The sequence below is a fragment of the Spermophilus citellus genome (genome assembly GCF_964194105.1).
Source record: "Spermophilus citellus genome assembly, chromosome: 2".
NCBI lineage: Eukaryota > Metazoa > Chordata > Mammalia > Rodentia > Sciuridae > Spermophilus > Spermophilus citellus.
Window position 1 is genome coordinate 123,542,172 of NC_138183.1, and position 144,179 is coordinate 123,686,350.

A 144,179-nucleotide genomic window follows, 5' to 3' on the forward strand; every position below is an offset into this window, starting at 1 on the left:
GAGAAACCAGGGAAACTAACCCATTCACAATAGCCTCCAAAAATAAATAAATGGGAGTCAATCTAACAAAGAATTAAAAGACTTCTACAATGAAAACTACAAAACACTAAAGAAAGAAATTGAAGAAGAACTTAGAAGATGAAAACATCTCCCATGTTCTTGGATAGGCAGAAATTATATTGTTAAAATGGCTATACTACCAAAAGTGCTATACAGATTTATTCAATTCCTATTAAAAATCCAGTGATACTCTTCATATGAATAGAAAAAGAAATCATTAAATTCATTTGGGAAAATAAGAGACCTAGAGTAGCCAAAGTAATCCTTAGTAAGAAAAGTGCAACAGGAGGCATCACAATACAAAACCTTAAATTATACTACAAAGCAATAGTACAAAAATGGCATGGTATCACCACCATAACAGACATGAAGACCAATGGTACAATACAGAAGACATAGAGACAATCCCACATATATATAGTTATCTCATTCTAGATAAAGGTGCCATAAGCATGCATTGGAAAAAAAGCCTCTTCAACAAATGGTGTTTGGAAAACTGGAAATCTATATGTAGCAAAATGAAATTAAACCCCTATTTCTCACCCAGCACAAAACACAACTCAAAGTAGATCAAGGACCTAGGCATTAGACCAGAGACTCTGCACCTACTATGATAAAACGTAGACCCAACTCTCCATCATGTCAGCTTAGAAACCAAATTCCTCAATAAGTTTCCTAAAACACAAGAAATAAAATCAAAAATCAATAAATGGGATGGCATCAAACTGAAAAGCTTCTTCACAACAAAGGAAACAAACAAGAATGTAAAGAGAAAGCCTATAGAATGAGAGAAATCTTTGCCACCTGCACCCCAGAGAGAGCATTAATCTCCATGATATACAAAGAACTCAAAATACTTAACACAAAAAATTAATAATCCAATCAACAAATGAGCAAAGGAACTGAACAGGCACTTCACAGAAGAAGAAATATGAATGGTCAACAAGTATGTGACAAAATGTTCAACATCTCCAGCAATTAGAGAAATGCAAATTAAAATTACAATAAAATTTTGTATTTCACTCCAGTCAGAATGACAATTATAAAGAATACAAGTAACAATAAATGTTGGCAAAAATGTGAGGAACAAAGTACATTCATACATTGCTGATGGGACTGCAAATTGGCGCAACCACTCTGGAAAGCAGTGTGGAGATTCCTCAGAAATCTTGAAATGGAACCACCATTTGACCAGGTATCTAACTCCTTAGTGTATACTCAAAGGACTTAAAATCAACATATTATAGTGATGTGGCCACATCAATGTTTATAGAAGCTCGATTCACAATAGCCACTCTATGGATATAACCTAGATGCCCTTCAATGAATGAATAGATAAAGCAAATATGGTATATATACAATATGGAATATTATGAAGATATAAAGAATGAAATTTTGGCATTTACCAATAAATGGATGGAAATGGAGATTATCATGCTAAGTGAAATAAGCCTATTGCCCAAAACCAAAGGCCAAATGTTCTCTCTGATATGGGGATGCTAACACAGAATAAGGAAAGTTGGGGAGGAAAAATATAAGTACTTTGGATTAGACAAAGGGGAATGAAGGGAAGGGAGAAGAGATGGGAATAAGACAGAATGAATTGGACATTCATTTCCTGTGTTCATATATGAACACAAGACCAGTGTAACTCCACCTTCTATACAAACACAAGAATGAGAAATTATATTCCATGTATGTATAATATGTCAAAATACATTCTACTGTCATGCATAACTAAAAATAAATAAATAAAGGAATTTTTAAGTGCGAGCCATGGGCAATAAGTCCAAACAAAAGTCACAGAAAAGGCACAGTGAGGCAACACCAGAGCTCTTGTCCACTTGGTGGGTACCAAGTCCTTTGAGCCCTCGTGAGACTGAGAACACAGCCATAGTTCCATATGGAACATAGAATGTTTGTTATTCCTCTTACCATGTCATAGAGGAAAAACAAATTCCTGACCCCATCTAGACAGAAGTACATTTTCTTCACACAGCTGCCCTTCTCTTCGCCCCTAGGAAGACTATTGATGGCATAACATGTGAACATATATTTCTCCCACTTGTCTCATTGGTCTGGGTTATTTAAAGGCCAGTTAATCTTTTCTGGAACCATGCAGACCCAAAAGCAGTTAGAAATGTCCTCGTTCTAGACTCGGACCATATCCAAAGCCAATAATGGAAAATGGTCTAGAATATGCAGGCTGTCAAGAGTTTAGAGCTTCTGTACTAAAAATAATTAAAAAAAAAACTTCAAAGAAGCTTGTAGGAAAAAAATCTACCCCATAAGCTATGCTAGATGGAGACTTTGCAGATTGCAGCCATCCAAATTAGCTGTCCATGCAGGCAAGAATAGCAGGAGAAGAACCAAAACTTGGATAAAGACACTTTGCCCATGTTGTCAATCACTCAGCATGGAGTTCCCCACCTAGGATGGCCACACTGATAAACTTGAAATTCTATTCCCAACACCCTCCTCCTTTAGTTTTTCATTATTTCATTCATTCATTCATCTGAACATCTCAACCACATGCTTTGTGGTCTGGTACACTATTATTGATATAAGAGACTTGGGTTTGACTCTTGCCTATTTAAGTTTGGCCAAGTCAGCTAGTCACTTACTTACAGTTTTCTTAATTTTTGAAAGGACCTAACAATATCCCCTTCCTATGATTCTTGTCACACAAAGCACTTGTCCTCATGCCGCCAATGACTCAGCAAATAGAAGCGATGGATAATAGAGCTCTCAAGAAAAAGTTCCTGTCCATAGGAGCTCATATGCTCTTGAGTGGCTATAGCTGAGGTCTGAGATGTGATCTGCCAGGCCCTGACTTGGGGTGTAGTCTGAGGTCTGAGCCATTATCTCCCAAATTTCAGACTGCACATAAACTAAATAATATAAGTGTCAAAAGGTGGATTTGGAGATGGGTTTGTTAACTTGTGATCTGGCCTACAATTTCTAATTATTTTCTTATTAAAAAAACAGTGCTTTGCCAAATATGTCACAGAATTTCCATTGATGCTGAGTAGAACTCAAGGTGATACGTGTGCAAACACACACATACTTTTCTTCTTACCTCTTTTTCTTTCTAGAACTTTCAACAAGGCCAATTTATCAGGATTTCATAATGCCATGGAGAAAGGAGGGTCTTTAATTATGCCAAGAGCTTTGTTCTCTCAGAACATAGGGTATACCACCCCAAAGTATGACCTGTGTAGGATAACAAAATATGCCACCATAAAATTTACTTCTTTGGCATAGTTCAAACTCAGGAAACTGAAGCATAAGTATAGCTCTGAAAGCTGCCATTTTTGAAGAAAATTTACATCTATCTACATTATCAAAATATGGTATCAGGTATGTAGTGGTGGCACACATCCAGGTAGTTACCTGGGAGATCTAAGCAAGAAGATCACAAGCTCAATAATGACCTGGGCAACTTTTCAAGACCCTGCCTCAAAATAGAAATTTAAAAAGAGCTAGTGAAGTAAGCTTGGTGGCAGAGCATTTACCTAGCATGTGAAAGACCCTGTATTTGATCCCAAGTGCAACAGGGGAAAAATAAAAACATGATATCAGGAAGAAGAGTGTTCCAACATTTAATCCCTGAGAAATTTTATCAGTATAACAAAGCATCCTTCCTTTGCCCTCCATAACTTGTCTATTCCACCCCTAGAATCTCCAGGTCCCTATTTCTTTCTTAATCTCAGGGTACTGTACAAACACCTGTTATCTGAGCCTTTTTCAGCCCTCATATTTGGTGGGACTACCATGCACATGGATACAATTAAAATTGTTTTCCTTTTGTTAATCTGTCAAATGTCAATTTAATTTTTAGACTAGTCAAATAACTTAGGAAGGTGAAGCAAAGCCACACTTCTTTCCCCTAAAGTTCTGGTTAAAAATGTCAATCCTAAGGCAGAAAAGAAGGACCCATAGGAAGGAAGATACAAGGACAAGCCTGAGGCTGGCTGGTAGTTACTAGGAAATCAAGGGTGGAAGAAAAGAGAGGAGAAAACTCTAAAGAGTCCACGGGTGTTTAAGTTACCAATTTCCCAGTACACACAGTGGTGGATGGGCTCTGTGAGCTTGGAAACTCAGGCTCTGAGCTATTCACCAAGGAAATAAAAACACAGACTTGGCCATGGATGTGCTGACTAGTCAGGTGAGGAGGCAGGACCTAACTTCACAGGTTCACCTTACACAGTTGCACAATTTATCTTTTAGGTATCAACACTGGGAAGCAATAACTCAGTATGGTTCATCTATGTAATGCAAATCAGTTGGATATTTAAAAACAGCCAGGTAGTTTTTGCAAGTTGACCTTATTCACAGAAACATTCAATATACAAGTTCCTATAGCTCTTGTTCTAACTTCATCAGAAACTCAACCAAACCTGATACAAAGAAAGTCGCCCCTACTCTATTTCCACAGAAGGGGCATTGTCTTCAAACTGCTACTATCAAGGCAAAAGAATATATTTCTGAGTGATAAAAACTGCTTTTTTAAAAATATTTTTTAGTTGTTGACACAATACCTTTATTTTATTTATTTATTTTTATGTGGTGCTGAGGATCAAAACCCAGCGCCTCGCATATGCTAGGAGAGCACTCTACCTCTAAGCCATAACCCAGCCCTAAAAATTGTTTTTATAACATCTGAATAGCAAAGAGTATCTTGGAACAAGAGATCGGTTTCCCTCCATACTATCTGACATCACTCTAGAATAAAAATGAATTACTTATTACCAAGGGGACTTTGAAAAATTGGTTCTCACTGGACCAGACACCAAGTAGCACACTTAACACAAGGTACATCATTAATTTTCATGATAACCTTCAGAAGCAGTTATTTGTGAATTCAGTTTATGATGAAATTGCAGGCAAATCCAGAATTGGAACTCAGCTCTCAAATTCTAATTCCATGCTGCTTTGAATCCTGCTCAGCTGACTACTCAATAATATCACCACCAACAGAAACCACCCCCATTTATTGAGCGTTTACTATGTGTTTCTCCGTGCAGCAATAGTTGGTCTTTTGATGACTGTGCTGACTCTGGACCTGCCTTGCAGACCTTATGTCTCCATACTGACTTTCTATAACCCTAGGCACAGTTGACCCTGACAATGGAGGTTTCAAACTCTACTAAACTGAATATTCCTGGGTCAGAGGGGATCAACAACCATCCAGGTTTAGTAAAAAGTATTAGAGAAAATTCTCTGTGGCAAGGAATACAATAAGAGTCCTGAATGCCTGGAAAGATGCAACTCCCTTGGGAAAAGGCACAAATCTTTCTGTTGAGATTGATTTTGATCTGCTAGTCTCCTTTAAGCTCAGGGAGCTTCCAAGGGAAGAGCTAGCTATTAAAATTGCTAATCACTTGTTAAAATGTACAAACCTTCCTGGGGACAAGTTCATCTGCATATGAATTAGGTATCCAGAGTAGTTATAATCATTCAATTATGTATGTATCCTGGTAGAGTACAATTTTAGACAGAAACTGCAAGACTGACTCAGGTCACTTGGCTGTGTTGAGAAAACTGGAGAAGATAGTACATCAAGAGCCTCAAGAAGCAGATCTGAACACCACACAGTGCAGAACAATTAATTTCCTGACTGAGGAAACTGCCTGGTAATTGCTTAGGATAAGCAAGAAGTAGGTAGAGACTGGCAGCGTGACTACTCATTTGAAGAAAAACCACAATTTTTTTCCTAAATGAGAACTCTTGTGAGTGAAGAGAAAGGACCACCTCTTTTCTGTCTTATCTTCTCCAGCTATCATCATGATGTTCTGGGTGCTTCCCATATGTGTGGCTATCCAACTAGTGAGGAAGCTAAGAAGAAACAGGAAAACAGCAAACTCATGAAGCAGAGTGCAGAGCTCTAGAAACATTGATGGGTAGTGAAGGGACAGGCAAGGGTCCTTTACAGATGTTCCAAAAAAAGATCACTCATAGTATCTCAACCTTGGGGTTAAGTCTTATCTTTCTTCTCATCATAAACATAAAGGGATCAAAAATGACTATTTTATACTTCCATAAAAGGCTTCAGAATGGCTTTGGAAAGCTTGTTGAGCCAATTTGGTGTGGTAAAAGATGATTCAAATTTTGTTTTACCATGTCCAGCATATAGGAGGGAAGATACCAGGAAGGTGAAGCTAGACCTTAGAAGAATGTGTCGCCATGGCAAATGGCCCAAGTCCCAGAGATCTCAGTCCTCATCCAGATGAGCTCACTTGTGCTAAAATGCAGCCCTCTCTTTCCATTTCAGGACTGGGAACCAGATATGTTAGCCCCTTTTCCATAACTGACCTAAAAAAGAAGAAAGGCCCAAGAGTGCAAATCTTAAGTTTTGTAACAAAAATTAATTCATAGATTTGGTACAGCCCCAATGAAAACAATAGCATTACTTATGCAAATTAATGAGCTGTGTCCAAAATTCTTATTGGAAAGCACAGGACTGAAAATAGTCAAGATTATACTGAAGGATACAAACAAAATTAAAAAGATAGAACCAGTCATCAAGTCATAACATAAGGCTGAATTATTTCAGACTCAAGAATGAGAAAACCAAACAATGATAAAATGTAAAATTCAGATACAAGCATATGAATAGATGATCACTTAGTTTATGACAAAAATGGCGCTGTAGTCAAATAGGGGAAAGATAGTGTTTTCAATGATTTGTATTTAGACTGTACATTTGTGTATGCGTGTGTGCATCACACATGTGTACACATGTGCATTCGTCACATCATAAGAGAAAACAGAATCTGATGTATTGCAAAGATAAGCAAAGAAGATATCTTCTTAACTTTAAAATAGATTTCTTCAACAGGACACAGCAGGCACTAACCATAAAAGAAAGGGAATTAGAAATGAATAGATTCTACTCTATTAAACTAAAGCTTCAGGTAATGGCATTATGGTAATGGTATCAGATTAATCCTGCTGCCAAAACAATAAACATCTTTGGAATACACACACACACACACACACACACACACACACACACACAAATGTTTGAAGGCACTGAAGATTTTGACAGTGTACCAATTCTGTGAGGAGATCTGGGGAAAGAGCTTGAATCTTTATAGTTTTGTTGATCACAGGCACATAAGCCACCATCCTGTCAACCCCCAGATTGAAAAGTCGAGAGAAACCCTACTTCAATGGATTGGATTTGGACTAGGTTCACAGTAGCATGAGAAGTAAAGTGATCTTGTGGGAGGGGCCACAATTGCCAGCCATAATAATTATATGTGTGATGTTGCATGTTTTCATTTTTATTAATCTCTTTATGTCTCAGTTATCCTAGTTAGTAAGCAGTCAAATATCTGTTGAACTCCTGCTATAGATCAGCTGCTGAATTGCAAAAGTAAATTATGCCTTGATTCACAAAACTACCATGATGTGGGAAGTATATAAGACATATGAGAATGGCTGGGATAGAAATATAAAAATATCCTTGTTCATCAAATGGTACCTTAAAAAACAAATCACTGGATATTGAACCCAGGGATACTCTAACTCTCCTGCACTCCAGTTTTGTTGGGAATTTCAGAGAAGATTCCAGAGAGTCCTACCTAGGTACACCTCTTGACTTTTGACTGACAGCAAGGTGACATCAGACTTTCAAGCTACAGCTTCACTCCCATAACCTGTTTGCTTCTGCCTTTCTACCCCAGAAATATCTGCTAAGAATATGTGCAACAAGAGGTGACCTGTCTTACCCCCAAATCTTCTGTGCCAGAGTGTCCACTCATCCCTTTATCAGTCACTTCATCTTGAAATACACTTGGGGAAACAATAAAATAAACATGTCAAAAAGAAAAAAAAAGGAGGAGGAGAATAAAGACAAACAAAAAAGAGAAGAGGAAGAAAAAAACAGAAAACAAACAAACAAACAAAAGTCCTAAAATCAGATATTTAGGAGACTCTCACTGAAAAATAAGGGGGAATGATATGCAAGGAAAAGTGTGGCCATGGCAAATGAATTATTTATTTATTTATTTTTCAATAATCCAATGGAAAAGAGTCAGCATTTGGGCCTGTTGAGTTTATTTTCAATGTTTTACTATGTGGGAAATTATCTAGTCATGACAAGTAAATAAATAAATAATGCTTTGATTTCCTTGCCAATAATAACAACACATTGTGCACATTGAAAACCACAATAATTTGATAACAACTGTCACATTTTATTCTATGCTTGTTTCTTGCTGTCTGTGTATACGTATGAGTGTGTGTTTCTATCTATTCTTCTTTATATCTATTTTGTCCTTTTGTGTGAGTATTCTACAGTTTTACTTCGGTGTTCTTTCCCTTTCCCCACTTCTCTTTCCCCCTTATCTTTCCCTTCTCTTTCTTCTCCCATCAGTCTCTCCATCTCTCCCTCTCTTTCTACTCACTTGCTTTCCCCTCTCTGCCCTTTGTCTTTCTCCCAGGGAGAGACCATAATTCTTTTGATCCTTTTCATATTGGTTCTCACTTCTCAATTCTTCTTTCCCATCTGCCCCGTTATCTATTCGCCACCTTTGAAGATCTCTGCAGAAAACACTGCATACTTCCGTGAAATCCCTTCCTCCTGTCAAGAGACAGTGGGTTCTCAGGAAATTACCCATCAACTGAAGCCTCTAGGTGTTCCTCTGAGAGGAGGTGTTCAGCCTCAGAGGCCACTAGAGGTGCAAATAGCCTTTGGGAGCCAGGGGGATAGGAAGGCTCTCAGGCCCCTAAATTACACTGTAACTTTTCTCCCAAAACAAAAACAAATGAAAAGCTACATTTTGATGAAGACAAATATCTTTCATTCAGAGATGAGCTTAAACCTTCCTCAAGCACTGAGCTAGGACTTTTCCTTTTCAAATAAACATTTGATTTTCTTTTGTTGTGGAAAGATAAACACTGGTTTATCTTGATGTATACTATCTCAGGAAACCCTCATTCTTGATGTAAAACAAAGGAGCTTGTCCACGAAGCATTTCAAGATGGTGGACTTCACCCAGATCTAGATTCCAAACCCTGTATCACTTAAAAAGTGAATTTAAATGACTTTCTGTAAGGCAGACAGTGTCCAGTTTGCAGACTGTCCACCACTTTTTATTGTTTAATGCTCACACCAGCTGTGCCCTCAGAAGAGGAGACAGAACCCTAGAAAGAGGAAGGGAGTTTCTGAGCTCCTTCTCCAGAAAAGGAAGGGGTGGGAAGAGTCAGGGAGGGAAAAGGAATCATGGAGAGGGGACCATTTGGTTCAGGGTACTTGGAGGAGCTGGCACAGAGTGGATTTTCTGCCACATCACAGAGCTGTAGCCTGATGCCAAACCTCCTGCTCCAAACTGCCTTAATTAGATCTCAAGGGACTAGAGGAAGGGAAGTATCAGAATTTCTAATTTTGCTGTGCGAAACATACTCCTATTTACCTGAGGAGAAGTCAGAACTGGAAAATGAGAAGGAAGGATAATTCATACACACAGTGTTATGAGAAGGCAGGAAGTGAAAGTCACAGGCTGCACCTCCTCTTGGAGATAGGATTCTCACAGAAGAATCACAGAGAAGAATCATAGAGGTCAGAAGAAGGAGAAACAGAGGCAGAAGAAAAGAGAAGACAGATGATAATCTTCCTATTAGATACTTGCAAAAGCCACCAGCATCCAATGACAGAGCAGGCTCCACTAGGCAGAGGCTGGGCCAACTTTGTGCCCAGTGATAGCCCTATCACAAAGTGCCTGATCCATTGTGCTCGTTCAGTATTGATCATTGACTGAATATCATAAATATTTCTCTAGCACCTGTCATGTAGAAATGTCATATATGTCACACATGTTTGTGCAGAGATGCTTGAGCATTTACAAAACAAGTCATTTATAACAGACCTTGGAACCCAGAGATGCCTATGTCTTTGAGATAGCATTGATGTTCAGCAGGCTGTAACCCCAAATAGAGATGGGCTTATGAAAAACACGCCTCAGTGAGTAGGGGCCCCACCTCCAGCAAAGCATCCTTCTGGGGTGTCCACATTATCAAGGACAGTTGAAGACCTTGACTTCCACTTCACTCATTCTTTTTTACCCAAATCACTTGGTTAGAGCCCAAGGAAGAATTTCATGTACCTTTCAGAAGGAAATCAGATACTATTGTAATTAGGGTAAGAGTTAATCTGCTACGTTTCAACCTGTTGGTTTTGATCAAATAAAAAATAGTTGAGGATAGGGAACTTAGAAGTGAGAGAATAACTCATACCTGAATAAACATAAATTATGGTCCTAGAGTAGAGATTGTATATTTTAGTCTGATTTTAGTTGCTATAACCAATACCTGACTCTGAGTACTTTATTTAGCTCATAGTTTTTGAAGAGCATGGCAAAGAGCATGGCACTGATATCTGATGATGGACTCATGGTACAGGGCATCACAATGGCAAACGCAAGAGTGTAGGAGATAATGGGATGAGACAAGAAGCAAGAGAGATTCAGAATAGGTGCCAGGTGCACTTAAAACCACCCACTTTCATGAGAATTCCTCTGAGAGCAAGAATGCACTTCTGACAGAAAAGCATTTTTCTCTCTTTCTTTCATTTTTTTTCTCTTTTTTTTCCACAGAGGTCAGAATCCAGGGCCTCAAGCATGTTAAGCATGCATTCTCCCATTGAGCTACATCCCTTGCCCGTTTTTAGTACCTGGTAAAGGCCTTATCAACTCTCACGAGGTCCCACCTCTTAAAGTTTCCCTGACTTTGCATGTCCACATTGGAGACCCAGCTTTCAGCACATGACCTTTTGGAAAGCACAATGAAACCATATTTTGACCATGCCACTTCCCAAATATGGATGTTGGCTAATTTCTCTGAATCTCCATTTCTACATATTTAAATGGAGACAATATTTGCCTCATGAAGTTATTGTGAGAACTACATTAGGTATCATGAAGATAGGGCCATTTGAATTTCTGGCACACATCAGAGCTTCCTGATGTTGATGAATCCTTTTTGTCATTAGATCTCTACAAACCTACCCCCAGGCACAAGCAGTCTCCACATGATTATGCTGACAGTGAGGATGGTGACAGTGCTGATGAGTTCAGAGAGAATAAGAAACTTTGCCACCAAATGAACAATAAGGATAAACCTGACACCGCTAGACCATGCAGAATTTGGAAAATGTGTCTCAGTCTTTGGGGCTGCCAGCAACCTCGGGTCCACAGCTCTCTTTCTTCTCTGTGGCAAGGGAGGGCAATGGTTTGTCAATAGGCAGTAAGGATTTCTCTGAACACTTCCAAAGAGCATTCCTTTTAGAAAGGAGCTAAAGGGTAGCTATCAGAAGTCTAGGAAGAAGCTCCTAGAGGAAACTGAAATGTATAAACACAGGAAAGAAAGGCTCGCTAGAGAAAAAATGTCCCCAACTTAGGATGGCAGGACTTACTGTTTTACATAATTTAATCTTCAGGACCACCCTGTGAGGCACGTACAATTTTTATCACCATTTTGTTGATGTCATAAAGAGGCATAATGCGACAAACTGATTTTCCCAAGGTAGACATGGCACTGCTCTGAGTCCCCATTACCCTATTCACTGCCCTGAATAAAGTGTCTCCACGTGAACCCAATGCACATCTTCAAACATGCACCCCTCACTTACCACACATGTGAATACACAGCATACACCACATATAGCATACCTATACATATCACACAAATATTTATTACACAGCACATATACAACCTCCATACCCATAATACCATATATTAATACATACATTACACATACACACAAGCTCACACATATACCAAGCACAACCCACCTACTCATAAACACTGCCTTACCCCACTCACACTCAACTCTATACACACCACATACATATCACATACAACCACACACAAGTGCCACACGTGACATACCTATCAACCCCTACACTGCATATACAACCCACCCACCCATAAATACACTTCACACACACACACATATCCATCCATGAAATACCCACACCACACTACAGATGCATCACATGCCACATAATTATATAATACACACATCACACATATACATGCTACACACGTGTACTACACATACAATATTACACACAATGTAATGTCAGTCACACACTCATATATATAAACACATGCAAACACACACCGTATGGTACTTTAAAAGTAGAGCAAAACAGAAGACACATTGCACCTCAGAATGTAATAGAAAGAACTTAGACTTTGGTTACATCCAGGACTCTCCATTCATTCTCCATGGGGTAAAAGTTGACTAGTCACTGGGAAGAATTTACTTTATGACTCAGTCATGTTGATTATGGCACTCCTGCTCATTTCTGGATTAGTTCCTGTTATAAATCTCACCTCTCCCAGCTCCAACCGAAGCACACATACACACATGCATGTACACACACACACATACACGGACACGGACACACAGATATACATTCAGACACACAGATATACACCAACATGTGGGGGACACACCCTATTACTATAGAGTACTCAAGTAATGAAAATTAATTTTATGTTGATGAAGGCATAAGTTCATGAGGGAGGCTATCTGATAATAAAAATAAATCTAGAATGTTGTTGAAACTAAATATCTTCTAGATAATTAAGCAGGTGTGTTTTGTTTCTGTTTTTCTCACACTGAGCACTCATTTCTCTTGTACAAAAGGGCATGTGCCTGGGAACAACCTCATACCTCCGGAAGAAATCTAGGTAGTGATTAACAGTGTGAAATTTTAAGATGCAATAGCTGAAAGTCACTTTACCTTTTAGAGGCATCAATAAAATGGGGATAAAGATCATACCTGCATGACACAGCTGTCCTGAGGATTAAATGATAAAGAGTATATAAGGATCATACAAAAAAATTGGCTTATAAAATGACATGTAAGTAGTAAGTCTCATTATGATTATTCACATTCCTCCCCAAATTTAATGTTTAGTGGAAGAAATTTTGATTCTTAATTCTGAAATTTCCCCCCAATAACAGGGATCTGTGGAGTGGACAGGAGATCCACCAAGGGCACAGCTCAGGCTGAGATATTGAGAAGAAATGCCTCCAGACCCACAGGTTGGCCCAGGGCCTGAACAGATGCTGTACCATCATTTTATTGACTTGATGTGAGAAAACTTTTTATCCAGGGCCAAAGTGCTGACTCCTGCCTCATCTCAAAACCCCAAATATTATCACTATCAGCACTAGGTACTTCAGGAAACTCCTGCCCTATGGACACAAACTTGGACTTGAGCTGAGACTGATAGAGGGACAGGAAAGAATGAGTTAGCTCCAGGGGACACTAGGCATCATCCCAGTGGCCTGGGGTAAAAATAAGTGGAGCAAGACATAAGAGCTTGACTCACAGGAAAGTGAAAGGCCCCAGAGGTGGACCTGCCCTGTGCCAGCCATAGGGTCTCAACATGCAGCCTCCAGGATGGACAGTGCTCACATGACTGTCTGGGGGAGAAGCCAGCAGAAGTCGAAACTGTTGCAGAGACCCCCATGAGAGCACTAGTTGGACTCTGCCTCACCAAGACTCTGCCATCCTTGTTCATAAGGCCCTTGGTGATGATTTTGCCTCAGAGGAAAGTCAGCTCATACCACAGATGCACTAGGCAGGTGCCAAGACAGCAGACATCAGGGAGAAGTGGCTGGGACATACCCACATGCAAAGGACACCTATGTGGAGGGGCTGAGCAGAGTCTTCATGAAAGCTCAGACAAGGGGTGGAAGCTCCTCACACTGCTACAAAGAGACTTATGGGGATGCATGGCAGGACAAGGAGAATCTGAGAGAAGGTGAGGAACAACAAGGGGAGAACAGACCCTGATGGGACATCTTTGCACAGGATGGAATGTACTGAATGGGAAGGAACCAGCTCCTAATGGTGGTCAACGTGCAGAGAAGTGAAGTCAGAACAAAAGGCAGGTGCTATGCACCAGGCATCGATCTCAGACAGGAAAGGGATAGATTCAAGGTAAAATTCAGAATACAGAACACATCAGAGTAGCACATCTAAAACTACCTGTCACCACAGCAATGAAGAGGGGCCTAGGCGTTGGAACCTACTGCTGGAGGGGGAGGAGGTAAGCATGTCCTTTCCTTGTTTTTTTTTTTTTTTTTTTCCCTGCCCTTACAGAGCTTGTTGGTTTTTCAGAACCATTGCACTCTGAGGAAAAATGACTCAGCAATTTTTTACAAAGGTCATAAAGTAAATGACTGAATCAGCATTCAGGTCCATGTCTTCTACTTCAAGATCCCACACTCACCCTTCTATCTCGGTAAGCGACACAGATTATCCAGAAGGGTCCTTCAAAGGGAGATGTTCACAGTTCTTCTTTGTTATAGCAGTGGTTCTCCAGGGCAAGGGACATTTGACAGTGTCTGGAGACATTGTCGGTGGTCACAACTTGGGCATGGGTACAGGGCATCTAGTAAGATTAGGGAAAGACCAGCAATGCTACTGAGAACTCTCCCATGTACACAGCAACCACGACAGAGATACCAGCCTTAAATGTCAATCTTGCTGAGGTTCAGACACAAAACCCACCACAAAGCAATTTCCTCACTCTGACAAGTCATTATCAGGAGACTTCTTTAGCCCATCTTTCTGGCTTGCCTTGGGTCCCAACTCTCAAAACCCCTCAGAATCCTTTCTGGGTCAATTTCTTATCACCTTCTACCCTAAGGGGACATGAGGGACACCAGCTTTATTTACCAAGGAGGCTCCTATTCCCAACACTTCCTTCTTTGGTCAAAGGAGTCAGACCCCATGGTCACAGAGCCTACTATTAACAGATGGCATCTTAAATCACCTTACAGTCACTCTATGCTCTCAGAACAGGCTAAGAATAGGATACCTGAACATTTGGCACAGTGAACCCCCATGTCCCATCACTGCTATGAGCCCACTAATAATAACGCTTGTGGGAGACCCTCTCTATCCAGCCAGTAACCTCCTCGCATATCTTCCTCTCAAAACAAGGCATCGATCATTCCACAGAAAAATCAGACTTGGGAAATGAATAAAAGACCATGGGCTTGGTTGAATGACAGAAGACAATAGACAAGCCGATGTCTGACAAAATTCTAACGACACCTCTGATAGCAGGCTCGTGCAGCCAGCATCTTATCCCCAAATATAGCAAATTGCTTAGCAAGGGCAGGGAGCTTTGGTAGAATTAATCACTACCTGGAAAACAATTTCACACTAGAATAAACAGGAGAGAGAGAGAGAGAATAATAAATGCATTACATTGTCCAGTTCTTAACCTGGGCCTTGGTATATATTAAAAAACAAGTCAATTACTTTCAGCAATGACAGAAACTCATCTTGTTTAGCAAAATATGATAAAGAGGTCCAGAGGTAGAGGGCTGGCTGACTATCTGAGGGAAGACAGCCTGAGATGATAAATATCTAATGTCAAGCTTTCGCTCAGCCTTAGGCTTCCAAGGGACAGATGCAGTCAACTCGGTCACATCTGAAAGAGCAGAGGAAAGAAGGACTGAACAGAATATTAGAAGGGGAAAGGATAACAGCTTCTAGGGAGTTGTTATAAAATATAGAAGCAAAATATATTTTAAAAGTACATTTATTTTTCTTTAAAAGCATCCCATCTCTTGGCAGAGTGGTTTAGTTCCTACTTTTGCATTCTGTGCGACATTTTGGAAAGGTGTTTGACTTTCTGTACAGAATCAGAGCATGAGGCGGGAAGAAAAGCTTATTCTCAGGACAAAGTCAGACTGTTTTTCTTCACTGTCTACTGGACAGATGGACTTTCAGCATTGACATTAAATCACTCAAGAGGCATTTGAAAGAAAACACTTTAATCCTTAAGTAAATGGGTTTTCACACCTGTATTCCACGGTGCAAACAAATAGAAACCATTTTCCCTTTGATTCCTGGTTAGATGTGTCAGAAGGACTCTGTGCTTTCTCAAGTGTGATATCAGAGCGTGTGGCATGGGAGATGATTGAATTATATTCTGGGAATAAAGGTGTTTTGAAATCAACTAGAATCGCTTTCCTTAAGCTGATAGTTGCAATGTTTTCTGGAGTAGAGAGGATGTCCTTGAAAATTGCTTAAGATATGCTTACAAATTGCAGAGCCTAAATCCTATTGTGCCCTTTAATGCATGACCCTTATCTATTTCCTTCCAGGGACCTGAGAGAACAAGCAATGAATGCAGCATGAAGTCACTCTTAAGCATGCATGTAGACCTGAATGGTCAGTCATTGAAACCAGTGCCAAGGCATTTCAGATGCTTTTCAGCATCACTCACATAACTGATCTACTCTACACAAGAAATTTTACAAAGAAAAAGTATTCATCAGCCTACTCAAAGTAAATATGTTTATGGAGACAGGATTATTTCTTGATTAAACTACATACTGCCTCCTATAGGGGACACAATCTGTATTCTCTTATTCTCCACTATATTTCCAGTTCTAATATCACAATTTGCTCATAGTAGGTACAATAATTATTATGTAATTGAAAAAATCTGTTTTATTCACTTCAAGAAAAATATTCTCTTCCCTTTCCTCTTTTCTTTGCCCTGGCTCCTCTCATCCATCTCCCCAGCCCTTTCCTTTCCCCAAAGCTGACCAGTCCAACAAGAACTGACTTTTGGCTGCATGTTCTGAATCAATGACAAGAGCCAGCTGGTTTTCTTGAAGGACACAGATTTAGGTTCTAATCAAGCCTAAGGAAAGACCATTCCCCTCCCCAGTGCAGGATGAAAGAGAGCAAGAAGTTGGTCAGCTGGGATCAGGGGCGTGGGCTTGCAGGATTGCAAGCTCCCTGTCTAATGGGAGCCTGTGTACAATTCAGAGATAAACAAGTAACCAAACACCATAGAAGATAAGTCACCCAGGAAATTCAAGGCCAAGGATTGCTCTGAGTGATGATAGCTGCACTGTTTTCAGATTTTCCAAACCTCTTGGTAAATATCCTAAAATCCTCATGTCAAGAGATATTAGTTTTGCATATCTAGAGAAACTTCTAGATATTCACCTATCTAGCTGGGAACCTTAAATCAGAAAGAACAAAGGAGCTGTTAATAGGTAACTACTTGAGCTCCAGCAAGAGAGACCAGATACCAGCCAGGAGGGCCTGCTTCTTGTTTATGTTGTATAAGCAGAATTCTGTGCTAAGGGTAAAGGGCATCAAGAAAGATTTTTCCCCCCCAAAAATTTCATTTTTCATCTGCCACAATGCCTGAAATTCTTCATTAGTGTTCAAATCTTGATTTCATAGCTCTTCACCTCAGTATCTTCTATTCTCAGGGCCAGGTAACCCACAAGTCACAATATGTCTTTTGAACTTGTGTAGTGAATCAGAGTATTCATTTTGTACCATGAGACAGCAAGCTGAGAGTGGTGCCTTGCTGGAATGAAATATAGAAGAAACATACTTTACTGCAGGGAGAGATCACAGATAAGAGGTATGACCCAGAATTCTAAGGGAGAGATCACCAACAAGGAGTATGACCCAGAAGTCCAAGGCTCTTGAAAATCAAAGGTCCCCGGGTTCTAGGATGTCATAAAAGCACCAAAGGGGAGAAGAAGTAAAAAGGGACTGGACCCAAGATCTCACATGCCAAAACCATGAATGCTCATTCTTCTCAAGTCCTCACTGATGAGTCCTCTAAGCCCATTCTAGGAGAACCGGGCTGAATGTGGCCCACAACCAAGAATTTTGGGAATATCCTTCTTCTGGCCTCTAGTATCAAGGCCTACTCTGAACCCTAATTAACTGATTTTTCAGTACATTACAGTGCTCCAAAGTCCGTTAAAATGTCTACAGAGTAAAGAGGACCAAACAAAAATTATTACTTAACAAAAGCAATTGATGTCCATGAAAATACAGTATTCTTGGGCTGTTAACTGTGAATCTAGGAACTTCCCCTGCTTTACGAACTTGAAACACTGCACAAGCAATGTGAAGAAAGACCATGAATAGAGCTTAAAAAGATGATTGGTGAGGAAGAGGTTTTTAACATTGGTTAAAAGGGGATTAGTAAGGAAGAGATTTGCAGGCAAAGTAGGGGTTTTTGTTTGTTTGTTTGTTTTTGTGTTGCTGCTGCAAATAGAGACCGGGGCATCTCACATGCTAAGTACCAGTTTTACTCTGAGCTATAACAGGCATAATAAAGTTTTAATTTTACTCTTTTTCCCTCTGAAGTTCCATTAATTTTTGCCCCTGAAATCAACTGACAATAGACAGATTGACAGGGAAAAAACATGCCAAATTGTATTATGTGCCTGAACATTGGAGCCAAGCACATATAGTAGAGATTCAGAAAGGAATATTTTGAGCTAAAGAAAAGGATGGGGTTGTGACTCAGCAGTAGAGCGCTAGCCTAGCACATGCAAGGCCCTGGGTTCAATCCTCAGCAACACATAAGGATAAATAAACAAATTAAAGGTATTGTGTCCAACCACAATTAAAAAAAAATAATTAAAAAGGATGGGGGTTCTGGCATCTAGGGGAAGGAATGAGGGGGGCAGGCTATGGATCATTGAGGGGAGGCAGACATTTAGCAAGGGGTATCTCATTATACAGATGTCTCCTAAGTAACAGCCACCTATTCTAATCTCTGGGCCAGGTATCAGCCTTCCAATTTCTTCTTTCTGTAAAAGGATCTTTCCTAGGCAGAAAGGGTAATATCAGACAGAAAAGCCTCTGCCTGCATCCTTCATTCACTAATGTAGATAGGTGTAAATTTATTTATATTTTATCTTTTTAAAAAAGGGCAAACTTTCAGAGCCATATCTGCAGAGATCTGAAGTTTCTGAACCAATGTCAAAGAAATGTATTTTAAGGTGACATATTCTGGGGACTCACACATTCTTTGTTTGCTATATGAGTTCTGATGATGAAATAATGTTCAAAGAATAAGGGCATCTTGGCCATCCTCTGAAGGAAGTCATGTGACAAATGCACCAGGTTCAGAGGGGCGTGTGTCTTGTTCAAGGTCAATAACAAATGTGGGAGGCAGGGATCCAACTGATGTCCAGGTGCTCATAGAGAGACATTGTGGCCCTCTCTAAATCTAAGGACCCATCCTCCTATAGAGCCCTGTTCCCATATGGCTGTGCCTCAGCCTCCCAAAGTTCTTCTCGCACTGAATTCTAGTGTGTTTGTCTGGTCACTAGTACTTTGCCTCTGCAGAAATGGCCTCACTTGGCTCCTCCATCTGCCTGGAGCTTTCCAAAAGCAGGAGAAGCCATTTATCATTTTAATGGGACCCACACATTCAGATATTAGAGGCCTCTAATTTATTGATACTCCTGGATGAGAGATTCAGGAAATCATTACTGTCTGATTCTGTGGGGACTTTTAGCCTAACCTCCATAGGAAGCTTTAGCTACATCATCTGGTTTGGGTGAAGCTGCCCTTCCTCCCTGCTCCCTCCCCACAGGATATTCCCTTCTGCTTTGCATCTACATGGCTGAACTCATCAGAGACATTCAGGCCTCATTTCTTCCTGGGCACCAAGATCTGGTCTCATATCCTGTTGAATTGTCACAAACTCCATGATCTGTTCTATGAAGATGTGTGGCCTGTCTCCTGCAGGTGCTGGAAGTCACAGGAGGTGGCTATCCCTCTATGCATAGCCCTAGCCAGCTTTCCAATCCTCTGTACCCGAAAGTCTACCATTGTGTGCCAAATTTAAAGGTGGGGCTCTGCTTCACCAGCTAATCTGAACCCTGCCCAGTATCTGCTGAAAACTACCTTCAGTAAGGCACTAAGATGAATGGAAAATGTTCTGATGCTGCTAAGGAATGGTTGGTGCTCCCTATTATTCCAAAGGTTCAGGGATGGGCAATAGTCAATTGACAGCAGCAGCTACCTCTGGTTCTCCAGCGTGGGCAGGAGTACATGTGCAGGGCAGGAACAGTGCAGTGGGGAGGTAAACACAAAGTAAAAACCCGGCTTGCTACTGGGTCCACCATTTATCCAGTGTTAGGTAAAGAAGGGAAGGGGTTCTGACTCAGAAAGACTAAGCTGAGCAGAAAAAAAAAAAGTGTGTTAGAAGACAGGGGTTCTTTTCATAGTTTGCCACAAACTAGCCAAGTTCCCTGCCCTCTGCCTGATCAACTAGTGATATATCATGTTATTTCTTTAAGGCTCAGTTGCCTCCACTCGAGTGTCCCTGTCTGCATAGGTATGCACAGAGAGATAATGCAATTTAAATATGATAAATTGTAAAGGGGTATATAACTGTTGCCAAGGTCTTCCTCATATTTGGGGATAAAAAGTCCCATGAACAGTAACCTAGAATGTTCCACAGCTCTACAGTATCCTTCTCTATGTGATGCCTCTGATCCTGGAATGACTCCTTACACAGCCTCACAAACCCTTTCAATTCTGTCCTGGAGCCTGCCGTTCTCCAGGGATCAACTTGACTGAATTGAGGATATAGTTGGGCATCACTGATGAAGGAGTTCTTTTAATGTGATGGAGAATAATCTTAGCCTCCCTGACCACACAAAGGGATTTCTGGCTTCATCTTATTTAATCCCTATAATGCCCCTGCCTGCTGTCCACATTCATGTGCCGCAGTCCGGCTGCAGCAAAATAACCGGGGGGTGACGAACAACTTGTGTACATTGATACAGCAGGAGTGGGAGCCATTTATTGTAGGACAGGAGGGGTATTTATACATCCCACACAGCTTATCTAATTAACATAAACTAGATACAGCAGTCAACCAATAAGGAATCTTCACACTTAATGGCTTGCTGGAGTTACTTCACAAACCACTCCCTCTGGCAAAATGCCAGACGCCATCCTGACTTGTTTACAGACTCTAACATTTATGTTTCCACAGAAGAGAGAAATCAAAGCCTTCTGAGGTGAAGGGCTTCCCCCAAGGTTCCAAACAGAGGGTGATGGAAACTGAACTGCACTGGGCAGTGTGACCTTGGGACCTCAGGGGTTGAGCCCTGCCTGCACTTCTCTGCTTTATGGAAACTACCCCTTTCCCCCAACCCCATCTGGTTGTAGAGCCCAAGCATCCTGGATTAACACACAGAGAGGTCTCCCAGCAGGTCAATCCCCACTCCCCCTAGAAGAAGTCAGCCTCCTCTCAACTCAGACCCATTTTGTCTTTGGATGCATTCAGAATCCCCTCAAATGCAGGACAGTGATAGTTCATTTGTGAACTTGGCTAGGCAATGGTGTACCCAGACATTTGGCCAAGAGTTATTCTGGTTGTGTCTGAAAATGTTTTAAGATGAGATTAATATTTGATTCAGCAGACTAAGTAAAAAAAGTAGAATGACTTCATCCAATCCGATGAAAGTCAGACTAGAACAAAAGGCTAATTTTCTCCCTTGAATAAGAGGGAGTTCCTTCAGGCTTACAGTCTTCAAACTGGGCCATCAGCTTTTTCCTGCCTTTAGATTCAATCTGATATATTCTCAATTGTTGCTAAGTTTCTTGAGTTAAACCATGCTAACTGACATTCACTGGTTTAAGGGTGCTCAAAGAGCAGAAGGGAAATATACACAAATAATAAAAACAAATGTATGAACAAAATGGGAATATTATTCAGGAGACATAAATAATAAAAGTAAAACAAAAACAAATTATGAAGCTGAAAAATACTATACCTAAAATGATAATTTACTGGATGAGTTAAAAACATTATTTTATCCATTAAAAGAAAAACAAGTAAACTTGAAAACAGGACATTTAAATTAGTCTGTAGAACATAAAGAAAAAATAAAAAGAAGTAAACAGAGTTTTTATGATCTGTGGGGCACTGTTAAAGCAGATCAATATATAGTAAGAAACAGCAAAAAAACAAAAGGAAAGAAAAGATGCAGAAAGAATATTTGAAGAAATAATGTCTGAAAATGTTCCAAATTTGATGGAATACATGTATTTTTTTTCTTTTTTTCTTTTTTTTATTGTTTGTTCAAAACATTACAAAGCTCTTGACATATCATCCTTCATACATTTGATTCAAGTGGGTTATGAACTCCCATTTTTATCCCAAATACAGATTGCAGAATCACATCGGTTACACATCCACGTTTTTACATACTGCCATATTAGTGACTGTTGTATTCTGCTACCTTTCCTATCCCCTACTATCCCCCTCCCTTCCCCTCCCATCTTCTCTCTCTAGTCCATCTGCTGTAATTCAATTCTCTCCCTTGTTTTTTTTTTTTCTTTCCCCTCACAACCTCTTATATGTAATTTTGTATAACAATGAGGGTCTCCTTCTATTTCCATGCAATTTCCCTTCTCTCTCCCTTTCCCTCCCACCTCTCATCTCTGTTTAAAAAATTCAAGTTCAAGAAACTCATATTGGGACAGACTTAACATTCCTATTGGGACACATTAATACCAAAATTTCAAAAGCTAGAGACAAAGAAAATATGAAAGCACCAAGAGAGAAGTGACTTATAACACTATAAACTGATTATTTATCAGAAACCTTAAAAGATGGAAGGTAATAAGTAATATATTCAAAGTGCTGGAAAAAGGACAAGCAAACAAAACCCCTACCCCAAGTTAAGACAGAGGAATGAGAAGTTGTGCTGCATTTGTGTCTAATGTGTCAAAATGCATTCTACTGTCATGTATAACTAATTAGAACAATTTTTAAAAAATAAAATAAGAAAGAGAATAAATAACTAAGTTCATAAATTAATGAGGTAATATTACAAATAATTGTACAGAAAAATAAATATGTGAGAGTATTATGAACAATTAATAAGGCATCCAATGGAGCATGTAGATGAAATGGAATAATTTGTAGAAATACAATCCACCAACACTGATTTATGAATACACAATCTGGAGAGTTTTAAACCTTATAAGTAAGCAAACTGAATCAGTGACTAAAGACCTCCTAAAAATAAATAGCCCTGAACCAGATGACTTCACTAGTAAAATCAAACAAGATTTTTTAAAAGAGTATAATAGCAGTCCTTCTCAATTCCTTCTAAAAGTTAAACATGAGGAAACATTTTCTAATTTATTCTGCAAAGAAAACATTTCCTAATACCAAAGCCAGACAAAAATATCACAAGAAGATTGAAGACTAAATCTCTCTTATGAAAATAGACACAAAACTCCTCAACAGAAAGTTAAAAATTGATCCAACAGCATATTTAAAAGATTTTTCACCAGGACCAAGTGGGATTTATTGTAGAAATGAAAGGGTGGTTCAAGATATTACAATCTATTAATGCACAGTATCACACTAATGGAAAAAAGCAGGGAATGTGTGTGTGTGTGTGTGTATGTATGTGTGTGTGTGTGTGTGTGTGTGTATATATATATATATACATTTCCCTAAAGTCATGCAGAAAGAGAATTTTTAAAAAAAATCTGCCATACTTTTATGATTAAAGAAAATACTCTTGTAAAAGTATGAATGGAGGCAACATGATGAAAAAAAGTATTCCTTACAAACTAAAGCTAACATCATACTCAATGACAAAACCCTGAAAGCATTTCTTCTAAGATCAGAAACAAGACAAGAATTTTTACTTTTACTGCTGCTTTTCAACAGTGTACTAGAATTTCTAACCAGAGCTATTAGGCAAGAAAAGAAATAAAAGAGATCCAAATTGCAAAGAAAGATGTGAAACTATTTCTATTCACAGAAGACATTTTCCCACATGTGAAATACCTCAAGAAAGCACAAGATAGCCACTAGGGCTAATAAGTGAACCAGAAACCTGAAGCTGAGCAAGAGGGGCCAGGATCTATTTCTTTATGCTCATCTTTAGGCCCCTTTCAGACAGAAAATAAATGTCAGATTAGATTTGATTTGCCAGAGTTTTTTGAAGGCAGGTCCAGAAATTCATGAATAGCACTTTAACAAAGATGAAAAAATATATTGGTTGAAGTATTTAAGAAAATCTGCATGCAATGATAAACTGACCACTTAGTTAACCAAGCAGATTTCAGTGACCACATGAGACAATGAATGCAGGCTTTACAGAATTAATCTAGGAAAGTAAATAAGTAAAATGCAAAAACAAAAACAAAGAGTAATAACAAATCTTGTGGAGATGAGATCTGATTCCCAAAGTTGTCATATTTGATTACTTAAAATAAACATTTTTCAATAAAAAGTTGCAAGAAATACAAATAAATATACAGATACACATGGGCTATTCACAGAAGAAATATAAACATCAGTAGAGACCATTCCTGAGGAAGCCCAGAAGTTGTTTGGAGTACATAAAGATTTTATTAAATTGATTGATGTTATAGTAGGAAAACTATTGAGTTCTGAAAAACTGGACAAACCTTACCACTCTTCTTTAAGGTAGTACTAGAAATTTTTGTCAGAGCAATTAAGAAAGAGAAAGAAATAAAACAAATGTATATAGGAAAGGAAAAAGTCAAATTATCACTGTAGATTATAGGATCCAATACTTAGAAGATAAAAAAAAAATCCATTGCAAGACTGCTAGAGCTAATAAACAAAAGTGACAAATTAGCTAATTATAAAATTAACATACAAAAATCAAAATATATGTCCTATATACCAGTAACAAATTGGCTGAGAGAAAAATCAGAAAAACAATTCCATTCACAGTAACCTCAAAAAAAAAAAAAAAATACTCAGTACTAAATATAACCAAGAAGGTGAAAGGCTTCTACAATAAAAAATATAGAACATTGAAGAGAAATACTAAAGAAGACCTTAGATTATGGAAACTCCTCCCATGTTAAGAATTAATATTGTTAAAAAGGCCATACTACCAGAGGGAGGAAGATGGTGGGTCAGAGGGAGGCAGCATTCTGTATTGCTCTGTGATCCAGATATCACCTAGTCAGAATACTGCATCTCTGAGAGTGTTAGAAGACCCCTATATAGCTGCTCTCCATAGAAATCACCAGCACTGTGACCCTGCACAGGGCTTGGGGCCTCAGCATTCAATCAGCACTCCGGACTCCTGGCTCCCCACACCCAAAGTCCGAAGTTCCAAAAACAGACAGGGCTTGCTAGTGCCTTAATTGAATCACCTATCAACACATTTACAGATCGCCCAGACTTCACTCCACTCCCACACAGGTCACTCAGCTGCTACCTACCACAGCACAATGGCATCACCCAGCTCCTCCCACCCCACCAGACACCCGGGCGCTGAAACCACACTGCCTCCATCTTGGCTCACCTCTCTCGCCATATTTGGTGGGGGCAGCTCCCAGATTAGATCTCCAGCTAGCAAGGTACCAGGTTTCCAACTCGCCCCTTCTCCAGCGGCAGTAATCCAACACAGTAGCTGCCCAACTCAAAATAACTCTCAGTTAAACAGGGATGCAGTGTGACCAGGGCATCTCCCATGGGAGTCCCAGTGTGAGAGGTCCCACAATTGGAAACTGCTAAGGGAGAGAGAGACGGGGCTAAAGTTTGGAGCCTAACAGAGAGACCAGGAACTGGAAAATCTCCAAGCAACATAGGGAGATAGTACCAGGTGCTCAAGTCATATAAGTGGTCCCAAAAAGAGACCTGTGAGGTGCAATCTCCCTGTAGGAATTGGCGGGTGCCACTCCCTGCTTCCAGGCACCCTACACTAGGATCAGTCTTTCCACCCTGGCTACCTCCACCATCCTGAGGGCAGAGCCACCAGCTTACAACATACAACCCCACCTATTGGAAGAGAAAACAAGCAGGAAAGAAATGGATCTCTAAAACTAGCAAGAACCCTGGTTTCTTCCTTTGAGAGTGTGTGTGTGTGTGTGTATAGTTTTTTTTTCCTTTCTCTTCTACCCCTCTATCCTCTGGCCCTCACATCTCCAACATATGTGAAACCAAGAACTCTGCATGAAATAGGATTTTGAGGACTGAGTCATCTGAATAATATAACATAGAGGTGTTGTATGTGCCCTTTTTTTTCTTTTTTCTTCTTTCATTTTTCTTTCTCCCTCCAAATTTTACTATTTTAACATGCTGTATTTTTCTAAAAACATATGTGAGTCTGTTTTATGTACTCTACTGTCTTCCCACGTACTTGTCTACCCTAAATTACTTCCTGTCTATTCTTTTGCTACTAACTCTCTTCATTAGATTTCTCTTTCACATTTTCTAAGATATATTAACTCTATATCCTCTCATCCTACCTCCTCAGCATATTGTACTATGCCCCACCCCCAGTTCATTGCCCATGTTCAGATACTGTAAACCTTTTTACAAAACTACTGATTATATTTTAGATAATAATTGAACTCACCATTTCCGTACAGTGAGAATAAACTGTAAACATCTTAATAACAACAAATTGTTCATAGATGGTATATTGTTGTTATTAGGATCTGTTAACATTGTCCTTCTCCACAAAGGAGAGATCTTGCAACCATACAAGAGCACTACAAAACTATAGAGTAAAAACAATAACACCCCAGACCCACAGAGCTGGAAAGGAAGACACACCAGCAACATGACAAGACAAAGGAAGAAAGTGCCTCAAACAAATCAAGACACCACATCATTAGAATTATTAGCAGCCACAGAAGAAGAAATTACAGAGAACAAGTTAAGAATGTACATGGTTAAAATGTTCTGTGAACTCAAGGAAGGTATAAGAGAGCAAATACAGGCAGTGAAATATCACTTTGACAAGGAGCTACATAAACAAATACAGGAAACAAAAGATCACCTCAACAGGGAGACAGAGGTTCTAAAAAAAAAAAAAAAAAAAAAAAGAAAGAAAGAAATTCTTGAAATGAAAAAAAAACAATAAATGAAATTAAAAGCTCAAATAAAAGCATCACCAATAGAGTAGGCCACTTGGGAGACAGGAAATCAGACAAAGAAGAAAAAATATATAATATTGAAAAGAACACAGATCACACAGTGATAATAGTAAAAAAAATGAGCAGAGCATTCAAGAAATATGGGATAGCATAAAAAGACAAAATTTAAGAGTTATTGGGATAGATAAAGGAATACAGGTCCAAACCAAAGGAATGAACAATATATTCAATAAAATAACATCAATAAACTTTCCAAACACGAGGAATGAATTGAAAATCCAAATTCAAGAAGCTGACAGGACACTGAATATACAAAATCACAACACATCCACACCAAGGCACATTATAATAAAAATTCCCAACATACTATTCTGTAATACCCTAAATTACTCCCTGTCTATTCTAAAAGGAGAGAATTTTAGAAGCCTCAAGAGAAAGGAATCAGATTGCATATAGAGAAAAACCAAATAGGATAATGGCAGATTTTTTCAACACAGACCTTAAAAGCTAGAAGATCCTGAAAAACATATATTAAGCTTTGAAAGAAAATCAGTGCCAACCAAGAATCTTGTACCCTAAAGAAAAAAAAAACTAATCAAAGAAGAAAATTAAGTCAAGTTAAATAACAAAAATAAACAAATATGGCTGGGGCAACAAACCATGTCTCAATAATAACCCTGGATGTTAATAGCTTAAACTCACCAATCAAAAGATATAGGCTAGCAGATTGGATTAAAAAAGACCCAAAAATATGCTGCCTACAGGAGACTCACCTGATAGGAAATGACATACACAGACTGAAGGTGAAAAGTTGGGAAAAATAATACCACTCACTTTTACTATGGAAGGAAACAGGGGTTTCCATCCTCATATCAAATATAGTAGACTTCAAGCCAAAGTTAAGCAAATGGGATAAAGATGAATATTATATACTGCTCAAGGGAACCATACACCAACAAGACAGAACAATTTTATATATATATATATATATATATATATATATATATATATATATATATCTCCCAAACAATGGTTCAGCTATGTTCATCAAACAAATTCTTCTCAAGTTCAAGAGTGAAATTGACCACAACACAATAATCTTAGGTGACTTAAACACACTCTGTCACCATGGATAGATCTTCCAAACAAAAGTTGAATAAAGAAACTATAGAACTCAATAATACAATCAATAACTTTGATTTAACTGACATATATAGAATATTTCAACCTGCATCAAGTGGAAACACTTTCTTCTCAGCAGCACATGGATGCTTCTCTAAAATATACCATATAATATGCCACAAAGCAACCCTAAGAAAATACAAAAAAGTCCATACACTAATATGCATTTATCAAATCATAATGTAATGAAACTGAAAATCAATGACAAAATAAAAATTACTCCAATACCTGGAAACTAAATAATATGCTACTGAATGAACAATGGGTTGTAGAAGACATTAAGGAGGAGATTAAAAAATTTTTAGAGGTAAAGGAGAAAATAGACACAACATATCCAACATTTTGAAATATCTGGACACTATGAAAGCAGTAATAAGAGGAAAGTTCATTGCATGGAGTTCATTTCTTAAAAGAAGAAAAAGTCAACAAATAAATGACCTCACATTACATCTCAAAGCCATAGAAAAAGAAGAACAAATCAACAGCAAAAGCAGTAGAAGGCAAGAAATAATTAAAATTAGAGCTAAAATTAATGAAATCAAAACAATAGAAACAACTGAAAAAATGACAAAACAAAAAGTTGCTTTTTTTTTCAAAAAATAAATAAAATTGACAGACCCTTAGTTATGCTAACAAAGAAAAGAGAAAACTCAAATTAATAACATATGTGATGAAAAAGGTAACATCACAATAGACACTACAGAAATACAGAGGATAAGTAGACATTATTTTGAAAACTTATACTCCAATAAAATAGATATTGAAGGCATCGAAAATTTCTTAAGTCATAGGATTTCCCCAGATTGAATCAGGAAGAATAAACAATTTAAACAGACCAATATCAAGTGATAAAATAGAAGACACCATCAGAATCCTACCAACAAAGAAAAGCCCAGGACTGGATGAATACACAGCCAAGTTCTACAAGACCTTTTAAGAAAAACTAATACCAATACTCTTCAATTTATTTCAGGAAATAGAAAAAGAGGGAACACTTTCAAACACATTCTATAGGCAATATCACCCTAATTCCAAAACCAGGCAAAGACATATCAAAAAAAGAAAACTTGAGACCAATATCTCTAATGAACACAGATTCAAAAGTTCTCACTAAAATTCTGGCAAATTGAATACAAAAACATATCAAAAAGATAGTGCACCACAATCAAGTGGGATTCAGACCAGGGATGCTAGGTTGGTTCAACATACGGAAATCAATAAATGTAATTCACCACATCAATAGACCTAAAGATAAGAACCATATGAACATCTCAATAAACACAGAAAAAGCATTTGAAAAGTATAGCACCCCTTCATGTTCAAAATACTAGAAAATCTAGGGATTACAGAAACTTATCTCAACATTGGAAGGCTATCTATGCTAAGCCCCAGGTCAACATCATTCTAAAAGGAGAAAAAAAGAAGGAATTCCCTCAAAAAAAATGAAACAAGAGAGGGATGCCCTCTTTCACCACTTCTATTTAACATAGTTCTTGAAACACTGGCCAGAGCAATTAGATGAAAAAAATTAAAGGGATATGTATAGGAAAAGATGAACTTAAATTGGCACTATTTGCTGATGATATGATTCTATACTTAGAAGACCCAAAAAAGCTCCACCAGAAAAGTTCTAGAACTAGTAAATGAATTGAGTAAAGATGCAGGATATAAAATCAACACCCATGAATCAAAAGTCATTTCTGTATATCAGTGACAAATCCCCCCTCAATAGATGAATGGATAAAAAAAATGTGGCATCTATACACAATGGAGTATTATGCAGCACTAAGAAATGACAAAATCATAGAATTTGCAGGGAAATGGATGGCATTAGAGCAGATTATGCTAAGCGAAGCTAGCCAAGCCCTAAAAAACAAATGCCAAATGTCTGCTTTGATATAAAGAGAACAACTAAGAACAGAACAGGAAGGAAGAGCATGAGGAAAAGACTACAGTAAACAAAGACGAATGGGGGGAGAGAAACGGAGAGAGAAGGGAAAGCATATGGAAATGGTAGGAGACCTTCAATGACACAGAAAATTATAAGAGGATATGAGGGGCAAGGGGGAGGGAAAAAAAGGGAGAGAATTGAACAATAGCAGGGGAGGTAGAGAGGGAAGATGGGAGGGGAGGGGAGGGGAGGGGGGATAGTAGGGGATAGGAAAGGTAGCAGAATACAACAGTCACTAATATGGCATTATGTAAAAATGTGAATATGTAACAGATGTGATTCTGCAATCTGAAAATGGGAGTTCAAAACACAATTTGAGTCAAATGTATGAAAGATGATATATCATGAGCTATGTAATGCTTTAAATAATCAATAAAAAAATTTAAAAAAATAATAAATAAAAACAATGAAGCTATCTAGCTTTGTGCATAACAAAAAAAAAAAACAGCATGGTATTGGCACCAAGACTGATAGATTAATGGTATAGAATAGAGGACACAGAGATTAACCCACAAAATTACAATTATCTTATATTAGACAAAGCTGCCAAAAACATGCATTGAAGAAAAGATAGCCTCTTCAACAAATGGTGCTGGGAAAACTGGAAATCCATATACAACAAAATGAAATTAAATCCCTATCTCTCACCATGCACAAAACTCAACTCAAAGTGGATCAAGGACCTAGGAATTAAACCAGAGACTCTGTGTCTAATAGAAGAAAAAGTAGGCCCTAATCTTCATAATGTTGAATTAGGCCTCAACTTCCTTAATAAGACTCCTATAGCACAAGAATTAAAACCTAGAGTCAATAAACAGGATGGAATCAAACTAAAAAGTTTCTTCTCAGAAAAAAAAAATCTGTGAAGTGAATGGAGAGCCTACATATTGGGAATAAATTTTTACCCCTCATACATCAGATACAGCATTAATCTCTAAGGTATATAAAGAACTCAAAAAGCTAAGCACACACACACACACACAAAAAAAAAAAAAAAAAAAAAAAAAAAAAAAAACCTCAATCAATAAATAGGCCAAGGACCTGAACAGACACTTCTCAGAAGAGGATATACAATCAATCAACAAATATATGAAAAAAGGTTCATCATCTATAGATATTAGAGAAATGCAAATCAAACCTACTCTAAGATACTATCTTACTCCAGTCAGAATGGCAGCTATGATGAAGACAAACAACAATAAGTGTTGGTGAGGTTGTGGGAAAAAAGGTCCACTCATATATTGCTGGTGGGACTGCAAATTGGTGCAGCCAATATGGAAAGCAGTATGGAGATTCCTTGGAAAACTGGGAATGTAACCACCATTTGACCCAATTATCCCTCTACTCTGTCTATACCCAAAGGACTTAAAAATAGCATACTATGGGGACATAGCCACATCAATGTTTACAGCAGCACAATTCACAATAGCTAAACTCTGGAACCAACCTAGATGTCCTTCAGTAGATTAATGGATAAAAAAAAATGTGACATATAAACAATGGATTTTTACTCAGCAATAAAAGAGAATAAAATCATGGAATTGCAGGTAAATGGATGGAGCTGGAGAATGGAATGCTAATTAAAGTTAGCCAATTCCAAAAAATCAAATGCCGAATGTTTTTTTTTTTTTCTGATATAAGGTGACTGATTAATACTGGGGTAGGGAGGAGGAACATGGGAGGAATAGATGAACTCTAGATAGGACAGAGGGATTGGAGGGGAAGAAAGGGGGCAGTGGTTTAGCAGTGATGGTGAAATGTGATGGACATCATTATCCAAAGTACCTGTATGAAGACATAAATTGGTGTGAACATACTTTATATACAGACATATAAAAAATTGTGCTCTTTATGTGTAATAGAAATTGTAATGCAGACTGCTGTCATATGTTTAAAAACTAAAATCAATTAAAAATTTTTAAAAGGCCATACTACCAATAACAATGTAGAAATTGCATGCAAACTAATTAGAATACCAAAGACATTCTTCACAGAACTAGAATAAATAATCCAAAAAAAATCATTTGGAAGAATAGAAGACCCAGAATAGACAAAGCAATTTTGGGGAGGGAGGTTGGTTCAGGGATTTAACCCACAAGTGCTTAACCACTGAGCTACATCCCAGTCATTTTCATATATTTTATTTAGAGACAGGGTCTCACTAAGTTTCTTAGGGCCTCCTTAAGTTGCTGAGGCTGGCTTTGAATGCATGATTCTCCTGCCTCAGCCTCCTAAGTTAAACTTCAGTGCATCAAATCAATTTTTTTAAGCCAAAAAAGTAATGCTGGAGGCATCATAATACCTGTCTTCAAATTATACTACAGAGCTATGATAACAAAATTGTCATGGTACTGGTATAAAAACAGAAAGATAAACCAATGGTACACATCAGAAGACACAGGGACAAACCTGCACATCTAGAGTCATGTGATCCTTGACAAAACATATTTCAGTAAAAAGACAGCCTTTTAAACAAATGGTGTTCAGAAAACTGGTTATCCATATGTAGAAGAATGAAACTAGACCCCATATCTTTCATCCTGCCCAAAAAGCAACTCAAAATGAATTAAAGGTCTGAGAATTAGACTAGAAATTATGCACCTCCTAGAAGAAAATGTTGGGTCAATACTACAGCTTTTAGTCTCAGGCAACAACTTTCTGAATAGGACCCTTAAAGCTCAGAAAATAGTGCCAAGAGTTAATAAATGGAATGGCATCAAATTAAGAACCTTACACAGCCAAGGAAACAATTATAAATGTGAAGAGAGAACCCACAGAATGGAAGAGAATCTTTGCTAGCTACTCTTCTGACAGAGAATTTATATCTAGAGTATATAAATAGCTCAAAAAAGCTTTATATCAAAAAATCAAATAACACAATTAAGAAATTGGCAAATGACACATCTCAAAAGATAAAATACAAATGGGCAACAAATACATGAAAAAATGTTCCACATCATTAGCAGTTAAGGTAAATGCAAATCAAAATTACACTGAGATTTCATCTCATATCAGTTAGAATGGCACTCATCAAGACTACAAGTAATAATAAATGCTGAAGAGGATGTGGAGAAAAATGAAACAATTTAACAATGTTGGTGGGGTGGCGCGACCCCCTTGCCCGCAAGGAAGACGCAACACCGGGAATCTTCTTACAGCTGTTTATTCAGGCTCTGCAGAGTTCTTCCTCCCCCGGAAGCCCCTCCCAGCCTTAATAAAGTATCCGAACACCCAATGTGAAGCTGCCACGTGGAGCTTTCTCATAGGGTGTCAAAGAACCAAGTGCCAACTCTCCCAAAGAAGGAGTTGTTTGTCACAGACCACAACGAGGCCGGCGCCATCTTGTAATGGCGACCGGTCTGAAGAAACGGCTCACCACAGTTCCCCCTTTTGTTTTCTAAAAACAACACAGGCGAGAGTAGAGGTCCTATCCCACTGTGCAGAAGTGGCTGCATAGTATGGCTCAGCACATACTTATATATTTCTTGCAGATAGAATGGAAAGTTACCAGTAGGCGGGAGCAAGGGTGGGGGGAGACAGAAAGTTCTTGTTAACTCATACCAAGCCTTCAACCAGGAACCTTATCGGACCCAAGCAGGTCAAGACGTTCCCACATGACCGTTATAGGCTGAATAATATGAAAACAGACACCACAAGTCCTTCAAGGCCTGGTGAGCTGCCTCAAGGCCTTGTGAGCTGGCCTCTTTGACGTGCACAACAAGAAACCAGGGCTGGATCCAAGCCCTGGGGGCCGGGGGGAGTCCGTGCCAGCAATTCCCCCTCTTTTGTTTGTGGCACGTCAAAGGGAATCAAGTAGCCCCTGTCTTAGGTCGTTCACTGCCCTTACAGTGCTTACCCGTCTCTGGGGAGGCCCCATTCCCCTGTCTTAGGTTGCAGTGCAAGCGTGAAAGTTGCCCGTCTCTGGGTACTACAAGATCAGCTCGTTGTTGCCAAGGCGTTTAGTGGTATCTATTCAGCCAGTCATTATTAGGTCTTTAATTGGTTCCGGTTCAACAGGGCATAGAGTCAGAGGAGAGGAATAATAAAAATAAGGAAGAAAAGGGGGCAAAAGGAGAAAGGCATGAAGCAGGAATCATTGTAGAAAAATCATCTTCGAATTGGTCGGAGACAAACTTCAGTAAGATCATCTTTGGTTTGTAGGCGTTGATAATGGACCTGTATTGGCTTAGAAGTCAGAATGTTAATTTGGTCTTTAATAAATTGTGTCATTCTCTTGACAAGGCAGGGGCCTACAGCAGCTACAAGAAGGAGACCGAAAAGCGGTCCCATTACAGTGGACATCAAAGGAGTCAGCCATGGGGTATTTTTAAACCATTGTTCAAACCATCCTTGTTGTGCTTCAAACTCCTTTTGTCTTTTAGCCAATCTTTCCGTGACCTTTTCCATAGTTTCACGGATTACCCCAGTGTGATCTGCATAAAAACAACACTGGTCCTTTAAGGCTACACATAGTCCTCCTTCCCTTGGGAATAATAAATCTAGTCCCCTCCTATATTGTAACACAACTTCTGAGAGGGAAGTGAGGGACTTTTCCAAAGCAGTAATAGACTTGGCCATGGCTGTTAAATCCTCATTCATAGCCATTTGTAGATTTAATAATTGACCTCCCTGCACATAGGCGGCTGTCCCGGTTCCTATTCCAGTTGTTATTCCACCTATGCCCAATAGGAGGGCAATAGTCATAGTTATGGGTTCTCTGGGGAGCCGAGTATGTCCCTCAAGGCGTCCCAGGACGTAGTCTGACCCATGATAAGATATCCTCGGCCATAGTTGTACCAACACACAGAAATCAGTAGTTGTATTTAAGACTGCCATGGAAACACAGGGAGTGAACCCAGTATTGCAAGCAAAATAGGACCCTTTGGGACCCCACAAATAATCAGATTGAGATTGATTTATTGGTCGGGTGATGTTGTAGAGATGTTGGTGTGAAAGCGGTACCTTTCCCAAGCAAACCCCTTGTCCCATGACCTCCGTGATAGTTAACTTACAGCTGGGCAGAGAATAACATTTAGGATCTGTAGTGGTATTAGAGGATAAATTAGACAGTATTGCTACCCCCTCATAATAGGGCGGCCTGGAGGTCAAGTATAGCCAGCAATCTTGGGTCCTGTTAGGATCAGTGGCCTTGAGAGCGAAAAAAGCTCCTCGGACCAAATTAAGAAGACGATCTCCAGTTCCAGGGTGTATGGGCTCAGGGGTATAATCAAAGGTTTGATAGCCCATAGTTATTGTTTGACCACTGGGGGAAGGTTTTAATGTTGGGGCTATGGGCTGTTTGGGTCTAGATGAGGCCTTTTGGTCTCCGAGCACCTGATTGGGTCCTATTAGACTCCCAGTAGGCTGTTCTGTGGTCAATTTGAGTCGAAAAAGCAGGCCAGGATTGTACTGTCCGGGGGTGTAAATACACAGCCCCCAGAGATATCCTTGAGTCCAATCTGTTTGTTGTTTTCCATTGGAAGTATAAACTGAATAGTAATATTTGATTCTCCCTCTATTGTTTGCCAGAAGTGGGCATAGTTATTCCTGGGTGAATTCTTAAGCCAATACCCATTACTAGGGGTTTCACATCCCCACGAGGCACAATAATAGGCCTCAGGTCCTCCACACTTCCAAGTACGTTGTCGTCCCGGGCATAAATACCATGATCAGAACCGACAAGGGGGATAGGAATCCTTCTAAATTCAAAGTGAACAAGGTTATGGATAATAACGTTTGTGGTCCCTGGCAGCATCTATATATTTCCCCCTCCATAATTTTTTGTAGATAAAGTTTTAAATGTTGATGGGCTCGTTCCACAATTGCTTGTCCCTGGGGGTTATAAGGAATGCCTGTTTTGTGTTCAATTTCCCATTGGGTGCAGAACCGTTGAACTGTTTGGCTTATATATGCAGGTCCATTGTCTGTTTTGAGACAACGTGGACTGCCCATGCAAGAGAAAGCTTTTAAGAGATGTCCAATAACATCTTTGGCCTTTTCCCCAGTGTGTAATGTAACAAAGATATAGCCAAAGTATGTATCAATAGAAACATGTACAAAAGACAGCTTACCAAAACTAGGGAAGTGGGTAACATCAGTTTGTCAGATATCATTTGGTTGTAAGCCTCTAGGATTAACACCCAAACTGGGGAAAATGAAGAAATGGAGCACATACTGGGCACAGGGAGACAATTTGTAAAGCTTGATCACGCGAGCATCCTGTGCGGAAGCGTAAAGATTGTGAATTTAGATGGAATTTAGCATGGAGTTGTGAGGCCTCATCATACTTGGTTATAGTGTATACTAGGCCCATATTATGAGTGGCAGCATCTGCTTTAGCATTATCCTCCGCCAGAGGCCCAGGGAGCTCTGAGTGTCCTTGGATATGTCCAATGAATAAAGGATCTCGTCTAGCCCAAACAAGGAGCTGAACTGTTTGTAATTGTTCCATAATAGTAGATTGCCTGCCAATATAAGGGGCTGTTTCAATAACTAAGGCTAAATTGGCAACATAGAGATTATCAGTATACACATTAAGTGGGATGGAATTGTATGGTTTAAGGGCCATAATTAGAGCCTGAACTTCTGATCTTTGGGCAGACAGTTTAGGAACAGGGTGTCGAATTACGTGAGATCCATCAAAAGCAACAGCAAACCCCCCTTTTGCTCCGTCTGTATAAACAGTCTGAGCTCCCGGGATAGGTTCCCCTTTAATAATTTTAGGAAAAATAATAGGACATTGTTTAAGGCCTCCTAGAAGTTTATGTCGGGGAAAGTAAGTATCAATTTGACCTTTGAAATTACAAAGAAAAAGACACCAAAAATCATGTTCTTGTTGTAATTTTAAAATCATATCCTGGGTATAAGGTTGAATGAGAATGTCAAAAGTTTTTCCAAACAATGCATCACCCAAATATTTGGCTTTCCAGATCAGATTTATCACTAGTTTATAAAAGGGAGTTATCACCCGAGAGTTAGAAGCGGGTAAATGGACCCAATAGATGGGACCTGTTTGCCAAAACACTCCAGTAGGAGTTAATTTTGAAGGCAGGATTATAAATGATAGGGGTATAGAATAATCTATCTGGGTAACCTGCATCTCCTGTAAGGCTGTTTCCATTAACCTGAGTGCCTTCAAGGCTTTTGGAGTAGGTTTTCACAGGGAGGTGGGTGAGGGGTCTCCTCTCAAAAGGTCATACAGGGGTTTAAGTTAGTAGTTCAATATACTTAATGTTTAATCAACAATGCGAATTTATTTACTAAAATTAATCTTTATCTGAAACAGTAAGAATTATTAGGCAATAAGGATCTTTCTTTAAAGAAATAAACTCACATTTTAATAGGTGTTTGTCATGTCGAAATATGGACAAAATTTTAGCTCACATTAGTATAGTTAAATGAGGAAAATAAACTGAAATACCCTTAAATTAATTATAGTCAGTTTAGTATATGAAAATCTCCCCTTGGTTTTTTGTTGTTTGTTTTTTTTTTTTTTTTTTTTTTTTTTCGTTCTAACCTTTTATATCATCTGGTTAGATAACAATATAAAAATCTTTTTTACTTAGGGAAATGAATATAAAGACCTTATTTTACCCAAAGATGATTTCTTTCTTCTTCTTAGGATCCATGTGTGCTTTGTCTTTGTTGGAACATCTTGTTCTTTAAAAAAAAATACACTTTGGAACAATTTCTGAAAACCTTAGGATCTATAAACAAATTATTATACTTTGATAAGAAATATCAATGAAAATATAGTTAAAACCCTTAGATATTTTGTAGAAATAATTATAATAATTTATCATCTTATGAGTTTAAACAGTAACTTTGAGAAGGAGAAACTACGTGATTGCATTTTCACTTAAAAGCAAATTTACAGTAAACACATTTATCTCAAATATCTGTAACTGAAAAGGCAGAGTATCTGATAAATGTAAATATAAAACATAAATTATGGGTTTCCTGTTGAAGAAAAACAATTAGGCAAATATATATTAACTAATCAATTAGGCATGTGCTAATTAATTTATAGATTAACAAATATAGGTTATTTAAATATCTAAAAAATATATATTAAGAATAAGAACTTAACTTATAATTGTATTAACTTTATGTAACCACGTGGTCTTAAAATATTTGGATCCATTTTAATTTATTTTTAACTAGGAGTGCACTCTTTTATGTGACGTCACTTGATGTAACTGAAATAAGATCCTTGAGTATACATTTTTATTTTTATAGTTAGCAATGAAAATAAGGATTTTTTGGTCATCACAGGAACTTTGCCGGCTTGTTCCTGTGGCAAGCAAATGCATCCTCATAACTTCCAAAATTAAAGGTAAAATATAAAGAAGCATATTTGATATCTCTCATCAATAGAACATTATTTAGTAACACAACTCTAAAGAAAAAGTCAGGTTATTTAACTTAGAATTAGCTTAAATTTAGGACTGTAACATAGAAACTTGTAGAATTAAATTTTGTCTGAAAAAGATATCTTTCGTTAGCATTTACAGGTAGGCATCTTTTAAAAATACAGGCTCTGAGCAGCTCCGGTAGAAATCTGAAACACAGCAGTACAGGTTAGTGGCTGGAAGGTGGGACTAGAAGTCCTGTCTGAGTGACTGTGGAAGAACCAATCGGTAGCCCCCAAGAGTGTGGAAGGTGGGACCAGGAAGCCGCTCTTCGGGCCAGGCACCCCATGGTTACCATGGTGATGCAAACAACATGGAGTTCGCTGCTCATTTTGGAGGCAAAAGTTCCCCAAGGTTTCCTAGCCGATTGCATTTTGTTTGATTTTGTCTGCATTTTTCCCCGCCTGGCCAAGATCTTACTGCGGTAGCAGCTTGTTCTGTCTCTGGACCGCCCCGTACACTCTGGATTCCGGGGCCCGGGGTGGGCCCCTGTTCCCGTTTCCCGGCTGCAGTGGGCGTCCCTGAGCATCAAACTTGGAATTACGCTCGCTGCTGTAGCTATCTGAGCATAGACCCCAGGACCATAATTAATTTGCTGATTTATGATAGCATATTGTCCTGAGCCTGTTAAAATTTCAAGGTTACACTGTGGGAAGCCGGCGTCCTGATTGACTCAGGCTAGCTCACGACACCTCTCTTGATTTTCACTTTTCCACAACAACAACAACAACAACAACAAAAAAAAATCCCTCCGGACAATACAGCCCTGCAAAGTTGTTGCCAGTCACTAGGTGTCAGCTGATTGGCAGAGAAAAACTCGAAGAGAGTCAATGTAAAGGGGGCATGGGGTCTGTAATTAGTAATTGCCTCCTTTAGTTGTTTAATGTCCTTAAAGGCTAAAGAAACATACACTCTGGCCGGCTGTCCATCGGCATCCAGGTTTTCAATTACTGGAAAAGTTTGGGATATCTTAGGCTGCCACTGAACACCCCCCCTGCCTTCTGGGGTTGTCCTCGTTCCAATCGGGGTTATAAGGAGGGAGCGCAACAGGGATCGGGGCCGTAGATGCTTTAAATCTTGACTTCTTCATTCGACCCTCCAGTTCCTCTATCTCCCTTTCCAGTTCCTCCTCCTGCCAGCTGTTACCATGGAGCCCAGTTAGTAACTCCCTTATCTTAGAAATGTACTCAGCACTGTGAAGCCCAGCTCAAGGCCAGAGGCCTTGTTACATATTTGTGTGAAAAACTAGTAAGGGAGTGTCTAGCGCCTGGAGTGCTGATCTTTTCAGACAGTAGCCAAATAAAACAGGACACAGCAACAAAAGAAACACAGAAAACAAAAGTGAAAGTACACAGTGCAGCTGCAATAAAATATGAGGCTCTCTCTTTCTTAGTAGAGGAGCTGATTCCGCTTTGGTCGCGGGTCCCACTAACCGGGACTATCAGGTCCCGCCCACCGGGACTATCGGGTCCCACTCACCGGGACTGTCGGGTCCCACCCACGGGACTGTCGGGTCCCACTCACCGGGACTATGGGGTCCCACTTACCGGGACTGTTCAGTGCACCACCTCTGACGACTTGCAAGTTTTGATTTTCCCGGGTCTCGGCACCACTTGGCGCGACCCCCTTGCCCGCAAGGAAGACGCAACACCGGGAATCTTCTTACAGCTGTTTATTCAGGCTCTGCAGAGTTCTTCCTCCCCCGGAAGCCCCTCCCAGCCTTAATAAAGTATCCGAACACCCAATGTGAAGCTGCCACGTGGAGCTTTCTCATAGGGTGTCAAAGAACCAAGTGCCAACTCTCCCAAAGAAGGAGTTGTTTGTCACAGACCACAACGAGGCTGGCGCCATCTTGTAATGGCGACCGGTCTGAAGAAACGGCTCACCACAGTGGGGCTGTAAATTAGTACAGCCACTATGGATATCAGTATAAAGTTCCTCAAACAATTAGGCATGGAACCACAATATGACCCAGCTATACAATTTCTTGATATTTAGCCTGAAAATTTAAATTTATCTTACTAACATGATACATGCATTCCCATGTTTATAGCAGCATAATTCACAATACCAAACTTTGGAGTCAGCCTAAGTGTCCATCAACAGAAGAATAAATAAAGAAAATGTGGTATATGTACACAAGGGAGTTTTATTCAGGCATAGCTAAAATTAAATTATGGCATTTGCTGGAAAATGGATGGAACTAGAGCCCATCATATTAAGTGAAACGAGTCAAACTCAGAAGGTTAAGGGCCATATGTTTTCTCTTATATGCAGAAGATAGGAAAAAGGAAAATGAAGGTGGAGGTGGATTTTCTAAAAATCAAAGGGAGATCAGTAGAGGAAAGGTACCAAGGGGTGGGAAATGAGGAGGGGTGGGGGAAATGCTGAATAGTGATATTTGTCAAATTATATGTTATAGTGTGTGCATGTAAAAATATGTAACAACAAATCCCATCAATATATACAACTATATTGCACCCATAAAAATGTGGAAAAAAATAAAAGAACCTGAACAGATATTTCTTAAGGCATACAAATGGCAAACAAATGCTAAATGTGTTTAATCATCAAGAAAATGCAAATTAAAATTACAATGAGATATTACTCACACCTGTTAAAATGGCTATTATCAAAAAACTTGACAAGTGTTGATGAGGATTTGGAAATAGCAGAACTCTTGTACATGGCTTGGTAGGACTAAAAAAGCCTAGTGTAGTCACTAAATACCTGGCTGAATGTTAGAAGCCTGTCCTAGGTTGCACACAAAACATACTGACAAAGGAGATTTATCATTTTAGGTATTTAAGAAAGTCTCTGTTCAATCATCAGGAGATCATGAAGATAAGTGAACAGAGACTTTAGTGGACACACACTACAAAGAATATAGATTTTAAAGAATAAATTCACCAGTCTTTGACCTAACTAGCCTTAATGTAGTTACAAGTTTTGAAATCATGCCAACTTTTTTTCAAAAAAAATTAAATAAATAAAAGTATAAAATTACTAATCAATGACAGAAGAAAAGCTAAATAAACACTGATAAATAAAATTAAACAATACACTCTACACTTTTAGCTAACTAATAAGAATCACAAGAGATATTAGAAAATAATTTGAGATGGATACATTAAAAAAAATAAAAATGGTCTAATATCAAACAAAATGATTAGAGAGAAGTTTAAAGCTATACATATAGTTGTTTTTTTTTTTTAAATCCCAGATCAGTAACCTAACTCTTCATCTCTAGAAATAGGAGTAAACTAAATTCAAATAAAGCAGAAGGAAGGAAACAATAAAAACTGACAACATAAGTAAGTTAATTAGAATGTAGAAAACAATAAAGAAAATCAATAAAACCAGACCTTGGTTTTTTGAAAAGCCTAACAAAATTAACAAATATTTAACAAAATTGATCAAATAATAAATACAGAACACAAATTACTAAAACGGAAATGGAGGGAGACCCTCATTGTTATACAAAATTACATATAAGAGGTTGTGAGGGGAATGGGAAAATAAACAAGGAGAGAAATGAACTACAGTAGATGGGGTAGAGAGAGAAGATGGGAGGGGAGGGGAGGGGGGGATAGTAGAGGATAGGAAAGGTAGCAGAATACAACAGTTACTAATAGGGCATTATGTAAAAATGTGGATGTGTAACCGATGTGATTCTGCAATCTGTATTTGGGGTAAAAATGGGAGTTCATAACCCACTTGAATCTAATGTATGAAATATGATATGTCAAGAGCTTTGTAATGTTTTGAACAACCAATAAAAAAAAAATGTTGAAGCTGGGTGAAGGCTACACAGGAGTTTATTATACTATTTTCCCCACTTTTTATGTATGTGAAATTTCCATAATAAAATGTTTTTTGAAAGATTGCATCTGATTGACAAAGAAACCATATTTGTACAAACAATATCCTCCAGAAAAAAAAAGAATGAAACAGAAGATAATGTTGCCAAAAATGGAACAGTAGAGAACAGAGTCTTCTACAAAATTCTAACAAACCATGTCCAGCAATATATAAAAAAATTTTATGTACCATGACAAAGTGGAATTTATTCCAGAGATGTAGGTTGGTTCAGTGTACAAAATCAATCAATCTAATTCACTGTATTAATGTAATGAAAGACAAAATCTGCAACATTGCTTTAATAGGTTCTGGGGTCGGGTGATATTTGGCAAACAACACTCTTCCATTATGAACACACTAAAAATAAACACAAAAAATTAAGTAAGAAGGGTAAACTATGAATAATATAAAAAATCAAATGCCAAATGTTTTCTTCTGATATAAGGAGGCTGACTCATAGTGTGGTAGGGAGGGGAAGCATGGGAGGAATAGATGGATTCTAGATAGGGGGTGGGAGGGAAATGGAGGGGGCAGGGGATTAGCAAGGATTGTGGAATGTGATAGACATCATTATCCAAAGTACATGTATGAAGACATGAATTGGTGTCAACATACTTTTTGTACAACCAGAGATATGAAAAATCATGATGAATAAGAATTTTAATGCATTCTGCTGTCATTTATTTTTTAAAAAAATCAATCAATCAATAAATAATAGAATAAGAGGGGAGGAAAAGGAATTGAGATCAAATTCTTGCTATTTTATCCAAATGAACCAAAATACTATGTATAATTTTGATGCTCTATTAAAAGAAAAAACTTGTGCACCCTCCCCCAAAAAATAGAAAGGAATATAATTCAATTTTTAAAGATTCACAAAACATCTAAGACTTTTTCAAATATATACTTATGCATAGCTAGTAATACATAAAAAATCCAATATCATTAGCCACCAGAAAAGTTTAAAAAGACACAGCATTTCACCACACACTGGGATAGTGATAATCAAAAAGAGAAATAGCAATAAATTTTGGAGAGGATGTAAAGGAATTAGAACCTTATACATTGCTATGTTGGTCAGATTATAAAATGGTGCGATTTATTAGAAAACATATTGGCAGTTCCTCATAAGTTTATACATAGAGTTACCATACTCAGAAATTCCACTTAGGTGTATGTTCAAGAAAATTACAATATATATTTGTACAGATACTCATTTATGAATGTTCAAACCAAGATTGTTCATAAGACCTGAAATGTGGGAGCAATGTAAATGTTTAACAAGTGATGCACCATGTATACCACATGGTGTATCCAAACAAATTTTTATTCAGCAATATTAAATGGAACACTGACACACCCATGCTACAATCAGTGTTAACCTAGTAAATATGCTAACTGAAGAACATCACTCATAAATGCACATATTGTAATATTCCATTTATGCCACAGTCTGGCTGGGCACAGAATCACGAGCAACTCAAGCAGGAACAAAACTTTATTTTTGAAAATGCCGCCAATACCCTGTACACGTCCGGGAAGAAGCTGGTCCACCCACGCGGTGGTGTTCTACCGGAACCCCAGAACAACTTCCTGCCCCGGAATTTCCTCCTACTGTACTTCCCCAACCAATGGGAACTCTCCAGGAGTCCCGTAGCGGGCTGAGGTGAACAGCAGGAGTCCAATATCCATATGAATGCAAATCTTAACATAATCATATCATTTCAATGGCTAGCTGGCATCACCTTACAACCAAAAGTGCCATGCATCATATTACTTGGCTGTGGCTCTTAGCACATTTATATGAAATTTCCAAAGTAGGAAAATCCATACAGACAGCATATTGATTTATGACTGCCAGGGGCTGGGAGAGAGAAAAATACCCAATTACTATGAAAGACAATGTTTTTTTTTTTTTTTTTTTTTTTTTTTTTATCTAATGAAAATTTTAGAAAATTTGATAATAGTGATTATTTCTTAATTCTGTAGATATAGAATAAACTGAATATTTCCACACTTTAATAGTGAATTTTTAATATATAACTTGTATCTCAGTAAGATGGCAGTAAAGTTTTTATTTATTTATTTATTTGATACCAGAGATCGGATAGTATATTCTTAGAACAACTATGTTTTTTTATTTAAAATTTATCATCAGACTTCCCTGTAAACTTGTCCTCTCTCACAGATATTCTTAAGTAGTGAAGATGAAGTTTTCTAGTCCTCACCTACTTGTATTATTATCCTTAACAATATTATTGCTTTACAAATATTAATTTGATTATTTCAACATTGTACTTTGAGTACTTACATAGGAATATTCTAAAGTTAATGCCTCTCACATTATTGGTGATAAAACAGAATTTTTCTCTAATCTATTGTTAACTAATACTTTTGTTAAAAAAAAGAAAGAAGAATAAAGATAATTCATTTATTCTATTATTAGATTTAATAGGCATAATATTAATCTCTCAAATAGCTACATAATATTATCTTTCAATTATGTGAGCACTATTCTTAATTTCTGTATTTATTTTTGACAGGTTGTATAAATTCATGGATCACTGCTGAGAGCCATAGCCACGTAGGAATGACGCATGGCAAGTTCCTTGTCAGCCTACCCAATGTTGCTTAGAGGGAGGACTCTCCATTGTGGAAATGGGCTTGCCTTGGACCCAGGTCATTTGCAGTGACATTGCATGAATGTTTGAGAGTTTTGATTTGAAAGGTGACCTTGCTCAGGGATTAGGGCGGATCCGGGTTTAGGGTGGATCTGGGTTTAGGGTGGATCCTGCTGGGAATAGGGTGGTTCCAGGTTTAGGGTGGATTCTGCTGGGAATAGGGCGTATCCCGCTCCTTGAGTTCCTGTTGAGTTCTCACAGGATTCAGAGGGTATTTGGTATGCAGAGCACAGTGGAGGGTGAATTTTCCCAGAACGTGCGTGTAGAGTGCCAGTGAGAGTTGGGGAATAAAGAGTTGCTGTTGGAATCTACAAGGCTTTTGTGGTGGCTCTGTTATTTTGTGCCCAGCCAGACTGCGGCATTGTTTATACAGTTTATTGTGATAGCTATCATACAAGCTGTATAGTTGAAAGAGCTCATCAAACTATTAAAATGTATTTATTAAAGCAAAAAGAGGGAATTGGAAAGGGGTATATATCCCCCCAAAGATAAACTTAAAATAACCCTTTTTACTCTAAACTTTTTAAATTTGGATTCATCAGGACTTAGTGCTGCAGAAAGGCATATGTATCCAAAAAATGTACATAAGCCTACGGTACTTTGGAAGGATATTCTAACAGGACAATGGAAAGGTCCTGACCCAGTGATTGTCTGGAGTCGGGGTTCTGTTTGTGTGTTTCCACATGGAGAACAGCAGCCAATTTGGATTCCAGAGAGACTAACCAAAGCAATTTCTACAGACCAAAAAGAAGATGATTTGACTCAAATCCATAACAGCAACTCTTTATTCCCCAACTCTCACCAGAACTCTACATGCACGTTCTGGGAAAATTCATCCTGCACCAGGCTCTGTGTACCAAATACCCTCTGAATCCCGCGAGAACTCAACGGGAACTCAAGGAGCGGGTGCCTGAGGCAGCAGGATACGCCCTATTCCCAGCAGGATCCACCCTAAACCTGGAACCGCCCTATTTCCAGCAGGATCCACCCTAAACTTGGAACCACCCTATTCCCAGCAGGATCCACCCTAAACCCAGATCCACCCTAAACCCGGATCCGCCCTAATCCCTGAGCAAGGTCACCTTTCAAATCAAAACTCTCAAACATTCATGCAATGTCACTGCAAATGATCTAGGTCCAAGGCAAGCCCATTTCCACAATGGAGAGTTCTCCCTCTAAGCAACATTGGGTAGGCTGACAAGGAAATTGCTATGCATCATTCCTACTTGGCTATAGCTCTCAGCAGATCACCAATAGTCTATGTGCCACACTTTGAGAAGCTTTGCTCTAAGTATTCATTTATGCATTAATTCAGCATCATCATGTTATATCCCAATTCTGTGTGAAGTGATAAATAACACAAAATTTTATCTGCTTTTATGAAGCCAATGTTCTACTGAGAAAGAAGAACATTAAATGAATTGATTAAATACATTACTTTATAATTAAGACAGTCACAAAATTGAGGTATGTAAGACACAGTCAGCCAATGGCCATTTGGTTTGGTCAGCACATCAAACAAAGAGAAAAACACTGTATGAGACAAAATTAATAGGCTGACTGCTCAGATAATCCAGAAGTTGTTTCTTACTGTGGGCTGATTTTAAGGGTAACGGATATCTTATAAGAGTTTTAATCTATGAAGTAAAAGCCCTGTAATTGTATTTTGACAATATTGTTAGGGAGAAAGCACGAGCTGATAGAAGAAAATAAATCTTAAAGCTGTTGTACCTAGGAGACGTGGTGGGGGCTTGGACTAAAAACAGCAGTGGGGATGGAGAGAGAGAATGAGATTCAAATATGGCAGGCCTTGGTGATAGATTGTGAATGGAGATGAGTAGATGACACTGGAAGCATAAAAAATGACTTCAACTTTTTTTTACAGCCAGATAGGTGAAGCAGTCAGCATGGAATACTGGTGTGGAGAGGACACAGTTGTATAGTCAGGAGGCAAACTAAGAGTAAGAGCCACAGAAAAATATATTCCAAAGAGAGAAGTTTCAGAAGGGATAAAAAGAGAACCCAGTATAGGGAAAATCCAGAATCTTCTAGTTTCTGTATAGAAGGACAACATTAGTTCACATAAGGGGAGCTTTGGTTGGTCAATGCCTTTGAAGTTCAGGTCATTTGAGGGACATTTTAAATGTCTGAGAGTTTATTAGGAACTATGATCTGGAGTAGTTTGCATGAGATCTACTCAATTTTAATCCAATTCAGTGATTTTTTACTTCATGTTTCCCCAAAAGCAGAGTCTGAGGTAAGGGTACAATTGCTTATTGGTGACAGCAATTGCAAGGATAAGGGGAGTGAAGCAGGGAAGGAGGTAGAATCACATGTGTCACTGAACTGCAACCCTATTTTGACTGAAGTGATATCCTGGGAGACATCCTTGACAAGCCATACTGACTGCATCTCAAACTAACTTCCAGTGGAGAAAAGGGTGTGACTTTATTTCTCCTTCTGTCTCCAGGAAATCTTACCCAGGACACACATTCCTCTCTCATACTTACAGATGTCCTCTGTGTGGGCAACACATTGGTCTCAGGTATTTCCACCTCTTTTCAATGCAGAAACCTCAGGGTTGGCCAGTAAGACTAGGTGCCATCAGGTCATGTCATCCTTAAGGTGGTCCATATGATTGCAATGTTGGCCCCCATTGCCAGAACTGAGCCTGGGACAAATGGTAAATAGGGACTGGAGACAAATAAGGAAAGAGAATATAGCATGAGCCTGAGTTGGGCATTGCTGTGCTGAAAGGATTAAGCCCCACTAGGCTGAATTCTGCCTCTGAATTCTGACCTCTGGCCAGATCAGGCCTTGGTATCAAGAATACTCCTGCTGTACCTGGCCACCTGGCCACCGTGGGAAAAAGGATACATGCCTTTCACATAAAGTCAACAATCAGTCTCTTGCATGCTAAGAAGAATAATAAAGTTTTGAAAAACTCCAAGGGAGCAGAAGATTCAAAATAATTTAAATATGAATTCCAAGGAGCAAGAAATCTTCCTCCCTGCAGATCTACTTCACTCTGGTGTTCACAGCATTTGAATATCAGAAGAACTATTGGGATTTAACAGCCAATGATGTCCAGAATACAGCAAAGGATTAATAATTATCTGTGGGTGCTGATAATCCCAGTGGTTTGGGAGGCTGAGGCAGGAGGACCCCAAGTTCAAAGCCATACTCAGTGACGTAGTGAGGCTCCGAGCAGCTTAGCAAGACCCTGTCTCAAAATTAAAGAAATTAAATAAATAAATAAATAAATAGGGTTGAAGATTTGGTTCAATGATTAAGTACCCCTGCCTTCAATCTCTAGAACAACAACAACAACAACAAAAATTACCTGTGGGTGAAAAAATGTAATATAGGAGATGATCTTAGAATTGGACTTAGGATTCACCATTTTGCATGTGCTCCTAAAGAAGCATAACTTAAGAATCTATGAGAGATCCAGGCTCCCTCTTGCTGCCAGAGCCAGAAGGGTATTGCTTACTGGTGATAGCAATTGAAGGGCAGGCTAAGAAGATGATCTTGAGGGGCAGCTCTTTCTACTGGCCATATGGGCATGGGAGACTTTTGTGCAGCTACTCTCCTGAGCTCCAGCAAGCTCAACATTGGCCCCATTCTAATTTAGTTTTTGTCTAAATTACAGAAAATTTAACCTCTTTTTTTGTGGTAAGGGGGCTCACTGATTCACTGAGACAAATAGCTTTCCATTGAAATCTCAGCCTCCAAGGTTTACAGAACTTGCTTCACCCCAGGCTCCCTTGAAGGAAGTCTGACTGACTTCATTATTCTCACAGCATGAAGTTGGTCTGGCTCCTTCATTATTAAGCACTTCTGAATGTAATATACCTGTTTGCTAACACTATCACACTGAAAGGAATTATAGCACCCATTTTACATATGAGAAAATGGAGTCTCAGAAGTGTTAACAGCCTGCCCAGTGGCCAAAGTGCCAAGGCAAGATGGAAACAAGATGTGTAATCAGAAGCAGAACTCACATCCATGGGGTCTTCCTGAATGTTAATGGAAACAACAGAAATTATTGCATCCTAAAGATAGGATTTAACAAGATTTGCATCTGAAAAGAGACTGTCCAATTGTTTATCTGTTCTTCATAAAAATACTCACCCACAGTTAGGAGAGAGAGGCTTTGTGTTCTTTCCTTTTATTCAGCTTTAAAGAGCCACAAAATGACTGAACTCAAGGTAACTCAGGGAAAATGCATCATTAGTGGGAGTGCAGCTACAGAAGCTTCATGGTATGTTTGTAATATATATATATATTTCATCTGAACATATCCAGTATAGCTGGTCTGCTCCCTGCTTGTGCTCAGCTCAATTGCTCAGCCTCGGAGCTCCTGTAAACTTTCAGGAAAGTGGACAAGGAACATCCCAGTTCAAACAACAGCTGTAAGAACTTTTCAGATGCTCCTACTCAGCCTTCTTTGAAACTGCTCAGTATTGGCTGTAATTTTCTCTTTATAGCTTGTGGTGTTGGTGTGCATGCATATGTGAGTGTGTGTGTGTGTGTGTGTGTGTGTGTATGGGTGGGTGTGTGTTTGTGAGAAATAAAGAGAACTTTATTCTCCTTTGAATGATTCATATTAGGAAAATATGAATATGCCTGGTGACCTTAGATGAGAATAGGTGGTGATCTATTTATCTTCTCCTCACTTCTTACCAGCCTTTCTCTAAGCATTTTGGCAATCACATCCTTTCTATGATGTAAAGAAAATCCCTACATCTCTACCACTGTCAAACTGCAATTTGATATTTAAATATATCTTTGCCAAGGTTTCTTGTACCCCAACCCCTAGCCCTGAGATTTTTAACCTCTGTGGACATAGTACTGAGCCTCAGTGTAGCAGATGACATGATGGGATGAAAACATCAGAATTCAAAGGCTCTTTGGAGATAATAAGTCTACACCAGCTTTGAACCCGGAAAGAGATATTCTTGTAAGAAAACTAGGTCAAGAAGTCTAAAAGTGTTTGCATCCTAGTTCTTCTTGTTTTTTCATTACTGACTTGTCCCCCATGCCACCCTACAAGTGAAGTGAGGCATAAGTGAACCTGCGGGTGAGGGAGGCAGAACTGAGCAGGTGAATCCTCACCCAACTCAGACTCCAGGCTGACAGAGAGCTTAGGACACATGAAGAAGACCCTGTTACTTCCCCACACCCATGAGTTACTAAAGTTCAGAAGCAGAATGAAAGGAAGAACTCATGTTATACCCCTTACCTTATAAAGATGGAATTAATGCGTGTTTCCACAGCTCCAAACACAGACAGTGCTTCACACATGGGAGTGGTTGGAAAAAGAAAGAAAAAAATTGGTTTGCAATATGTGCAGAGTCTGACTTGAAAATACATAAGTTGTTAAAGAGACATTAGCCTCAGGTAGGAACTGGTGATTTGTACGTTCTAGATCTAGATGCAGTTCCCACACTCAAGGCTCCCAGCAGATCACGTGGTCAAAGGCCACCTCCCCAGCTCCTCCACTGATGTCAATGTGTCCACTGATTCAGGGCCAGTTCATATTCTCCCCCTGTTCTCATCTTACTCCCCCAAGTCTCAGACTATCCCAGAGGCAGAAATATTTTCTCCTTTTCCTTTTCTTTATCCCTTCATCTACACTCCAGGAACTACCACATACAGAGCAAGGCCTAGTGGTACCCGATTATTTTCTCCTTCCCAGCTAGCTCACAATCTAACTATGCCCTTCTCAGTGGTTTTTGAACCCACATCTCCCACATACTCAGCCTGCAACTGACTTGCTCCTGCTGGGTCAAAATGTCAAGAAGAGCCAGCCTTATCCTGCTCGAGGCTCTCACATACTCTGCCCTATGTGGCATATCAGCCCCAGGATTAAACTTCAGAAACTTTGGCAGCCATAATTCATGACAGTGGTGGGGGTCATTATCATATGAGAAGGAAGAACAGGTGGGTAGGGTTAGAGGAGAATGGACACTCTAAGGAGGATATGTGAAGGTTATACTGTGCCTCTTTATCATTCTGATGCAGATTCATCCCTGCCCACTGCCTGCCTACCTCGTGGATTCTTGTTCAGTTGTCCCAAAATCCAAACACCTGGCATCCAGCAGACAGCATTTCTCTCTTCTCTGCTCTCAATTCCTCTGGGTTCAATTCTAGAAGCCAGTTCCAAGTTCCTGGGTTTACAATCTACTCATTCACTGAAGCACTAAGCAAAGCAGTATCACATTAAATCAACATCCCTGAATATATTCCTATTTGTTTATTTACCTCTGAGCAATGCACAAAACACATTTATTAATTCTTCCTCTATCCCCTCAGGCTAAGCTTAGTATGTCATTATAGAAGCTGGAAAGCAATGAATCACCAGGTAGTTTTCTGATCTGCTCTGGCACTGGTTCTGGCTCTCAGCTAATCTGTCTTGGAGGATAATTGTAGGGTCCATCATCAATGCCCCACGTGAGCACAGTACCCCCTTTATAGAGCTAGGACCATGAAGATCACCTGCAGGGCCCTAGGGGAAAAGCAGTGTCCAGATTCAGAAGAGCTACCAAAGTACAGTCCCCACTAATTCAAGAGAAACTATATGACTACTTAAAACAGTAGTGTCTCCTAGCTTTAGCACAGATCCACTTTAATCACATTGTGTACTCTGCCAGGAATCACTGTCCCAATAGTGTAACAACAGAGACTACTGCCATATGACAATGCTGTCCACCTTGACAATGCTTCCCACAGGGAAGCCCATCCTTTCTCAGTTCAGCTATTGAAGTTGCCTTTGCTCCCAGCCATATGGAAAGCTTGCAAATCAATGCCACAACCTGCTCACATTGAACTTCTACCAGGACACTGTGCTCAGGAGTATTAACAGTATTAATTAAACTACATTATCTAATCCTCACAACCACTCTGGTATATGCATATCATAACTCTCATGTTACAGATGGAAATGCAGGCTCACAGGAGTTATGTCACAGGTCTAGTGAGAGGCAGTGTTATGACTTAAACTCAGTCCCATCTAATAATCAGAATTTTTTTCTTTTTATGTGACTTCATAAGATTTTAAAAGAGTGTTATATGCTTATGTTCCTAACTCTATTACATCCCAACCTACCTGCTTATCTATAGTTATCATTCCATCACTGAGAGTGTTAAGACAGAAAGCAAAAGTAAGTAGACATTAAGCATCATTCCTGCCTATGGTAAAAGACTCTATCCATTAAAAAAATTACTAAATTTCTTGATCAGGAAGAAAGAAAGTGATAGTTAAGAGAAAAAAATGTAGGTGAGAAGAAACGGAGGTCAGAAGAGAAATATGAAGCCCTGTGGGCAATCACAGCCCCATCCAAGTCTCTTGGGCCTGCTACAGGGGTTGTTAAGATATGTAAGGGGACAGGCAAAGAACAGAGACATGACTCTCAGCACCATCATTCCCAGCCCTATAAAGACCTCAGAACTGGCACTTTAAAAGCCCCCAGATTTGGAAGAGCTACATACATGCTCTTTCTGGAGAGAACACTAAAATCTGTTGACCAGCATCCAGAACACCTTCCCCAGGCTCTGGGATGATCTACCCCTTGGGAACTGTGTCCAACTGGGAGAAGTTATGATAATGAATGAGATTAGAATCTCAAATAACACTCCATCCAATAAAAACAATTCCAAGCAACACAGTAGAATAGAACTGGTAGCAAAAGCTTAGAGTAATTAAAGAAACAAATAAAAATGTCATGTTTTGTCATTGTAGTACAGGGTTCATACTTGCTAGTTTCTTCTCAATAGAAAGTACCTTTTATCCAAAGAACATGTATAAAGACACGAATTGGTGTCAACATACTTTATATACAACCAGAGATATGAAAATTTGTGCTGTATATGTGTAATAAGAATTGTAATGCATTCTGCTGTCATTTATTTTTTTAAAAAATCAATTTAAAACAATTGATTAAAAAACAAGAAAGTACCTTTTATGTGCTATCCCAGCCTCACCTGTAGTGTTCTTGAACACCTTTATGCTGTTTCGGTTAATCTTCCCTTACTAGATCATACATGGATCAAGAGTTTGCCTGTTTTACATCTATGCCTCATGCTCATTGTGTTAAGATGGACAAATGAGGAGGTACTGTGTGGGTAGAGATGCTCTGAGCTAACAAGAAGGTAGGTGGGAAGTTCAATGTGAGCTAGGCAAGAGGGCATTAGATAGGTTGCCCTTCATAGGTACCTAATGCCTGACACAAAAAAGACATATCAGTTTGGCATTTGCTTTGTTCTAAAGCTAAAACATTGTGATAAAACTAAGTTGTAATATTATATGCATTCTGTGATAAAAATAAAGCAGAGTTAACACTATTAATTTTTTAAATATTTATTTTTTGGTTGTAACTGGACACAATATCTTTATTTTATTTATTTATTTTTATGTAGTGCTGAGGATCAAACCCAGGGCCTCCCACATGCTAGGTGAGCACTCTACTGCTGAGCCACAATCCCAGCCCTGAACACTATAAATTTTAATGAAAGTTTACCTAATCATCTCAGTGTCTACTTTGTTCCTACATTTTTCAAGGATAGACAGATTCATGATTTCTCTCCAGGTTATTTGTAGTGCATGCAATCCTACCATTATAGGTTGTTTAGCAGTACCACTGTTGCTTTTTCTAAATTCTGGCTGAAATGAATGTGCAATTATCATGTTTTCTGTTATCAGGAGTACAACACAGCAATGAAAATGCCTAAATAAAAAGCCAAGAGTACAAATAGGAACAACACACAGGATTCAGAGGTAATGAACTAGGTATACTCTCAGAAAAAAGAGCAATGTTGAGATAAGAAGGAAAAAACAAAAAGAGCAAGAAACTAAAAATGATCCACAGAACCGTGCTATTTTTAGGAATATGAACAATAAATAAAGAATTGTGACTGTCAGAAAATAGATTCAGAAGGTCCGCACCTTATTCCCCAACAAAATTAAATACCATGAGAAATAACTTTATAAGAGCTCTGAAAATCATGAGACTAATGTTAAATCCAAAGAAATAAACAGGTTGAAAATGAAAAGATGGAAAAAGTTTATGCAAATACCAACCAAAATAGAACAATATACTAATATCAGACAAAACTAAAATCAAAATTTGTTATAAAAACAAAAAAGTAATATTATATAAAGATCTTAATTCAATTCATCAAAACAAATATTTACAAATATATATGTACCAAACATCACGTTTCCTAAATATATGAAGCAAAAATTGGCATAACTGAAGAGAGAAATAGACAACTCTACTATAGTAGGTGATAACAATACTTCCTTTGACCAATGGATATAATAACTAGACAAAGGTCAATAAGGAAACAGAGGACTTGAAAAATACTATAGACCAATTGGACCTAGCAGATCCATAAATAGCACTATACCAAACAATAGAATATGCAGTTTTCTCAAGAGTACATTGAACATGCTCCAGGATAGGCTATACACTAGGCTATAAAATAAGTCTTAATAAATTTTTAACAGTTTAAAATCCTATTAGATGATCTTTCCCAGTGTCTTTTAACCAAGATGTGTTAGATTAAAGATGGCTGGAAATCATTTTATTGGTTTATCTTGAGGATACAACCGAATTTTTGAATCTAGTTTTAGTTATTTGCTTGATGGTTTGTCTAGTCAACTTTCTGTCACTGTGACCAAAATTTCTAAATATGAACAACTTAGAGAAGAAAAAGTTTTATTTTGATTCATAGTTCCAGAGGACTTAGGTTGGCTAGCTCGAAGGCAGAATCATGGCTAGAAAGGCATGACAAAGGAAAACTGTTCAGCTCATGGCATCCAGGAATCAGGGAGAGATGAGCCAGGGACCAAGTACAGTCCACAAGGGCATGTTCCCAGTGATCCATTTCCTGCATTAATGTTCTATTTGTTTACAGTTACTACCTAGTAATTAGTAATTCAAATTAATAATACATCAATTGGATTAATCCATTGATGAGGTTATAGCCCTCATGAGCCAATGATTGCCTGTAAGGCTCCATCTCTGAACCTTGCTGCATTGTAGACCATGATTTCCATAAATGAGTATTCAGGGACATTTCAGATCCAAACCATAACACTTGACACTTGGAATGTGGTTAAATAATATTGGGGGGCATCCAAAGTACAACATAAGACAACCTGTAGCTTTCACCTGAGTCTCTAGAACAATTACTTATTCTAGGTAAATATAGACAGAAAAAAACTATTCAACTCTAGAGTTGAATAGTTTGTAATTTGTAATTTTATGCCTGAGAGAGGCCATATGTTGGTTTCCAGGTCAATGATCCTAAGTGAGTGAAGCCTTCCAGCCATCCCTGCATAAGTTCCACAAAGCAAGAATGAAGTTATTAGAACCCTCCATCTTTGCCCACCTACAAGCTGAGGACCACTGAGTTACCTCAGCCTATGCCATGAAGAGCAGAATAACCCAGCTGACTCTTTAGCTGAGATATAATCAAATGGTTGTTATTTTGTCATTAAGTCTTGTAGTGATGGGGCATTGCTACTGAGTTAATAGAAATTAAAAAAAAAAAACATAAGAGAGTGCTATGAACAATTATGTGCCAACAAGTGGATAATTTAGATGAAAACACAAATTTCAGAAACATGTAATCTATTAAGACTTAATTATAAATACATGAAAATTCTAAATAGACCTATAAACTAGTAATGATATTGAATCAGTAAGCAACATTATCCCAACAACAAAAATCTAGACTCAGATGGTGCTTTCTACCAAACAATTAAAGAAGAATTTTATAACTTATTATATAAAAATATATTAACAATACAAAATTTGTAATTTTATGCCTGAGATAATGGTAGTATGACAAAATTTTAAAACATATTGCATTTTATTCAGGATGTGTAGAAAGAAGAAGCTATATGGTTCTCAGGAAGACTATTAGTGAAAGATTAGTAAAGAAGGAAAGGGAGAAAATTTAATTTTATTCAGGATGAAAGAAAACCCTTGTTATGTGGTGTTAAAATTTGGAAATATTTGCCTTCAGTACTGTGGAACAAAGAATACAAACCTAATAAACTGGTAAGTTTAGCAAAGGAGATTTCCAGGCATAATGTTGTAAGTGCCAAGTGATGTTTTCATAGCAGCACATAAGATTTGAATAATAATTTGGCTAATAATTTATTAAGTTCCTGAAGGAGTCTTTTCACTCCTTAATGTTTCTTGTATTCAGCAGAAATATAATTGTTTTCCCAAAGAGGGAGAATTTGAATATTATTTAACATTATCCTTACAACAAATTGTCAAGGAAGTCAGTCAATTACACTACCCTGCTTAAGTGATGATGCTCCTTATTTTACCTTTAAAAAACCTCTGCTTTCCTTTGGGAACTGTTATTGTGATAAGAGTCTCATTTAATTCATCCTCTGTGGCTGCTCAAACAAACATCCAAGTTCCTAGAGCAGAGAAAAGTGTCTTTCTGGTACAGGAAAATCACCATAAGGTCAGTCAGCAATTATGTGTACAGCAATTATTTTTTTTTAAGTAGCTCAAAGAAATCTTTTCTCAGTAGTGTCAGTGAAGGCTGGGTTTTCCAAGAGTAAGTAAAGGAGGAAAGAACTATAGGGAAGGTAGAAGGAAACTGCCATTTCCTCTTCCCCAATCCTTTCTCTACTCTCCAGCTCTCAGAGCCCTGTTGGGGCCCTGGCCTGCATGGCTGCCCAAATTTCCTAAGGGTAAAGATAAAAAGGCCTCAGTACAAAGGTTCCTCTGCAGGGTCAGTCACCTTTCCAGGTAGAAGCATCAGTAAGGATGACACCAATGAATCCTTTTAACAAAGTGCTTGTGCACAAGTGGACATTTTAATGAGTCTTCCTGGATTTGTGGCTGACAACTGCAAAGGGAGAGAGAGAATGATTAAGAGGCCCCTGCCATAGGAACAGGGAGGAATCATGTACATGGCTAGAAGGGCGGCCAGTTCAACTGGACTATAAACCTCTCAGAGGGAATCCACTGCCTCTTGGGAACAGGAAAGTGATTGGCAGGTGCTGTGGGTGAAGAGTAGAGGGAAAGGAGAGGGAATATGCAAAGATGGAATGTCCCATACCTCAGCTCTACAGATGGTCCACATTTTGTTAGACTGGCATTGCCCTCTGTGACCTCTATATGATCTCAATACCTGACCTATTGTGGTAAGAGAAAGGAAAGGTTATGTATTTTCAATCTCAAGAAGATGTGGCAGGAAAGAAATTCACCTGACCCCTGAAAAATCTATTCTAGTAGCTATTAAATAGCAAAAATCCTTGCCAAATGAATATATCCAGCAGTACAGATTGCATTCAGAGTAGATGAAATATTATCACAGTTCTTAGTGTGATGTTCTTTTATGTACATCCAGATTTGTTACTTGGAGTTTATCTGCCAGGGAAGGAGTATAAATTGAAAAACCTTGCTTTTATTAGCCTTTCTCTACATGTGGTAAGTCTACTTTCTATTCTGTGTAAAGGGAACATGACAGTTATGCATAGCAGAATGTGTGTAGAAATTTATAGTGAGAGGTGGTTGGGCAAGATGGAGAATATATGAGCTTGAGTACAAATGGGCAACCTTTGCTGAGTCCCACTCTCACTGTATAGCTTCATACAACCATGTAGCCTCCTGGACTCCAGTTTCAATATAGGTAAAATATTAAGAAACCCATCAACAGTAGCAGAATAGAAAAAAAATGTGTTATTTTTCTCCCACAGGCATTAAACTTTGATGAGCAGGGATAATCCACAACTACACCCAACCATATGAATGAATTTCAGAAACATTACACTGAAGGAAAGAAATCAGACCTAAATGAGTACACAGAATGTCATGCAATTCATAGAACACAAAATAGGTGAAAGCAGTGTACATTAGATTATTAGACTATTTCTGTGGGAGGAATATGGGTAGAACAGGTCCAAGAGTGCTTCTGGGGTATTGATCATGTTTAGTTTCTTATTCTAGTGCTGACTACATGGCTATGTTCAGTTTATGAAAACTTACTAAGCTGTATGTTTGATATGTGCACCTTTCTGTATTTATAATATAAGCAAATAAAAGTCAGAAAAGGAGGAAATAAGAGGAATTAATTGAATGACTTCTGGGATTTCATCTAGCATAAGCAGCTGTTCATTCTAGTCTGTCAATCATTCCAGCTTACAGTTTCTCTCTTTTTTTTAATGCTTCCTTTGCTTCTTTTGGCTATTTTTTTTTAATTAGTATAAAGGTGAGGGGTGGTTTGGGCAAAGAAAGTGAGGAGGGAGGTGACTTAGTGCCTTTACTTGGTTTCCTGTAAGCAGTTTGACCTCAGGCTGAGTGTGGAAGAGGGCTGGGCTTGCTTTTATCAATAAGTGTCAGTGATTGGCATTTCTAGTAGATATTTCTCAATCTAATCCTTATCTCTGGGTAGAAAAATTAAACTGTTCTAGGTTTTAGGAGTTTGTGAAAATCATTTTGTCAAAAGCAATGTTTATTTTCTGTGAACCAATATGATAAACTATAGATCTCATTGCCTTCTTCATTTTGATGCCCCCACATTCATGGTGGGGATATAAATGTTTTTTTTTCCTTGATTAGGATGTGCTATTTTAAGATGCTGTATTGGGTATGGACTTATGTAGCTCTCAATGCTTTCTCCCCTTGTTCTCTTTGTGAAATAGTGAAGCAGAAGTCTGAGCTAAAATCTAGGGTTTCAAAATAGTGAATAGAGATATGGTTTGCACAGAAAGTAGAGAAACAACAGTGTTGATCTTTCTGCACCAACCCCAATCACCACCAAACACTTATGACATTTGATCTAGAAAAGTAAAAGGCAGCTGGACTCCTGAATTGTGGGAACTCAAAGTTTGAGATTTTAAGCTAGGTGTAAGTTAGTCACCAGACAAGTATGATATAAATAAGGTATGCCTATTACTTAGAAGTTAGAATGACATATTCAAAATAGACCAAAACCAGAAAAAAGATTATTCTTGGCTAGTGGAGTAAGCCTAACACTTGATACTTAGACAAAGTAGATAAAGTAGTTCAAAGCCTAAAGAGCTATTTGGAAACCTAAGGACAGGTCCTAACCGATCAAGTACGGAAGGCAGGAGCACAAATAGAAGGGGGAACACAAAGGGGATTTCATTCAGGAGAAAATTCCATTCTAACCGGAGACTGGAAGCTACCATAGATGTGGAACCACCACAGATGAGCAACTGAAGGACATGGTAACAGAAAGTGCTGAGAGCAAAAAGCCAACCACACAGATAGTGTCAAGGTACCATCTCAAAAATGGCAGATTCTGTCAGTGGTGCCTCAGTGGTTCATGTCCAGCTTACCCAAATTAACCTGAGGCCCTACTGCCTGCAAGTACTAGGCTTAACTGGAGGCACGGAAAGCACCAATGTGAAACTCTCCCTGGATTCCACAAATAGAGTAACACAGAGATGGCATAGTGTACCAGGGCATCATCCATGGGAAGGAACAGAGACAGCAGAAAACACACTGAGAGAGGACTTGAAGATACAGAATCCCCAGTGTGACAGGTTTGAGAAACTAACAATTTAATTCAGTAAATTAACAAATACTTACTAGGCACCAGTGGTTTGCCACTCAGGACTGACACAATGCCCACTGTTTGAGAGCTCACATCCTGGCAAAGATAGAGCTCTATATGAATGGATGGAGCATATTCCAGGAGAACGCAAGAGAAGGTTCAGGAAATGTAGGAGGCAACCAGACCATGGTATTCTGATGCATGAGAAGGAGCTTATGATTTCTGCTATAAACACTTGTGGGTCATTGAAGTACATTATATAAAGAAGTGATAGCTTGGTTGAGAAATGAGCTTCTGGTAGGTAAAGAAGTAAAGGACTCCAGAGATATATACATCTTGTTCATGTATATGGAAATTATATCCAGAGGCTTTCCTTCTCTTTCCCTATTTTGTATAGCCTCATTTACACCCTAACTGGAAAAAGAAAGCAGAGACCGAGGCTATCTTCTTGCTTCACCCAAGTGTTCCATTGCCCTCCATGGAAAAGATTCAAAAAGTGAGTGGGCTTTGTGAGGCTCAGCCCTTGGGCCTGGTTCCTCAGGAACACCTGATATTTTGGGGAGTCAGGATACTGGGGATTGAACTCAGGAACACTTGACCACCAAGCCATATCCCCAGCCCTTTTTTGTATTTTATTTAGAGACAGGGTCTCACTGAGTTGCTTAGTGCCTTGCCATTGCTGAGGCAGGCTGGCTTTGAACTCACACTCCTCCTGCCTCAGCCTCCCAAGCCACTGGGATTACATGTGTGTGCCACTGCACCCAGCCAGGAACATGTGATTTTTATCTGCTGTGCTACCTTCAAGCAATGTGATATGAAGAGAATGTTATATAACAGTCAAGCAAGGTGTCCTCTGCTGGCACACACATAAAACAGGTAAATGTCATGCTTCTTCACCTTATGTTGAGTTCACTTTTCTCAATCATGATCAGAAAGAAATTGACACTTGAAAATCAGTTTGTGGTTGAAGCAGTAAGAAACATATTCTAGGGCATATCTGAGGAATATATGAGCAAGTATAATTAACACCATAGGTAAGCCACAAAATCTCAGTAGATCAATACAAGAAAGGCTTCCACTCATGAAAATTTTGACATGAATCACATAGCTATCCTAGGAAGTTTTCCTTCTTCTTGGCATTTCTCAGCAACCTAGGCTGTTTTAGCTGTGGCCCACCCTCTTGATATGGTACCTCCAGAGTCATTGCAGATAGGGAAAAAGAATTCAGGAAGTACAGGAGCCTATCATTGTATAAGTCTCCATGTGGGACCTGCAATCACAGCCTCATGACCAAAGGGAATCCCATGGCCCCAAACAACTAAAAGTGAACCAGAAGAGGAAAAGAAACATAGGTTATTACAGTAAATTGAGTTGTCTCTGCCCCAAAGGGACCCAAAATTCTAGTTCTGAAAAGCTGACAAAGTAAAAAAACTGACCCATTGCCTTAAGTTTCCAGGGAGATTGGTATAATACTTCCTCACCTCTTGGTATTCCACTTCTCACCTGGAGTTTCAGACCACTGGTTTTTCTATCAGGATATTTAAGGATCTTCAGGTTGTGAGCTGGTTACTAACCATAAATTAGTCAATGACTTTTAAAAAACATTGCCTCATAGCTTCATGTGGTGTCTAGAAAGTAGAATATACTTAATATATATATATATATATATATATATATGAATGACCTGGGGCCCTAGATGTGTAACACAGTGGTATAGCACTTGCTTAGCATATGTAAAGTCCAAGGTTTGATCCCCAGCACTGTAAAAAATACATAAATTAGTTAATAAATATTGGATTGGTAATTGAGCAAGTGAATGTTATTGCTGGCTTGACTCTTTCCTGGGTTTCTTGAATGGGTTTCTAGATCTTACCTTAATTTATCTTGTCCCTATTCATGAGAAATCCAGTTTTGGTGTCAGGAGTCTAGTTCTTCTGGCACTTCCTTCTTTTCATATTCCTAAGTAACAAAGTCAAAGTTCTTTGTCTCTATGACCTGCCAACTGCTTTCTTGGATCTTGATCCCATGCATATGGAGTGAATCTCTACCTGTGCTTTCCCAAAAGAAGTGATGTTAGTCTGTTTAGTGATTACCAGGTTCCCCAATTAAGCCATGATTGATAATGCATGGGATTTGTGTGCATATGAAAAGTAACTCTCTCTCCTCTCTCCATTAGAGAACACCGTCTCCATACTCATTTCTAGTCTTAGACTTGCTTACATGTATTCTGGCGTCACTCTAACCACTCCAGGTACAGAGACCACAGGGAAGAAATAAGACAGACAAGCAGCTGTGACAAGTACAGCAAAAGAAATAATAAGCAGCCATCATCAGATAAATAGTAGGAAATACCAAGATCACCTTTCTAAGAAAGGATCTTTGATCTGAATTCTGAAGGATAATGCTAAGAAGTTAAAAAGTAACATGGGGAAAAGCTCCCCAGAGCAACATAGTCTACAGCTGTGAGGCAGAGCTGGGGGAAAGGTCAGTGGGGTTGGATCTAGAAGTTCAGGTTCTGGAGTGACACCCAGCTGCTCTGATTATATACACACACTTGAAAGCACTGTTCAGAAAATAGCTTCCCACAATTTATATATAGTATTGAAACAACAGAAGGGGAAAGAGTAAATGGTGGAGATCAACTCTTCAGGATGTACAACCTCATATAAACCCCATTCACTCTTTGCTGCCCATTTTTACCATTTCTCCTAAATCCAAATCTGGATCTTTATCAGTACCCTGTCAGACTGACTTGTGTCTCCATTTCATCTCTCTATGCCTTGATTTTTCTACATTTCTGTTCATGAATATACTCCCAAGTCATTTCTGCGTTCCTGAAATCTATTAAAACTCATTTGTTGCTTATGTGTTCCTTGTTTTTAACATCTTATATTTCTTTAAATGTATTGTTTAATATTTTAACAGATCTTTAGATAGGAAAGGAGATACATGAAGCTGATTAGCCTATCTTGATTATAAAAGTTAAGGGATTTGGATTTTGTTGTTGGGTTGTCTGCTTTTAGATGAGGACTACTTGATCACGTTTGAATACTCATCAGCATGATTCAGTGTAGAAGGAAAAATAATATACAAGATGTGGAATCACAAAGAACAAAGTCCTGGAGAAATTAAAGCAGGAAATCAGGTTGAGATCCAGAGCACCTGGGCAGGGAGGGACTGACTTTACAGTCCAAGGTCAAGAATTGGAACTGTGGTGCCAGATTTTCTAGCTTCTGATCCTGGTTTGGCTACTTAATACTTGTACAACCTTGTGGAAACTATTGAAATTCTTATGTCTCAATTTTATTACCTGGGGGAAAAAAGCAAGAATAATATTGATGCCCCTTATCATAGGTTTGTTGTAATAATTAAATTAGATAGTAGGCATGCAGTGACTGATAATGAAAAAGGATTCTTAAACATTAACATTTTTTATGAAAGGAAGAAAGCTATTTTTATGTTTTAATAAGGGAAGAAGATAGAAGATACTTGCAAAAAAAAAAAAGTATGTTTTTTGGAAGAGAGAGTTAACTTTAAGTGAGTTCCTCTGATGGTCACTCTTTTCTGACTAGGGTATGAAGTGAAGCAGTATCATACCTGTGAGAGTGAGAGACATTCAGAGAAGTGAATAAAATGTAAAATGTGTAGAAGAGTTAGTGAAGGAAGAGGTAGAGTATATTTGAAAGCATGGTAGTTTAGCCATGCTAAGGTTCATAAATATAAGTGATATGGGTCAAGCTGCTCATAGTGGCACACACCTGTAATCCCAGAGATTCAGGAGGTTGAAGGAAAAGGATTGAAAATTCAAGGCCAGGCTCAGCAATCTAGTGAAGCTCTAAACAACTTGGAGAGGCCTTGTCTCAAAATAAAAATAAAAAGGCCTGGGGATGTAGCTCTGTGGTTAATCACCTGGATTCAATCTCCAGTACAAAAAAAAAAAAAAAAGGCATAGGTCAACCTGGCATTATTATTTTATTTTTTCTCAAAAAAGCTCTGTTGGGGCAGGGGATGTGGCTCAAGAGGTAGCACGCTCGCCTGGCATGAGTGCGGCCCAGGTTCATCCTCAGTACCACATACAAACAAAGACATTGTGTCCACCGAAAACTGAAAAATAAATATTAAAAAATTTTAAAAAAAGCTCTGTTGGCCTGTGTTAGACATGAAGACAGTCTTGGTGTCTTCCATGATTCTGGAAAATAATTGCAGAAAAATAAACATATTTAAGGGTATATTATAAGTTTTTTTTAAGATAGAAAACAAAAGAAAGGTATTCAAGTGGTCTGGGATGGATAGACAAGAGTGGAGGGATGAATTAGAGATATTAATAGGGCAAAGTATTGACTCAGTCAGTGGACTTGGGCACTTACTTAGTGCCTGGTAGATTAAAGACTGACATCAGAATGGACCATTTGAATTCATTTTTCTCTGGTTCTTAAGGGTAACAATTCCCAGGATAAAGGCACTTTATGTCTGCCGTGATGAGCAAAGGTCACTGGAGTTGAGGGCAGGGTTAGAGGTACAGACAGAATGTAAGGAAGTATGGGCACCATCTACAAATTGGAAAGAGACCAGTTGTCTGGTGACAAGGAGAAAGCAGAGCAGTAACTTCTATATGTCTAATAAGAAGAGCCTCAGAGCCTCAGTGGAATGTGTGTGACTGGGTATATGTGTGTGCAAGCATGTGTGAGAGTGTGCTCATGCATGTATGCATACATAAAGAGGGATTATCACACTAAAGGAATGACAATGGTTTCCTCTGGTTCCCCAACATCTGCCTTTCCTACACAGCCTCGTTTGTGCTTGGTGTTTATTGCACTTTGGACTCATTTCAAGATAACTTCAGGAAACACTCTCAATTAATAAAATGTAAATGTATTCAGGTTGCTGTCTCATTTTACAAATATAATTTTCTCATTGATGTTTAATTGCCTTAAAATTCTTTCAAGGTTAAAAGGTAACTATCTCTAGAACATTAGTTATTAAATTATGTATCACTGATTCATTTGTTTGCTGCATTGATTTGAGCTTTCTGACATTTTTTATTGATTGTTTGAAATCAAACTTCCAATTATCAAAGGAACAGACAATATCAGCTCAAAATTCATCTGAGCATAGAAGGAAGTCAGCAGCCTGATAGTTTAAAGATCTCAGGTTTCTTGAGACCAAACGTGACTTAAGCCCCAATGTAGGAATCAACTAAAAAAAGCATTTTTTAATGTGAAGTTTTTAAAAAACCCAGGACCTAATTTTCAAGGCTGCTGTGGTGTTGCTACTTTGGCAGATGAGCATCTCACTTGCATCTCGGAGGCCAGTGCACTGAACATGGTCTGTTATGTTTAGACTGGAGATAAAGAACCACATTTGGCAGACATCCCAGCCCAGATCCTACTTTTTGCAAAGGCACTCGATTTCAGACTCCCAGAGAAGAATAAATAGTAGCTGAAATAAGGGCTTGTGGTTTAGCCTTCTTATCTCAACATCTAGGGCATAAGAATACTATAATTTATTGAAAATTTTATGTGAAAACATTATGTGCAAGCTGGTGATAGTGGCACACACCTATAATCTCAGAGACTCAGGGATTACTCATAATGCCTGCACATATAATATATGACTATCTTCATAATATATAAATGTTTACATACTTAAATATATATCATAGACATTGATATAGCTATAGGTATCTACATCTATGTGTGTGGCTATTTAGGTAGATACTATGATTTTACCAACTATTTTGGCAGGTTGGTAGATAGAGAACTAGCTAGTTAACTGGCTAGCTGGATGATAGATCATAAATTGACAGATAGATAGATAGATAGATAGATAGATATCAATGTATCTCCAACTTCAACTTTCCCAACAATTCCCTGATTTAGGTAAAATACCTAATTATTATAATTGTTCCAATTTTAAAGATTAGAAAACAAGCAAAATGAAAGATTCCTTTGTTTAAAACACACATCTAGTAAAGGTTGGCAGATCCAAAATTGGACCAGGTAGTCTGATTCTCGAAATAAAACCACTTGGATTTGACCTTAAACCTTCTGGTTTCAAGGTCAGCATTCAAATGATGGCAGATCCAAAATTGGACCAGGTAGTCTGATTCTCGAAGTAAAACCACTTGGACTTGACCTTAGACCTTCTGGTTTCAAGGTCAGCATTCAAATGATGACATGAGTGTGCAAAGTAAGTGCTAAGATGCCATGTCATGCTGACCCCACCAAATGTTTCTTCATTTGTCTCCTGATGATAGTTAAAGCTCAGGCCTGTGACTCTTACTTCCGGATACAGAAGGAAAAGTGGGGTCTTATCTGTGTTTCTTGGCAATAAACCATTGGGAATGCCACCTGACTTACTATATCACAGACCTTTTACCCTAACAATCTCCCAGATAAATACATTGATTGCACTTTGGTTGATCCCCATAAGAGTCAAAAGAAGTCCAGTCTATACATCCAACTTGTATTGCTAACAATATGTTTTTGTTGATGCTGTTCCTCTGGCTGATTACTTTTTTTTCCATTTTCCTTCTACCTGTTCAAATTCTACCAATATGTCAAAGCACAACTCAACTCCAACCTTACCATATGATCATTCATTCATTTATTCAAAAAATATTTACTGAGTGACTTTTATATGCCATATATTTTTCTTGGCTGCCTGGAAGGGATGGAATATAGCAATGGACCAAAATAACTCAGTTTTTGTTCATACTGAGTTTACACTGTTGTGAAAGCATTTATGACCAAGTGAAAAGAAAATTTTAGTTTAGTTCAAGTAACCTAAAGGAAAATTAATATGATGTTAAGACTGACAATTACCAGGTAAATATGCTAGTTGGCTTTCCATTCCAGTGACAAAAATATTTGAATAAATCAACTTACACAGAGGAAAAGTTCATTTTGACTCATGATTTTAGAGGTTTTAATCCGTGATCAGATGGCTCACTTCTTTTGGGCATGTGATGAGGCATGGATTGAATAGTGAAACAAAATTGTTCACAGTAACTGGGCAGCACAGAAAAAAACAGGAAAGGGCTAGGACCCAAAATTCTTTCCTAGGGCATACCCACAATGACCTAACTTATTTCCACTACACTCCACCTCCTAAAAGTTCCACCATCTCCCAATAGTGTCAAAAGGCTGTGACCAAATCTTCCATGCCTGGGCCTTCAGGGTACACTTCAGATGCAAACTATAGCAGCAAGGGATAACTGCTATTGGAGAGGAGATATTTATCTGAAACCTAAAATAAAAGAATGAGTCAAATCTGTGATGAACAGGAGGAAGAGGATTCCAAATACATCTGTTCTTCAACTTCTTATGAAGATGTCCTAATAAACCCTTCATAACCTATTGAGAATTCTTGCTTAGCAATAGGGTATACTGCATAGTATCAGTTCTTTCCCCTTGTGAATGCTCAAATGAATCAATTAGACCTTGACCATTCTACACATTTCTGGAAAAGCAAGAGGTCTGGGTGATAAGAACAATGGCTAATAGAAAGATATAAAGAACCTGAGGGCTATAAGTTTCTGGGAAAAGATCTAGGTTCACAATGAGTGAGAGAGAGAGAGAGAGAGAGAGAGAGAGAGAGAGAGACAGGAAACAGGGAGGAGATAAGAGATCCCATACTAAGGGTCTGAAAGACCAAGAAATAAAGAATTGCCACAAAAGAGGGAAGATGACAAAAAAATTCTGAATATGTGCTCCCAGGAACCTATTCAAAGAGTCAGGAGGAGCTTCCAGATAGGTATCAGGTTAAGAAAGATCTCGGTCACAACATGACAAACATTAAAGTAAATGTCTGGCAACCTATTCATTGCTGTACTTTCCAAGGCATGTGGGGTAGAGATATATAAATAACTCTCTGGGATCTTCACCTTCTCCAGAATCCTGGGGAGACTGGAACATGTTTGCAACAGTTGGGATCTCAAGAAAATGACAGAGCCTCTCATCATGACTCTCAGATGACTTCTGGTTCCTGAATTATAGAGACAGAAAAATATGACTCTAGATTTGATTTGCTTTGGTTTCATTTTTGAAAAAAAAAAGTTTTAGCCCTTTTTTTTCTATAGTTATAGCACCTTCCCACAGCCAAGGTCTTAAATAACCCAAGTTAGTATGTGTCTTTACTATCAGAAAGTTCCTGGAGATTGAATCCAGGGTTTCATGCATGCAAGGAAAGTGCTATACAATTGAGCCATACTCCCAACCCCCTAAAATGGAAGAAAACTTGAAGTAGTATATAGGCATTATCATTAGTATTTTAAAAAAGTTTATACAGTTTATACAGTACATATATATTCATTAAAAAAAGCAGTTGGAAACTTTAGAAATTTGTCACTGGAAGATATTTAGAAAATAAGAAAAAAGGTAGGAAAGTATCTATGCTCCTATCATAGTGAGAGCATTAATCCTGGACTCATTATGAAACTTAAATTCTAAGACAGAATATTTTTCAAGGATATAATATACATAAGTGCTTATTGAAGAGGCACTAGATATACTCTATTCTTAATTTTTTAAATTTAAGAATAGTTACTTATACAAGACAGTAAAGTGCATTTTGAAACATCATACATAAGTGGAGTATAACTTCTCATTCTTTTGGTTGTACATGATATAAAATCACACCAGTCATATAGTCATATATGCACATGATGTAAATAATGTCTGATTTATTCTACTGTTCTTCCTACCTCCATACCTCTCCTTTCCCAAAGATACTTCTTAATAAGCATTCGGCTTTCAAAACACTTCAGAGTCAGATTCTAAGATAATCCATTCTCTGGTATCTTACCTTAAAAAATTGCTGCCAGAATAAAAACAAATAAAATATATAGTATTTTGCACAGTTGTTAGACAATTTGTTATCTCTCCCTCCCTCCTCTGTACATCACAAGCTAAATTTTTCATAGGACTCCAAATATATCCAGTGCCTTCCATCTGAAGCCTCTGTGACTAATACAAATCAAAACTCTCTTTCTGAGGCAAACCAAAATTTACTGTATTGTAGTTCATGGTAGAGTTTGATAGTTGGCCCCAAATGATAAGAGGAGTTGATTTTAGTTAGTTTAATGGAATCTTCTTAAACCTCACCCATCACAAATATCAGGCCACAGGCCAAAGTGAAGGCCATGAATCTTTAGATAAGATCCGTTCCATGCATCAGAGAGTTTCTTTACCTATTTCAGTTTATTTATCCTCCAAACTGCATGTATAAGTTTATCCAAGAATCCAATTGTTGCCTTCCCAGAAATCATGCTTAATGGCATTAGACAAGTGTTAATTTGCATAGAAACTACCAAGGCCCTTTTCAAAGCAAAGGAATGTACATTGTTAAACAGTTACTATAACATCGACTGCAACCATGAAAACAATTTTACAGCAGATTAAACACACTTAGTGAAAGAAGCCCAGTGCAAAAGCAATCTCGACACTAAATTAGAGTTTAGTCAGTGGCTTAACAGAGAGCTGAGTAGACAATGACCAGATACAACATCCCCACTGACCCTCAGGGTTATTTCCTTTAAGTGAATGGCAGTTCTTCTGCAGTTTAGTTAAGATTCCTGTCTGAGTGATCATACTACAGAGAGAAAGAGAAAGGAGAGAATGCTAAGCCAAGGTGCCGCAGGAGTTGGAGGAAAAACATAGCTTGTCACATCTGTATAAACCACTGAGAAACTTGTGCCAACAAGTAGAAAATGGGAGATGACCTAATAATAGGGAAAAATGATTTTATTATACACTGCTAACAGGTCTGAAAACAATGGACTCACAAGAAAAAACTGCTCAGATATTAAGGAAAGAAGAAAATAATCAGAATTGTTGATTAAAAAATTTGGGTTTATCTTAATTCATCTTTCCCCATCCAGATTTATTTTGTACACTGTGTTAGTTTTTCATTGCTAGGACAAAATAACTGAGAAAAACAATTTAGAGAATGAAAGGGTTTTTTGTTTTGTTTTGTTTTGTTTTGCCCATTATTTCAGAAGTTTATGTCTCTGGTTGACTGACTCCATTGATTTGGGTCTGAGTTAAGGCAAGACACAATGGCAGAAGGGCATCATGAAGGAAAGCTGCTTACCTCCCATGGAAATTGGAAAGGAGAGAGGGAGAGGGAAACAAGGAAAGGGCTGGGGACAAGATAAATCCTTCTATGGCACACTTCTAGTAACCTGCTTCCCCCAACCCGGCCCCAACTCCTATAGTTTCTACCACCTCCCAAAATAATGACATCAAATAATGAATCTGTCAATGAACTAATCCACTGATAAGGTCCTTCATGATTTCATTTACCAGAAGCTCCTCTTAATCTGTGTCTCTCAACATTTAGTCCTACCAATTGCTGTCAAGTGCTGAAAATGGCTATTTACATGATAGTAAGCAAACTCTTCTTATGTGAGTAGCTGGGGAACATTCAGCCAATGAATCTTGCTCTTAACTTCACACTTGCTTTTCTCTGTGACAAAAATTCAGGGAATTTAGACACCTATAAATAGTAAAAATAAATGATATTGGAATAAGGCAAGGCCATCAACAACTATCTTATATTAGACAAAGGTGCCAAAAGCATGCAATGGAGAAAGGATAGCATCTTCAACAAATGGTGCTAGGAGAACCGGAAATCCATATGCAACAAAATGAAATTGAATCCCTTTCTCTCACCTCGCACAAAAGTTAACTCAAAATGGATCAAGGAGCTAGGAATCAAACCAAAAACTTTGCGTCTAATAGAAGAAAAAGTTGTCCCTAATCTCCATCTAGTGGGGTCGGGCTCCAAATTCCTTAATAGGACATCTATAGCACAAGAATTAAAATCAAGAATCAACAAATGGGACATATTCAAACTAAAAAATTTTTTCTCAGCAAGAGAAACAATAAGAGAGGTAAATAGGGAGTCTACATCCTGGGAACAAATATTCACCCCTCACACTTCAGATAGAGCTCAAATCTCCAGAGTACACAAAGAACTCAAAAAATTAAACAACAAGAAAACAGATAACCCAATCAACAAATGGGCCAAGGATCTGAGCAGACACTTCTCAGAGGAGGACATACAATCAATCAACAAATACACGAAAAAATGCTCACCATTTCTAGCAATCAGAGAAATGCAAATCAAAACCACCCTAAGATACCATCTCACTCCAGTAAGAATGGCAGCCATTATGAAGTCAAACAATAACAAGTGCTGGTGAGGATATGAGGAAAAGGGTACACTTGTACATTGCTGGTGGGACTGCAAATTGGTGCAGCCAATTTGGAAAGCAGTATGGAGATACCTTGGAAAGCTGGGAATGGAACCACCATTTGACCCAGCTATTACCCTTCTCAGACTATACCCAAAAGACCTAAAAAGAGCATACAACAGGGACACAGCTACATCGATGTTCATAGCAGCAAAATTCACAATAGCTAGATTGTGGAACCAACCCAGATGCCCTTCAATAGATGAATGGATAAAAAAAAAATGTGGCATTTATACACAATGGAATATTACTCAGCACTAAAAAACAACAAAATCATGGCATTTGCAGGGAAATGGATGGTATTAGAGCAGATTATGCTAAGTGAAGCTAGCCAATCCCTAAAAAACAAATGCAGAATGTCTTCTTTGATATAAGGGGGGCGACTCAAAACAGAGCAGGGAAGAAGAGCATGAGAAGAAGATTACCATTAAATAGGGACGAGAGGTGCGTAGGAATGGGAGAGAGAAGGGGAACTGCATGGAAGATGGTAGAAGACCCTCATTGTTATGCAAAATTACATATAAGATGGTGTGAGGGGGAAGAAAAAAGAGAGAGAGAAACATGTCACAGTAGATTGGGTAGAAAGAGGGGAGGGGAGAGGAGGGGGGATAGAAGGGCAGCACAATACAATAGACACTAGTATAGCCCTATGTATAAACGTGGCTGTATAACCAATGTGATCCTGCAATTTGTACACGTGGAAAAATAAGATTAAGATTACGTACCCCATTTGAATCAAATGTATGATATGTCAAGATCATTGTAAAGTTTTGAGCAACTAATAAAAAAAATTTTTAAAAAGAATACAAACAATAAGTGTTGGGAGAAAAGGCATGCTTGTACATTGTTGGTGGGATTGCAAATTGAGCAAATGGAAAGCTGTATGGAGATTTTTTTTTGGAAAACTTGGAATGGAACCACCATTTGACCCACCTATCCCACTCCTTGGTTTATACCCAAAGGACTTAAAAACAGCATACTACAGTGAGGCAGCTACATCAATGTTTATAGCAGCTAGATACACAATAGCTAAATTGTGGAACCAAACTAGATGCCCTATAGTAGATGAATAGAGAAAGAAAATGTGTTATATATACACAATGGAATATCACTCTGCATTAAAAAAAGAAAAAAAATCGGCATTTGCAGGTAAATGGATGGAGCTGGAGAATATTATGCTAAGTGAAGTAAGCCAATCCCCAAAAAACTGAATGCCAAATGTTTTCTCTGATATGTGGATGCTGATCTATAATGGGGATGGTTGGTGGCAAGCAATAAAGAAACAGAGAAAATTTATACAGGGCAAAGTTGAGGGATTGGAAGGGAGGAGGCAAGCGGGTAGGAAAGAAGGTAGAATGAGATGGACATCATTTCCCTAAGCACGGGTATGAAGACACAAATTTCATGGCTCTACTTTGTGTACAACCAAGACACATGAGAAATTGTGCTCTGTATGTGTACTTTGAATCAAAATTCATTCTGCTGTTATGTATAACAAATTAGAATAAATACATAAATTTAAAAAGTTAACTTTCCCCCAAAACAGAGACAATATGGAGGGGTTAAGACACTGATAATGATCCAGTACTTAGATGCTGTCATGACTGACACAATTTCCTGATATCTGTTGGTTTCTTCTTCATGTGATTATAATAAAGACTCTATAATTTCATACATTACATCCAGAATCAAGGCAGGAAGAAGAGGAAAAGGTAGCATTAATTTTAACTGTTTCTTTTGCGTGGAAAGGCAAATCCTTCCCAGGGACTCCTAACATTATGTATATTTTATTGATTAGCCACCCCTAATGATCAATCTAGTGAAAAAGTAGACATCGAATTTTTCATCCTCTACAGTGGTGACATAGAAGAAAATAGTGTGGTGATACCTCTTTTGTTAGCCAGCAGTGAGTCCCAGAGCAGACAAGTGAGAGCATGAACTCTGTCCCCTGACTATGAATGCCATACTCTTTTCTTTATTCACCTTCTATGGTGAATCCATAAGAAGATGTCTTTGCAGACATATCTTCTGCTTTATTAAAACCAGATCTTTTGAATAAAATTGTCTTTCATCTTAGGCTTTCACAGTGTACAGGTCTAACTTTCCTGCATATAAATAACATAATGAGTACTCTACCAGAAGGCAGTTGATTTGGATTCTAGTTTCATTTTTGCCATAAATTTCTGAATATTTCCCTTTATACATTGGATTAAAATAGAAACTATTAAGCTCAATGTCTTCTATCCCCCATAGTTTTGTGATGTACTTGAAAATGATTTGAAAGTGTCCATGTGAGGTTTGGATTGGATTAATGCTATATCACACACTACGATTAGTAATATTTGCCAAGTACTTTGTAGGTTAAAATTGCTTTCAAAATGTGCATTATCTCATTTGAGACTCATAATAGCCACTGTCAAGTGAGCAGAGTGAAAATCATCTTAGAATAAAAGTTGCACAAGTAACCAAATTTCTACTGCCCTGAAATAATGGAAATGAGTCCTGCAGAGGTTTCCAGCATTCTGAAAATATTTTCTATGTGCATTAAAAACAATGACCTATATCTTATATGTTGCACCCATACAAAATTTCTACTTATGTTGTCTCCCCTCTGTGATTCTTCCTTGACATCTAGCCACAATTCTTAAGGTCACCATTGTTTGGATCCTCCCTTTCCATGATCCTTGTCTAACTCCAACCAACAGACTCAATTCAGAGAAACCTGTCTTCAAGCTGACAGGATAAACACAGTGAGCCAAAGTGGCCCCATGCTTATTCCTATGAAGGCTGAGTTTGAGACTTAGTTTATGAGTTGTGTTGAAGAGCTGCTCTAACTTTTTCTCATCAGGGTTATTATTTTTGCTGAATTTGGGGGGAAAATATCTGAATCTAGAAGATAATCCAAGGGTCCCAGGCTGAGTTTTCTTTGATTGTTATGTGCTGGGAGCGTAGCCCATTGGTATAAGACATACTTCACATGTTTGAAGCCCTGACTTCAATCCCAAACATCCCCTACAAAAAAATGTGTCACCTAAATCCAGGCAATAGAGTGAAAATCATTAAAACTCCTGATATTCGTTCCCCCTAGGGAAGTGGCTTTTGTCTCATTTGTAGTAAAAAAATAACCCACAAAAGATGGTCAACCTGTTTAGAATATATTTGGGGATGGAAACTTCTCAAATAGTGGAGTGGGGTGAGAAGAGGGCTACTAAGAGAAATAGAGCAAACGTCTCATCTTCTCAGGTCCCTTTGTGTCTTTATTTAGCCCAGAGTAATGCTTAGTTAGAAGGCAATGTTTGTGAAACAGGGACTGTGCTTCCTTGCATGAGGCCTGGAAAATCATTTCATTGCTATGGGAACGTGGCGCTATTTTGGTTACTACCAAAATGGCTATGAAATTAATCAGATCACAAGATCTAATATTGGATATGGTGAAAGAGGCCTCTAAGAATCACCTTTTTTCTCGTCATTCTTCCCTTCAGAACCAACATCAGTTAGTATAGTGCACCCATTCAGAGAGACCATTTTAATGAGGACCTCTATGTTCAGAGGGAGAGATGGAGAAACAATTAGTCTGGAAGACTGAGTAAGCTATAGAAAAGGATTTGTGTAAAAAGAACTACAGAAAGGTACTGAGGCTATTTATTCACTCTTTTTTTTTTAATTTTATTTTTTTTATTGGTTGTTCACAACATTACAAAGCTCTTGACATATCATATTTCATACATTAGATTCAAGTGGGTTATGAACTCCCAATTTTACCCCAAATGCACATTGCAGAATCATGTCGGTTACACATCCACATTTTTACATACTGCCATATTAGTGACTGTTGTATTCTGCTACCTTTCCTATCCCCTACTATCCCCCCTCCCCTTCCCTCACATCTTCTCTCTCTACCCCATCTACTGTAATTCATTTCTCTCGTGTTAATTTTCCCATTCCCCTCACAACCTCTTATATGTAATTTTGTATAGCAATGAGGGTCTCCCTTCATTTCCATGCAATTTCCCTTTTCTCTCTCTTTCCCTCCCATCTCATGTCTCTGTTTAAAGTTAATCTTTTCTTCCTGCTCTTCCTCCCTACTCAGTTCATAGTTGCTCTCATTATATCAAAGAAGACATTTGGTATTTGTTTTTTAGGGATTGGCTAGCTTCACTAAGCATAATCTGCTCTAGTGACATCCATTTCCCCGCAAATTCTATGATTTTGTCATTTTTTATTGCTGCATAGTATTCCATTGTGTATAGATGCTACTTTTTTTTTATCCATTCATCTATTGAAGGGCATCTGGGTTGGTTCCACAGTCTACCTATTGTGAATTGTGCTGCTATGAACATCGATGTGGCAGTATCCCTGTAGCATGCTCTTTTAAGGTCTTCAGGGAATAGTCCAAGAAGGGCAATAGCAGGGTCAAATGGTGGTTCCATTCCCAGCTTTCCAAGGAATCTCCATACTGCTTTCCAAATTGGCTGCACCAATTTGCAGTCCCACCAACAATGTAAAAGTGTACCCTTTTCTCCACATCCTCACCAGCACTTGTTGTTGTTTGACTTCATAGTGGCTGCCAATCTTACTGGAGTGAGATGGTATCTTAGTGTGGTTTTGATTTGCATTTCTCTGACTGCTAGAGATGGAGAGCATTTTTTCATGTACTTGTTGATTGATTGTATATCATCCTCTGAGAAGTGTCTGTTCAGATCCTTGGCCCATTTGTTGATTGGGTTATTTGTTATCTTATTGTCTAATTTTTTGAGTTCTTTGTATACTCTGGATATTAGGGCTCTATCTGAAGTGTGAGGAGTAAAAATTTGTTCCCAGGATGTAGGCTCCTATGTTGTGTCTGTATTTTCATTTATCTCTAAGAATTTTTTTATTTCCTCCTTTATGTCTTCTGTAACCCATTGATCATTCAGTAACACATTGTTCATTTTCCATCTGATGTAGGATTTTTCCTTCCTTCTTTTATCATTGATTTCCAGTTTCATTCCATTATGATCAGATAAAATGCATGGTATTATCTCCACCCCTTTATATTTACTGAGGATTGCCCTATGGTATAATATATGGTCTATTTTTGAGAAGGATCCATGTGCTGCTGAGAAAAAAGTATATCCATTTGATGATGGTTGATATATTCTATATATGTCAGTTAAGTCTAGGTTATTGATTGTGGTATTGAGTTCTATAGTTTCTTTATTCAACTTTTGTTTGGAGGATCTGTCCAATGGTGAGAGAGGTGTGTTGAAGTCACCCATAATTATTGTGTTGTGGTCTATTTGATTCTTGAACTTGAGGAGAATTTGTTTTATGAATGTCGCAGAACCATTATTTGGTGCATAAATATTGATAATTGTTATGTCTTGTTGGTGAATGGTTCCTTTTAACAGTATATTATGTCCTTCCTGATCCCTTTTGATTACCTTAGTCTGAAGTTGATTTTATTCGATATGAGGATGGCCACCCCTGCTTCCTTACGAGGACCCTGTGCATGGTATATTTTTTCCCATCCTTTCACCTTCAGCCTGTGTATGTCTTTTCCAATCAGATGTGTCTCCTGGAGGCAGCATATTGTTGGATTTGTTTTTTTAATCCATGATACCAGCCTATGTCGCATTATTGGAGAGTTTAAGCCATTAACGGTTAGAGTTACTATTGATATATGGTTTGTACTTCCAGCCATGTTTGATTATTTATCCTTTTTAAAAAAAATTTAGTTTGTTTCTCCATGATTATCTTTCCCCTTGCCCTCTGTCTTTACCGAGGCACTTCCCACTGATGGTTTTGGTTATTGTTTTTCATTTCTTCCTCGTGTAGTGTTTTGCTCAAAATGCTTTGCAATGCTGGTTTTCTGCCTGCAAATTCTTTTAACTTTTGTTTATCATGAAAGATTTTTATTTCGTTGTCATACCTGAAGCTTAATTTTGCTGGATACAGAATTCTTGGTTGGCATCCATTGTCTTTCAGTGTTTGAAATACGTTGTTCTAGGATCTTCTTGCTTTCAGTGTCTGTGATGAAAAATCCGTTGTTAACCTTATTGGTTTACCCCTGAATGTAATCTGCCTCCTTTATCTTGTAGCTTTTAATATTTTCTCTTTGTTCTGTATATTGGATATCTTCATAACAATGTATCTTGGCGTTGGTCTACTGTGATTTTGTGTGCTTGGTGTCCTGTATGCATCTTCAATTTGTATATCTCTTTCCTTTTTTATTTCTGGAAAGTTTTCTGTAATTATTTCATTCAGCAGGTTACTCATTCCCTTGGTTTGAATCTCTGTACCTTCTTCTATCCCGATGACTCGTAAGTTTGGGTTTTTTATGTTATCCCATATCTCTTGGATGTTTTTCTCGTGATTTTTTACCAGCCTTTCTGAGTTGGCTAGACTCTTTTCAAGATGATATATTTTGTCTTCATTATCTGACGTTCTGGCTTCTACTTGTTCCACTCTGTTAGTGATACTCTCAATTGAGTTTTTAATTTGGTTTATCGTTTCCCTCATTTCTAGAATTATTGTTTGATTATTTTTTATAATCTCTATCTCCTGATAAAGATGCTTAACTTCTTCTTTTATCTGTTTATGTAATCCATTCTCAATGTGTTCTTTTGCTGCTTGAATTTGCTGTCTCGTATCCTCTTTAAGGTTCCATTCCATCTGCTAAGGTGTTCCTTGAGTTCTTTATATGACCATTTTTCTGATGACTCTAGGTCCTCCTGAATATTTAGGCTGTCCTGCATTGTTTGTACTCCTTTTCTTCCTTGCTTTTTCAAGTTGCTCATGTTACTTTTTGTTCTGTTTGACTGCTGAGTTACTGTTTACTCCTATAAATTTATTTGATGCTTGGGAGGAAAGGTATTAGAAGGGAAGCTAAGAAGTCACTAAAGAGAATGAGAGTAAGCAGGTAGAATTCAAGGAAGGGGGAATAAGAAAATTGAAAAGAAATGAAAAGACAAAAGAAGGAAAAAAATAGGAAATAAAAAAAGAAAAAAAAATTGAAAAAAATTAAAAAAAATAATTAAAAAATTAACATTAAAATTAGAAGAAAAAAAATTTAAAAAAAATTGTAAAAAAAAATTAAAAAACAACAAGAAAGAAAAATGAAAATGAAAGAAAAAACCTAAGTCAAAAAAAGAGAAAAAAAAAAAAACTAACAAATGCAGTCTTAGAGTTTGATTAACTTCTCTTCCAGTATGTGGCGCTGTGCCCACCAGGCCAAGTTTCTCTTGTCAATACGTGGGAACCAATCACTGTGCAGCAGCTCCTCCTCCCTGACTGGGCGAATCTCCAATCCTGAGTGCCTAGGGCCTCCTCTTGTGTCTAGTTACTTCCCCACTTTTCCTCTAGCCAGGCCCCTCTCACGGGTGCCGCTCACCACAACACTGGCTACACGCCAGGTCTGCTGCTCCCAGGAGCCCTGTTTTCATGGACAACTGGGCACACTCTCCCTGTTTGCCATTCCCTCAGACCCTAAGTTTGTAGAGCTTGGGGCTGAGAATCCTCAGCGAATTTTACTTGCCCTCCAGTAGCCACGCCCCCGGTAGCTGGTGCAAGAGACCTCAGCTGTCAGCACTGGTGGGAGCGGTAGTTCCGCGCTGCAGGTCCCGCGCCACCTCTGATTCCCTGGGTCTGGCTATCGTGCTCACGGGAGAGCTGGGAGGGGCCCTTACGGGAGAGCTGTGAGGGGCCCTTAAGGTTTCCCCGATGTGTGGAGAGGGAAGGCTAGGGGATTACGCACCTGTATCCGCAGGTTTCAATGAAGTTATCTCCTCCGCCGCAGTCTGGTGACGTCAGTTCTCTGCCATGGTGGTATCTCTTGCAAATGGCGACAGTTCGTTTCCCTTTGCCGGGTGACCAATGCAACGGGTGGGTCCTTACTGTCTCTCCCAAGCCCCATTTCAAACCTGTGGCCACTACCTATGAAGGCTCGGTTGGCATTTACCTCCGTAGGAACAGAAGGGCCGACCAGTTGTTTCAGCCGGATGGATTAGTGCTGAGTCACAGCTGTTTGTCTGCGGGAAGCAGGCGAACGGGAGCTTGAATTCAGCCGATCTGGGCTCAGTGTGTGTTCTGAGAGGCCCAGACTGATCGCCCCAGATCCACGTCAGTTCAGCATTGCCTAGTGATCCTGAGCAAACAGAATTTAGATTGTTTACGACTCCCTATGCCCGCACAGCTGAAGAGGTCAGAGACTTGATCTCTCTGCGCCCGCCGCCATGTTGGAATCAATCTTATTCACTCTTAAATATCTTCTATAATAAGGAGGTGAGATGAAAGGAAAGTGACTGGATCAACAATTGCAGTATTACCCATTAAACCCACAGAATATCCCTATGGGACCAATAGTGAAAGGGATGACATGTTCGCTGTGAACAGTTTCTATGCCTGAGATCATAGTCGTTGGCAATTAGGAGAATTCCCTGCCCCCTTGGAGTTTCAACTCCATTTTTTTTCTCCAAATTCTTTGCATATCTTGTCATTTTGCTTTCTCTTCTGAGATTCCCAAAAGCTGGAGTGACAGCTGCCTGAATCCCTGCAAGGCTGTATAAGGTCAAGCAGAGCTGTTCCTTATCCAGGGCTGGTTTTTGCAGGCAGTTACTAGAAGTGCTACAATTGGGAGTAGAGTCTAGAATACCAATGAAAACACTATGGAATGGTCCAAGTACACGCCGAGTCACTTTCTTGGGCATTTAGAGAAGAAAGGAAGAATTTTAGATTATCTTTGTATCATAAAATGTTTTGAAAAGGGCCAATGATATAATTGTTTTGAATAAATCAGTCTTTTATGAAATATGTTATCCTCCAAACCAATTGAAAACTAAAATGAGACAGAAGAGAAAGTCTCCCTATTCTTAATAAACATATCCACAGAAATGAAAGTGTAAGTAACATAAAACAAATGGCCTCTAGTGCCATAACAATGTTTTGTGAGAAAAAAAAATAATATTTCAGATTTTAGGTTCACTAAACATATACAAGTGTGTCTCAAATAAACACTTTGATAATGAGTCTCAGAGAAATGTTCTAATCCTGGCATAGCTGCTTTCTGTGTTACAGAGTAGGGGAGCTACAACATGCTAACACAGGAATACCGAGACCTTTCTTTTACAACCGGATTATGACATGGCCTAGCATAGAAACCTCATTTGAATATACTAATGGGACCCATGGCCTGAGATGGTCTCTTTTTATCAGGGCAAATACCTAGAGTTAGTCTCTTGAAGGTCAAGAAGAAGAAAGACCTATGAGGTAGGTTTCCCAGCCCCATGCCCTGAATTTTTTGTGCATTTGTAGGTAGTCAGTTCCCTAAGTTGTTATAAAATATATGCCTAGTGTGTAAGTTTTTCTCTGTCCCCCCTCTCTATCTTACTTTCCCCCTCCCCTTGCTTTCTTCATCTCCCCATTTCACACTCTCCCAACCCTCCTCTACTTATGGTCTCACTTCATGTCTTTCCTTGGCCTTATAACAGAGCTGGCCATGACATCTGTGTTTTCCTCTCATTTTTCAGGCCTATGTTTGAAGATAATGAGGAAAACTGCTAGAGTTTGAAATGCTTCAAGGGCAAGAAAAGGTTAGAAACAAAATTCAAGAGGTTGATTCTGTCAAGACCTTCTGGGATTCCCCAGGCTGGCAGATTCATTATTTTGTGAGATGACAACTGATTGTATCTGAAGGCACATCAGAGTGATTTAGATCTTGTCTAATCCCTTCCAACTAACAGTATCTCAGGCAGCATCTTGAGAGGAAACAATGAAACTACACCACAGGTAATTACCCAGCTTGCCATTTCATCAAGGTAGGAAAGAACTTAATGGCTGACTTTGGACAATGTTTCTCACTTAACACCATATTGTCCCTTATTCAGGCCATAATTTATCTTAATTATTATGTGAATTTTGATGATTGCATATACTCATAAAAACACAATAAAAACACCATGCAGAGTATTTCCATCGCTCCCGGAAACTTGTTTTTACTCTTTCATTTAACCTTCCTCCCTTGCATTGAGCAACCAATATTCTGAAGTTTGATTATTCTTCCACTCCATATAAGTGGAGTCACATAGGATTTAGTCTTTTGTGTATGGCTTAATTCACTCAGAATAATTTTTTGAGATTCAGCCATATTGTTTCATCTATCAGAAGTTAATTTGCTTTTATTGCTAAGTAATATTCTGTTCTGTGTATATGCCTGGCTATTCATTCTTTAGTTGATGAATGTCTGTGTTGTTTTTAGTTTTCAGCTGCTGTAAATAAGGCTTCTGTAAATACATTTGCACAATTCCTTTTGTAAACACGTTTTCTTTGGTAAGTAAGAGTAGAACCTTTTAATCATACATATGCTTGATTTTACAAAAAACTGCTGGTATTTATCAAAATTAATGCTTTACTTCACATACCCTCAGCTATATACAAAAGTTATACTTACCTTCACATGCTTAACCATGTTTAATATTATCAGATCATCTTTATTTTAGTGATTCTTGCATTCCTAATAAATAATGATGCTGAGCATGGTTGTTTTTGCTTATTAATACCCACATATTTTATTTTGTGAAGTGTGTTTGCATTTTTGCTAATTTTTAATTGGGATTTTCATGTATTTATTGGTAAATTACATGCAAAGAATGTGTGTGTATGTGTATTTTCCAATTGTTACTTGCCTATAAGCAGATATACATAATAAAACAAACTGTATATGTTTGTTTTACTTTTTGTTTTGTGGTTAATGTGTTTGTGTCTTTTTTATCCCCTATCACGGATTAAACCCAGGGTCACTTAACCACTGAGCCACATCCCCAGCCCTTTTTTTGTATTTCATTTAGAGACAAGGTCTAGCTGAGTTGCTTAGGGCCTTACTAAATTGTTGAGGCTGGCTTTGAGCTCACGATTATCCTGCCTCAGCCTCCTGAGCCACTGGAATTACAGGAATGTACCACTACACCTTGCTTTTTTGTGTCTCTTCTAAGAAATATTTTCCTAACTTCAGGGTCACAAGATCAGAAGTACATTATACTGCATTTTGGAAGATGTATAAATTTAGCATTTATATTTTTATTGATAACTCAACTCAAATTATTTTTCATATACTGTAGCAGTCAATATTAATTTTTTTGTGAATATGTACTAATTCTAGTACAGTTTTGGAACATTATCTCCTTCCCATTGTGCTGATTGTCTTCTTGATCAAAACTCAACTGAGTATCAATTTGTAAGTCTATTTGCAGACTTTCTGTTCTCTTGTATTGTCTATCCTTATGCCAATTCCAAGACCACACTGCCTTATCTTTGACAGTAAGTCATGAATTCAATGGGTATAATTCTTACAAACCTGAAATTTTCATATTTCACATTTTCAAGTTGTTTCAGCAATTCTAGATCTTTTTACTTCTCTACATGCATTTAAAGTACTTATTTTTTTATGTGTGTGTGTGTGTGTGTGTGTACACACTGGATATTGAACCCAGGGTCTTGCATATTCTAAGCAAGCACTCAACCTCTGAGGTACATCCTCAGTTCCACATGCATTTTAGAATTCACTTTTTAATTTTTATTCACATGCTAATGTCCCATCTGACTTCCCAAACATGGATCTATATTCTCTTAGTACCAACCTTGGTTTCCTATAAATAAAATCTACCCTGAAGGTAAATAACTCTTATCCATTATGTGTTGTGTTGCTAAGCTATGGCATTCTGTAGTCAGTTGTATTAAATGCATTTCATTTTAGGATATTTTCAACTTATGATGGGTTTATCAGGGTATGATCGGATAATTTGAAGAGTACCTCTGTAGGGATAATGCAGTGTATATATTGGGTTCAGTACTATACACAGTTTCAGTCATCCACTGGGGATCTTGAAATGCAACTTCCATGATTCAGGGGGTCTACTATATGTGCTACCTTGGAGAATACAATTACAGAATTGAGTCAGTGAACAGATTAGTGGTTGCTACAAATTCAGGGGATAGAAGGCTGAATACATGAAGTACTGGGAAGCTTTCATGGCAGTGAATCTGGCCTGATAATCAAATGATAAATATATAGCACCATGTATTTGTCAAAATCTGTAGAACATAATGGAACTGTACAAACTAAAATTATCATTTAGAATTTTAGGCCACAATAGGATTTGCAGACTGGCAAAATGAATCTACAAGTGAATGAAATAACTTCAAATAAGGAGTTTGCAAAAATTGTAGGAGGTAACAATTTAAGTAAATTTGGAAATGGACAGAATCTTTAAGACTAGAGGAACAAAGATTAAGACATAATTATTGTATAATAATTGAAAAGATTTATTTTCATGAATACAGAAACCAGCAGACATATGTACTGGGATTGAACAATTAAGTAAATGGATGATAGATGGTGAATGATCAGGGGGACAAATAGAGTGGGAGTGTATACAAAAGCATAAGGAGGAGGCTATAGTGATGTTTGGTATCAGATTAGAATTGGAATTATTAGTATGAACTCATGTTTAGCTTCATATAGATGCAGATTGATATGGGAGCATGAGTATTAGAATACACACCCCTATCTTTTTCTCTGACTTTGGGAGGGCCCAGAAACAATGACATCACAGGAGCAAGCAATACTCCTAAACTTTCAAATCTAATTCCATTCTCCAAAAAGAACAAGGGGCTAGACCTCCTTTCAGACATGGTTGATACTCAACAGATACACACACACACACACACACACACACAAACACACACACACAAACACACACACACACATTCACTTATGTGCACACATGATAGGATCATGTGGAATGCACACTGGGATCAAATGAAAGAGCCCCAATGGCCAAATCTAGGATAATTTGAGGAATAAACTAAATTAAGCACTATTGAATTATAATTAAGGTATAAAAATAAAACAAGTATTTATGATACCATTTCAGGGGAAATACCAGGGATATTATGGGGCAGGAAAACTATTTTGCACAATATAGAAATGTTGGATACATTACACTACATATTTGTCAAAACCCATAGAATCTTATATCACTTTAATGTCTGAAAATTTTAAACAAATAAATAAGAGAGAAGCTACAAATCTTCCACACACAATGATTTCAAATTATTTATATGCTATTCTGCCCTCAAGGAGAGAGAAGATAACTTCACACTCTATAAATGTGAGCTGTGCATAATCTCTCTCTTCCAAAGAATCCAATATAGAAAAAAGGAAAAATAAGTAGCTTTGTCTCAGAAAAACTTGAGACAAAAATAAAATACTTTATCCTGGCATCAATGCCATCCAAATCAAAGTCATCCAAACCAAGAGAGGTATAAGGAACTACTCTAGGCAAGAGGAGCCTCAAGAGACACAATGACTAAATGTTATATGGTATATAGAATAGGATGCTGGAGCAGAAAAAGACATTATGTTAAAAAAAATTTAAATCTGAATAAAGTATGAATTTTAGTTGATAGCAATATATCAATATTAATTCATTAGTTGTAGCAAATAAACATATCATAAATATTTCAATAATAGAAGAAATCAGATGTTCTGTGTATTAAAATTTTTTGGAATATCTTTGCAACTTTTCTGTAAATACAAAGCTATTCTAAAAGTAAATGTTTCTTTAGAAAATACAAAGTACATGAAATTGACCCTAGGAATATTATTCAACAACAAAAAGGATCAAAGAACCAATATATACTACAACATACTTTTGCCTAAAAAAAAATTAGCTAAATGAAAGAAATACATAATTCCATTTATATTTTAAATGCAGAGATAAGTAAAACCTCTGGATGCCAAAACTAGATTAAAAGTTTCACTTATCTGAACCCAGATAAGCAAGTTTTCTAGGCAATTATCCAGTGTACTCAATATTTCCCTTCAAAATAGAATCTGATGAAGAATAGGACTTCCCTTCTCTGAAGGCCTCATGACTAAGATTTTTATTAATTGGAAGACTAGAAGTTCAAATGCCAAATCATCAGTAGGCTCACTCTTTTAACATTTCCAATGTGCTTTCCCAAGAGATCAAGATGTGGGACTTGGAAGAGGCCTCAGGTCCATCTCTACAAACAGAGTCAGTCTTAGTCTCTTTTCTCCTAACTTCTTCACTCAACTCAGCTACCAATACTTCTCCAAGCCTAGTGAGATATTTATCAGGTTTCCCTTAAATAACCAATGGTGCTTGAGAGATGGTGATGAATTATAAATACAGATCAAGAAAACCTCAGAAGAGTGGGCAGAAACTGTAATCGGAAGAGAAATTGGTTATTGACTTTTCATTTTCTTTCATTTAAGCATGTAGATAACCCAGAGCATGAGGAACCAGCCTGGAGCAGTATCAAGTCACCCAAAGATGGGCAGCAGTAACATTGGTTTCCAATTTCTTAGCAACCTATTCCTCCTCCTTAGAGACCGGCTTCCACATTTGTAATAAGTATGTTCCATGGAGTGTGGTAGAGATTTTGGGTCTCAGATTTATCTTCTCCTAGAATTCAGGAGTGGGTAAGTTCTTTGACTTTCCTAAGCCCCAGGTTCCTTAACAGTCAAGTGCGGATAATTATACTTATCTTGTGGGGTCACTGTAAAGATAAAAGAAGGGTTGAGGGTTTAGCATAGCAGAGCCTGGTTGCAGTGGGGACTAAGTGCTTCATGTATGCACACAAAGAGGATGCAGCTACTGTCTTGTCAGGTCCCATGGCTGATATACATCAGGAATTACATGGATCCCCACACCTGTAACTGACATGAGGACTGGGAGCCACCAGAGGACTGGAACATGTGAGGATAAGTCAATTCAGGATATGATTATAAAGTCAATTGTAATAATTCATAATAGTAATAGTAGCACCATGTCCTAGACATGCTCAAAATCCTTAGACTCATCTGATTATCACAATACATCTTAGCATTGCATTACATTCATCTGGTATCAAGTTCTATAGAATCAAACACTGAGAGTGAGTTTGGGGTGCAAGCTATATATTAGGAATCAATACCTATAAGTGCAGAGGAGAAGGAGAACTGAGCAGAAAAGCTCTGTTTATAGTGTATGCCCAGCACAACCTTGGTCAATCTGATGGAGAGATCCAGCCTCAGCTTATCAGAGTCATCAAAGTCACCATGCAGTTGCTGAGATAGACCTTTAAACTCTGACCTTTCCTTTGGCTGCCTGATCAACGATCTGACCTCAAGACAGACCCTGGATGGGTAAATGCTGTGTGCTAACCATGTTCCCCATGGATCAACAAGTCCTTCCCTGAAGGAGACCTGGGTAGCACAATGTATTTTCCAGGGGAAGTAATGAAGCCACAAATAAAAGAATATACAAGTGATCAGCAGCAACATTGGGTTCCAAATCCAGACAGTGTATTTCAACAGCTGCACTCAGAGCTGCTGTACTGCACTACCACTTTACAAATGGTATTTGTATTGTGCTTTACCATTTGGAACGTGCATTCACTCCTATATACTTGGGCCTGTTCACTCTATATTTCCAATGTGGAAACTAAGGGATCAGAATCTTCAGTCTCTTTTACAGTATTAAAGACAAAGTGACAGAGGCAGAACTTGTACCAGTTATGTCCAAGCTTGACTCCAAAGTCAGGCTTTCATCTCTGAGCCACATTGCCTTCTATAGGTCTCCCTAGCTTCCCAGCTCCTCAGCTACTTTCCTGACTGCTATGGAGGTCTTACTGTGATCTAGATGGCTGGGGCTTTTCTGAGGCACTAAGTACCACCACATGCTCAGCACCAGAAAACAATCTGTTGAAACATTGGGGAAGTAAATGTCCTTCTTCTCACAGAGGTGGTGAGTGGTGCCAGTCTTGGAGAGATCTAGCACGAGGAGTACACATCTGTCCCCCTGAAAGGAGCTTCTCAGAGGGAGTCCTGATTAATAGAGAGGAAGGAATAAGAGGCTGACAGCTTGACCTTGGAAGATGGCTTTGGGCCCATCTCTTTCAAAATACCACTTATGGAAGCAGACATGCCTCAGCTCAGGAGCAGAGACACTTGCAGAACAATGCAAATAAGGCAGCAATATCGCTGACATGGAAAGAATAGCAATATTATCCTAATGGCTCTGAAATAAAATACAATCACAGGAGGAAATTTACCCTGAAATCATGTTCATTAGCTTTGCATAGAAGCTTCTCACCTTCCAAGCTTCCCCCTCCCCACTCACCTTCTACTTGTAAGATGAAGCTGCCACAGCCTTCTTTAATGTCCTTCATGGAGATGCTCAGGATACAGACCTGGAGCTCAGGACATACCCCTGGATTTAGAGCCTCCTCCCTCCTCTGCAAATAAGCCACCAACTTAAAGCACTAAAGACATCTGGCAGGCCCTGGCCCCTAATCCTCAGCTGTGATTATTTCCCTCTGTGATAAGCCCTAGTTTCCTAGCAGAAGCAACAGGCTATCCAGGGCTACATTACCACTGACCATAGTCACAGTGGGGAAGCCTCTGGTGACCACTCATTTTCTGAGAACTCAATTGGAAACTCTGCACCAGGCTCTTATCCTCAGCACACTCTGGGTTCAGCAAGTAGTCCCAGCATTTTTAGGCACTCAGGACTCCGGCAATATTGAAGGGGAATCCAATGATGTCTCTGTCAGTGATTCCTATCCTTCCTCTTCACAGACCAGTGACACAAGTCAAATGTCCCCCACTCCTCACATTGACCTGGCCTCCTCCCCATCTGGATTAAAGGGCCCTTTGCATACTGTAGCTGTACTCCCTAGAGTGTGACACTGTTGTTCACTGTCTTCCCCTGCTGGGAGTATGAGCCTTCTTCAGACAGGGGCCAGCTGAGATTGCCCTGCATCTCCTAACACTCTCAATATCATCATATCACCTTCACATGACCTACATATGGCCTTCACACAGAACCCCATGCAGAACTCCTTGCAGACCCTCAGATAGATTCACAAGATGCTCACATGACCCTCAATTGACACTACATAGATTTTCATGAAGACCTTCCTGAGGACTTCCATGTGGACCTCATACAGATCCTTATGGGGACCCTCATGGACCTTCACATGAGTCTTACATGGTCCTCACAAGACCCTCATACAAACCCTCATTCAGCATTTATTAAAGGACAATCTGAAGATGGCCAGCAGTCAACCTGAACCCAACACCTGTCCAATCACTTTTGAGTCCTGCCTGTCTACCTTGATCTGTTTAAGAATGTAGGACAGAGAATGATGGTAGTCCCAGTAACGGTAAAGATGCAAAGATGCTGCTTCCCAGGCTAACTAGTGTGGAGAGTGGTTCTTAGTAACCATAGGCTTCTGACAGGATATCAACCCACTTCTGTGTCTCTCTCTCTCTCTCTCTCTCTCTCTCTCTCTCTCTCTCTCTCTCTCTCAAGCACGCACTTACATGCACATTTTCTCACTTATATAAATCCTTACACATGCTTACATACACACACACACACACAAATACACATACACACTCGCATGTACTCAGAGACTCATGCACTCTCATTCTCTCTTAATCTTTGGTCATCTTTCAGGTAAGTTAGGAATATTTTAACTTTTTTGAAATTGAAGGAATTACCATTTATAAATCTACTCCTATAAATTCTGTTTAATTGAAAAATCCTTTTTCCAGATTGAGTATCTTCATGACAAAGACAGTTAACCCAACGGTAACATAGAGAGAAAACATCAATTCTGCCTCAAAAGTAAGTTTGGTTCTCTACCACATCCTTCCTCCTCTCAGTTGGTTCAAGTTCTTTCCATAAAATGCTGAAGATGCAAGAGAATCAGTGAGTTCTCTTCTCCCAAATTCAGACCCATCCAGGGCCCAAGACCTCAGATTCAGTGTCAGAGCCCCTTCCCTCCAACACAGGTGCAGGTGTCCTAAGGGCTGTAACTCTAGCGCAAAATCTGGAGCCCACTCAGGTCCTAGGTGTCAGTGCTAGGAGAATTCTTTCCTTGGAGCTGGTTCAGCAGAGAGGGGACAATAGCTGAGAAGACTATGTGTGATTTTTTGAAAGAGATATCAGTTCCTGTGTTCTTTGCTCCTTCATCCACATCCTCCTCTAGCTTAGAGCACCACATTGGAGAGGGTATTGTTTCCTGACATCTCCCTGAAAGGCAGTCTAATGTCATTTGGGATGTTCAGGAAGGTGACCTGAATGGATACCAGAGTCCTACCATGACTCCACTATGCTCTCAATTTCCCTAATTATAAAATGCATATAAAGTGTGAAAAAAAATTTTATTCCTGATATTTTTGATTCCTGGTCCTTGGCACTGTAAGTTATCTATACTGGTTGAACTTTAAGGAAAAGCCATATAAGGAAAATTCTTCTTTACATGGCCTGACCAAGGGCTCTTATGAGGCTGATGGGGGCCACCAAGACAAAGAGACATCTAGAGCAGACCCTGTTTCTGAACCCATTCCTGAATGATTGTTAATTATCCATTGTGGAGGAAAGATCCTAGATTCTGCCTTTGTTTAATTGATTCCATCATGTGACCTCTGGCAAGGCCCTGTCCCCATCTGCATCTCCACCTCCTCACATTACATATGAGCGCATTGGAATAGGTGAGTCCAAGTTCCATTTCTTGTGTAGTGGGTTGTATCAATGGCATGGATTCTCAGCTGCCCCTGCCATTCTTGCTGTCCCCTGCATTAGAAGTTCTACCATTCCTGCCTGACTGTCCCTTTAGGACTGCTTCTGACCACCTTCCTGAAAAGCTCTCCTTTCCCACTCCTCCACATGAAACTTGTCCCTCTTTGTGGGTGTTTCAGTTTTCTGGATCTGCAAGCCTCACCTAGCCTCTGACTTGGGCTACTCTTTGGAATCTAAATATGTAAGATGGGTAGCAGCTGAGGAGCAGCTGCCCTTCTCTCTATACACTCAGCATAATGTGGAGTAGAGTTAAGAAGCTGTGAAAAGTATATAAAATTTATAAATGTTTTTGGAATTTAGTGAGCAAAAGAGAAGCATAGCCTGGTGCTAGACCTATTTTAGATAGTGTTCAAATTATACTTTTTGTTCCATGAGATTGCCAGAATGGGTTGAAATGGAAAATTAGAATAGACACAAGGGATCTGAACTAGTAAATGTCACTGTCTCCTGCCTCCTCTATATGCCTGAAATATGCTGCGCACTAATTTCCAATAGAACTACACAGCATACAGACAGTAGCCTTGGGAAAACACAGATGAAATACAACAAATACACCAGATTTTCTAATCTTCTCCCACTCCGCCTCATTCTCACAACAGGCAGAGAGAAGGGTTGTCTGTGGCCCTCGTGACATAGGGCATCAGGGGTGATTTCTCTTTCCCATAGTCTGCCAAAGTCTGTAGCATGTACCTGATGCATAGAATAGCAAAAGAACCGTGGCCATAGGATCACCATGATGCCTCTTAAGTTGGAAAGGAAAGCCCAGAGTCTCACAGAAAGGGTGAGTTTTAGTTTGTTGGGGGGACAACTGGATTTTTATGGCATCAACAGAAAAGTCTAGAAACTCTTCTCTTAATAGTGTTATTCTAAAAGAGTAGCCACATGAGGTCGAAAACGTGCATATTCTTAAGTCAGATTTGCCTATTCTTAAGGCAGAGAGACATGGAAAATCTCCCACACAAATGGGATATGAGAATTCCTGATGGGTAACCACAACTTCTTTCTGAGCTCTGGAGCTAGAGCTTCCTTAAATAGCCTTGAGCTATAATAAGCTTGCTCTGACTGTCAGAATTCAGACACTTGAGAGAAAGGACCACACAGTCATTCATGGACTGTGAGTAAATCTTTTACAGACACTCATGATGACCTGAGAGGGCATGTTCATACTGAATTCATAGAGATAGCTCTGGGAGCCCAGAATACCCCCAAAGAGAACTGGTACTTGAGAAGATCAAGCTCAGGTGGTGCTGGAGTACCCTCTTTCTCAAGAAGCATTCCTCGGCTTTCTTAACCCATTCTCAATAGACAGAACAGTCTCCAGCCCTCTGGGAGATTCCCCCTCTAATGTATTGGTTTTCTCTAAGTAACTCAGCTTTTGCTATCAGATTTCTAATCTTCTCCCATTCTTCCTCATCCTCACAACAGGCAGAGAGAGGGGTTGTCTGTGGTGACCAAGGTCTCTCCCTGCTATATTTGGGTTGATCTATTTCTTGCTGCTGTGTATACTTGGTGGAAGAAAAAGGCATCATCTTCAGTAGGATTCATCAAAGAGTAGAAAAGGACCTCTTTGATTCTTTTTGATGTACTGTCTGACAATTAGCAGATATATGAAGTCCAAATCAGAACTGTTAAAGGCAAACAACAAAAACAGTCCTACAGATTTTTCGAATTTTAAAGTTACTCAAAATTTTTAAATAATTGTAAAGAAATAAAGAAAAATATAGAGAAAATGAATAAAGAGATTGAAAAGCAGCAAAGAAGTAGACTCTAAAAAATAAAGCCAGATATACATTTTAAAATTTTAAAATGTAATATTTTAAATTAAAAAAAAATCACTAATAGGGCTTATAATCAGACTGGACAAAGAAGAATTAGTCTAATCACAGCTATTGCAATAATTTTTTTCAACTAATGTACATAATATAAATGTCAAATAAGAGTTAAAACACATAAGATATAATGAAAAGATCTAATTTATGGTTAATTGGAATCCCTAAAGGAGAAAAATTAGAGAACTGGAAAGAAATAATATTTGATGCATCAATGATAAGGGACATCACAAAATTGATAAAAGACTTTACATATCAATGAAATCTCAAAGGCAGCCAAGTGATTGTTCTCATTATAACAATAAGAATATCAGCTGGAAAAAGAATGACGATTTCAGAAGAAAGTATACAAACTCAAAGACAAAGAAATTACAGAGTTAAAGAGCCAAAAAGAAAAACTGTCCCTTTACAATTATAGTTTAAAAATCAAAATATCTGGACAGGGTGATGCAGGCCTGTTATCCAGCTGAAAGCAGGTGAATGGCAAGCTCAAGCTCAAGAAATACTGACTAAAAATAAATTAAAATAATGTATCTCAGAGGTATAACATTTACATCCCAATGACCTGAATACCAATAAATAAGTAAATAAATGAATAAATAAATGTAAAATAAAGATATTCTCTGACGAACAAAATTAGAGGAAATTTGTCACCAGGAGTTCCTTACTATAAAAATACCATAGAGGGCTGGGGATGTGGCTCAAGTGGTAGCGTGCTCGCCTGGCATGCGTGCGGCCCAGGTTCGATCCTCAGCACCACATACCGACAAAGATGTTGTGTCCGCCGAGAACTAAAAAATAAATATAAAAAAAATTCTCTCATTCACACTCTCTCTCTCTCTCTCTCTCTCTCTCTCTCTCTCTCTCTCCTCTCTCACTCTCTCTAAAAAAAAATACCATAGAAAATGCTTGAGAATGAGAGAAAGGGCCCATGTAGAAACGTAAATTTTTGAGGTTGAAAAAAAAAAAAAACAGAGATCTACAAAGGGTAAATACTAAATAAGATTGACTATTTAAAGTAACTATAAGAACCATAACTTAAAAGGATATTAAGTATGAAGAAATAAAATATATGACTAATTAGTAAACACAGGAAATGATGGTGAATACAGTAAAAACTATTGGGAATACTTGAATTGTTGATGAAAGAATAAAGCACTGAATAGGCAATTGTGCGACCCCGGAGACACGGGCTGACTGATTCCCGAGGACTGCCCCGCAGCCACAAGTGGATACACGTTCTCCTCAGCAGCACATGGATCCTACTCAAAGATAGACCATATATATTGCAAAAGCAATTCTAAGCAGGAAGTATGAATTTGGAGGTATAGTGATACCAGAGTTCAAACTGTACTACAAAGCAATAATAACAAAAACAGCATGGTACTGGTACCAAAACAGGCAGGTGGACCAATGGTACAGAATAGAGGACACAGAAACCAACCCACAAAACTACAACTTTCTTATATTTGATAAAGGGGCTAAAAGCATGCAATGGAGGAAGGATAGCATCTTCAACAAATGGTGCTGGTAAAACTGGAAATCCATATGCAACAAAATAAAACTGAATCCCTTTCTCTCGCCATGCACAAAAGTTAACTCAAAATGGATCAAGGAGCTTGATATCAAACCAGAGACAAGGCATCTGATAGAAGAAAAAGTTGGCTACGACCTACACACTGTGGGGTCGGGCTCCAAATTCCTCAATAGGACACCCATAGCACAAGAATTAATATCTAGAATAAACAAATGGGACTTGCTCAAACTAAAAAGTTTTTTCTCAGCAAAAGAAACAATAAGAGAGGTAAATAGGGAGCCTACATCATGGGAACAAATCTTTACTCCTCACATTTCAGATAGAGCCCTAATATCCAGAGTATATAAAGAACTCAAAAAATTAGACAATAAAATAACAAATAACCCAATCAACAAATGGGCCAAGGACCTGAACAGACACTTCTCAGAGGAGGACATACAATCAATCAACAAGTACATGAAAAAATGCTCACCATCGCTAGCAGTCAGAGAAATGCAAATCAAAACCACCCTAAGATATCATCTCACTCCAGTAAGATTGGCAGCCATTATGAGGTCAAACAACAACAAGTGCTGGCAAGGATGTGGGGAAAAGGGTACACTTGTACATTGTTGGTGGGACTGCAAATTGGTGCAACCAATTTGGAAAGCAGTATGGAGATTTCTTGGAAAGCTGGGAATGGAACCACCATTTGATCCAGCTATTCCCCTTCTGGGTCTATTCCCTAAAGACCTAAAAAGAGCATGCTATAGGGACACTGCTACATTGATGTTCATAGCAGTACAATTCACAATAGAAAGACTGTGGAAGCAACCTAGATGCCCTTCAATAGATGAATGGATAAAAAAAAAAATGTGGCATTTATACACAATGGAGTATTACTCTGCATTAAAAAAATGACAAAATTATAGAATTTGGAGGGAAATGGATGGCATTAGAGCAGATTATGCTAAGTGAAGCTAGCCAATCCCTAAAAAACAAATGCCAAATGTCATCTTTGATATAAGGAGAGTAACTAAGAACAGAGTAGGGAAGAAGAGCATGAGAAGATGACTAACATTAAACAGGGATGAGAGGTGGGAGGGACAGGAAGAGAGAAGGGAAATTGCTTGGAAATGGAAGAAGACCCTTAGGGTTATACAAAATTACATACAAGAGGAAGTGAGGGGAGAGGGAAAAATAATACAAGGGGGAGAAATGAATTACAGTAGAAGGGGTAGAGAGAGAAGAGGGGAGGGGAGGGGAGGGGAGGGGGGGATAGTAGAGGATAGGAAAGGCAGCAAAATACAACAGACATGAGTATGTCAATATGTAAATCAGTGGAAGTGTAACTGATGTGACTCTGCAATCTGTATACGGGGTAAAAATGGGAGTTCATAACCTACTTGAATCAAAGTGTGAAATATGATATATCAAGAACTATGTAATGTTTTGAACAACCAATAAAAAAGGCATAAAAATAGGAAAAGAAAAAATTAAATTATCGATATTTGCGGATGACATGATAATATACTTAACAGACCCAAAAGAGTCTACAAAGAAGCTGCTAGAGTTAATAAATGAATTCAGCAAAGTAGCAGGTTATAAAATCAACATGCATAAATCAAAGGCATTCCTGTATATCAGCATCAAAACCTCTGAAATGGAAATAAGGAAAACCACTCCATTCACAATATCCTCAAAGAAAATAAGATACTTGGGAATCAACCTAACAAAAGAGGTGAAAGATTTATACAATGAAATCTACAGAACCCTAAAGAGAGAGATAGAAGAAAATCGCAGAAGATGGAAAAATGTACTCTGTTCATGGATAGGCAGAACTAACATCATCAAAATGGCGATATTACCCAAAGTTCTCTACAGGTTTAATGCGATGTCAATCAAAGTCCCAACGGCATTTCTTGTAGAAATATATAAAGCAATCATGAAATTCATATGGAAAAACAAAAGACCCAGAATAGCAAAAGCAATTCTAAGCAGGAAGTGTGAATCTGGAGGTATAGCAATACCAGAGTTCAAACTGTACTACAAAGCAATAATAACAAAAACAGCATGGTACTGGTACCAAAACAGGCAGGTGGACCAATGGTACAGAATAGAGGACACAGAGACTAATCCACAAAGTTACAACTATCTTATATTTGATAAAGGGGCTAAAAGCATGCAATGGAGGAAGGATGGCATCTTCAACAAATGGTGCTGGGAAAATTGGAAATCCATATGCAACAAAATGAAACTGAATCCCTTTCTCTCGCCATGCACAAAAGTTAACTCAAAATGGATCAAGGAGCTAGATATCAAATCAGAGACGCTGTGTCTGATAGAAGAAAAAGTTGGCTCCGATCTACATATACTGGGGTCGGGCTCCAAATTCCTTAATAGGACGCCCATAGCCCAAGAGTTAATAACAAGAATAAACAAATGGGACTTACTTAAACTAAAAAGTTTTTTTCTCAGCAAGAGAAACAATAAAAGAGGTAAATAGAGAGCCTACATCCTGGGAACAAATTTTTACCCCTCACACCTCAGATAGAGCCCTAATATCAAGAATGTACAAAGAACTCAAAAAATTAAACAATAAGATAACAAATAACCCAATCAACAAATGGGCCAAGGACCTGAACAGACACTTCTCAGAGGAGGACATACAATCAATCAACAAGTACATGAAAAAATGCTCACCATCTCTAGCAATCAGAGAAATGCAAATCAAAACCACCCTAAGATACCATCTCACTCCAGTAAGATTGGCAGCCATTATGAAGTCAAACAACAATAAGTGTTGGCGGGGATGTGGGGAAAAGGGTACACTTGTACACTGCTGGTGGGACTGCAAAATGGTGAGGCCAATTTGGAAAGCAGTATGGAGATTCCTGGGAAATCTGGGAATGGATCCACCGTTTGACCCAGCTATCGCCCTTCTCAGACTATTCCCTGAGGACCTTAAAAGAGCGCACTATAGGGATACTGCTGCATCAATGATTATAGCGGCACAATTCACAATAGCTAGACTGTGGAACCAACCTAGATGCCCTTCAATAGATGAATGGATTAAAAAAATGTGGCATCTATACACAATGGAGTGTTATGCAGCACTAAGAAATGACAAAATCATAGAATTTGCAGGGAAATGGATGGCATTAGAGCAGATTATGCTAAGTGAAGCTAGCCAAGCCCTAAAAAACAAATGCCAAATGTCTTCTTTGATATAAAGAGAGCAACTAAGAACAGAACAGGAAGGAAGAGCATGAGGAAAAGACTAACAGTAAACAAAGATGAATGGGGGGAAAGAAAGGGAGAGAGAAGGGAAAGCATGTGGAAATGGTAGGAGACCTTCAATGATACACAAAATTATAAGAGGTTATGAGGGGCAAGGGGGAGGGGGAAAGGGGGAGAGAATTGAACAACAGCAGAGGAGGTAGAGAGGGAAGATGGGAGGGGAGGGGAGGGGAGGGGGGATAGTAGGGGATAGGAAAGGTAGCAGAATACAACAGTCATTAATATGCCATTATGTAATAATGTGAGTATGTAACAGATATGATTCTGCAATCTGTATTTGGGGTAACAATGGGAGTTCAAAACCCAATTGAGTCTAATGTATGAAAGATGATATATCATGAGCTCTGTAATGTTTTGAACAATCAATAAAAAAAAAGAAAGAATAAAGCACTAAATAAATTTTTATTGAATATGTAAAGGTAGCCACTGAAAAATGATTGAAAAGTATAACTAGCTTTTAAAAGCAGAATCAGATTGAAATATTTTTTATCCAAATAAAAGAAATGGAGGAAAAAGGAAGTAAAAATTATTGAGACAAATGAAAAAAAAAACTTAAAATGGTAGATTTAAACCCAGTGTATTAATAATTATTTCAATGGTAATAAAATTTAATGGAAAAAATGTTTTCATCCAACACAATGTTAGAGTAGTTTGAAGAAAACAAAGATATAACTACATGACATTTACAAAAGATGAACTTTAACTGTAAGGACAAAGATAAATTGAAAAGAAGTGTTTGTTGAGAGACATACAATGCAAACACACACGCACACAAGAAAAGAAAAAGAGGAAATTTGTGCAGCAAGTTTTTTAGAGATAAAGTTTATTTTTTTTCTCTCACAGTCTTTACATACCACCAAATTTGCCTATTTCAAGTGTAAAATTTAATGTTTTACATAGAGAAATGTGCAACCATAGGTATAATTAGAACATTTTAAGTATCTCATAAAGAAATCCAAAAGACTAGTTTACTACCCTTTGCCTCTAGTCTTTCACAATTAATTATGATGTTCCTATAACTTTTTTGTACATGCCCTTTATCAAATTAAGTTCCTTTTTTTTAGTTTGTGAAATGTTTTTTGTAATCAAAGAGTGTTGAATTATTTTCATATGACTTTAAAAATATATGTAGACAACTCTATTTTTTTATTCTATTGATATGATGTTGCTTTAGGCATCTTCACATCACTGTGAATAAAAGACCTGAGAAGAACAACTTAGAGAAGGAAAAGTTTATGTAGGTAGAAGTTCAGTTTGTGGTTGGCCAACTTCATACCACTGGACCTTAGTTTGAGGTAGAACAACATGGCAGAAGAACAAGGTAACGAGGAAACAGAAAGCTCTATGCACCAGAAACAAAATATAAACACAAACCCCCAGTGACATAGTTCCTCTAGCCACACCCTATTGGCCTACAGTTACCACCCAGTTAATCCATATCCATTGATTAATTTGCTGATTAGAATTTGTGTTCTCATCACCTAATCATGGCTGGAGGGACTGGGTCTCTGGGGGCATGCCTTTGAGTTTTATATTTTGTACTAGTTAAGCAGAGCTCTCTCTGCTTCCTGATCATCAAGTGAGCCTCTCCCTTCCACCACACTCTTTCTCTCTGATGATCTGCCTCTCACCTCCAGCACCAAGGAATGGAACTGGCTATCTAAAGACGGAGACCTCTGAAACGGTGAGCCCTGAAATAAACTTTTCTCCCCTCTCAGGTCTTTTGGTCACAGCAGCAAAAAAAGGTGACTAAAACACAATGTGCCTTCTTTTTCTACTTTCCACTTCATTAACTTGGACTTTGATCATTATTCTCTTTCATTATGCATCCTTTAACTTCAGTTTTCTCTTTGTTTTAATGTTTTAATATGAAAGGTTAGATTATTTATTTAAGATATGTTTAAATAAAAGCTATTGCAGCTATGACTTTCATTGTAAGCACTGCTTTGTCTGTATCCCTGAATTTTCAGTTTGTTTTTCTATCCATTTTAATTATCTCAGAGTTTTTTCTGATTTCCTTTTGCTTCTTCTTTGACCCATTGGTTATATTGGAGTGTGTTGTTTAATTTCCATACAACTGTGAGAGTCACAATTATTTCCCTTTTATTTATCTCTAATTTCATTTCATTTTAATTGGGGCCATACTTTGCAGGATTTCTATTCTTTACAGTATATTCAAGATTTTATATCCTAATATATAATATAACCTGGAGAATAATCCACATTTACTTGAAATAATTGTAAATATTTCTGCAGTTGGATGGAGTATTTTATGTATGTTTGTTATGTCTAGTAAGTTTATGATGTTGGTTGAGCTTTCTATTTCCTTGTTGATTTTTGTCTGATTGCTCTAGCCATTATTTAAAGTGAGATTTTTTTTTTTTATCTCCAATGAATAGTATTACGCTGTCCATTTCTTTCTTTGTCCCTTATGAACCAAAATGTTGTTACTCTGGTATTAAGTACATATAATTTTTATCTTCCTGGATGTATTGATCCTTTTATTATTAATAAATATCCCTCTTTATCTCTAAAGTAAGTTTTTGTTTAAAGTTTATTTTGAAGTTATAAGTGTAGGTAGTTGAGCTTCTATTTGTTGATTGACTTTTCTTTTTTGTAGTCTTACTTTTGATTTATTTGTATCTGAATCTAAAGTATGTTTCCAATAAAGAATATATATAGCTGGATTTTTTTAATATCCAGTCTCACAATCCCTGCTCTGTGTTGGGATTATATAAAAAAATTTCACATATAATGTTATTGTTGTTAGAGTTGAATTTCTGTCTGCCATTTCATTTTTTGTTTACTACATGCCTGTTTTGTTTCTCTATAATGAATAACTAAGACCAATAATCCATTTTTTTAAAACCACAGATTTCTCTCTTACAGTTATGAAAACTAAAAATTCCAAGATTAAGGAGTCTATACCTGGTAAAGGCATTTGTACTGCATAGTGGAAAGTGGAAGGGACACATACACATGCACAAAAAAAAAAAGGGTGGAAGGAGGCTGAATCTGCTTTTATAACAAACCCACTTTACTGATAACTAATGTTTCCACAAGAATAACATTAGTCCATTTATTCAGGCAGAGCGCTCATGACTTAATAACTTCTTGAAGATCTCACCTCATAATACAGCTGCATTGGGGATTGTGGTTTCAACACATGAACTTTGGGGAAAACATTCAAACCGTAACAATAGCTCATTTCTTTTTTGCCAGATTCTTTACTGCATTAAGTGAATATATATGTTAAGTGAATGATTTCTAGTAGTATTTTAATTTCTCTAATTTTTTTTATTATACCTTTGGACTTTTTTACAGTGGTTGCTCCAGAGTTTGCAATGTCACTTTAAGTTACTGAAATCAGTTCCAGATATATACTAGCTTAATTCCAGTGAAATATGAAAATGTTACTTCTATACAACTTTATTCCCTTTTTCCCCTTTCTGTGGTATTTTTGTTCAAAACATCCACAAATGTTACAAACCATACGATGTGTTGTTAAAATGATTACTTTACCATCTGTAGTTGTTTTCTTAATTCAGTACAATTTTTCTCTTTCCCACTTTGTACTGTTGTTCGCAAGTATATTACATACATGTTTCATATGTTGTACATCCACCATTACATTTTATACAAAATTTTTGTACAATTGCTTTTGTGTGTGTGTGTGTGTGTGTGGTGCTGGGGACTGAACTCAGGGCCTTGTGCATGTGAGGCAAGTACTCTACACACTAAGCTGTATCCCCATCCCTATACAATTGCATTTAAAATCAATTATGAGAAGAAAAAAATATGTATTTACAGTGGTGTGTGTGTGTGTTTACATAATTACTGTTTTTTTTTTCATGTGGATTTGAATTAGCATCTGGTATCACTTATTTTCAGCCTGAAGAACTTCCTTTAGTATTTCTCATAAGGCACTCTTAGTTTTTGTTTATCAGCCATCATTTTTTAAAGATACTTTTCCTAGAAGAATTTTTGGGTTTATAGTTCTTTTCTCCTCCTTCTTCTTCTTCTTCTTCTTCTTCTTCTTCTTCTTCTTCTTCTTCTTCTTCTTCTTCTCTCTCTCTCTCTCTCTCTCTCTCTCTCTCTCTCTCTCTCTCTCTCTCTCTCTTTTTCTTTTTCCTTTCTTGAATGCCAAGTAGTATTTCATGCATCTAGGCTTCCATTATTGCAGTTATCATATAAGTGATCAGTCTTTTGTCTCTTCCCCCTTTCAAACTGTTTCTCTATATTTGAATTTCAGCATTTTTACTAAGATGTGTCCATTTGTTAATCTCTTTCCCCTTCAAGTTCATTGAGCTTCCTAGATATATAAGCCATTGTTTTTCAGTAATTTGGGGAAATTTTATGCCATTATTTTTCTTCTCCTTTCTTTCTTCTTTCCTTTTTACATAAAGCCTATGTCAGTATGTTTTATGATGTCTCATATTCCTCTGAGGTTCTAGTCAGTTTTCTTCATTCTGTTTTCTCTGTGTTGCTAAACTTGAATAATCCCTATACATTTATCTTTAAATTCACTAAATTATTTATTATATCATTTTAAATATACTATTGATCCCTTATAGTGAAAATATTTTTCAATTATTGCACTTTTAACTCCATCGTTTCAATTTGATAAAAATAATCATTTCTAACTTGACATTTTTAATTTAATTCAACATTGTCATTATATGTTCCTTTGTTTCTTTAACATTGCTCTCCTTTATTCTGTGAACATATTTATAATTGCCATTTTGAAATTATCCTCTATTTAAATTTAACATCTGCTTACCCTCTCAGTCAATTTGTATTGCCTGATTCACCACAACCCCATAGTCCTATTTTTCAGTTTTTTAAGTTCTTTAACTATTTGATTTTTGCTTTTGAGGGTTTTTTTTTGGGGGGGTTGTTTGTTTGTTTGTTTGTTTTGCAAGCTTCATCATTTTTTGTTGGGAACTTAATATTTCAGATAATATATTGCACTAACTAACTCTGGACAGTGTCTACTTCCCATGAGTCTTATTATCTTCATCATCTTGTTCATTTTTAGTCCCTGTCTAGATTATTATAACTATGTCTATCTTGTTATGGTTTGGATCTAAAGTGTCCCCAAAGGTATGTGTATTAAAGACCTAGTCCCTAATGGATTGCACTATTGAGAGCAGGGTGAAACTTTAAGAGGTGAGGCTTGGTGGAAGGAAATGAAATTACTGGGGTTCTGCCCTCAAAGAGAATAAAGTTAATCAAAAGGGATAAAGAAAGATATTATATACTGCTTAAGGGAACCATTTACAAACAAGACATAGCAATGGAGTGTCTATGTTCATCAAACAAACGCTTCTCAAGTCCAAGAGTCAAATAGACCACAACACAATAATTCTGGGTGACTTTGACATACTTCTTTTGCCACTGGATAGATCATCCAGACAAAAGCTGAATAAACAAACGATTGAACTCAATAATACAATCAATAACTTAGACTTAACTGACATATATACAATATTTCAGCCCTCAATGAGTTAATGAATATACTCTCTTCTCAGCAACATATGGATCCTTCTCTAAAATAGACCATATGTTATGCCACAAAGCAACTCTTAGCGAATACAAAAAAGTAGAGATATTACTCTGCATTTTATCAGATCATAATAGAATAAAATTAGAAATAAATGACAAAATAAAAAATAAAAACTACTCCAGCACCTGGAGACTAAATGATATGCTACTGAATGAACAATGAATTGCATAAGACATCAGGAGGAGGTTAAAAAATTCTTAGAGATAAATGAGAACAATGATACAACATTATCAAAATCACTGGGATGCCACAAAGGCATTACTAAGAGAAAAGTTAATTGCATGGAGTTTATTCCTTAAAAAAAGAAAAAGTCAACAAATAAATGACCTAACATTACATCTCAAAGCCCTAGGAAAAGAATAGATCAAAACCAAAAGCAATAGAAGACAGGAAATAATTAAAATCAGAGCTGAAATGAATAAAATTAAAACAAAAGAAAGAATTGAAAAAATTGACAAAACAAAAATTTGGTTCTTAGAAAAAATAAATAAAATTGACAAATGCTTAGCCATGCTAACAAAGAAAAGGAGAGGTAAATCTCAAATCACTAGGTTATGTGATGAAAAAGGTAATATCACAACAGATACTACAGAAATACAAAAGATAATTAAAAATTATTTTGAAAACTTGTACTACTCCAAAAAAAAAAAAATAGAAAGTATTGAAAGCACTAAAAAATTTCTAGAATCATATGATTTGCCCAAATTGAATTGGGATGATATATACAATTTAAATAGATCAATTTCAAGCAATGAAATAGAAGACACCATCAGAAGCCTACCAAACAAGAAAAAAAAAAAAAAACCTTTGGACCAATATCTCTAATGAACATAGATGCAAAAGTTCTCACTAAAATTCTGGCAAATCAAATACAAAAACATATTAAAAAGATAGTGCACCATGATCAAGTGGGATTCAGACCAGGGATGCAAGGTTGGTTCAACATAGAGAAATCAATAAATGTATTTCAGCACATCAATAGACTTAAAAATAAGAACCATATGTTAATCTCAATAGATGCAGAAAAAGCATTCAACACAATACAGCACCCATACATGTTCAAAACACTAGAAAAATTAGGAGCATATCTCAACAATGTAAAAGCTATGTATGCTAAGCCCCAGGCCAACATCATACCCTCTAAAAACTGGAACAAGACAGGGATTCCCTCTTTCACCACTTTGTTTTAACATAGTTCTTGAAACATTGGCCAGAACAATTAGATAAAAGAAATTAAAGGGATTCAGATAGGAAAAGAAGAACTCAAATTAGCACTATTTGCCAATGATATGATTCAATTCCTGGAATACACAAAAAAAATCCACCAGAAAACTTTTAGAAGTAGTAAGTGAATTCAGCAAAGTAGCAGGTTATAAAATCAATACCCATAAATCAAATGCATTTCTGTATATTAGTGATAAATCCTCTGAAAGGAAAACTACCCCATTTACAATAGCCTCAAAAAAATAAAATATACTTGGGAATCAACCTAACGAAAGAGGTGAAAGACCTATACAACAAAAATTACAGAACGTTAAAGACAGAAATCAAAGAAGATCTTAGAAGATGGAAAGATCTACCTTGCTCTTGGAAAGGTAGAATTAATATTGTCAAAATTACCATACTACCAAAAGCACCATACAGATATAATGCAATTCCAATCAAAACCCACTGACATTTCTCATAGAAATAGAAAAAAGCAAACATGAAATTCATCTGGAAAAATAAGAGACCCAAAATATCTAAAGCAATCCTTAGCAATAAGAGTGATGCAGGTGGCATCACTATATCAGACCTTAAACTATACTACAGAGCAATTGTAACAACAACAAAATGGTATTGTCACCAAACTTGACTAGTAGACTAATGGTATCTGGGCTCTCTCTGGTCCAGCAAGGAGATCTACAGAACAGGGTAGAGGAGAGTATGGCTGCAGAGTCACTAATCAAGACCTCCAGAGACCAAGCAAGAAGCAGATATGATTTTATTGCACAGTTACCATGTATATATGCTCAGGCAGTAGCTAAGCAGATTACAGGCAGCCACCAATGCAATTTCTGCTAACTGTTCTTGCAACAACCAATTGAGGAGTGGGCCATGGAGCAAGCGCAGGGACTACAACACATGGCCTCATGCCCAGGGCTGTGCTTACAAAGAAAGCAGCCTGCCACTCACACACCTAGCATGAGGGGAGTGGCCTGCCACTCAGACACCCTTAATGCATGCCATGTATGCAATACTCCATGCACTTGTCCACCCACAATGGTACAGAATAGAGGACACAGAGACTAACCCTCATAATCATAGTTATATTAGACAAAGGCACCAAAAACATACATTGGAGATAAGATAGCCTATTCAACAGATGGTGCTGAGAAAACTGGAAATCCATATGCAACAAAATGAAATTAAACCCCTATCTCTCACCATGCACAAAACTCAACTCAAAGTGGATCAAGGACTTAGTAATTAAACCAGAAACCCTGTGTCTAATAGTAGAAAATGTAGGCCCAAATCTACATCATACTGGATTAGGCCCCAACTTCCTTAATAAAACTCCTCTAGTGCAAGAATTAAAATCAAGAATCAATAAATAAGATGGATTCAAACTAAAAAGCTTCTTCTCAGCAAAAGAAACAATCAGAGAGGTGAATAGAGGGCTTACATCTTGGGAGCAAATTTTTATCACTCACACATCAGATAGAGCACTAATCTCTAGTGTATATAAGAACTCAAAAATCTTAACAGATGTTGTGTCCACCGAAAACTAAAAAATAAATATTAAAAAAAATCTCTCTCTCTCCCTCTCTCTCTTTTAAAAAGAAAATCTTAACACCAAAATAAAAAATAACCCAATCAGTAAATGGCCCAAGAATCTGAATAGACACTTCTTTGAAGATGATATACAATTAATCTACAAATATATGAAAAAATATTCAACATCTCTAGCCATTAGAGAAATGCAAATCAAAACTACCTTATTAAGATTTCATCTTACTCCAGTCAGAATGGCAGCTATTAAGAATAGAAAAAACAATAAGTATTGGCAAGATGCAGGGTAAAAAGGCACACTCATACATTGCTGATGAGACCACAAATTGGTGAACCAATATGAAAAGCAGTATGGAGAGTCCTCAGAAAGCTGGGAATGAAACCACCATTTGACCTAGCTATCCCACTCCTCACTCTACACGTAAAGGACTTAAAAATAGCATACTACAGTGGCACAGCCACATCAATGTTTAAAGCAGCACAATTCACAATAACTAAACTGTGGAACCAACCTAGATGCCCTTCAGGGATGAATGGATAAAGAAAATGTGGTGTACATACACAATAGCATATTACTCAGCAATAAAAGAGAATAAAATCATGGAATTTGCAGGTAATGGAAGAAGATGGAGAATATAATGCTAAGTAAATTTAGGCAATTCCCAAAAAAACAAATGCCAAATGTTTTGTCTGATAAAAGGAGGCTGATTCATAGTGGGATTGGGAAGGGGAGTATGGAAGGATTAGAGGAACTCTAGATAGGGCAAAGGGGTGGGAGGGGAAGAGAGAGGGTATGGGGGTAGAAATGATGGTGGAATGAGATGGACATCATTATCCTAAGTACGTGTTAGAAGTCATGAAAGGTGTGAATATACTTTGTATACAGAGATATGAGAAATTGTGCTCTATAGGTATAATATGAATTGTAATGCATTCTGCTGTCATATATAACAAATTAGCATAAAACACTTAAAAATAAAATTTAAAAAATTTTGATCTGACCCAAGAAAGACTCTTTCCAGCTTCAAACTAGCTGGTCCACAGTTGAGGTTGTACCTTCAGTAAATAATCAAAACTCCTTTCAATTGCGATTTATTATGACCTCCATAGTTCCTGAGGAAACCTTGGAGTTTTATGTATGAATGGTCTGCTAAAGTGAGCTCAATTCCCTTGGTAAGAAATTAGGAACTATTAACTTTATGGCCTGCTTTTCCTCACAGGAAAAATTATTGTGTCAAGGCTTCTGAGCTAGGAAGGGGATAAGAGCAAGCTACTCTCTGAGTAACACTCCCACATTAGAGGATTAGTGCATGGTAGTAAGTGGGGGACAGCACAATGAAACTGGAATTCAATAACAAAAAGATAACTAGAAAATAATTAACTGCAGAAAACATTAAGGTAAGCTCAAGGAAAACAAAATCAAAACGGAAATTAGAGAAAATTCTGACATGAATGGAAATTGAGGTGTAATATATCAAAATTATTAGATGCAGTAAAGTCAATTCTTAGGGAATAAATGATGTCCATAAATTCATATATTTAAAAGAACATGAAAAGCTGTTGTTTAACCCTAATCTTTAGAAAGTAGAAAGAAAGTAAATAAAACTTAAAAAATAAAGATAAGAAAATGATAAAGATAAGTAAATGTTGATGAAATCAAAGAAGAAAGAATATAAATAACTATACAGTATCAGAAATAAAAAGAAAACATGAAAATCTTACAGATATCATTAAATAAGAAAATAAATATTAATAAATTTATACTGTGAAATAAAATTTTCACGAATTTTTCATGAATTTATTACAATACTCTTTAAAAATATTCCACTAAGACACAGAAGAGAGAATACAGAATCTGAATGACACAATGCAAATATAAGAAGTTAAATCAGTAATTATGAACAATCCATAAAAATCTCTCAATCTTTATGGCTTCACTGGTGATCTTTAAAGCTAGGGGAAATAGGCAATGCTAATTTTACACAATCCTTCAGAAAATAAAGAGAAGCATTTCCAATTGCTTTCATGTGGTCAGTAAATACTAGATAGCACAAGAAATGAAAAGTTAACTTACAGAGAAATGGTTCTTATAAACAAAAAAAAATGTAAACTCCTAAGTAAAATTCTGATTAAAAAAGTAAATTCTGAGCAATAAAGAAGTGGGAGACCACACTCTTAATGTGATGAAACAGGATCGCTAATATTCTCTATCTATCTCTCTATCTATCTATCTCTCTTTCTCTCTCTCCTTTTCTTTTTTATGGTTCTGGGTTGAACCCAGGGCTTCTCACATGTTAGGCAAGCAAGCATTCTACAACCAAGGTACATCCCCAGCCTACTAAAGTCTTCTTTTTTGTTTAATACTTAATTAAATTTCTAGTCAATTCAATTAAGAAATAAATAGACAGATGGATATAACAAAGTTTAAAAAGGAAAATAGAAAACTAATTTTTTTCCTATTGTTTGGGTATGTATAACAGTTAAACAATCTACATCTTACTAGAATTAATGATGAATTTAATTAAGTCATTGCATATAAGGTTAAAACACAAAAACGGTCATATTTCTATATAATACTAATGAATAAAACAAGTTTTTAAATGTTATTTATAATCATCTCAGAAAATTTCAAATTATTATGATTTATGTATGTGCTATATGTGTGGTCTTCTTTGAAAACTTATATAAGAGAATCATTAAGAAAGATTCAAAGATCTAAATAACAGATGGGGTATATTAGTATACTCCATGGTGGATTTCAGTTCTCCCTGAAGTTTTCATAATTCAATATAACACAATCCACATCAAATCCCAGCAGGGTGTGTGTGTGTGTGTGTGTGTGTGTGTGTGTGTGTGTGTGTGTTATGTAGATTCATCACTGACCAAAATATAAATGCTGAAATTAAACAAAGGGTCAATTATGTGCATGCCATCACAGAAGGAGGTGGAAAAAGGTAGAAGGGATAGGGAGAAGAACAAGGACACACAGTAGAAAAGGGAGGGAAAAAGAGGAACAAGACAAGGAGAAGATTAGAAAAATTGGGCCTGGCCTGATTCTCTGGGGACATAAAGCCAGGCTGGAAAGTTTGAAGCAGTGACAGGTTATCTAAGAGTCCAAAGGGCCAAGGAATAGGGAGTTCATCCTGGAACTGGAAAGTCTAATCTAGATAGGCATGCAATCTAGACAACATACCACTTGTTGTCTAGATCAAACCTAGAGAGACCTGGAGAGAACCATGAGCACTAGTTTGATTAGAGATTTTCTGAATGACCAGCTTTGGGCCAGAGCTGGGTTAAAATAGACTTCTCTCCCTTGTCCCTATCTTACTCTGTTGGAGTGAGATTTTGAGCAAATGACTTTACTATCTTCCCTTCAATATTGTATTTTCATTAAGAAATAAAACCTAGCTTCTTACAGATCCTCCTTGGATAAAAGGGTTTCCTGCTAAGAGTTACTTCCAGATTTTTATGCTTTTGTAGGGACAGGAAAGATATGTGCAGAAGATTCCAAAAGAATGCCATGACCCTCAAAGGAAAGTGGTAGAAATTCAATTGATCCTGGGTTGGGGTACTTTCTTCCCATTGTATCTTGACATAAATAGATTAATTCTGCCTCTTAAGGGAAGATGCCTTGTTATTCAGTCTCTCAGAAAACTTGGGTTCAAACAGTATCAACTCCCCATTCTGCTCTCATTGTATACAGAGATCTTTGGACCTCAAAGACCAATGCTTGGCTGCTAACTGGACTGATATATATATTATTTGGTCATAAAGGCCTGTTTTGTGAGGGTTTGAGGTGTGCAAAACAGGTTAACAGTATTATTAGTGGGAGGGAAGATGACCTGGATTATCTACAGTGAGCAAACTTAAATGGAACAGAAGTTATGTGTTCAAGTGATGATTATAAACTATGAAATCATTAAACCTTAGTCACTTAAAAAAAAAGAAAAAGAAAAGAAAAACTGGGGCTGGGGTTGTGGCTCAGCAGGATATCTCTTGACTCACACATGCAAAACCCTGGGTTCATTCCTCAACACCACATAAAAATAAATAAGTGAAATAAAGGTATTGTGTCCAACTACAACTAAAAAAATTTTTAAAGAAATATAAAAAAAACTGAAGAACTTAGTCTAATTATACTACCTGTTATAAGCCTGCAGTAAATGAAGCAATGAGGTATTAACACAAAGAGAGACAAAAAGCCAGAAATGAACACACACACACACACACACACACACACACACACACACATCTCCCAAATTTTTACAAAATTCATATGTAGATCAATGGGAGGGATAAAATTTTCACAAGTAGATTTCAGATATAAATGGCAAAAGCAAAACAACATGTCTTTTAGATGCAACTTACAAGAATATATTTGTGATGTGTTAACCAATTTTTTATTACTGGGACACAATCCCTGAGAAAAATAATTTGGAGAAAGAAACATTTATTTTAGTTTATGGTTCCAGATGTTTCAGTTCATGGTCAGCTAAGGCCATTGATTTGGACCAGAGGTGAGGCAGAATATCATGGTGCACAGGTATGACAGAGAGAAGATACTCACCTCATGACAGCCTAGAGGCAAAGAGAAAGAAAACTTGAGAAAGAGGCTGGGGACAAGATATGTCCTCCCAGGGCCTTCCTTCAGTGACCTACCTCCTCCAACTAGTTTCCTATCACATACAGTTTTCACCTCCTCCCCAAATTACCATCAAATATGAATCCCTTGATGCCCTAATCCACTGATCAGTCATTGCCCTAATGAGCCAAACTCTTCCCAAGGTTCCCACCTCTGAAAATTACTGCAAGACCAAGCTTCATCACATGAGTCTTTGGGGAAGACTTCCTATCTAAACTGTAATAATGACTTTGGTGTAGGCAAATATTTCTTAGGAAAAAAAAAAAACACAAAACTCCATAATTATAAAAGAAAATTATAAAGTAGACTATTGTAGGGCATGATGTAACATGTGGGGCATGTTGCATCAGAAAAGAGGAAACCTAACTTGCTGGCTGCCACCCACTTTCCGGTCTTGGGGCCCACACATGGCTAGGATAGCGCCTGGTGATCAGCCAGAAAGCATTACCATGGGTTGTGACGAAAACTCTAGGACCACCTCTAGGATAGGCTCAGAACCCTTCCGCCCTTGTGGACAGCTCGTGTCACCCATTACTGCCTGTAGGATGGGCGTACACACGTGAACTCTCCCCACCCTGCTGACCTTTATCCTGATTGGCTCCTGTACATTATAGTAGCTATGTGTGTTTTCTCATTAAACCAGCTCCTGCTTTGACTGGTCTCCCTGACTTGTCTGATTGTCCTCCATTGAGGCAGGGCTGGGTGTGGGCAGTAAGTCAGCCCTCTCCTTCCTTGGCTCATCCTGGTTGGGGCGTGCTCTCCCCATCTCTCCCGCAGGTTGGGAGGAAATGAGGTCTCAAAACCCCAACAGACTATTTTAAAATGTAAAACATTTGTTCATCAAAATATAATGCATGATAAAGTAACCTAAGAAATGAAAAAAGGTAATTGAAATACCAGTGTATCTTCCAAAGAACTCATTAAAAAAAAACAAAGAATTCTTAAAAATCAATGAGTAAACTATAGAAAATCAAATAAAAATTAAACAGAAAACTTGAACATGCATTTTAAAAGATAATTTCTAAACTAATGGCGACTAACATATGACAGGATGCTCAACTTCATTAGCTATTATGATAGTTAATTCTATTGTTCAGCTTAGGTGGGCCATGCTATCCAGATATTTTGTCAACATACATCTAGATATTCCTGTGGAAATATTTTTCAAATGAGATTAACAAGTGCAGGGCATGATGGAACACACCTGTAATCCCAGCAATTCAGGGAGCTGAGGCAGAAGGATCAAAAGTTCAAGGCCAGCCTCGTTAATTTGGGGAGGCCCTAAGCAACTCATGAAGACCCTGTCTGAAAACAAAAAAAGTAAAAAGGGGTGGGTATATGGTTCAGTAGTTAAGGACCACTGGGTTCAATCCCCAGTACCAAAATAGAGAGAGAGAAAGATTAACATTCAAATCCATAGACTTTGGGTAAAGTGAATTGCCCTCCATAATGTAGGTGTGCCTCATTCAATAAGTTAAAGTTCTTAAAAGAAAAAAAAAAAAAAAAACCTGGAATACCCATAGCAAGAAGGCATTTGGATTAAGCTACAGCATTAACACTTCCCTGAGTCTCCACCCTGCTAACCTCTCTTTCAGATTTCAGACTTGCAAGCCCCACAACCACAGGAGCCAATACTTTAAAATATCTCTTTGCCCCCCCCCCTTTCATTATCTCTCTTCTCTCTGCATTCCCCATACATATTTATGTATCTGCGCACACACACACACACACACACACACACACACACACACACACACACATATTGATTCATATGTCCTATTGGTTCTTTGTCTGCAAAGCACTAATACAGTCATCATGGATATATGAACTCATAAAATTTAAATCAAAATACGTTAAGTCTACACATGCTTCAGAGTGACTAAAATCAAAGTTATTGAAAATACTGTGTTGAAAGTAGAACAACCAGAACTCTCATGCACTATTTATGAATGTATAAATTAAAATGACCATTTTGCAAAATTATTTATCTACCAAAGCAGAAAACAGAACATTTACATACCTTCCACAGGCATGTTCATAGAAATGGAAAAAAATTCTAAAACACAAGATTATTTTCTTGCTATCATCTTCTTCTAGTACCACCCTCCCTACCATCTTTTTTTTTTTTTTTTTTTTTGTATTGGGGATTGAACCACCCAGTGGTACTTTCCACTGAGCTACATCCCCAGCCCTTTTTTTGAAGCATGGTGGCACTAATTTGCCTAAGGTCTTGCTAAATTACTGATGCTGAACTGAAACTTGCAATTCTCCTGACTTAGTCTCCCAAGTCACTAGAATTACAGGCATGCACCACTGTGTCCAGCAACACTTCCCTTCTCAAGAAGATCTTCTTTCCCTGAGAGAAGTTCTTTTCCTAGGTATATTGCTAGCAACATCTTCTCCTAAAATAGGTAATACAAGATTTATAGAAACATCATCCATATATCAGCAAACCAGAAAACTTCCAAATGCCTATCAACAGAAATACTAATAAATTAAGTATAATATATTCACAGAATGAGACACTAAGCCACAATGATAAAGAACAAACCAGAGCCACACATAAAAATTTGGATAAACATAAACCTTACAAACATAATTTTGAACAAAATGAGTTGGAATCAAGAGGGAACATATTGCATGATTCATTTATAGGAAGTTCAAACATAATCAAAATTGATCATTCCTATTGGAAATTGTTTTTATTGCTGTGAACAAAAGTCCTGACAAGAACAATTTGAAGAGGATGGGGTTTTTTTTAATCATTTTTATTGGCACATTATAGTTGCACATACTGATAGGATTTGTTGTTACATGCACACAATACACAATATAGCAATATAATTTGGCCAGCATCACTCCTCAGCACTTCCCACCTCCCACTCCTTGGTCCCTTTCCCCTACCCATCTCCCTTTGATTTTCATGAGATACACCCCCATCTTTCTTTTCCTTTTCCTCTCTAGTTTCCACATATGAAAAAAAAAACATATGACCCTTTCCTTCTGGGTTTGACTTATCTTGCTTAACAGGGTGGTCTCTGCCTTCATCCATTTTCCAGTAGCTGACATAATTTCATTTTTCTTTATGGTTGAAAAAACTCCACTGTGTATTTATACCACATTTCCTTTATCCATTCATCTGTTGATGGACACCTAGGCTGGTCCATATTTTGGCTAGTGTACTGCTATAAAAATTGGTATGCGTGTATCATTGTAGTATGATGACTGTAATTCTTCAGGATAAATAACAAGGGATGGTATAAACTAGGTATATGGTGGTTCCATGCCTAGTCTTTTGAGGAACCTACAAGCTGATTTCCATATTGCTTATACGAATTTACATAGCATCAACAGTGTAAAAATGTTCCTTTTTCTCCACATCTTTTTCAACATTTATTATTATTTGTATTTTTGATGACTGCTATTTTGAGTGGTGTGAGATGAATCAGTGTAATTCTGATTTTCATTTCCCTAACTGCTAATGGTGCTGAGGATGTTTTTGTGTACTTGTTGGCCATTTGTTTTTATTCTTTTTAGATATGTCTGTTCAGTTTAATTGCCAATTTCTTGAGTTATTATTTTTTTGGTGTAAAGTTTTTTTTTTAAATTTATTTATATATTCTAGATATTAATCTTCTATCAGAAGAATGGCTACAAAGATTTTGTCCCATTCTGTGGGTTCATTCTTCATATTCCTAATTGTTTCCTTTGCTGTGCAGAAGCTTTTTAATTTGATGTCATCCCATTTGTTAACTGTTGTCATTATTTCCTGAGTTTAGGGATACTATTGAGAAAGTTGTTGCCTGAGGCCAAAAGCTAGAGTCTTAGCCCTATGTTTTCTTCTAGGAGTTACATAATTTCTGGTCTAATTCCCTGGTCTTTGATTCATTATGAGTCAATGTTTGTGCAGGTTGACAAGTATGGGGTCTGGTTTCATTCTTTTACATATGGTTAACCACTTTTCCCAGCACCATTTGTTTAAAAGGCTCTCTTTTCTCCAATGTACATTTTTGGCACCTTTGTCAAGGACTGTAGATGTATGGGTTTGTCCCTGTGTCTTTTATTCTGTACGATTGGCCTATGTGTCTTTTTTAATGCTAGTACCATGCTGTTTTTGTTACAATAGCTCTATAGTATAATTTTAAGTCAGGTATTGTAAAACCTCCGGCATTGCTTTTTTAGTTTAAAAGTGCATTGGCTATTCTGAGTTTTCTATTCTTCCAAATGAATTTTAAGACTGTTTTTTTCCAGTTCTGTGGAGAATGTCATTGGCATTTTGATGGGGATTGTGTTGAATCTGTATATTGCTTTTGGTAGTATGGCCATTTTAACAATATTAATTCTGTGTATTTATGAACATGGGTAGTTTTTCCATCAATTTTTTTCTTCAGTGTTCTAGTTTTCATTGTACAGATTTTTCACTTCCTTGGTTCGATTATTCCTAATTTTATTATTATTATTATTATTCTATTGTGAATGGAATTGTTTCTCAGCAGATTCATTGTTGTCATATAGAAAAGCTATTAATTTTTTATGTTAATTTTTTTTAAACTGCTACTTTGCCACATTTGTTTATTAATCTATCAGTCTTTTGGTGGAGTTTTTTGTATCTTCTAGGTATAGAATCATATCATCTGCAAACAGTGATAATTTGATTTTTTCCCTTTCTCTAGGAGGAAGAGTTTATTTTGGCTCACATACTGTTTCAGAGGTCTTACTGCAGAGGCAGCTAATTACATAGTTCTGGGCCCAAGGTAAGGTAGAACATTATGGCAGAAGAGCATGGAAAAGGAAAGCACCTCAAGACATAGCAACAACAAGCAGAAGCTCACTCACCAGGGACAAAATATAAATCCCAAAGTCATGCCTGCAGTGATCTATCACTTCCAGTCATAACCTATCTGCCTACAGTTACCACCCAGTTAAGCTATATCATAATCCAATAACTTCACCTCTAAAGTTTCTTTCATTATCTTATATATGAACTTTTGGAGCTACTTCATATCTAAACCATAACAGAAATCAAGGTAGGTGTTATCCCTTACTAGAGGCTATAGTAAGAGAAGAACTTGTAAAATCCTGGTCATGCTGTTTTCTTGAACAAAGTGTTGTTTTACATATATGGTTCCAAATTCCAATGAATACTTGTTAATTAATCATTCCCTGCATCCCACCCATGAACTGGGAGCAAACCTAAGGCAAAAGGAGGTTAAGCAGCTTTCTCAGAGTCACACAAATGCTTAGTGTCACATTGCTGTGTAGTGCTGTACTGAAGAACCAGATACACAGATTCTGACTGACTGCTCTGGATTCTCCCCACATGCAGATTTTTAATTGTTGTTATTCCCTAAGTAATGCAATATGACTGTAACAGGGACTAGACAGGCTGCCTATGCTAAAAGCAGTGACTCTACCTATACCTGCAGAGCCCTGTGAGTAATTGGAAGCAAGATACAATATGGTGACTCTGCCTTTATTTAGATCTGTCTCCTTTATTACCTTAATCCCTGCTTAGCTTTGCACATAGGTATGTTAATCATTTAAGGAATGCCCATCCAAAAGCTAGCAATACACAGTTTATTAAAACTAAGTTGACTTAACCTATCTTGTTGATTTGCAGGGAGATTTGTAGAATTCTGTTTCTGAGCACTGGAGTGGTGTTTAGAAGTCTTGAATCCTTGTCCTATAACTTCCAATAACAACATGGAATTATCTCCTTCCAGAATCACATGTCTGATGGACTAGCATCCTAATCAACAAGTTGAAATTGCCACTCACGTGATAAGAATTTCTTAAGAAAGCCACCTCATATAATCAGAACTGAGAGAATGATCAGCCAGACCACAGTTTGACCAAGATTGTTTGATTATGTGTACCTCTTTTACCCTATCCCAAATCTTTCTCTACTTAAACCTAAAGTTCATTTCAGCATCCTAAAGACAGGACTGACCTCTCTTTGCCTTCCCAATATGGCCATGTGGATTAAAGTTTCTTTTCCTGCTTTTTAACCATTGCCTTTTCTGTTCAACTTTTTTGGGATGAGTGGATGGAGCTGGTTTGTTGAGACTTCCAGAGTCAGGCCTCAGGTCTAGGGCTCCAGTAACATGACAAGTATTCATGTAGTATTTACATTGAATTGGATATTATAATCTGTAGATGCTTTAAAGTTTACAGAAGGATGTGCATAAGTCATGTGTAAATACTATGCCATTTTACATAAGAGACTTGAGGATCCATACATTTTTGGTATCTGCAGAGAGTTCTAGACCAAACTCTCAGGATAACTTTATACAAAAAAACAAGAAGATGAGTGTCAAAAAAGTCAGAAAAATATCTGGTAATCTGGGCCCATATTTGCTCCCCAACTTCACCACCTTCTGGTTCCATCTTCTGAAGCAAAGCAGAAATGTTTGTGAGGAGAATATAGGGACATGAGGCAACCACACAGTATCAGTGAGGAAGGGTAGGTTACTAAAGAAGGGCTGAGATTGTGTTCTGCATGCATCCTGAGCTGTTGAGATAGAAGTGACTGAGCATCGTGGTCATCCCTATTCCACAAATCACTGGGAGTCCAACCTGGGCACCAGAACAGGCACCTTGACTGTGTTGAAAACATCAACGAAGTGTTTCTGGTCAAAGAAAGCTACCAGGCTTCTGATTTCTTTGTCTAATTTTAATTTTTTGTTCCTCTGTCAGTTGGACATTTCCCTGTACTCAGCAAACTGGGAATCAAAAAAAAAAAAAAAAAACAAGTAAAATACAGGAAAAAAAAAGTGGAAAAAGCCCTGGGCAGCCAGTCAGGTGGCCTAAATTCTGACCCCAAACACTCTCTAGCATACACCCATCTCCTCCTGACCAGCGGGAGAAGCGGGAAAAGCATGCCCGGACCAGGAAGAGCCAAGAAAGGTAAAGATCGACTGGCCGCCCACCCCAGCCCTCCCTCCCGGGAGGACAATCAGATGTGCCAGGGAGAATAGTCAAAGCAGGATCTCGTTTAATAAGGAAGTACACACAGCTTATATACTGCACAGGAGCCAATCAGAATAAAGGTCAGAGGAGTGGAGCAAGTTCACGTGTACACCCACCCCATACTCTGTAAGGGAAGGCACAAGCTGTCCACGAGGAGGGAAGAGTCCTGGACCTTTCCTGAGTTGGTCCCCCTCCTCTGTCACCGCCCACAGCACGGCCTCCTGGCTGATAGCCAGGAGCCTTCCCAGCCACAGGTGTAGCCTCAAGACCAGGAAGCAGGCAGCAGAATACAACAGTCACTAATATGGCATTATGTAAAAATGTGAATATGTAACAGACGTGATTCTGCAATCTGTATTTGGGGTGAAAATGGGAGTTCAAAACACAATTTGAGTCAAATGTATGAAAGATGATATATCATGAGCTATGTAATGCTTTAAATAATCAATTTAAAAAAAAAAAGAAACACAAGTAAAATACAGAAAAAAAAAAGTGGAAAAAGCCCTGGGCAGCCAGTCAGGTGGCCTAAATTCTGACCCCAAACACTCTCTAGCATACACAGCCTGTTATGTGACCTTGGGCAAGTCCTTTACCTTTTCTGGGTTTTATATCCTTGCAAATTATTTTATTCTGCTGGCTGATATAACAGAAAATCATAGACTGGGTAGCTTAAACAACAGACATTCTATTCTCATAGTACTGAAGTTTGGGAAGTCTAAGATTGAGATGCCAAAAGATTCAGTTATTAGCGAAGGCTCTTTTCCTGGCTGTCAGGTGGCCTACCTCTCACTGAGACTTTGCTTAGCAGGGAGAGAGAACTCTCATCTCTTTTCCTCTTCTTACAAGTCACTAGTATCAATATGAGGACCCCACCTTCACATCTTCATCTGAGTCCCCCCTGAAAACCTTCCATATCCCATTACAGTGCAGTTAGGCTCCACTATATGAATTTGTGAGACACATTCAGTCTATACATTTACAAAACAAGGGGAATGGCATGGGCATTCTCACAACTCTACAATATCAAACCATTGCTTTCCTCATGAAGCTTACATTCCAGCTGTAACCTGAATGCCAAACACTAAAGTGTTAAACTATTCAACTCTCATTTTCACAGCTTACTAATACTAGCCACCCAATTTTCCTACTCAAGTCAGCTGCATTACTGTTTTGAGAGCACCAAGCCCATACAGGATTGGGAGAGCCAGCTTGGGGCCTCATCTCAGATCCCTATTATCTCAGCCCAAAATACAACCTGTAAATACCATGATGCCCTGTAACATGTGGCTGTGACTATCTGTTGTCACCAGATGAGCATCAAAAGCAGATAATCAATCTCAGCCTGATTCTCATTTTGCATTTAGAGGAGCTGCCAGTTCATCCACATGAGATGAAAGACAGATGCTTTCGCCACCCCATAGGATGTTGTAGCTGTATCATCTCCCCATGGCTAGCTGTGAGTACCGGCTGTTCACAGAATATAACATGTTCCAGAAACACCAGCTAATGAGGTCCCCAAGCAGCAGAGCAGGCTAGTTTGGGTTTCTTAGGCCTGATCATTTATGTCCTGACTCATCACCTGCAGCTGATAAAACTAAGGACATGAAATTTTAGCTTCTTTCCCAGGTATAGGAACTCTTATCTGCTCTGTAGATTCCAATAGGGTTGTGTCCAGAGATGAGCAGGGTGGCTAGTCTGATGGTCACTGAAATGCTTCCTCTCAACACAGCCCATCTTCCCAGGCTAGTCTTCAACCCAAGGAGTCATCACACACTGCATCAAAACCCTCCATATCTCAAGGGCAGATGAAGCTACACTAAGCCAAGATCATCATCTCTGCTTTCTATTTCGGGAAGAAAGAGGGAATAGAATGGCAGGGCAGAACAGTGTAGCATAGTGGTAAGAGCATGACCTCAGGATGCACTAGTTGTAGGTTCAAATCTTACTCTGTGCACTAATGTGATCCAAGGAAGGTCTTTCAGGGTCACTGAAACTCATCTTTCTCAGCTGTAAAATGAAGTACTAGCTCTTCTTTAAAGAATCTTCATGATATAAAAATTAAGTAGTGTAGTCAAAATATCTCAGAGAGTGACTGGCACATAAATGATATTTAAAAATGAAGTTTATTATTGCCATCATTTTCTCGTTAGGGATTTGGGATACTAATGTGAGCATATACCTCTGAGAAAGAATGTAAACTCAAAGAGGAGTCATGTAACTCAACAAGAATGTAAACTCAATGAGAATACAAAGGGCTATTTGAGCTGGGGCACTTCTCTCTTATTTCTTATTATCATTAGTCATATGGCAGCACAAAGATCAGAGGTCTTAGACAAAGAGAAGATATGTATTTGATGTTTGAGTATTGCTACCAATCATCTATCTGTATTATCAGTAGCCAGGCACTAGACCTCAGTAAAATTGTGAAAATTAAAGAAGGAGTCTGAATGTTGGCATTCAATAATATTTGCTTCTTTTCTCTTATGATTATGACCTCTTGCTGGACTGAGAGAGGAGATAGAGGCTGTGGTGATCCTGAAGATGGGGAGGTAACTTTGATTCTGAGCTTTTTACAGTTCTCATACTCTTGTAAATGCTAGAGAAAAAAGAGGAGTACTGCCAACCCCTCTCCTCTCTCATACCTTCAGGAAGGACATGAGACCCAACAACAATGAAAACAAGTGGGGTTCAGTGCTATGTAGCTAACTCAATGGTTCCTGCTTTGGAGATTTAGACAGCTTACTTATACACAGATAAATGGCTTATCTATAGCCAGGGCTTCCTGTCTTCCCTCACATTCTAGAGCCCAGAGGCCCTATCATCATCTCTCTGGAGCTCTGGCCCCTCCCCACCCTGCTAGCAGAACTACCCCTAGCTAAAGGCACACATTGCTTCCCCTGGAGTAAAGAGTGAGGTTGTTTTTTTCTCAGCCTCAGAAGTCAAAACTGTCAGCATGTGCCCTCAATCTTACTGCACTTGGCTCTGGGCAGCAGATCCTGGTCCATGATTCTCAATGCATCATACATAGGTACCACATCTTCTTCCATGACCCTTACAAGAGAGAAGACACACCCCAGCTCTTTGGGAGCTCAAAGTCCCTTGCAAACAGCCCTGGCCTGAATGAGCTAAGCCACTCCCAGCTGCTCCCACTTCCCCTGAATGGAGCCCCGAATGCTTAGAAGTGCACCCTTCTGCTTCAGGAACACACCCATGCCTCCCCCACTTTCTGTAACCCACTTCACCTATTTCAGAGATCTTTTCTTAGTCCTTTGCCATCATGGTGGAAATCAGTCAATAAAAAAGGCAAAAAGCTTTCTTCCTTTCGAACCATCATGGTCTGGAGAAGTGTGCACATCTCTGAAGGTGTCTGTGACTGGATAAGCCCCAAACAAAACACAACTCCAAGGACATAAACATAAGTCTCTTCCACATAGCCTCAACCATGGTTTCATTAGGCCTAAATGGACCATTTTGGGTTACTTTTAGGTAACCACTTGTGGGTTACCTTTAGCTCTCTATGCAATCATCTGTAAAATGGGTATTGAGCTGATTGAGGTCAGCAGTGAGGAAAGGAGACTGTCCAGAATGGTTGTTTTTATTCTCTGAGTCAGAGGCTTGATCTGGAAAATTTATCAGGACTTCTGCTCCCACATTTTTCTTCCTACTGATCCCCCTGGTCCCCAGGACCTAAAGCTGCATGGTCAGAAATCTCTACTCAGGCAATGTTTAGTCTCCTTGTGGGTCCCAGGTTGTTCCTGACTCTGGTTGGCCATCTCAGTAGGCCCAGACCTACTGTGCATCCCCACAGAGGTGTGTGCTGTGCAGGAACAGCCATGGGGATGTAGTCTCAGGGTGCAGAACAAAAGGTACCCTGGGGTTGATGTCTGAAAAGCTGTACATTTCTGTACCTGTACCAGACCTGAGATTACCTCCTGGGCTAGGGTTTGTGGTTGGAGAGGTTTCACCCATGGCAGTTGATGTCTTCTCAAATGTAAACCAGATGACCAGAACATAGATTTCAGAATATAGTCTCTAAGGCCAACTTTTAGGATGTGGAAATAGACCATAAAGTTGTGAATCACACCTTTTCTACAATTAATACTAATAAGCATGGGATGATATCTTTGGATAAAAATTTTTAAAAAAAAAATGAAAAGAAATGCCAAATTTTGATATAGCAAGACAACTGTTCATCTTATGAACTGTTAAAATCAGAATTCAGTTTCCCTATTACAGCAAAATGCTGAATTCACATACCACCCCTTCTTAGAATCAAGCCTCTGGGAATACATCTTGAACTCATATTTGAATAATTTGATACCCAGACAGCCTTCATAAAAAGTTTTTCTCTGGTCTTTCCAATAAAGTCTTTAAGTATGGGCTTACAACTTGCCAGAATTGATGTATCAGGCTGTTTTCAGCTTCTCCAATTAATTCTTACAACTCTCTCCACTTTCGTTTGCATGAGCAAAAACTGGCTTTCTGCTTCATGAGGTCTTAAGCCAAAAATAAAATGTTTGCTGCCAGCCATTCCTATACTCCATAATCAGAATGCAGATCCTCCTGTGAAACAGTCTCTGAAGTCAGAGAGTTTCCATCTCAACATAGAAACCAAACTCATCTGTCAATTTGAAAAGTAGTATGACATGAGATGAACCAAATTTGTTAATTTGAGTTCAGTTAAGCTATATTTGAATTAGTGCAGGCATTTTCTCCAAATATAAGTTAAGTTAATGCAGAGAACCAAAATAGCTAAATCCTATGCTTTTTCCTGTCTTTACTCCAAATTGCTGCACCTCTAGATTCCTTTTTTTTTTTTTTTTTGGCACATAGCCACATACAGCATTACTGACCATTTCTTGTTCCATTAAATCCCTCTAGTGTACTTTGCCTCTGACATTTATTTGACAGATCCATGGTATTAGAGATGACTGGACTGTGGATGACAGAGACATAGAACCATCTGGAGAGACAGTGTGGCTGCAGTTTGAGGCATCATGGTGTGGTATTGCAGTTGGAGGGAATTAGATGACAAATGTAGATCTCAGTCTTTGGGCACTATAGTCTTCTGTGGAGAATTACAAAATTATATCCTTGTCCCTAACCTGAAAGATTCTGACTCATAGATGTAAAGGTGATAAATGATATTCATATTCAACAAGAGGTTCATTAATGTATTGTGGAGGATGAAAAACACCAGCTGAGATCATGGGAATAGTTAATTATAACAATACAATAAACCACTTCCTGGGAACATAGGGATGGATAGGGTGATATCTGAGTTTGTTTAATTGTACAGTTTTTTCCCTTGTTGATATCCAATGTTACTTGAAGCAGGTTTAAACTTAAGATACCCAAAATGTGAATCACCTACTTTAGTTCATGTCATTTCAGACAAAAATCTTAGTCATAGAAACTCAGAGAATGGTAACTGCTCCCCATTCAATTCATGAATGTCATCTCCAATATCTCTTTCAATTCATCTTCCACTCTTCACTTGAATTGCTTAAATGAAATATTTGATCATCAGTAAATTGCACCTCTCTTTGTGAAAAAAAATTGTAGACTCCACAGTAGAACCCACAGCTTCTATCTTTTCCATGTGAGCCAGAAATTTGCCACTAATGACATTCTTCCAGTCTTCAGTGTCTCCAGCATCAGCATCAAAACTGGAATTTGTTCTGTGAGTCTATTACAGTCTAGAATGGACTAAATTTTGACCTTTATACTTTTTAGGGATATGACCTATGAATATCCTCTCCAAATGTGCTGCAGCAAAAAGTAAGAAGCCCAGTAGCTGTGGGACCATAGTGAGGAGATCATCTCAGGACACCATTATTCTGACCCACCTGAGTCTTGGTGTTGCAGAGCAAGAACCCACCCACGGCAGTGGTGAGGCAGCCTAGTAGTCCTTGATTGCTGGTTCTATAATCATGCCAGAAAGATTTCAGATATGTTGTTCAGAGTAACAGACCTGAGTTTATTAGGAAAAAAAATAGGTGGAAAGGAGGACACTCTAAAGGTATACGCATCTTCATTCCTGCCTTCCAGCTCTATTAGGGCGTCCCAAGAAAGTTTCCACACAATCCTACCCAGATCCACCTCTTGATTTTTGACTGACAGCAAGATTGCGTTCAGACTTCCAAATCCCCATGTGCATGGTTTTACACCACGGAAGGGAGATATGACATGTTAAAGATTCAAGGCAACTCTGGGTCACTTTGGCCTATACTGACTGGTTCTAATTATCATATTTCTCTGAATTTTGGATCTGATCTGAGTAAAGTTCACAAAAGTCATCATCCCCCAATATAAGGGATCTTGGATGTTCTTATCAGCAGGGCCCTGCATTTCTTCTGTAGATAACAGGCTGTTTGAAGAATGTAACATCCTATTGACTTAAGCCAGTGAGGGCTTCAGGAAAATTGCTTTTTAAAAGGATGTGGGATCAGCACAGTGGGCCTATTTATAGAATTCTCCCCTTAACATTATGTCTCCACTGCTCACATCTGTCTGTTACTTATTATTAGAACAGGATTCTGAGGTGGAGATATATAACAATTACCAGGAATATTCTTGATTCCTAAGCCTTAGGAAATCTTCCCAAGAGCTATGGTTTCCATAAAAATACTTTGGAACAGTTTATCATAGGCTCCCATTCTGCACCTCAGTTTCCAAGAAAGAATTATATAGCAGGAGAGAGCAGAACAATAGTGGGTCAGGAGCTCCTGCCTATATGGTGCTGAGACCAAGCCTGTCCAAATTTTTGTCCCTAGAGAATCATAGGTCATAGATCTATATGTGCTAATCATTTTTGTACTACCTTTTTTTCCCTCTCCTAGTTGAAACCAAAAATTCCTTTCAAATAGACATAGTGCTGACCTTCTTTTATAAAATCAATTGAAATAAGCTTTGTTAAGTGTCATGTGTTTTCTGAATATCCTGTTTGCTGTGGGAAGGAGGTGGCCCTTGGTCTCTCCTCCCATCTCTATAGAGAAATTATTTTGTATTTCATATGAATATTCTTCAAAGGAGGAAACTTCACAAACTTCTTTGATCAGCCCCCCCTAGTGCCTTGGTCAGCCCTTATTTAAGATAATTTATTTATTATGCAAACATAATATATTTTACTGAAAATAAATTTGGTTTTCTCCCTTAAGCTTCATATACTATTCAGTCTGAAAATAGAAGTTGAGCATCTGCTTCTGAGATAGGAATTTGGTAATAAATGGAGAAAAACTACATCAAAGGAAGCACCCATGAACCATGGAAATGCAGGAAAGACCCATGAACCATTGGAATACAGAAAGTGTACATAAGAGGTTACAACCCCTGAGTCCACAACTTTGGCCCACACACTTGACTCATGCCCTTGTCTATAAAATTATCATGAAGGCAGTGAGCAAACTTAGGGAAAAACTGGCACAAAACTGTGTAATTCATCCCTGTCTCCACCTCTACTCCAGCCCCTAGCACTGGTCCACATTTACAGGTTGCTGTCTCTATCTCTGAAGATAAACTGCATTCTGCCTTAAATGTGTATTCCTTATTTTACCCCCAAAGATATCTCTCTTGAGATTGCCCCCATTCTCCTGTGAATATGCATCTACATTCCTAAATAAACTTCTATTTATGCTTTTTACTTGAAAGTGCTGAATTTATTTTCTATCACATATGACAAGAATCCCTCTGGTTTTGAGTCAAGTCTCCCTTTTCTCCAGGAATTCCTTGTATATTTCTTCAGAGACTTATTTTATCTTGATACTTCCTTATTCTCTTCTTTAAAATGTCTCATTAGTCATTCCCTGGCCCTCTCCCCAGGCCCTACCTCACCCTTTAAAATAATAGTTTCCAAATACATGTGGGATCTGGAATAGGACCCTAAGACCAAAAAAGAAACAGTGAGGAAAAAAACTGATGATAACCAAATAAAGTCTAGAGTTTGGTTTCTAGTGATGAACTAAAGTTAACTGTGAGTTTTGACAAATGTACTACAGTTATCCAAAATATTAGCATCAGGAGAAATTGAGTGAAGGAAATATGGGCATTTTCTGTACTACCATTTTGACTTTTCTGTAAATCCAAAATTATTTTTACAAATTGTTTAAAATAACATTAAATGGAAAAAAATGTATTTCTTAGGTTCAGAAATAGCTGAGAAGAAAGTTTCCAATCTTCTCAAATCTGAGAGTTTGAGAAAGTTGTTATTAAAAGTGAGAATTTAGATTTATTCTTGTATTTAGATTTGTACTGTTCTGAAAATGTCAGAAGCACTTTTGCATTTATATCATTTGGTCAACAAGAAAGTTGATGGAGAAGGCAGGTGTTGGGACTCTCATTTTATCATGGAGAAATCTGGGACTAAGATTGGCAAAATATTTTTCCTGGTGTTGCGCAGCAGATGGATCTGAGACACCAGTGCAGGTGCTTTGACTCAAGTGCATCTGCTAACTCCACCCAAGAAAGCAGTCCCCACCCATGGCCTCCAGGACCTAAACTATATGTATGGCTACATGTATGGCTGAGTCCTCACCATCCTCAGCTGTTTATCAAGTCCTTCAGTCTTGTAAAGGGGGTTCATAGGGGATCTTGAGGTACAAATTTGGGAATACAATAAAAGGGAAGAAATACTGGGTCTTAAAGAATATGCTCATAAATTATTGAAATACAGAAAATAATAAGGAATCATTGAGGTGCAGAAAGCACCCATGAACCATTGTAACTCCTGAACAACCCAGCCTGCACCCTTGGTTGATGCCCTTGACCTGTTTCCTCACTTGCCAAAATTAACATGAAAGTGCATTATGCAAGCTCAGGAGAAACTGGTGCTAAGTTGCTTTACTCTACTCTAATTCTACCTCTAGTCCAGTCTCTAGTAACTGTTTGTCAATAAATATTAACATTCCACACCAACAGGTTGCTGTTTTTCATTCTTAAAATTGCCCACAATCTTCCTCGAAAATATATGTGTGTGTGTGTATGTGTGTATATATAATTATATTATTATACACATATATAGCCTTTCCTAAATAAGACTTTTTCTATGATTCTGAATGGTGGGTGCTAAAATTCTTTTCCATCACATATGCCAAGAATCTTCCAAGATCTGAGTTTAATTCCTCCTTCTCTTCCAGGACTCCTCACACCCTTCTTCAGAGACAACTCTTCTCCTGTGACAGAATAACCTCACATCACCTCCATATATACACTTGGACTGACCAGCTCACATCTCCTCTCCTCCAGAGTGAATCCCTACCTCCCCGATCATATTCCAGAGCTCAATGTTCACAATCTGATGTAACACACAGCACAGGCCATCTCTACCCAAAGGTCCTATCATGTATCTAGTATGAAACCTTGAGGAGCCAGGGACATGGATACTACAGCCTTCCACAGAGTAGAAAGTAGATTATATGGCCAGCCTTGATTTCACATTGTTGCCCACCATGACAGGCTGATTTCTCTGCATGGCTGTTTCTGCCTCCTCCTGTAGGACCCACATAGTGAGGCCTCTGCATTGGCCCTGAATGCCAGTTAGTCCTGCATAGCCACTGCCTAGGTCCATGTATGGCAGGTGTTACAAGTCCCTACTTCCCTAGGGCCCTCTTGCAATGCTCTATGAGCTTCATCAAAGACACAAAGTGCTTGGTAATTGTTGAGTTGGTGCTCAGCTGGCTAGAGCACTAAGTGACCTTGGCTGCAACCTAAGGAGGCAGCTTGCCAGAGACTGTGCATCAGCTGACAGCAATATCCTAAAGGGGACCTTCTGCCTTTTATTTATATGCACGTGGAAGCCAGAGACCAAATGCACACCACTTTTTCCTTCTTCTCTCCTCTCCTCTCCTCTCCTTTTCTCTTCTTGTTTCTTTCTCTCTGTCTCCTTCTCTCTCTTGTCTTCTTCTTCTCTTGTTCTGGGGTTTGCTCAGAAATCATCTCTCAGAACAAGAAGCTTCTTTCATCTCAGCAGAAGCCCAGAGAGATGAGCCAGTCTCCTCCTTCTCAATTAGAAAAGAGCTGCTACTTCTGAGGGGCCTATTTAGAGCCCCAGATGTGGGAGATTCACTCAGCAACTGCCTATTCCTCCAATTCCAGAGAGGGCAAGCATTGCTATGAGAGTGTGTAAAGCCAGATTCAACTGCAGGATCTAGCAGCATCCAAAGACTGTAAAATTGCATACTTAAGTTCCAAAAGTTTGATTACATCACATTCTTGGGGGTGGGCCACTGCATGGAAGATTAGTATAAAAGTCAGAACAAATCACCAAAACCTTTCAAAATGCTAGGGGATTTTTTTGAATTTGCAAAACCACACATCCACATTCTTATAAGAATGATTCATATCAAGATGTATGATTCTGATTAAGATGTATAATCCTTTCACATCAAGATATATAATCTTGGAGGAGATCCAACATGGCAGCGGGTGCGGAGAGATCAAGTCTCTGACCTCTTCAGCTGCGCAGGCATAGGGAGTCATAAACTGTCTAAATGCTGTTTGCTCAGGATCACTAGGCAATGCTGAGCTGATGTACATCTGGGGCGAACAGTCTGGGCCTCTCAGAACACACACCGAGCCCGGATTTTTCATCACAAATGCTGAAATCGAGAAGATCCTGGAACAACGTATTTCAAACACTGAAAGACAATGATGCCAACCAAGAATTCTGTATCCAGCAAAATTAAGCTTCAGGTATGACAATGAAATAAAAATCTTTCATGATAAACAAAAGCTAAAAGAATTTGCAGCCAGAAAACCAGCATTGCAAAGTGTCTTGAGCAAAACACTACACGAGGAAGAAATGAAAAACAATAACCAAAACCATCAGTGGAAAGTGCCTCGGTAAAGACAGAGGGCAGGGGAAAGCTAATCATGGAGAAACAAATTAAATTTTTTAAAAAAAGGATAAATAATCAAACATGGATGTAAGTACAAACCATATATCAATAGTAACTCTGAATGTTAATGGCTTAAACTCTCCAATAAAGCGACATAGACTGGTATCATGGATTAAAAAAACAAATCCAACAATATGCTGCCTCCAGGAGACACATCTGATTGGAAAAGACATACACACGCTGAAGGTGAAGGGTTGGGAAAAAATATACTATGCACATGGTCCTCATAAGCAAGCAGGGGTGGCCATCCTCATATAGAATAAAATCAACTTCAGACAAAGGTAATCAAAAGGGATAAGGAAGGACATTATATACTGTTAAAAGGAACCATTCACCAACAAGACATAACAATTATCAATATTTATGCACCAAATAATGGTGCTGCGACGTTCATAAACAAATTCTCCTCAAGTTCAAGAATCAAATAGACCACAACACAATAATTATGGGTGACTTCAACACACCTCTCTCACCATTGGACAGATCCTCCAAACAAAAGTTGAATAAAGAAACTATAGAACTCAATATCACAATCAATAACCTAGACTTAACTGACATATATAGAATATATCAACCATCATCAAGTAGATATACTTTTTTCTCAGCAGCATATGGATCCTTCTCAAAAATAGACCATATATTATGCTATAGGGCAACCCTCAGTAAATATAAAGGGGTAGAGATAATACCATGCATGTTATCTGATCATAATGGAATGAAACTGGAAATCAATGATAAAAGAAGGAAGGAAAAATCCTACATCAGATGGAAAATGAACAATGTGTTACTGAATGATCAATGGGTTACAGAAGACATAAAGAAGGAAATCAAAAAATTCGTAGAGATAAATGAAAATACAGACACAACATATCAGAATCTATGGGACACAATGAAAGCAGTTTTAAGAGGGAAATTCATCACCTGGAGGTCATTCCTCAAAAAAAGAAAAACCAACAAATAAATGAGCTCACACTTCATCTCAAAGCCCTGGAAAAGGAAGAGCAAAACAACAGCAAATGTAGCAGAAGGCAAGAAATAATTAAAATCAGAGTGGAAATCAACGAAATGGAAACAAAACAAACTATTGAAAAAATTGACAAAACTAAAAGTTGGTTCTTCGAAAAAATAAATAAGATCGAAAAACCCTTAGCCATGCTAACAAAGAGAAGAAGAGAGAGAACTCAAATTACTAACATACGGGATGAAAAAGGCAATATCACAACAGATGCTACAGAAATACAGAAGACAGTTAGAAATTATTTTGAAAACCTATATTCCGATAAAATAGAAGATAGTGAAGACATCGATAAATTTCTTGAGTTATATGATTTGCCCAGACTGAGTCAGGAGGATACACACAATTTGAACAGAACAATATCAATGGATGAAATAGAAGAAGCCATCAAAAGACTACCAACAAAGAAAAGTGAGGACTGGATGGGTATACAGAGGAGTTTTACAAAACCTTTAAAGAATTAATACCAATACTTTTCAAGTTATTTCAGGAAATATAAAAAGAGGCAGCTCTTCCACATTCATTCTATGAGGCCAACATCACCCTGATTCAGAAACCAGACAAAGATACCTCAAAGAAAGAAAACTACAGACCAATATCTCTAATGAACCTAGATGCAAAAATCCTCAATAAAATTCTGGCGAATCGAATACAAAAACACATCAAAAAAAATGTGCACCATGATCAAGTAGGATTCATCCCTGGGATGCAAGGATGATTCAATATACGGAAATCAATAAATGTTATTCACCACATCAATAGACTTAAAGATAAGAACCATATGATCATCTCAATAGATGCAGAAAAAGCATTCGACAAAGTACAGCATCCCTTTATGTGCAAAACATTAGAAAAACTAGGGATAACAGGAACTTACCTCAACATTGTAAAAGCTATCTGTGCTAAGCCTCAGGCTAGCATCATTCTGAATGGAGAAAAATTGAAGGCATTCCCTCTAAAATCTGGAACAAGATAGGGATGTCCTCTATCACCACTTCTATTCAATATAGTTCTCGAAACACTGGCCAGAGCAATTAGACAGATGAAAGAAATTAAAGGCATAAAAATAGGAAAAGAAGAACTTAAATTATCACTATTTGCGGACAACATGATTCCATACCTAGAAGACCCAAAAGGGTCTACAAAAAAACTACTAGAACTAATAAATGAATTCAGCAAACTGGCAGGATATAAAATCAACACGCATAAATCAAAGGCATTTCTATATGTTAGCGACAAAACTTCTGAAACGGAAATGAGGAAAAACACTCGAATTCACAATATCCTCAAAAAAAAAAAAAAACTTGGGAATCAACCTAACAAAAGAGGTGAAAGAGTTATACAATGAAAACTACAGAACCCAAAAGAGAGAAGTAGAAGAAGATCTTAGAAGATGGAAAAATATACCCTGTTCATGGATAGGCAGAACTAACATCATCAAAATGGCCATATTACCAAAAGTTCTCTATAGGTTTAATGCAATGCCAATCAAAATCCCAATGGCATTTCTTGTAGAAATAGATAAAGCAATCATGAAATTCATATGGAAAAATAAAAGAACCAGAATAGCAAAAGCAATTCTAAGCAGGAAGTGTGAATCAAGCGGTATAGCGATACCAGATTTCAAAATATATTACAGAGCAATAGTAACAAAAACAGCATGGTACTTGTACCAAAACAGGCAGGTGGAACAATACTACAGAATAGAGGACACAGAGACTAATCCACGAATTTACAACTATCTTATATTTGATAAAGGGGCTAAAAGCATGCAATGGAGGAAGGATAGCATCTTCAACAAATGGTGTTGGGAAAACTGGAAATCCATATGCAACAAAATGAAACTGAATCTCCTCCTCCCGCCATGCACAAAAGTTAACTCAAAATGGATCAAGGAGCTTGATATCAAATAAGAGACTCTGCGTCTGATAGAAGAAAAAGTTGGCTCCAATCTACATATTGTGGGGTCTGCCGCAGTCTGGCTGGGCACAAAATCACAAGCCACTCAAGCATGAACAAACTTTATTTTTGAAACTGCCGCCAATGCCCCGTACGCCCCTGGGAAGATTGCCGATCCACACATGCGGCGTTCTCCCGGAACACCAGAGGAGGTTCCTCTCCCACAATTCCCTCCTACTGCACTTCCCCAACCAATGGGAACTCTCCAGGAGTCCCGTAGCAGGCCTAGGTGAACAGCAGGAGTCCAATATCCATATGAATGCAAATATTAACATAATCATATCATCTCAATGACTAGCTGGCGTCACCTTTCAACCAAAAATGCCATGCATCATATTACTTGGCTGTGGCTCTTAGCAGGGTTGGGCTCCAAATTCCTTAATAGGACACCCATAGCACAAGAGTTAATAACAAGAATCAACAAATGGGACTTATTTAAACTAAAAAGTTTTTTCTCAGCAAGAGAAATAATAAGAGAGGTAAATAGGGAGCCTACATCATGGGAACAAATTTTTACTCCTCACACTTCAGATAGAGCCCTAATATCCAGAGTATACAAAGAACTCAAAAAAATAGACAATAAGATAACAAATAACCCAATCAACAAATGGGCCAAGGACCTGAACAGACACTTCTCAGAGGAGGACATACAATCAATCAACAAGTACATGAAAATATGCTCAACATCGCTAGCAGTCAGAGAAATGCAAATCAAAACCACCCTAAGATACCATCTCACTCCAGTAAGATTGGCAGCCATTTTGAAGTCAAACAACAACAAGTGCTGGTGAGAATGTGGGGAAAAGGGTACTCTTGTACATTGCTGGTAGGACTGCAAATTGGTGTGGCCAATTTGGAAAGCAGTATGGAGATTCCTGGGAAAGCTGGGAATGGAACCACCATTTGGCCCTGCTATTGCCCTTCTCGGACTATTCCCTGAAGACCTTAAAAGAGCATACTACAGGGATACTGCCACATCGATATTCATAGCAGCACAATTCACAATAGCTAGACTGTGGAACCAACCCAGATGGCCTTCAATAGATGAATGGATAAAAAAAAATGTGGCATTTATACACCATGGAGTATTACGCAGCACTAAAAAATGACAAAATCATGGAATTTGCAGGGAAATGGATTGCACTAGAGCAGAGTATGCTTAGTGAAGCTAGCCAATCCCTAAAAAACAAATACCAAATGTCTTCTTTGATATAATGAGAGCAACTAAGAACAGAGCAGGGAAGAAGAGCAGGAAGAAAAGATTAACATTAAACAGAGACATGAGGTGGGACGGGAAGGGAGAGAAATGGGAAATTGCATGGAAATGGAGGGATACCCTCATTGTTATACAGAATTACATATAAGAGGTTGTGAGGGGAATGGAAAAATAAACAAGGAGAGAAATGAATTACAGTAGATGGGGTAGAGAGAGAAGACGGGAGGGGAGTGGAGGGGGGATAGTAGAGGATAGGAAAGGTAGCAGAATACAACAGTTACTAATATGGCATTATGTAAAAATGTGGATGTGTAACTAGTGTGATTCTGCAATCTGTATTTGGGGTAAAAATGGGAGTTCATAACCCACTTTAATCTAATGTATAAAATATGATATATCAAGAGCTTTGTAATGTTTTGAGCAACCAATAAAAAAATTAGTAAAATTAATAAATGAATATTTACATTGTCTCAAAAAAAAGATATATAATCTTTTATATTCTGGGTGAACTATGGGATATTCTGGTATAAGTTTTTATGGGATATTTATGACAGAGAAGTAAGAGACAACCTACGTCCAAAGACAGGAAAGGTCTTGGGGCCCAAAGGCAGGTCTGCAGAACCAAAGGGCCCTGGCAATCTAGAAGTGGCACAAGCCTAATCAGGAGGATGGGAGAAGCTACACCAGAATTTTGTCACACCACAAGGAAAATGAGGCCTGGCCAATACCCTGGGGGCTCCAATTTTGGCAGTATCAGAATTTCAACCAATGGAGTTTCTTGATATTCAAGAATGAATCAAAGTTATTCTACCCAAAATGAAGTCTATTTCTTTTATCAAGAATGGTGAGGAGATTCGGAACACATTCTGGAGCAGGATAGAGTGTACTGAACCACCCCAAGATGTAAGCAGAGAGAAGAATGTCCTCATTGTTAACTCCTAGAGTTTGTTAATGAGCATTTGGTTTGAAAAGAAGAAGGGGGATAGAGAGGGAAGTAGGAAAAGAGGAAGAAGGAGATAAGTAAAAGAAAAGAGAGAAAGTGATGTAGAGAAGGAAGAAATAAATCTACTCTATAATCTCTTCTTTAAAACTTTCTAAGAGCTTCCCTGAGGGGCAAGATGATAGTAATTCCAGGCCCCAGGGCCAGTCAATTTGTCTTGTATAAAGAGGAAAGGGAAAATGTAGCCAGTGGCCACCACCTTCAGGATCTGTATTTCATGGTTTTGTGGTTTACAGAATAGACTTCCAAGGGCACTCACACTGCCAAGGGCTCACCATTGCTCATATGCCTGCCCAAACTGGGAGTCCCCAGTCTGGCCTCCTCAACATATAAATTAGGCAATACCTTAAGCCTTGTCCCCAGATAAATGAGAGTCTATAAGCTATTGGGTCAAAATATACTAGTTGATATTATACTTTTCTCTACAGCATGGAGTTACATTCACCTTTCTTCTACCCTTTAAGGTCTTTTTTCTGCCATGCCACTCAATTATTCCATATTCCCTTAGTTCTCAGTGCTGTTTTAAAAAATGCAATTTCACTGAAAAATCCCTCATCATTAATACTAGTTGCAGTTTCTTCTTCATCCGCATTCTCAACTATTCTAAAGCCCTCTCACTATGACATTCTTTCTTGTCTCAGTGAAGAAAGTTTCCTGCTGCCCTTTGGAGAAAAAAAAATTATCAGAAGAGGTATTCCCAGCCCTTTATCAATACTATTCCAAGGAAGCTCCAACATCATCTTATTTATTACACACCATTGCAGCTTCCAGTCTTCAAAGTCCTGAAACATCTTTTGGAAAACTACCACAATTATTTCCCAATTTCCTACTGGTATTTAATAGCCAAGTCCTGCAATTAATTTGGCAGTTGGTTATTGCCACTCACTGCCTAAGAGATAAATATCAAAAAGATATATAATTTCATCTTGACAGGCTATGTGCTTTTTCTTTTTCTTTCTTTCTTTCTTTCTTTTTTTTTTTTTTTTGGTCAAAGCTTCAAATACCATAGTAAATACCAGCAATATCACATTTTTATACTTATCATTCCATACATATGAATCAAGCACCAACACTATTCATATCCCAAAGCTTCAACTTATGATTTAATTTCCGGCCAATATAAAAGCCTTGGAAATTTTATGCCAATATTGCCAGAGATTATCACCACCACACTCACTAGAAGTAATGTGTTTTCTGACACTTTGGACTGACCAGTAGCTGTTCAACTAAAAAAAAAAAAATCTCATTCTGAGAACTTAATTTTCAGGGCTAATTCTGGTAACTAGTGTCAAATTTGGACACTTTCAATTATGTGGTAGCAGACTTTCACTTCTGGGAAGATGGAGTAGAAATACTTTTTTTTCCTATTCTTCCTACTAAATACAACCAAAGTCTCATAACAACATATTCTTATAAATGTAAAAAGAGACTGAAAGGCAGAAAGAAGCCAGATCAATTAGGGAGGTTAGGATAAGAGAAACAACACTACAGTGAGTTCTCTTGGTTTTATTTTTACAACCAGCATCCTAGAATTGGATATCAAGAAACCAGGAAACCTAGAAACACCAACAGAAGGAGATGAAAAGGAAAAAAAGAAAGCCTGGACATAAGCCTTATCTAAGCCTTATCTAGACCAACATCCAGGACAAGGACAGTAGAGAAAGACTAAGTTTAGATAATAACTATTGTACTCCAGACAAACACCACAGATAAAGCTGTGCTCCCACCTCATCCAAGTCAGCAAAGGTTGATCAGGGCACCTTAACTTCTACCCTTTGCTGTGCTGAGATAAGGTACATAGCCCTACTCACACCCCACTAGGGTAGTATCAGGGTGGTGTCAGGTTGAGTAAGGAACAGAGACTTTTATCCCTGCTGGGCAGTAGTGTCAATGGAGAACACCTGAGAGATCTGTCCTTCCACTCCTACCTAGCAGTAACTGGGCAACCTTTCCCACCCCACTGAGTGGTATTAAGGGAATCAAGTGTAAAGACAGGATTTCCACCAGCATTCATAGTAACAAGACCATCCCATGATGTTAGTGGAGGCCATAGGAGGAACCAATACCCACCTTTCACCATCAGGAACAAGGAGCATCTCCACACTTTAAGGGTCAATGGATAACAAAACCATTCAATGTCACCTCCAATTCTACAATGTCTGACATTAAAATAAAACCAAAAGAACTCATGGCAGTGTTGTTTCTCTTATCCTAATCTCCCTAATTGGTCTGGATCCTTTCTGCCTTTCAGGGTCTTTTTACATTTCTGAAATACATTGTTGGAGGCTTCAGTTGTACTTAGTAAGAATGGATATCACCTTCATGAGATAGCTGTGAGACAGTGAAAACAAAAGACTTAAATAAGATTTAGAAGCTCATAATATAATATCCAATATCTAGGTCTAACTTAAAATCATTTGTCATGACAAGAAAGAAGAAAATGTCCACTTGAATAAAAAAAGTTGATTAGATGTTATTACTGAGATAACAAAAGCATTAGAATTATGCAGTAATTATTTTATATCAGACATTGTCAAAATGCTTCAATGAACAACCAATAAAAAAAATTAATATCATACATTTGAATCAAATGGGATATAATTTCTCATTTTTCTGAGTGCAGAGTTGCAGAATTATATTGGTCATAAATCTTAAATTCTTTTGAAGAAAAATTCTTCTTTGCCATTTTTCATTCTGACTGAGGTCAAGCCTATATATTGACTTTTTAAATGTCCTTTATTGTGTCTTTCAGGTCTATACTTTCCATTTGATATTCCTTATCTTGTTTCTTTGCTGAGACTTTCCTTTTCTCTGCTGAAACTTTCTATATTTTAATTTGTTTCAAACATGTTCATTAAAAAAAAATCAAATGTATGATATGTCAAGACCATTGTACTGTCATGTGTAACTAATTAAAACTAATACAAAATTAAAAATTAAAAAAGTATTTAAGATTTACAACAGAAATTACCCAATATTAACAAGAAGATAAAAGTAGACTGGGGATAAAAAAAAAAACAATGATCAAAGAGTCATGGAATTGTGGGACTAGACATAATACCTTTTTGTGTGTCACCAGAGTCCCAGAAGAGAAAATGGTTGGTGCTGAAAAAGTATCCAAAGAAAAAAGTAATAGTAATAAAAAAATTCCTAAATTAAGGTATACACACACACATTTTAAAAAACAAAGAAACTCTAAACAAGATAAACTCAAAAGACATCAGTGTTAAGACATATCAGGGTTAAATTTCTGAAAACTAAATACATCTTGCTTATATGGGGAAAACAATACAAATAAAAGTATATTTCTCATCAATCAGAAACCATAAAGTGAAGAAAATACTGATACAATATTTTTCAAGTGCAGAACTTTCAACCCAGAATGTTATATCCAGCAAAAATATCCTGCAGGAAAGAAGTATAAGGACACACTCAAAAGAAGAAAACTAAGAAAATGTGCTACCAGCAGGTGTACCTTAAAATCATGCACAAGAAATGTAATACATCACATCAATAGACTTAAAGACAAGAATCATAAGATTATCTCAACAGATGATGGAAAAGCATTAGATAAAATACAGCACCTCTTTATGTTCAAAGCACTAGGAAAACTAGGATAATATGATCATACCTGAACATTGCGAAAGCTCTCTATGCTAAACCCAAGGCTAACATCATTCTAAATGGAGAAAAATTGGAAGCATTCTCTCTAAAAACTGGAACAAGACAGGGATGCCCTCTTCCACCACTTCTATTCAACATAGTCCTTGAAATTCTAGCCAGAGCAATCAGACAAACAAAAGAAATTAAAGGGATATTCAAAGGAAAAGAAGAACTCAAACTATCACTATTTGCCAACAACATGATTCTATACCTAGAGGATCCAAAAAATTTTACCAGAAAATTTTTAGAACTAATAAATTAATTCAGCAAAGTAGCAGAATATACAGTCAATACCCATAAATCAAATGCATTTCTATACATCAGTAATGAATCCACTGAATGAGAAATTAGGAAAACTACCCATTCGAAATAGCCTCAAAAATATAAAAAATACTTGGGAATCAATCTAACAAAAGAGGTGAAAGACCTCTACTATGAAAACTACAGTACACTAAAGAAGGAAATTGAAGAAAACTTCAGAAAATGGAAAGATCTCCCATGCTTTTGGATAGGCAGAGTTAATATTGTCAAAATGACCATCCTACCAAAAGTGTTATACAGATTTAATGCAATTCCTGTTAAAATCCCAATGACATTTTTCATAGAACTAGAAAAAGCAAACATGAAATAAGAGACCCAGAATAGCCAAAGCAATCCTTAGCAAGAAGAGTGAAACAGGAGGCATCACAAGACAAGATCTTAAACTGTACTGCAGAGCCCAAATAACTAAAGACCAAATGTTTTCTCTGATTAGTGGATGCTGATATATGCTGGGAGCAGGGGATGGGAAGAATGGAGGAACTTTGGAGTGGGCAAAGAGGAGGATGGGGAGGGGTTATGAGGGTAGGAAAGATGATGGAATGAGATGGACCTCATTACCCTAGGTACATGTATGATTGCATGAATGGTGCATCTCTACACAGGGTACAACCAGAGAATTGAAATGTTGCACTCCTTTTATGTATGATGAATTAAAGTATTCTGCTGTCATGTACAACTAAGTAGAACAAATAAAAAATATATAAAATTTTTAAAAGCAGGCACAAGGATGCTCAGAAAGAAAATGATAAAAGAAGAAATCTTGGAAGACATGGAAAGGAAAAGAGTGGCAAATAAATAAATAAATAACAGGGCCTGTGAAAAGAATAAAAAGATAAGCTATCTTTGAGGAAACAGATATTTTCAAACTTCTTACCCAATAAGGATTAATCTCAGGAACATATAATGAACTCCTCAAACCCAATCAATCCCATTGGAAAACAGGGAAAATATTCACTAAAAAGAATATGCAGATAGTAAATAATCACATGAAAACATCACCAGCATTATTAGTCATTAAGAAATTCAAAGTAATGCCACAATATGATATCACCAAACACCTCAGAATAGTTTTTTTTAAAAAGTGACAATGTGGAATTCTGACAAGGATACAGAAAAACTGGGTCATTCATACATGGAAATGTAAATTGTTACATTCTCTCTTGGAATCAGTTTGCCAGTATCTTAATAAACTGAGCATGTAATCCACACACTATCCAGAAATTGTAGCCCTGGGCAGTTTTTACAGAGGACAAAAATATAGATTATATATATAGATACAGATATATAGATATAGATGGATGCACAAAAACCTGCAAACAAATGTTCATAGAAACTTTATTCATAAGAATCAAAAAGTGGGAAGAGGCCAAATGTTCTTCAGCAGGTGAATGCTTAAATAAACTGTGGCATTTTTGCACAAGATAGTACATAGCCATTAAAAGCAACAAGCTGCAAGTTGGAGTTGTGGCTCAGTGGTAGAGTGCTTGTCTAGCATGTGTGAGGCACTGGGTTTGATTCTCAGCACCACATAAAAAATAAATAAATCTATTATGTCCATTTACAGCTAATAATAATAATAATAATAATAATAATAATAATAATAATAAACAAGCTAGGCTGGCATGTTGCTCAGTGTTTGAGACCTTGCCTCAATGGGAGCAGCCCTATGTTTCATCCCCAGAACCATAGGAAAAAAAAGGAAGATATTAATACACACACAACAGTACAGATGAATCTTCAGGGAATTACGGCTAAAAATGCAAATCCCAGTTGGTTATACACTATTTGATTCCATTTTTCATTGATGCAACATCTTGAAATGATAAAATAATAAAAATGAAGAAGATATTAATGGTTGCCAAGAGAGGTAAAGGATGAACCAGAGGAAAGGGGTGAACTTATAGAAAGGCAATATAACATATTCTTGAGATAAAGGATTAGAACTGGCAATGCATCTTATCTGAATCACTGTCAATATCTTGGTTGTGATATTCCACTATGGTTTTTCAAGATGTTACCATTGGAGGATACTGGGTAAGCTGCAAGGATCTCTTTGTATTAATTATTTTTAATATATTAATTGCGTATGAATCTATAATTATCTCGAAACAAATGTTAAATAAAAACAAAATGATGGCATGGTAACATTTCATTGGCATGTGAATTCTGGATAGGCAAACGTGGTTAAATCAGGAAAGGGAACAGGGAGTATGGGAGATATTATAGTTTGGACCTTATGGGTTCCTGGAAGGTCCATGTATTAAAGTGTTCGTCCCCAGAGTGGCACTATTGGGAGGTAGTGGAAACCTTTAGAAGGGGGACCTAGTAGGAGGTCTTTAGATTATTGAAAGAATATCTTTGAAAATGATTAATATGCTAGTCTCTTTATCACTCTCTTTTTTGTCCTGGTGATGAGGTGAGCAGTTTTGCTCCTACATGTTCTCACTATGATGTGTTGCTTTGTACAGGCCTAAAGCAACAGGTCAAACTAATCATGGACTAGAACCTCCAAAACTGTGAGCCCAAATAATTTTTTTCTCTTTATAAGCAGATCATCTCAGGTATTTTGTTATGGTAATGGAAGCTGAATAACTCATCATATCACCAAGTCAGAGGTTTTATGAATTTCTCCATCTTGAGAACAAGACAAATTATTTGCCCACCTTCGTTCCCTTCTCCCTTGTTCTGTAACCTCATAAGGAATTAACTTTCAGCACTTCTGAATTCTATCACATCCTGGTGAAAGATATTATGGACACCAATGGACCAGAACATGACATCTTGAAGTACATGTGATCTTAACTAAATGAGAAAATAAACAACCAGTGGGTAGGTAACCACACTGATGTTTTTACAAACTAACCCCAAGCACTAAGTATAAAAAGATAATGGAAATTACACATCAGATTTGTTGTGAGTCTTGATTGCACACATCATTCCCTTTCATACTCAAAGCAACTGGATGTAGGTGCAAGAAGCAAGATCACACACCTCAGAATAATACAACTCTGAGTACAGAGATTCTGCAGTACACAAACAAAAAAAAAAACCATTCTTTTATATTTCTTTCCTTTTGTGTACATGTGTACAAATACACACACATATACACACACACAATAGAGCCTATGATCTCTCAGTGCTAAAACTTTCACCAAATTCTCTATAAACATTTTAGGATTGGTCTATCCTCTAACAGGTGTTTTAATTTCTTGAGACTAGGACAAGGAATATCCTGCCTTTTCTACAAAGAATAAAAATTCCTAGGGAATTAATGGGCAGTCAAGAATCATGTGGCAAGATAGGACCTTGGAAGAATCCAGAATGTGGGGTGAAATGGCCTCCTGGATGGTGGGATAGGGATGTCACACTGGAGAAGGATGAGTGTGTAGTACAAGGCCAAGAGCAACCTACCTGCATGACGTGTTGGTGTTAGAATCACGCTACAAAAAAACAACCTGATTCTGTTTTGATTTCCCATTTTTTATGCATGTGACCAGAGGGAAAACCACAAAACCTCCTATCTCTACTCATTATCATTTTCACTCTGAGTTTTCTTTGCTTATTCTCTATAAATACCTCTCCTCATCACACAGGTGACTCAATAAACTTCACTCCCCTTCCCTCCCCACATCTCTCACCACAGTCTCACTCTTGCCTATTTGCAGCTGGAGCCTGGAGATCCAGGTTGACAATGAATCTCTCATGGAAGAATCTTAGCTCCTTCTTGTCCTTGTTTCCTACAGTCCCAGCTTCCCATGGCCCGGAAGCCCACCACAGGGCCTACAGCTATCCATTGGACTGCTGAGCCATAGTGCAGAACAGGCAGATGCAAGAGCTCTCTGTGCAGCCTCCTCTCTAGGGAAGCCAGAGCTGCACTAGGCAGTAGGAGAGGGTTCAAACTGGACTCCACCTGAGAGGTCTAGGTGGATCTTGGTGGACTGAAACATGATTTTACTGCCTCATGTCCCCTTTTTCCCCAAGATGAGCACTCGAAACATAGAGGAAACTGCTCAGCCAGCACATTTAAGATTGTTACATTTAGCATGACTGAAAGCCCCATTTTTACAGTTAAGGCAAATTTGTTTAGATTCATGCATGGTCTTTAATTAGGACAAATAGCTTTAGATGTACAATAAAATAAAAAATTGATGATTCAGTGACAGTTAATCTCTTGCAAGAAACAACAGATGCCCTTACAATGAAGATATATTTTATGTTTTTTTTTCTTTGAGCACATTTAACTAACTTAATAATACATTGTAATGATCATGCTGATTTTTCTAAATATGTTTTTAAAGAATTTATAATAAAAGGAGCCTTCTGAGGATGCCAATTTACTTGATTAGTGATAAAATTAACATAGGCCTGGATGTAAGCTTTATATACACCCCCACTACCACTGGCTTCAAGAATTAAGTAGAGGAAGATGTCTGTGGGGTCTAGAGGTGAGGAGCAGGGTTACTGTGAGATGGACACAGACCACAGAGACACACTGTGGGCGGTGACTCAAAGCACATGAGATCAATGATAGGTGATCTGGAGGTGGGGAATGCATATTTATCCTTTAAATCCTGGAGGAATGAACAAGAGGGTATTGGGCACAAGCTGTGGATAAAGAGAAAGTGCCCTTGCTTTTCAGAGCTGAGGGGCATGACCCTGACAACATGAGGCCTAGTGGACAAGGAGGTAATTATAATGAGATAAGTTCTTTGAAGTGGAGTCCCATGATTGAATCCTGGTGATTTTAAAATAGGAGAGGGAGACCAGAAAAGATACATACACACTCCTCTCACCATATGATGTCCTGCACCATATAAGGACATTGCCAGGATTAAAAAAAAAAAAAAAGGGAGGTAGAACATGGCGGCAGGCGCAGAGAGATGAAGTCTCTGACCTCTTCAGCTGTGCGGGCATAGGGAGTCGTAAACAACCTAAATCTGTTTGCTCAGGATCACTAGGCAATGCTGAGCTGACATGGATCTGGGGCGAACAGTCTGGGCCTCTCAGAACACACACTGAGCCCAGATCGGCTGAATTCAAACTCCCGTTCACCTGCTTCCCGCAGACAAACAGCTGTGACTCAGCACTAATCCATCCAGCTGAAACAACTGGTCAGCCCTTCTCATCCTATGGAGGTAAATGTCTACCGAGCCTTCATAGGTAGTGGCCACAGGTTTGAAACGGGGCTTGGGAGAGACAGTAAGGACCCACACGTTGCATTGGTCGCCCGGCAAAGGGAAACGAACTGTCGCCATTTGCAAGAGATACCACCATGGCAGAGAACTGACGTCATCAGACTGCGGCAGAGGAGATAACTTCATTGAAACCTGCGGATACAGGTGTGTAATTCCCTAGCCTTCCCTCTCGACACATCGGGGAAACCTTAAGGGCCCCTCACAGCTCTCCCGTAAGGGCCCCTCCCAGCTCTCCCGTGAGCATGATAGCCAGACCCAGGGAATCAGAGGTGGTTCAGAACCCGCAGCGCGGAACTACCGCTCCCACCAGTGCTGACAGCTGAGGTCTCTTGCACCAGCTACCGGGGGCGTGGCTACTGGAGGGCAAGTAAAATTCGCTGAGGAGTCTCAGCCCCAAGCTCTACAAACATAGGGTCTGAGGGAATGGCAAACTGGAAGAGTGTGCCCAGTCATTCATGAAAACAGGGCTCCCGGGAGCAACAGACCTGGTGTGTAGCCAGTATTGTGGTGAGCGGCACCCGTGAGAGGGGCCTGGCTAGAGGAAAAGTGGGAAGTGACTAGACACAAGAGGAGACCCTAGGCACTCAGGATTGGAGACTCGCCCAGTCTGGGAGGAGCTGCTGCACAGTGATTGGTTCCCACGTATTGACAGGAGAAACTTGGCCTGGTGGGCACAGCACCACCTACTGGAAGAGAAGTTAATCAAACTCTAAGACTGCATTTATTAGTTTTTTTTTTTTTTCTTTTCTCTCTCTTTTTCTGATTTGGGTTTTTCTTTCATTTTCATTTTTCTTTCTTGTTGTTTTTTTAAATTTTTATTTACAATTTTTTTTAATTTTTTTTCTTCTAATTTTAATTTTAATTTTTTTATTATTTTTTTATTTATTTTTTTCTTTTTGTATTTCCTATTTTTTTGTTCTTTTGTCTTTTCATTTCTTTTCAATTATCTTATCCCCCTTCCTTGGATTCTACCTGCTTACTCTCTTTCTCTTTAGTGACTTCTTCCCTTCCCTTCTAATACCTTTCCTCCCAAGCATCTAATAAATTTATAGGAGTAAACAGTAACTCATCAGTCAAACAGAACAAGAAGTAACATGAGCAGCTTCAAAAAGCAAGGAAGAAAAGGAGTACAAACAATGCAGGACAGCCTAAATATTCAGGAGGACCTAGAGTCATCAGACAAATAGTCATATAAAGAACTCAAGGAACAACTTAGACAGATGGAATGGAACCTTAAAGAGGATAGAAGACAGCAAATTCAAGCAGCGAAAGAACACATTGAGAATGAATTACACAAACAGATAAAAGAAGAAGTTAAGCATCTTTATCAGGAGATAGAGATTATAAAAAATAATCAAACAATAATTCTAGAAATGAAGAAAACGATAAACCATATTAAAAACTCAAATGAGAGTATCACTAACAGAGTGGAACAAGTAGAAGCCAGAACGTCAGATAATGAAGACAAAACATATCATCTTGAAAAGAGTCTAGTCAACTCAGAAAGGCTGGTAAAAAATCATGAGAAAAATATCCAAGAGTTATGGGATAACATAAAAAAACCAAACTTACGAGTCATCGGGATAGAAGAAGGTACAGAGAATCAAACCAAGGGAATGAGTAACCTGCTGAATGAAATAATTACAGAAAACTTTCCAGAAATAAAAAAGGAAACAGATATACAAATTGAAGATGCATACAGGACACCGAGCACACAAAATCACAGTAGACCAACGACAAGACACATTGTTATGAAGATATCCAATATACGAAACAAAGAAAAAATATTAAAAGCTACAAGAGAAAGGAGACAGATTACATTCAGGGGTAAACCAATAAGGTTAACAACAGATTTTTCATCACAGACACTGAAAGGAAGAAGGTCATGGAACAATGTATTTCAAACACAGAAAGACAATGGATGCCAACCAAGAATTCTGTATCCAGCAAAATTAAGCTTCAGGTATGACAACGAAATAAAAATCTTTCATGATAAACAAAAGTTAAAAGAATTTGCAGCCGGAAAACCAGCATTGCAAAGCATTTTGAGCAAAACACTACACGAGGAAGAAATGAAAAGCAATAACCAAAACCATCAGTAGGAAGTGCCTCGGTAAAGACAGAGGGCAAGGGGAAAGATAATCATGGAGAAACAAATTAAATTTTTTTAAAAAAGGATAAATAATCAAACATGGCTGGAAGTACAAACCATATATCAATAGTAACTCTGAATGTTAATGGCTTAAACTCTCCAATAAAGCGACATAGGCTGGTATCATGGATTAAAAAAACAAATCCAACAATATGCTGCCTCCAGGAGACACATCTGATTGGAAAAGACATACACAGGCTGAAGGTGAAAGGATGGGAAAAAATATACCATGCACAGGGTCCTCGTAAGCAAGCAGGGGTGGCCATACTCATATCGAATAAAATTGACTTCAAGACTAAGTTAATCAAAAGGGATAAAGAAGGACATTATATACTGTTAAAAGGAACCATTCACCAACAAGACATAACAATTATCAATATTTATGCACCAAATAATGGTGCTGCGACATTCATAAAACAAATTCTCCTCAAGTTCAAGAATCAAATAGACCACAACACAATAATTATGGGTGACTTCAACACACCTCTCTCACCATTGGACAGATCCTCCCAACAAAAGTTGAATAAAGAAACTATAGAACTCAATATCACAATCAATAACCTAGACTTAACTGACATATATAGAATATATCAACCATCATCAAGTGGATATACTTTTTTCTCAGCAGCACATGGATCCTTCTCAAAAATAGACCATATATTATGCCATAGGGCAACCCTCAGTAAATATAAAGGGGTGGAGATAATACCTTGCATTTTATCTGATCATAATGAAATGAAACTGGAAATCAATGATAAAAGAAGGAAGGAAAAATCCTACATCACATGGAAAATGAACAATATGTTACTGAATGATCAATGGGTTACAGAAGACATAAAGGAGGAA